Source organism: Amaranthus tricolor, chromosome 17 (genome assembly GCF_026212465.1).
Source record: "Amaranthus tricolor cultivar Red isolate AtriRed21 chromosome 17, ASM2621246v1, whole genome shotgun sequence".
NCBI classification, from domain to species: Eukaryota; Viridiplantae; Streptophyta; class Magnoliopsida; order Caryophyllales; family Amaranthaceae; genus Amaranthus; species Amaranthus tricolor.
In genome coordinates this window covers 19746709-19890887 of record NC_080063.1, presented here as the reverse complement: position 1 = coordinate 19890887, position 144179 = coordinate 19746709, and the positions used below count along the sequence as shown (strand labels likewise).

The window sequence follows — 144179 nt, the reverse complement described above, 5'->3', positions numbered from 1 at the left end:
CGTACCTTGTCATGAATGGATGATAGTGATTACTTTGGGTTCTAGCTGGTATGACAAAGTAGTTAAGAGAACTTATAAGTTCTATTCCCAACTTGTATAGGTTCCCAGTTTATAAGAGGAAAGTAGACCCTTAGTTGGGTGATTTTTGTAACTTGTGGTCGCGCAGTGACGCTTGCAGGTACGTACACGCAGTAATTGATTATCATATTCATTGTTTCAAAGTATTATCCATATTACATGATTATATGCATTGCATTAGAATTATAGAGCGCCAGAAAGTAAATTATACTAGTGTATAGTTGTATTAGTGAAATAGACAAGTAGAATGGAAACATTAAGAGACTATGAGAACAAATTTCTGAATAGTAGAGAACGCACCGTAGCTGTGTGTGGTGTCGAAGTGATTTCCTGCTTATTGAGCCTTGATGTACGATTAATTGGCGTGACTTGACTGGATTATGTCCGGTTGATTTAATAGTCCCCTAGGTGAGGTTCGACGGGACCACCGTAAGGGGGGTATGAGCATGCTTGGGTCATTGAGCGCCGGATGGCCGATACCGCTCCTTGACCGAGGTGATACCATGCGGGCTTTGCAAACCCCAATATGGTGGCCTCTTCACTGGTTTAGTACCCCAGTGTGTTAGTTTTTTTCCCGAAGGTAGGACCCGAGAGGGTCAGCTGGAGGGGGCATGAGCTCATACTTTGCCAATGGGCGCCGGATGGCCGATAACGCCCTTGGCCGTGTCACTATGCCATGAATAGAGAAAGGATTCACTACCCTTGAATATATTCCGAGAAATTAGTAGTTTGAAAGAGAAGTTATGAATAGATAGAGGTGTTCAGACAGATGAGTAGACTTGCTATTGCCATACTATATCGTTGTCTATCGTTTTGTTTAATGATTTCAATTATTATAAGTTCATTATTACTGACGTGTACATGTTGTTGTTGTTTGCTCATGACTCTCTATGATGTTCCTGCTATGACGCATATGACTATGGTCATTATGTTGAGCAGCAGGAGGATCATAGCTTGGCATGACAGGTATAGGAGCTTCTTTTGCATTGCATTGGGGAAAGAGCGGAGTACGAACGTAACATTTGTGTATAAATTGTCTTAATGCTTGTAGCTTCTATGATACTTGTAAAGTTTTCTTTTGGAGTTGTAAAATTTCTTTTGTATGGAGCCATGTGACTCCTCATATGATCCATAGATCCGCTGCGTAGTTTTGGATGTACAGTAGGGAGAACACTCCTTTAGTATCCGTCAGATCGATGCGTTGACACTGGAACCACGATCCTCGTTAGAGTCGATGTTTTGTGAAGCCGACGATGATTTATTCCTTCGTGATGTGTTCTTTTGAAAGGCGTTATAGGCCTTAGATTAGTTTAATCATGTTAATAAATTATAACTATACATATTTTAGTCACATCCTCAGTTTTTAGCAGAGATGCTGCCGAAATTTCCGCTCACTCACCTTTTAATTAATCCTTAGCATTTACGTTAAGTATGTTCCTTTCTCTTTTTCTTTTATGTAACACCCGAATTTCCTCCCTTCCTTCACGATTCTGGTTTCGTTTAAGGGGTTGGAAATTTAGAGGTGTTACAGGTGGTTACCAGAGCCAGTGGTTCCTACTTTGACGCTCGTATTCTTAAGTCTTTAAGGAATTGTTTGAAGTTAACGTTACATGTGAGAGCTGGGGTAGATTTGGGATAGATATACGACCTATGTTTTGCGTGGTGATGATTATTACATGTGCATAAGTAGAATAAGTTAAGTAATTCGATATTAGAATCATAAGTGTGAGCTGCTCATACTTACGACTTCCTTGTGAACTTGAGTTGTTTAACAGATGCTAATTACATTCTTTGCAATATTGAGTATTATTAAGTATTAGTGAAGCTTTTGGTACAATCTACTAAATTTGTATAATAATGCTTAAATGTGATGTTAATTGAATCTTATTGGTACGAGAAGGTTAATACGTACGTGATTGGGTACTTGAGAATCTATACATGACAATTTTCATTTCTTATATGCGAATTCCGTCTATTAACTGTTCATTTATGAAATTCTTTAAGACAAGTGTATATAGTACGTGTTTGAAATTCTTTAAGATAAGTGTAGTATTGTCTAAGGTTGATTATCATAGAGGTAGGAGTACACATGTAGATATGTTCGATCGTGAGTTTTATCTTCGACCCCACATTTTCTCGCCTTTTTGGAATAGATAGGAAATAAACTCATATTCGTGTTGGATGATGCTGACAGGAAATGCCTCCGTTGTCTAGTCAACGTTTGAAGAGACGCTCGAACAAGGCCTTACGAGAATTGGTCATGGAGCTAGCCGCGGAAAGGAGATCTAGGTTTGCGCCCGAAGTTGAGACGGCAGCCTCCATGAGCAAGAGCATCTCACAGAACAAACCCCCTGTGTTTACAGGAACTGGAGAACCCGCAATGTTAGAGAACTGGTTACGGGAGTTTGACAAGATTTTCAACGTGGTGCAATGCCCTGAGCACCTGAGAGTGGACCAAGCCGCTTTCTACCTACAAGAAAAAGCTGATTACTGGTGGTCCAATGCTAGAGACAACTTGATGAGTGATCCTCAGGAGCCGTTGCAATGGAAGGAGTTCAAAAGGATGATTCGAGAAAAGTTCTACCCACCACATATAAGAAAGCAGAAGTCCAATGAATTTGCCAGACTTGAGATGAGAGGGATGTCCGTGGATGAATACTATAAGAAGTTCATGGAATATGTCAAATACTGCCCTGACGACGTCCCTACCGAAGAAAAGAAGATGCAAAGATTCGAATTGGGATTAGTGAACCAGGTGCAAGTTCACATTGATAGCGACAGGTACACCACATTGGATGCGATGTATCAGAGAGCCGCTCAAGTTGGGAGCTTGCTCAAGTTGGATAAGGGAAAAGAGCTCGAGGCTAGTAGTGGAACGGCCCCTAGTGGGGAAAAGAGGAAGGAGAATTTTCATCAACAAAATAATTTTCACCATAACAAGAGACATCGAAGCTTCAATGACCAACATCCTGGAAATGGGAGAAATGGCAAGCCTCAGCTGGGAGGTGCCAATGATCGGAAGGTGATCAGGGATCGTCATGGCAAGGAGAGAGTCTTCTTTTGCTCGAAGTGTCCCAACAATCACCCGGGGAGAGACTGCAATGGAAATTTGGTAGAGTGCAAATATTGTGGCAAGTTAGGACACCGAGAATATGAGTGCTTTGCAAAGCATGGACATCCAGCTCAACAACCTAATGGGCAACAAAGCTCCAGACCGGGGAATTTCAGAAATAACAACAATGGGAACGACCACGGTAGTAGGAAGCTGAACCACCAGAGGGATTGGAATGGAAACCGCACACCTCAAAGTAGCTTCAAGCCTGGAGGGCTTAATGGGAACAACAATCGGAATGGCAATGGAGGAGCCAGCACAGCAGTAACTCACCTAACTACCGGGAGATTGACAGCTATTAGCAGTAAGGAGGCAGAGTCGGCAAGGGATGTGGTGACAGGTACGTTCCTTGTAAATTCAGTACCTGTTAAAGTATTGTTTGATACTGGAGCATCTGATTCGTTTGTATGCACATCAAAGATCGAGAAGTTAGGATTAAAGAACCCTGAATCCACCTCTAATGTAGTAGCGATTCCATCGGGGGAGTTATTCCGGTGTACTAGGTTGTATAGAGGAGTTCCTTTAATCATAGGAGGAGTTGCTTTCCCTAGTAACTTTTATGAGCTCGACATGGATGACTTAGACATAATTCTTGGGATGGATTGGTTAGGTCATTTCAAGGCAGAGATTGAGTGCGACAAACAAGAAGTGAGGCTTGTGGGACCTAAAGGAAAAAGGGTAAAGTATAACAAGGGTACTTCGGGGTTACGGGCTAGAATGATATCTTCTTTGAGAATGAAGAGACTGCTGAGGCAGGGATTGCCTTGTTACTTGTGTCACGTTCGAAGAATAGAGGAGAAGGTTGTGGCTCTTGAGACCGTTCCCGTCGTAAACGAGTTTATGGACGTCTTCCCAGACGAAATACCGGGAATGCCACCTACTCGGGACTTTGAATTTACCATAGACTTAATACCGGGGGCGGGACCCATATCCAAAGCGCCCTATAGGATGGCACCAGCAGAGATGGAAGAATTGAGAAAACAAGTAGAAGAGTTGTTGGAGAAAGGGTACATACGACCGAGTGTTTCACCCTGGGGAGCACCTGTGTTGTTTGTTCGCAAGAAAGATGGGAGTATGAGACTATGTATAGATTACCGTGAGTTGAACAAGGTTACTGTGAAGAACAAATACCCTCTACCGAGAATTGATGACCTGTTTGACCAGCTTAAGGGAGCCGGGATGTTTTCGAAGATTGACTTGAGGTCTGGCTATCATCAATTGAGAATAGCAGAGAGAGATGTACCCAAGACGGCCTTTAGGACTCGCTATGGGCATTTTGAGTTTACAGTGATGCCATTTGGGCTGACAAATGCACCAGCAGCATTCATGTGTTTGATGAATCGGGTATTCAGTGCATGTCTTGATAAGTTCGTCGTGGTTTTCATTGATGATATCTTGGTGTATTCAAAGGATGAGGGAGAGCACGAGCAACATCTGAGGCAAGTATTACAGATACTTCGGGAGAATCAATTGTATGCCAAATTTTCTAAGTGTGAGTTTTGGCTTGAGAAAGTATCATTTTTGGGGCATTTTGTATCCAAAGAGGGAGTTACCGTGGACCCAGCTAAGATCGAGGCGGTGAGGGATTGGCCTACACCGAAAAATGTGACCGAGATTCGAAGTTTTCTGGGTTTGGCTGGTTACTATAGAAGATTTGTGAAGGATTTCTCGAAGATTGCCCGACCAATGACTAATTTGATGAAGAAAGACAAGAGATTTAAGTGGACCGAAGAGTGTGAGGGAGCCTTCCAAACATTAAAGGAGAGATTGACTACTGCACCGATTTTAACCCTTCCAGACAGCACGTCCGAATATCTTGTGTATAGTGATGCCTCGAAAAATGGGTTAGGGTGTGTGTTGATGCAGGATCGAAAGGTTATTTCTTATGCATCACGACAACTTAAACCGCATGAAGTCAATTATCCGACTCATGACCTAGAACTAGCAGCCATTGTCTTTGCTTTGAAGATTTGGAGACATTACTTGTATGGAGTGAAGTGCAAAATTTATACTGACCATCAAAGCTTGCGATACTTGTATACACAACAAAATTTGAACATGAGAAAACGAAGGTGGTTAGAGTTGATTAACGACTATGACGTGGAGTTTAATTACCATGAGGGTAAGGCCAATGTGGTGGCCGATGCCTTGAGTAGGAAGACTTGTCATTCCTTAGCTTCCTTGACTGTTCCTAGAGAGTTGCAGAGAGACTTAGAAGGATTGAATCTCGAGATTGTACACCGTGGGGAGCTAGAGTCCCGGTTAGCAGCCTTATCCATTCGACCTTCAATTTTTGAGGAAATTTTAACAAATCAAGCGGGTGACTCCTTATTGGAGAAAACAAGAGAGCAAGTTAAAGAAGGAAAAGCTGAAGGGTTCATGATATTCGAGGATGGTAGCATTCGATATAAGGGTCGATGGTGTGTACCTTCTACTTGCACGGAGCTTAAGGAAAAGATCTTGACGGAAGCGCATAGCTCAAGGTACTCTATCCACCCGGGAGGAGACAAAATGTACCAAGACTTGAAGCAGACATTTTGGTGGTCGGGAATGAAAAGAGATATTGCTGAGTTTGTTTCCAAGTGTCTGACTTGCCAGAAGGTAAAGAGCGAGCATAAAAGGCCTGCAGGTTTGCTGCAACCTCTGGATATTCCTGTGTGGAAATGGGACGACATAGCCATGGATTTTGTTTTGGGTTTACCGAGGACTAAGTCAGGAAATGATACGTTATGGGTGATCGTGGATAGACTCACCAAGAGTGCTAAGTTCATTCCGATGAATAATCAGTGGGATATGGATCAGTTGGCTCGAGCTTACCTTAAGAATGTGGTACGATACCACGGTGTCCCTAGATCTATAGTGTCTGATCGTGATACAAGATATGTGTCGAAATTCTGGGAAGCATTTCAGAAAGCTTTGGGTACAGAACTTCTTAGGAGCACATCTTTTCACCCGGCTACTGATGGACAAACTGAACGCACGAATAGAACACTTGAAGATATGTTGCGAGCAGTAGCCTTGGATAGGCAAGGATCTTGGGATGAGTACCTAGATATGGTGGAGTTTTCATACAACAATAGTTACCAGGCAAGCATCCAGATGGCACCTTTTGAGGCTTTGTATGGTCGTCGTTGTCGTAATCCTGTATGTTGGGACGATTTCAGTGAATCTGTTACTCTAGGACCGGCTATGTTAGAGGAGATGACTGATCAGGTAAAAATGATTCGAGAAAGACTTAAAGCGGCCCAGGATCGACAAAAGTCCTACGCAGATCTTAAGAGGAGACCTGATGAGTTCGCCATAGGGGATTTTGTGTTATTAAGAGTTTCACCGATGAAGGGAGTCATGAGGTTCGGCAAGAAGGGGAAGTTGAGCCCAAAGTTTATAGGACCTTATGAGATCACAGAGAAGGTAGGAAAGGTCGCTTACAGACTAGCATTACCCAATGAGTTGGGTAAGGTCCATGATGTGTTTCACATTTCGCAGTTGAAGAGATATGTCCCCGATAAATCTCATGTGCTAGATCCCGAACCCTTAGATCTGGATGAAAATTTATCTTATGAAGAGAAGCCTATTAAGATCTTAGATTCTAAGGTGCGTAGTACAAGGAGAAAAGATATAAAGATGGTGAAAGTTCTATGGGCTAACCAGCGCGCACAGGAGGCAACGTGGGAAACTGAAGATTCCATGCGTGAGAAATACCCACACCTTTTTCTTGAGGTTAGTAAGTTACGGGGTCGTAACTAAGTTTTTAAGGGGGGGAGAATGTGATAGAACTTTGCGCGTTTGCATGCATTTCCTCCTCTATGATACCGACCTATTAGAAAATTGCATGCTTTTGTTTGGTCGTGTCGAATCAATTGTATGATTTCTACATGCTTTCGATTGATTATGTTAAGTAAATTGTGTGACATTTACATGCCTTGTTTGGGTGTTGAGTTAATTTAGATGATTATAAATGCTCGGAACAAAATATGTATGCATAGTTGGATTGAGTGAATATAATAGTGTCAATAAGGTCACGATTTTTGAGTTAATTCATTAGGCTTAAAATCGTTAAGACGCCTTCTTAAGTTATTAGAAATATAAATTTTCACAATTAGTACCTTCGTTGCGCTAGTTTCGGGGACGAAACTCCTTTTAAGGGGGGTAGTCTGTAACACCCCGAGATTTTAATGACGTAATTATTTAATATTTTAATGGGTTTTTAAAGATTTTACAATTATTATTTAATTATTTTCGAATTAGCTTTAATAAATTTCTTTCACATACGGATTTAAATGTCGACTTATATATATATACTAAAAATACAGTTACGATTTCTCAAATAAAGAGGTGCGAATCAAAATGATTATTTTATTAAAATGTGTAAGGCCACGAAGGTGAGTTTTCTTAGTTTGGCCTCGCAAGAATATGAATCTAGATAAATAAATAAATGAGTAAATAAAATAAAAGGCATGGGTTAGGGTTTTAAGTGAGAACCCTTCTTGCCCTCACATTCAAAAACACACGCCTCACTCCCTCTCTTCTCCTCTCTCCTTCCTTTCCCTCTCACTCACGGCTCAACCCACTCACTTCCCCACACCAGCAGCTCCGGCACGCCATCACCACCAGCCACACAGTCCTCCTCCACCGGTGAGCAGCCACCGTAGCAGCATCCCCGTCTTGCTCCCTCACGGTACCCAGCAGCAGCGGGCACTCAGCAGCAGCGGGCTGCTTAGTTCGCTTCCTCCCCTGCAGTAGCGAGCTTCCAAGCAACGCCGGCCACCTTCGGGGTGGTTTTTCCCGGCAGCAGCAGCCCAACACCACCGTACTAACTCCTTCCTTCTTCACCCTTCTCTTGTTTCATCTTAGTAAGCCATCTCTCTTATTTTCTAATTAATTTTCTAGTTTTTAATTGGAGTTTTATTAAGTGTATTGAGTTTGATGTTGGTTTTGTATCAATTTCATTGAATCTTTTTGGTGGGTAAGAATTTGATTGATGAATTAAACATGTTTATAACTTAGGGTTTGAAGTGTGATTGAAATTATGGATTGTGTGTTGATTTGTGTTAGTTTCTTTGAATCGTAGTATGAGTAGTAATTAAATGTTATCATTGAACACGAAACGATTAAGGCTTGGATTTAGAGACGAAATTACCAATGATGTGTGTTTTGTGTTATATTTTGGTGATGATTGATTAAATAACTTTAAAAGTTGTTTTAAGATTTGGTCGATTGGTTATTATTGTGAATAATTAGTAATAGTGATGGTGTTGATTGTCTATGAAAGTGATTTCGATTGTTTATATTAGGAATACTAGTTACTAATTGTTGTGGGTTGATTGTTGTAAATTAAAAATATCCTTATTAGGTCGTTCTTTGAAATTATAGATACATGATATTGGTAAACCAAGAATATAATGTCAACTTATCGTAGATGGTGGCTAAAGTTATTTGTCGTGTTGTTTTGATTATAGTTCTTTCTAACCTTAGAGAATATAAAGAATGATGCTGTGATGTGATAACTTTAAGACTCGTCGTTGTCGTCATATTAGCACTACATCAACATTAAGTGTGAATCGTCACCTTATATTAAGATGATGTGAACCGTTATAACTCAAAGTTAGTTGGCGTAATGAAACAGTCGACATAATCCTTTTATTCTTAAATTGATGGAAAAACTTGTGTTATTGTTGAATTGATGATTATGCTTGGGGATTGAATGAGATGCGTACCTTGTCATGAATGGATGATAGTGATTACTTTGGGTTCTAGCTGGTATGACAAAGTAGTTAAGAGAACTTATAAGTTCTATTCCCAACTTGTATAGGTTCCCAGTTTATAAGAGGAAAGTAGACCCTTAGTTGGGTGATTTTTGTAACTTGTGGTCGCGCAGTGACGCTTGCAGGTACGTACACGCAGTAATTGATTATCATATTCATTGTTTCAAAGTATTATCCATATTACATGATTATATGCATTGCATTAGAATTATAGAGCGCCAGAAAGTAAATTATACTAGTGTATAGTTGTATTAGTGAAATAGACAAGTAGAATGGAAACATTAAGAGACTATGAGAACAAATTTCTGAATAGTAGAGAACGCACCGTAGCTGTGTGTGGTGTCGAAGTGATTTCCTGCTTATTGAGCCTTGATGTACGATTAATTGGCGTGACTTGACTGGATTATGTCCGGTTGATTTAATAGTCCCCTAGGTGAGGTTCGACGGGACCACCGTAAGGGGGGTATGAGCATGCTTGGGTCATTGAGCGCCGGATGGCCGATACCGCTCCTTGACCGAGGTGATACCATGCGGGCTTTGCAAACCCCAATATGGTGGCCTCTTCACTGGTTTAGTACCCCAGTGTGTTAGTTTTTTTCCCGAAGGTAGGACCCGAGAGGGTCAGCTGGAGGGGGCATGAGCTCATACTTTGCCAATGGGCGCCGGATGGCCGATAACGCCCTTGGCCGTGTCACTATGCCATGAATAGAGAAAGGATTCACTACCCTTGAATATATTCCGAGAAATTAGTAGTTTGAAAGAGAAGTTATGAATAGATAGAGGTGTTCAGACAGATGAGTAGACTTGCTATTGCCATACTATATCGTTGTCTATCGTTTTGTTTAATGATTTCAATTATTATAAGTTCATTATTACTGACGTGTACATGTTGTTGTTGTTTGCTCATGACTCTCTATGATGTTCCTGCTATGACGCATATGACTATGGTCATTATGTTGAGCAGCAGGAGGATCATAGCTTGGCATGACAGGTATAGGAGCTTCTTTTGCATTGCATTGGGGAAAGAGCGGAGTACGAACGTAACATTTGTGTATAAATTGTCTTAATGCTTGTAGCTTCTATGATACTTGTAAAGTTTTCTTTTGGAGTTGTAAAATTTCTTTTGTATGGAGCCATGTGACTCCTCATATGATCCATAGATCCGCTGCGTAGTTTTGGATGTACAGTAGGGAGAACACTCCTTTAGTATCCGTCAGATCGATGCGTTGACACTGGAACCACGATCCTCGTTAGAATCGATGTTTTGTGAAGCCGACGATGATTTATTCCTTCGTGATGTGTTCTTTTGAAAGGCGTTATAGGCCTTAAATTAGTTTAATCATGTTAATAAATTATAACTATACATATTTTAGTCACATCCTCAGTTTTTAGCAGAGATGCTGCCGAAATTTCCGTTCACTCACCTTTTAATTAATCCTTAGCATTTACGTTAAGTATGTTCCTTTCTCTTTTTCTTTTATGTAACACCCGAATTTCCTCCCTTCCTTCACGATTCTGGTTTCGTTTAAGGGGTTGGAAATTTAGAGGTGTTACAGTATGCAGTTGGAGTAGTGAGTAGGTTTATGCATCAACCATAAATTCATCATATGACAGCACTCATGAGGAATCTGAGGTATCTGAAAGGTACAAGCAGTAAGGGGATTTTGTTCAACAAGAACGATCACCTAAATTTCCTTGCCTACACAGATGCAGATTGGGCTAGAGATAGAGATGACAGGAGGTCCACTTGGGGGTACTTTAGACTGGTTGGGGGAAACTTGGTTACATGGAAAAGTAAGAAGCAGAAAGTGGTAGCCTTATCAAGTGCAGAGGCAGAATTTAGGGGTATTGCCAAAGGAATCACAGAGATTATGTGGCTAAGAAAGATCCTAAGTGAATTAAACTTTCCACAGAAGAATACATGCAAGTTGTTATGTGATAACAAAGCCGCAATCAGCATTTTAGAGAACCCGGTTCAACATGATCGAACTAAGCATGTAGAGATTGATAGGCATTTCATAATGGAGAAACTTGAGAAGCAGATAATAAGCCTTTCCTTTGCGAGATCAAAAGACCAGTTAGCAGACATCCTTACGAAAGTAGTTATTTCAAAAGCATTCGAGCAGACTTTATGCAAGTTAGGTATTGGTGACCCGAAGACCTAACTTGAGGGGGAGTGTAGGAAAGTCGAAAATTGTGTAGTTATTTTTAGGTTGTCTATTAGTTACCCTTTTACTTATATTAGTTTTACTACCTTATTTAGGTTATATGACTTTGTATATATGCGACCTATGTATCCATTTGAAGGATAATACAAATCAGTATTCTAAAACCCTAAAACCTAGATTTATTCAATCTTTCATTGATCCCGATAGATAAGTTTAGATAAGATCTGATCATGGCTGTTTAGGAATGATAAATTCAGTTAAGTTCAAGAGGTTATCAGGAAGTTGAGATACCACAAACTTATTGGTTAACTTTGCTATTACAATTTACAATGTGCTAGTTGAATATGCTATCTCGCTCTGATGTGCTAAATGAGGCCCTAGTAACTTATGTTAAAAGATAGAAACACTAAATTTCTGTTCTTAGGGGCTTTTTTATTACCTCCAGTCTAATATTTGGGTAAAAAAAATCTACAGGACAAACACTATATGAGGTAAGCAAATACGGATCAATTTGTGCAGCTTAGGGAGTTTATAGTTGTTTAATCTTATAGAGATGTATTAATCAACTTATTGATTTACTGCAGTAATTTTTACGTTCCATCACTCCAATGTCATTAAGTGGCTCACACCTAGGTGGGTTAATTAGGGGATTCACATGTAAGCGCAATTTTAGGTTAGCAATAACAAGCAGATTAATTACAATAAACTATTGTTTAGATATTTGTTATGTTTTCTAAACTTTACAGTATATCATATTTATTTTGTTCCTTCACTACTAAGGTAATTCATATGCTCTTCAAAATATATTTTCAACTTATGAACGGTTGTTTGACTCTATAAAATGTTTCTCCTATTGTGGTAGTTCTTCCATTATTGAATATCTGAAACCCCACCACCTAAAAGCTTGTCTGATTAGCCATTGCTTACATACACATAGTGCCATTCATGCGATTGATTCCTGAATCAGATTTAGACACCTGTCAGGTTCAACCCTACATATATAATTCAAAATATATAATCTTTCTAACTAATTTTTCAAACTTTTGGATGATATGCTTTTTTCATGTGAGCTGAAATGCTTTGTGCAGATGGGAATTAATTTTATTCAATTTAAAAGAGTATAGTTCCTGATGTGCTGATATCAATGAGTATAAGATTTGTAAATTCTACTATATATATATATAATTAGATAACGTTAATTCTTATATTTAGCGTCAACAATCTATTGGTTTTTTGCATGATTATGTTATTGAGGAATAAATGACCAGAGACTTATCTTATGATGTCTCGTAGCTTAGATACGATAACATTTATTTGAAAGCATGTGAAATACATATTTTATTAAAGAAAGTTATAAATAGAACTAGAGAATATGTAGCATCTCATTATATATTATATGTATGACAATTGCAGGAATGCTCTAGTTGTATTCTTGGCTTCACTAGTTTTCCTCAAGTAGTAGCACGCACAACTAAAACCGAGGAAGAGACAATGACTAATTGACCTACTCAAGTAAAGAAGTAGAAATGGATACAAAAAGTAAATAATAGTTGCCCCTAAGGAAATGGACAGATTGTACTTTTGGACTAGTTTGGTGTTTTATCTCCAAGGTAGACTACATTAGTAACCTCTCCCAAATCTCTGAGAGTGGAGTAAGGGCTACTGAGCTGCATGTCGGTGACCATCTGACGAAGTTCAGAAGCTTCTTCTTTGAGTTGAACATTTTCTTGAAGGACAAGATCGTGGCTTTCAGTTACATGGTTCAGTTTATTAATGAGCTGGTGATTCTCATTCCTTAGCCAAACAACTTGGGACCAGAGCTCATCTAGGTGTCTCTGCTTGCGCATACGTGAACGACGTGCAGACTCCCTGTTGGATATCATCCTTCTTTGCTTCCTCTCGTTGATGATACTTAGCTGCTGTTCATCAGCCTCATCTGATGTTGAGTTGTTGCTAAAACATGATGGATGTGGAGTGAGTTCTGGGAGGTTTGAACCAATTTGGAGATTGTATAATAGGTTGGTATATTTGTTGATTTGAAATGGGGATAAATCAGTTTGCGCCATACCAGGATAGTAGGGGTATGGACTTTCATTTGGAGGAACTAGATATTGAAGCCCTGTTACATCATTAGTCTGCATGGTTTTTTATTACACGAATAAAGTATTTAGAAATGAGATTTTAGCTGATATTGAATTTGATAAAGATATGTGTTTGAGATGGGAAACCAATGCAAAAATGAGATGGGAAGGGAAGGGAAGTGGGTAGCCAGGTCTTATATAGGATGGTAAAGATACTAGTGGACATGAGCAGTAAAGTTATTTGAGTAAAATCATATCGATTATATCCATGAATATGTATTATTCATAGATGTATTCACATCCACTAAACATCATTACTTTAATACTTCAATGGATCATACATGCACGCCTTGTGTGACGTTTGTGGAGCTTCAGACATAAATTGACAGATTAGTTTATTAATGATTTTCATGTGAAAAAAGAAAAGGTGCTTACATAAGAGAGAGAGAGAGTGAAAAAGAAGAGGCGGGGCTAACAAAGGTCATTTATTTGGGGACATTATTATATCCATGAATCAAATGGATAATGAAAGAATAATAGGGTTATTATTTGATGGGTTATTTGCTCACAGTATTACTTGAGCTTAATGTAGGAGTATGACGTAAATGAAGAGACTATAGAGTAAGTTTAATTATTGGAAGCTTCTTTTTTCTCTTAATTATTAGTATTTGAAGGACTTGATGAGTTACTTGATAAAATATACGCCTATTTGGTATATAACTCATTTATCTACGTGTGGTTCTTGAGTGTATCAGTTTGCGCAGATAAGCGCTAATGGATGCTTTGCTCATTTAACTAAAAATAGAACAATGCATACCATAATAGGAAGGGTGATCCATACTTCATTTTGCTGCAACATATATATATTGTCTGCAAGTCAGTAGGGTTATACAGCTAGAATTATGTCTGGTGTTTTTTGATCATCTTGATCTTCATAAAAGGATTCTAATGTTCAATAAAATATGAGTATAATAATGTTCCATATGTATGTGGCTAGACACAATGGATTATAAAAGGAGCATGTTGCACCATAAAATATCATTTTCTGTTAAATGGCCTTGAAAGGATGCTTAGGCTATTCAATATAACTTTCTAGTCCTGTGTTGTGTAATGTGAATTGCCCGATAAGGACAATGTTGACAGTTGTAGGTAGCGTCATTTCCTTATCGTGGCTTTATATTTCATTTTCATAGATGGAGGATTAGGTGAACATTAGAGAAAAGAATAGTAGATGAGTGCTATAATATCACTATAGAAAGACCTGAATTGGTTCCATTTACTTGTTAATTTCAACTCTATTTTATTTTCATTGCGTTGCACATTATGCTTTAAAAATCGGTGCAAATTTAGTCGTTCATGAAAAGACTAGAGAGGAATTACCATCTTATACCTGTCCGGCATACTTAAGCGTATAAAATTTAGGTAATAACGATTCCGAGGGTTTATTAAATATTGAGGTTAGGAGATGGAATATGTAATGATAGATGTGATTGCTATGATTTGTTTCAACGAACATCCTTGTAAATTGATTGCACTTAAGTGCCCTTAATTTCAAATCTCATTGCAATTGCATGTCAAGCTATTGTTGTATGAGAAAGTGAATATTATGTAACAAATTTTTGTTATGACCAAGTTGAATCAGTATTTATTGATCTTTTTACTCAATCAAGGCCCAAGGGGCACTTGATGAATTATGACCAAGTTGATTGTCACTTTAATCTTAGAGGCAGTTTTGCAGTTTTTAGACAAGATCACATGCACAAGTTTAGTATTTGTCCCAACCACATAGCAGACTTGAGATTGATAAAAATCTATGTTCATAAGGTGGTAAATTGTGGATGTGATTTAGAAATATAAAAACTCTCCACTATGGAAATTGTGACCTGAAGTAGAATCTTATGAAGGTGAGTCTTTCACTATTTTAGGTTGGCCCAGATTAAGTGGATTGGTTTTTCAACTACATAATTAAGACTTATGTGGACTAAACCTTTTTTTTGTTGTCTCTTGTGTCCTTTCTGATTAATCCAGCCTTTTCTTTTCCCAAATCACATTTTTTCATCGATTTTATTTATTAATTTCTTCCAATAATATATTCCACTTGTGACTTCTGTTATAGAATACTCTATAAAATACTTTTCTGTATTCATATTCTTCTGTCCAGTGTACTTCTAACCTTACTTTTACATGGCAGTTGCTTAACTACTTGAACATTGTTTTTGCAACCCTAATAAAGTTCACATTTTCACTCCATGTGTGGCATTTCTTCTGGCTTTACTTATGTGCTGTTTTATTGTCTGCAAATTTAGATGTAAAGCTCTGTGTTCTTTGTTCTTTCCAACTTAATTAACATTCAGTTCAAAAAAATCCATTAAGTTCAGATAAGGATTACTTGAGCTCATATTACTGATGAAATAAGTTAACATTATTCTGATAACTAATTTTAAGGTGATAAGAACAAAGCTTTAGTAATTTAGCTTGTATGTAAAATAAATGGCTGTTTATCAATCTAACATTGTGTATTGTATAATTCGTCTTTTCCATCAAATGCATACAGAACAGGACAGAAGGTTGTGTGCTATTTATTATGTAGATTTGCATCAGTGTGGTTGTAAGACGACATGCTGTAGAAATTAAGTGTTTTATTTTGAGCTATATACCTGTAACCTATATTGCTTGGATTTCAAAAGGTACTTATCATGTCTTGTTAACATGAACTTAACTTATAACATGATAGTCTTTTAAGGATGAATCAATTCAAACAAAAGCTTAAACCCAATTGTTGTAGCTGCATAACTCTTATACTGTTTCTTGGAATGATGAGAGGTGGATGAGGCGATCTTCCGTCATGTCTAGGAACCAACTCAACGAAAATGATCATACCTACATGATATCTTATATACTTTATCATAGGCGTCTTAGTATCATGCTTTTGTGTTAAAATGCATTATCAAGCAGCACTATCCACAGTAAGATTTACATGTATCAGGTGCCTGTATACACTGTAGTTCTCACCTTTTTTGTCGTTTTCTTTAACAGCACTGGCACTCATGAGATCACACCATGGATGGTAAGGGCAAAATTTTCAGTAAGTCATCATGATCTGAGAATATTTTCTTCCTTCTTTTTAATCTTTGTTTATCTATTGAGACAACATTTATCGCGCTCTTCTGGTTCCCTGGTCATTAAAAGTAAACATGCAATTTGCTGAACTGTATATGGTATAGGCCTTACACTTTATCTTTGAGAATACTATGCTTTTTGATAAGGCTCACCATTCTAATGAAGCAAAAAGAGAAGACAGGAAATCTATATGTCCTGATTACAAGGTAATCTCTGGAGATTTTCCTGTTATTCTTTTGACAGCCTATGGATCATTATGAATGATCATCTATATCTGTTACTGTGTCTGTGTGGGTTGCAAAAACGTCAAGCTTTCATTGAAAATTTATTTTCGAATCCAGATCTTGGTAATCAAATTTATTTGATCAAAAAAGTGTATGCAATATACTTATATTTTATATTTTCTTGTTTATATTGTTGAGAAAATACATTTGATAATCTTCTCCTGTTTGAGGTGTGATTATGGAATTGACCGCAAAAGAAAGAATAATGAGGAGCTTTGGATTGTGGAGGACAATTGACCCTGTCCTGTTTTGGCCAATAACAACAAAGAGTGCTTGCCATAGTGCAAAATATCACCCACTTCACTATATGGTGATTTGCAATTGTATTTGTAAGGTTTTTGAGCATATCGCAACCAAAATATAAGTTGCGGCATCACAAATTTATCCTTATTTACTGTAAAAGTCATTTTAATTTTACGATCGTTACGCATACGTTATCTGAATTACATTTTTACGCTATGGTGCTTGGTCATGCCGCTAGCTATGTCATTTGACTTGTTTCATTGTTAGTTATAGCTTAATTATTGCCTTTTAAAATAGGTTATACATATGAATTTGTTTGTTTAAGTGTTGTTTTATTGAAAATTAATCGTTAGTAATCGGCTAATTAGATAAAAGGGTTAACAAGTCAAAAGTTGGTAATCATGATAAGTTATGAATATTTTTATTTGGCTTTTTAGTTTAATTATTTTAAAAAGTGTATGTACTCATTATCTAGAATTAAATGAGTAGATCTTTTCTCTCATGTACTTCTGTAGGAGATTATACTTACTCGAAAATAAAAAATAAAAAAAAAAAGGTTTAAAACTATTTAAAAGCTATTATAGAATCCTCCTAATTGTATTTCTTTTGATTGTATGTATTAAAGAATTGTTGTAAATCTTGCATCTTAATGTGGTGGTGATTTGTTTTTCTTTCATGTTGAAGAGTTGTTGGATGCATACGTAAGGGAAAGTTTCTTCAATCGGATAAACAAGACCTACTAAGGTTAGAGTTTAGAATGCTTTGGAAAGAATTAGGCTAATTGTATATTATAGTTTAATATGGGTGGTCTATCATTTGTTTATCTCTACTATTTTTTTCAAAAGCTAACTTTTATGCTCAAAAAGCCAACTTTTATGTACATAGAAACACTCCAAAAGTAAAAAATTATAAAATTTTAACTTGTTGAAGCTTCTTTCCTTCATATTAAAATAATAATTTATACTAGAATTAAGCTTAATATGATTATATTAAAAAAAAAAAAAGCTTAATATGATAGAAAAAATTCAGTTTCATAAAAAGTAATGAGTAAAAATCAAAATATTAAGTTGGGAAAAAAAGTTATTTCAATTAAATAAAAGAATGTAATATGACAGAAATAAGGTAATAAAAACAAAGTCTCGTAATAATTTAGTATTAATTTTATTTCCAACTTCTAAATTGGTAGGTATACCATGTAATATCTATTATGATTATTTGTTAGAGTAAGGATGTGAAAGCTTGTGAGAAAGCTATGCATATAATAGTTCCTTATGAGTGAATTACTTGAAAAAAATATAAGACAAGAAAAATAATATATTTTGGATGATTCTTATTCAAATAGGGGATTGTTTTATAGAGGGAGAAGTTGTGTGTACTATACTACTTCCTCCGTTCCATAATACTTGCTACATTTTTTATTTTTGGCAATTTCATATTACTTGCTACATTTCCTTTTTTAGTAATAAAACAATCATTTAAAGTTCTACCTACTCTTATTTTTATCCTACTCTATACTCTATACTCTATAATAAAAACTATATTATACTCTATAAAGTAACCTAACAACCTATTTTTCCTTTTTCTTTTTCAATTAACAATAATAAAATACTATACTCTATAAAGTAAATAATCAGCTACAGTGTAAGTCAATCACTTTTCTTAATACCCGTACCCATGCAAATGTAGCAACTAAAATGGAACGGAGGAAGTATATTACTATGCATATGGTAAAACTACTTTTGAGACCGAGTGTGCTACATGTTGAGTATTGTTAGTTACTTCAGCGTAATATATGCAAATAAAAATTCTAAAAATATTTGATATAACTACTATGGTCTACGAGGATATTTTGGGTATATCTTGGTTCATTGTTGAGATTTTTAGTTGTGAGTATAATACTATCGTAAATATTGTCTGTTAAGTCAGTAACTTTGTTCCATTTGATTTTTTGACACTGTTTACAGTTTACTCTTAATTTGTATATTATTCTTAATATATAAATTAAAACATAATCAAGAGAGATCTTATTTGATTCATCTCAACACAATGATTATTATTAATTTTTACTTGTGCAACATTAGAGATATTAAAAACTTTAATTTATGTCTTGGTAAATATGCCCAAACGAAATGGAATCAAGTCGGTGAAAGAGAAGAAGTATGTTATAAAGGTAAATTCAAATAAGTTATAAAAAAAGAAAAAGGAAAAGAAAAGACGAATGTATTATGGTATTGACAAGTGCAAAACATATGGTTGGAGAATGATGAAGTAGTTTAGTTAAATACATAGTTATGGACATATTAAAATTGATTGTGTTTAAAATGGCTCTTGTCATCATTTCCAAATTGCGTCAAGCAATCTCTCAAATACTAAAACCAATGATTGTAATAAGAACCATTTAACTTAGCCCCTTAATTTAGTGGCCTCATCTTATCTGCTTAAAAAAAAAAAAACCGAACCATTTTCATTAATTTTGTACTCTCTCGTCTCTCCCCACCCAAAAAAACTCATTTTACAAATTATGAAAAAAATTTATATTAATTAAAAAACAATTTTATTTAAGTTGAAGCAAGTTTTTTCTCCAAGATCTCAAGTTTAATTCTGGTAGTTCCCTTCCATTTCATTGCCCTACCCTCTACTTAAGAAAATGTATCTACTTTTGACTTGATTGATTGAATATTCAATTGAATTTGCTCTTATAGATATTCTGACAATTCAACTTTTTTTTCTTATATTTGTTAATTTAATATATATTTTCTCTGTTGTTTTTAGAATTATAACTAAGACTTGAAAAGCTCGTTGAACCCATTGTTATAAGAAAAAATATTCTTTTTGTTTTTTTATGTTTTTCTTACTTACTTTTTACATGTATTGCGAATTTAAAACTATTTCAGTTGAGGGTAACTGAAATGACTAAAAACTAAAAATTGAAAATATACTTTGAAACAATCTTGTCAATACTCTAAATTAATTTATTGTTGGGACAATGAGAAGAAATCATAATCAAAATTTGATTTTAAATTAAAAATGTTTCAGGCAATATATATAAAAAAAAGAAAAGAGTTTATTATTGTAATAAGAATAAATTAAATATTTGGCTTAGACCTAAACAACTTAATGTTCATTGTCAAATTTTGAGATCAACGGACCAAGATCTAATCCTAGTCGATCCGGTTTCCTAAAATTTAGTGAATTATTTAGTTTTATATTAAAAACGTTGAGTTGTGACCTTTTATTATTTTATCAATTTTTATTATTTGAGTTTATTGCACTTTACACAATTTTGATTTTAAAAGTTATTTTCAGCCAAATATAATAAGAAAATTAATTTTCAAAATTTTGATGTAAAAATTACACGATAGCTTTCAGGTATTTAAAGCAATAAAAAAAATAGCTTATCTCGATCTAAAATCGAACCGACCAATAGATCTGACCAATCTAAGCATACTTAAAAATAGGTGGGACAAATTTTTGGAAGTGACTGGAGTAAGGACTGACATTTTACCAATAAGATGGCACTGCCCTAAACTAACGGATGGAGTTTTTATTTTTATTTTTATTTTTATTTTTATTTTACATGGAGATTGGAGGGGTACCCTAAATTTGATGAGCTTGTCTGTTATAGGCTAATAGGTTCTATTGGTCTTTTTCTGAGTACCCTCTACTCCACCTATTTAACACTAACACTCACACTCCAAAGTTAAAACCACTATCAAAATAAAGGAAAGACAACATGAGTTGGGGTTACTTGTGGATTGTGCCTTCTTTCAATTCTTCTTCATTGTAATTAAAGGATCAATGCTACACTCAATGTTTGTCATTTTTGATCATTCTTCAAAGCTTGTGGACCTTATAAACTCTCATCACCTTATACAATAAGTCATAATTAAAAGTTGATGTGATTTTTGAAATTATGAGTAGTTCAATTTGAATTATATATCCAAGATTTCAAAATGCCTCGAAGGAATATCGCATGAATACAGATTGATCTAAAACTATTTAGTACGATTAAGTCACTGTCTTAGATATTTATATGTTATGGAGTTGATTTTCCCGAAAGACCTTATATAGAATCAACACAAACAAGTATAAGTTACAACCGAATTGAATGAACCAAACGCCATGTCTTACTTTCTTTCTCATATATGAATCATTTTCATTTATAAACACACCCATACATCTAATTATCGTAATTAAACATGTCTAAATATATCTGGATCATCAATAATTGATTAGCCAACAACTCACCATAATAAATGAACATCATAAAGCTCTTTATTATAGAGTAAATCGACGTAGCTAATGTAAAAAACTAAATTAAATCTAAGCAATTTTTTTAGTTGTTATTGTCTAATTAAAATTATTTAATTTCAACAAAACGAATATAAGTTAAATATCTTAAAAATGTCGAGAGCTGAAAATGTGGATGCACAATAGACGTGTGGCCGGTGGGGCTAATGCTAACATAGTAACAAACGTTTGGCACCACCTTGCTCACTTGAATTTCATGGCATGTCATTTCAGAAAGAAATTCAACTAAAAAAGAAAATACTTGATAAAACAGAAAAAAAAAAAAAGGAAAATAAAAAATCAATAAATCTTAGTGGAATTGGTACCTTTCGTTGTACTATTTGTGCACCCCATTTAGGTTACCTTAATTTAATTATTTCTTTATATCATGGTTTGGTCACTCCTTTGAGTCCCCACCAAGATCATCAACTTGTAGTTCAATTATATGCAAAAATAAAGCGACTATTTTTTTGATATAAATGAGAAATATGATACATAGTAATACATTTTCACAAATAAAATAATATGTATTACTCCATTTAAATATGTTTTCTTTTATATAAGTTTGCTTATTATCAATAATTTATTGATATCTAATGTAAATGTATAATTTTTTATGAAAAAAAATCTTCATTATATATAAAATCTTCATCAAATAATATTGTCATATTGGTTACAAAAATAGAAATTTACGCTTCACATGGTAGCATGTTATGATAAATTGATAATTAATAGAGTACTAGTATTAATAATAAGGATTTGTTTGTCTTTCAACATATTTAACAAGAAAATTAAAGTAAATTTTTTTTTACTTTTTATATAAAGTTGTTTTATCAAACGGTCTATAGCTGATTGGAGTGGCTAATTTAAACAAATAATTTTATCAACTGGTTTGATCAATTGATTTTGAACACGCGGCTAGACGCAGCTCATAGAATAATAGTTGATTTATAAGAACAAGTTATTTCAATCAATTAATTTACCAAACATTATCATTAGATAGTCTGTCTATTCAATTATCTATTTTTACCAAAATAAGCTAAAATAGTTATATTAACAAATACCCAAAAAAAATGTAATTTGAAGGCCATGAATCTTCTTAGCTTTTTCACTCCTTTAACCTAATTTAATAATCATTCATCAAACAAAATATATGAAAATTATTTTTCATTTTCATTAGGAGTATTGTTTTGAACTCAAACTTCATGAAATACCAATTCTTTAATGTGTTTTGTTACCTTTTTATCATTCTATTTTTTTCTCATAGTAAACTTATGAAATCATTTAATCTTTCAAATTAATTTATTATTACTATATTTATTTTGAGAGAATTATTATTAATATTATCATTATTTATGACTTTTATAATGTGTGGATTGAATCATTTCAATGATGAAGTTTGATGATGCTTTACTTTTCTTTGTTTTACTCATTTAAAAATGGGTGATGTATATGTTCAATTCCGTGCCACTTCGTACTTTCAAGACATGAACTCTAATCCACTAAATGATGTGGACATCAAAGGTTTTTCATTTTAATAGAACCAATCTATTAGTTATAATTATTAGGGTTATGGATAGAAAATATGAAACAATTTCTTTAATTACTACTTTTAAAGTTTTGTATGATATGAGTATTAATTATACAAAGTTGAAAATGCATTAATATGAATAAAAATATAAATTATTAATCTTATTAATTAATGTTCTTATAATTAGAATACACTAGCTAGGTATGATGATGATGACCGGCTTATACTCAAATTAATTAATTTATATGAAATACAGATAGGCTGAAGGGAGGAGGATTAGGGGAGTGTCATTGAAACCAAATTCATAATCTTAACTGGCAAAAAATAATACATGTTCCAACTGAAATAAGTTTCGATCCTCAACCTATAATAATGAATTTATCAATATCAATGTTAATCTTTTGTATATTATCTTATTGTTCTTCTCATCTTAAAATTATAATATTCAATTAAAATAAAATAATTTACCTTTAATTTATTATATCAAAAGTAAGTAGGCCTAAAAAAAACCACAAAGAAGAAAAATGTCGAAAAAAATCAATAAAATAAGTTCCAATGTAGTAATAATGAAATGTTTTCCTGGTTTGAGAAATATTTTTTTGTCTCATTAAACTTATAAAAATATGAATTTTATGTGAAAACTTTTGAGAATAAATATTGTGATCTCCAAGAAGCAGAGAGTATAGAGGTATAGTTGTAATGGATTATCCTTAGCCTTAGAATAAAAAAACAAAAAAAAAAACTATAATCATCAAGTATATATATTTTTCGTTTTAAAATACTTGTTATATTACAATTATTCACACTATTTATTATTCAAGCTTATTATATATGTTGTGGTTAATGTGTAAGAAAAAATATATTCAAGTAAGATTTTAATTAAATCATGATCTATTCAAATATTTTCATAATATTAACTTTTTAAAATTACTAATCATACATAATATAATATATAAATAATTAAAATAACATATTAAATTGAGTAAAAAGTTAAATATATCATAATCACCAATGCTTTGTCTTCCCAACAAAATAAAAGTAATTTATAGGATTTGTTACTACCATGACCCATCACATACATATTGTTTTCCCTTTTATGATTGTTAATAGTTTGAAAGAGTGAGGTGTTTCAATGAGAACCATAAATTTGCTTAAAATCCTATGATATGGTGTCTTTGTCAAAATAGGTTGAATTGGATTATTGGAATTTAGGTACGATATCATTTATTTGGTGGACATTAATTACTAATTAGTCTTGTCTTAAGTTTGTTTATTATGTCTAATCAAACATTAATATAATAAGTTAATTCTTTTTCATTGGTGGAAAGTGTCCTTAATTTGGTCTCTTCTTCCAATAATACTTGATTAAGTACTAATCACGGTTTTAATCAAGACCATAGCTTACTAGTTATTTAAAGTCATTTTGTTCAATCAATAAGTCATGATCTATTTGAAAGTCTCTAGAATCTCCGTTTTAAAAAAATCTACTTTCTCTTTGACGTCGAACAATTTATTTTTATAGGATGATCAATTTAAACTAAAACTAAATGATTAAAAACGAATCAAGAATTTTAAGCATCAATAAAAAGCTTAGGGGCTAGTTTAGTCCATGTCGACCTACCAAATACGCCGATGGAACAAAAAATAATACTTTGAAATTGATCAAGGCTTTGTTTTATATTATATGAATCAATTGCCTACATATTTGCAAATATATAACTAAGATTCATTTTATAAACCTTTAAATAAATTAGTAAAAAAAATCACTTTTCTGAACTTATTATGCTTTTACTAACCTTAAATGTATCAAGAAGAAAAGACTCATGGTACTTAATCTATCTGATTAAAACTCGACTTGAATGAGATGATAACTTTGAATTCAAAGTCTTCTTGGAATGTACATTAAATTAAGCCGAGTTACTTTATATTTAAACCAGGAATGTACATCAAGCTAAACCGAGTTACTTTATATTTAAATCAGTGTTTATCACTTAATAAAAGACTTAAAAATTTTATTTCGAACTTAAGTTCAAGTATAACTAATTGAGAACTTAACCAAATAGAATTTTTTACCATAATCGAACTAAACCGAAGTTATTAAATAAAAATAGATTTATCATTAAAAAAAAGTTTAATTGGAAAGAGAAAGTATGGCACAAAATAAAATTCTACTTAAAATGAGAAACCAATAAGAAGTAGACACCATTTATAATAGAAGAAGAGAATTGAAGAATTAAAATTGCAATTAAGTGGGTAGAGCATGATCCGTACTAGAAAAGACTCATACTTAATGCCACCTTCATTTGCCTAAACACTTAACTTTTAATGAAGTGGGGTGTGTTTGTTTGGCTTAATCTCCTTATAATGATAATTAATGGAGCTAAGCTTAGGTGTTAAACTTAGGCTAGAGGTAAGGGAGTTTATTAAGTAAATTAACAACAATATGAAATATATTAATTATTACAAATATTTGGAACATGAAAAATGATATATACAATCATTGGGGTCGTAAATAATATTAAATTTATTTTTCAATATAGTATTGTCTTATTATTTCAATGCAAATAACAAAAATAACAACGTACTCTTTAATATACTTAATTTTATCAAATATTATGATTTTAATGCAATTAAACAAATAATGATATAGCTAATACCTATTTTTCATCAAATATATCTAACTTTCGCTTTTGAATTGTCCGTACATGTCATCAACCCTTAAAATTACATCATGGCATAAAACAAAGTAAAAGTGTTTATCATTCAATGTTATTTCGTCTTATATTTCAAAAGTCGTATATAAGTGTCTTAAATTTAAAAGTCACTAAATTGTTGTCAAGGAAATGTTAATGCATCATAATTTGGTTGAGTATGTAATATAAGTTTCGTTATTTTTTTAGGCAAAACATAACGAATAAAGAATCTTTTATGTTCAAATTTATACGCATGTACACTATATATTTTCATAATAACACGTGTTAAGTCGCATATTACATTAATTATATTAAATAAAGTTATTTATGCAGTTAAATAAAATTTTCTCGTTTTGGAATCCCTAATTTTCATAAACCATTAATCACCACATTTCTAATTATCTTTAGAATCAATATTACGTAATACTCAATTTACTTTGTAAAAAAAAAAATTTGATCACAAATTTAAACACACTTTATTACTTTTATACAAAGGAAAATAGTGGATTGACCAATTTTTTTGAATGAAGAAAGGTAAAGAAAAGTAGAAAACACAAAGGTAAATGAAATGAAAGAAAGATGAAAAGCAAAAAAAAAAACCCTAGGACTATACATCAATGCCCATGTGTGCATCTATAAATACCCAAAGCAAAGAATTACCAAATACTTTTGGCATATCCTTAAAGATTTAAAGATTGGTTCTAATTTCTTGTGTGCATTGATATGTTTGATACCAAGAAACCAATATAGGAATGATTTTGACAATTGTTATCTAAAGAGGTTTATCCATGTTTCTATGAATCTTGGCAATGGATTCTTGTCAACCAATGGAATCATAAACTTTTGCTCAAGTTTCTTTGATAAGAAGGGAATATCAAGCTAGGTTAGCCTACTTTAGTTACATCTAAGAAAACCTTAACCAATTAAATCTTTTAAATATGAGGAAAACAATTGATGACCAATAACTATTAAGGTATTACTAAATATCGCCACCTTTTTCATTTTATCGCCACCCAATATATAATGAATTCTCAAGGTTGCCCCTGCATAATTTTCGAACTCAAAAACTGTAACATCTCTCTAAAACTCTCTAAAAACACTATGTTAAATTAAACAAGCTAAAAGTGTACATCGAATAACAATGGCGAACCAAAATGAGCATGATAACGATTCGGTAAATAATTAAACGATTCGAAATTTTTCAAAAAAAAAAAAATTCCAGGATCCCCAGTCGCACAAAATGTGCGACTAGACCTAGGGAGAGTCACACAAAAAGTGCAATTGGACCTAGGATGAGTCGCACTTTTGTGCGGCTCAGCCTAGGTCTAGTCGCACTTTTTGTGCGACCCCTCCTAGGTCAAGTTACACTTTTTGTGCGACTGGAGGGATTCTGGAATTTTTTAAAAAAAATTTTTGATAAATTAATTCTTTTTATTTATTATAATTATTTTTTAAGTTATTATTATTTATTAAATATTATAATAAATTATTTTATTTACTCATATATTTATATATATTTTTGTGTTTACTTAAATTTTTTATTTATGTTATTTTAATTTATTTTATTTTATATATGTATTTTATTTAGTAAAATTTTTTATTTCATATTTTTGTATTAATATTGTTAATATATTGAAATTTGAATTACTAAACTAATTGATATTGTTAATATATTAAATAGTTTAATCTTTTAATTATTATGAATAAATTTATATTTGCAGGACTTTGAAAACTTAGGGGATAATGTAGATTATTCTGATAGATTTGTTACCGATAGGGAATTTGATTCTGTAGATGATTTACATGCTTGGGCTGATGAGATAGCACTAAGAATTGGTTTTCAATTTACACGTGCTTCATATAAACAAAAGGAATGACGTTCTAGAGTGAGTTTGTACTTAAGATGTCACCGCTATGGTAATATAAGAGGTGATTTGCATAACTTAGACAATGTTGTCCGACCTGGTTCAAAAGTAGGACTTGTGGGTGTAAATTTATGATTTTAGGAAGTAGTCGTAAACTAGGGGAAAGACCTTGGACGTTAAGAGTGTTTTCTGGTGAAAAAGGAAGACATAACCACTCGTTCTTGGTGTACAGAGATGGTCAAATAAGAGTAAATAGGATGATTGTCGATATTAGGCAGCATATACAAGATCTCAGTGCAACTGGCATGCAACCAACGTTTATAATGAGTTCAATTAGAAGGAATTTTCCTGGTTTTTTTTGCTAGTATGAATCAAATTTATAATGTAAGACAGTCAATAAGGAGAGAAGAGATGGATGGTAGGACTCCTCTTCAACACTGTTTTTATATGGCCATAGAGCATAATTATGTAGTTTGGACAGACTTGGATAGTGAGGGGCAGTTGAGTAGATTATTGATTGCAAATTCTACATCTATGCAGATGATACGTTCATGGCCCCATGTTGTGTTGATAGATACAACGTACAAAACTAATAAGCAAAAGTGGCCCCTTTGCGAAATAATTGGAATGACACTAACCAATCACAACTTCTTGGTTGCGTTCTGTTTGATGCGAGATGAGGCGGCTGTATCTTATTCTTGGGTGTTGGAGAGGTTGAGGGATATTTATGGCAGAGTTCAGACGCCTAACGTAATTGTAACGGATCGAGAAGAGGGTTTGTCTGCAGCTATTCATGTTGTCTTTCTAGGTAAACAGGTTTTAATGATTAATTATTATTGATCTATATACTATATATATATCTCAATTAATTTTAAATTTCTATTTAATGAAAATGTACGACATTTATTATGCGTATGGCATATTGGCAATGACGTGGAGAACATGGTCGACAAATTGTGCGGCGGCAAGAGAAATTAACAGGGGCAGATATTTGGGTAAACAAAATGGAACCCCTTGGTTAACAGTCTGACGATCCATAAATTTGAAAACAGGTGGGAAGGGATTGTGTCTACTTGGTCGACTAGGAACAGGAGGGTCGTGCGATATTTGGCTGGAATATGGATTCCTCACAAAGAGAAATTTATGCGTGCGTGGACGAATGACTGTTTGCACTTGGGTAACCAGATTACCAGTAGAGTTGAAAGCCAACACTCTTCCTTCAAGTACTACCTAAGTAGCGGTAATAGCTTATTTGATACCCTCTTTAAAAGGGCACACGCACAGATAACGAATCAGCAATCGAGGATAAGACAAGCTCTGCAGGAATCTATGAATTCGATTTCAAGGACGTCGCGACTTAATTTTTTGAGACCGTTGTATCGTCATGTCCATATTTGCCTTGGAACAATTGATGATGGAGCACAACCGGATGTTAAACTTGGGGATTTATGTTTTTGACAAATGCGGTTGTGTATTTCAAAGAACCCACGGATTACCCTGCGCGTGTTATTGTTACTTGTCAATCAGGTCTCATGGTTCGTTGTACTTGGATGATATACATCCATTTTGGAAAACGTTAAAGTACTTAGAGGCAGAAGAAGACGCCAACGAATAAGTACGGCACGCAAACGCCGATGATAAAGAGTACATTCAATCGTTGGTGGATGAAGTTTTAAAAGCTGACCCCGCAGTTGTACAATGCATGTCTCAGGTACTTGAACATGAACTACACCCTGATGATACCGATATACCTGAGCCACAAGCAAATCCACGAGGAAGGGAAGACCAACAACAAGCAGAACCCTCAGGAGAAACAAAAGTGCGTTCGAGTACAATAGATCATCCTCAAGGGGTCGCGGATCAAGATCTTCATCACGCGGGAGATCTAGCAACCGATCAAACCAATCGTCAGTTGGAATTAACTTCAATTTCAATTTATCTGGTACCCGTATTTCCTTTCCTATAATCATATATGTTTTAGATCAACTGAATGATATTAATATACTGTTATTTTTTTCAGATGGTTCAGCAGGTCGCGATTTTTCACTTTTTCCGTGGCCAAATCACATTCCATATATTCTTCCGCCGTACCTGTTTGATTGGATTGACGGAAACTGTGGATTTAGAGCTACTGTCGTCGCAAAGTTAGGGGGTGCGGAGGCATGGCCTCTTTTACGACGTGCAATGAGTTTGGAAATGGATACGCATAGAGATCAATATGCACGCGTGTATCTATCAGCAAAGTTGGTGGAGAATGCTATATACAAAATTGGTGCCCATAGCAAAGGACCTGCCCCGTACAGTCACTGGATGGAAATGACAGCATTGTATTCTGCAGCAACGTTTCTCAACATTGCAATTGCGTATTATGGTTCTACCGATGGTAATCCAATGTATAATTGTTTAGTGCTTCCGGTAAGGAGAACAGGGGGAATTCATGGCGTTAATAAACTTGTACATATTCTTTGGGTGAACGGGAATCATTATGTTCAGCTTTTAATGAATGATGATTCATCTCCACTGCCAACAGTCCAATAAAATTGGAGCGCAACAGCTAACAATTCATGTAGAGATTTAGAGAGACAATATCGCAACAGGATATCACTTTGGAATAGACTGTGCGGCGTACAACGACCACAAAATAATAACACCACCAAAGATGCAGTTAAGTTAGATACTCCATAATACAATGTTGTGTAGCCTGCGTATTGATTGTATTTATTGTACTGATTGTACTTAGTGTTTTTATTTTATTAATTGTATTCATTGTAGTAATTGTATTTATAGTATTCATTCCATAATTAAGTTCGTGAATAAATATGTTAGTGAATCAAACGCAACGCGTAATAAGACAAATTCTTCATCAATACAAACATAAATGTCTATAAAGGGTTGTGCTCTCTAAACCCTTGCCATTCGGCAAACAAATCTCTAAGTTCATCCAATACAAATCAGCAGCCTCTCTTTCCCGAGGCGTCATATTAACAACAGCTGGCATCCTGAGCAATGGCGCGAGTCGAGTTGGAAATTCAGCTGCAAACTGTACAAACAAAACAATCGTATTACAAAAAAATTAGACAACAATTTCGGTAATGACATATAAAAATGAAACAGATTAATAGAAACACTAACGTATTCAACTCTGTTATCCGCTGCACCAAACGCAGCAGTAGGTCCTTCACCGGGGATGAGAAATGTGTGGGAAGACACTCTAAACCAGTCGATATACTCAGGGACAGCCTCTGATGGAACAGATGCTCGACGTAGTGCCTGATCACCAACACGGGCACAATAGGGGAACCAACTCCACATCTTCGTGTGCATAGACGGAGAAGCGAATGTCACTAAATAGGAACCTTGTGCTGGTTGCAGAGCTTGGGTAGGTCTCAACGGGGGGAGGGGGGGAATCGCCTGTACAAAACCAAGCTGTCTGACTGTCCTCTCAGGCAAATACACCTCCACGATATCAATACAGGTGATACCCCCGATATAGGTGGTGCGTGGGTGCTCGTTCAATAAAGCACTAGGAGAAGTCATGTAATGAGTCCATTCCACCTGCTTACAAAGAAAATTAACATAAACAACATAATATAAAATTAAAATAATTAGTATAACGATGTGTGAGGTCATGTACAAAACCTGTGTCTCTGTCATAGAGTCCAGTATACTCCTACAGTCTCTCAGTCTGCTCAGCTCACGAATTGGCTTCTGCGGGGACCACATCTCCGCCCTAGTCTTGTTAGGCATATCAGCTTGACGAGGATGGGGGTGGAAGGATGGGAAGTACTTGTAAATCCATGTCTACAACAGTGTCAGACAACCAACAATAGTCCTGCACCCAGTCCTTGTCCCCATACCCAGTTGGCGATACATATTAGCCAACGTCACTGCACCCCAAGCAATCTCATCCTGATCAGCAGTCACAGCAAGTATAGGGTGAGGCTCCCGACTCTAGTCTTATCCACCAGCAGCGTGGAACCCATTAAGCCATGTAATACGCAGTAGTCTGAGTCTCCAGAGACTGAGAACGGTGAAGTACCCCTTCTTACGCAGCTCCGAGATCATTCCCAAACAGACCGGCCAGGCTAAGCTTCCAGTCACCATCAACAGGTTCAGCAGGAAGTGAAACGTCAATGCCAACTCCTAAAATGCGTTGCGCGTCGTGCAACATTATGGTCATCTCCTCCCATGGCATGTGGAAGGTGTTGGTATCAGGCTACCACCTCTCCACAAAGGTCGTAATAAGAGCACTATCAATGTGATGTTGCATTATGTACGGAAGACGACGTAGAGGAGTGGCAGGTAACACCCCGTACAGCTCATCAGACATGTCCTGCAGTCTGATGATCACCTCCAACGTCCTCTTCCTAGGGCGACAATCCAAAATCGGAGGCGTGCGCTTCAATCCCTCAAATATAACCTTCGCTACGTGCCCACCGTAGCTGGGTATTAAACTGGTGTCAACAGGGCCCCCGGGCTGGGGTGATGTGATCAACCAGTCCATATCCGCAGACTGTGAGCACCTCCTCCCCGTGGAGCCGCATCCTCAACCTGGCTGACTCCTGTGTGATCAGAAGTGTCAGCCGTGCCATGCCCTCTAATCTTAAATTGACCGGCATGCCCTCTGACGAGCGTCCAATAACAGGATGCCCGACAGACTCTTCCCGACTGATAGACTCGTCGTAATCAGTATCATCATCACCTGAGCCGACCGTATTACTACGCGTGCTAGTCTGGTGCTCAAAGCGACTACGCACATGGTCTAGGGTACTCGAAGGTTGGGCTTGACTATGTCTGACCGCCTGTTCCTGCCTGACTCGCCTTACAGAACACGTAACCCCTCTCTCATGGGGATCCCCTCTTATTAAATTAATTTAAAATAGGGATGACGATTAAATAGAAAGGGTGGCAAAAAAAAGAATTGGGTAACTATTATTGAGAATATCTCTTAATATGATAAGATATGGTGAAATTTAATAATATTTTTTGTCTTTTTGCAATTTAATTATTAGAGTTAATTAAGCTCCAATAATTACCTTTAGATATTTTTTTTGGAAAAATTACTTAGAATTATCCAACATTTTTATGATTTTTCTACAATAATCCCACCTATTGATTAATCATGAATAATCCCAATTTTAAGGGTATTTGCCTAGAGTAAACTTGGGCAACCCGATGACCTGCTATAGTAGGTAATTCACTAAAAAAATTAATTTAAAATTAATTTAAAATTAGAGAAAAATTTTAAAAATTTACATAAAAAATTCTACATAATAAAAAAATAAAAAAAAGATTTTGAATAATTTTTTAATATTTTTTTCGACATTTTATTTTAATTTATCTTTTTAAAAAAAACATGCTATAACAAGTCATTCTGTCACCGGGTTTACTCTAGAAAACTACCCCTTAAAGTTAGGATTATTCATGGTTAATTAATAAGTGATATTATTGTAGAAAAATCGTAATAGGTTCAATTATTCTAGGTAATTTTTCTATTTTTTATTTATTTTACTCTTTTATATATGATCAATGACAATTCTAATATATGGCTTATTAATAAAAATAATGTGTGTAAAACTTTGTTAATATATAATTAGTATAAGTGTATTAATTTTTATATATTTTATATTTTTATTTGAAAGTACTTAGTTATGTCTAAAATCTAGGTTAGTGTTAAATTCTAGTCATACATATATTATTCAAAGATACATCTTCAAAACGTCAATTTTCATCATGAGGGCGAGAATCAAAAAAATTATACAAGTATTTAATCTGTGTAATTTTAGATTGTTTAGAAAATTGACTTGATTTTTTTTTTTTTTTTGAATACCAAAGAATAATATAAATTTGGTAGATAATTTTATAATATTTAGTAGGGGTATACTTTAAAGGTGTAATAATTTTTTCCATTAGAATAGTTTTTAATTGAGTTTTAAGTTATAAACAATCAACTAGTACCTACTTTATTACCATGGATCATTGTTAACATTCTTAATTTCTAAGATTATCCGATTCAAAATAGAAAATTATTTGACATAATCAGGAGTGTTGTGCGACAGCGGAAGCAAAAGTCGATGAACAACAATGAAACAACGAGAAATTCAATGCAAACAACAAGAAAATGACACAAGAAATTAACGTGGTTCACTATCAACGTGATAGCTACGTCCACCGGCACCGAGAAAAAACAATTTCACTATGATCGCAAAGAATACAAGATGAATTACAATCACGCTCACAAATTGCGTTGGCTCTCTTGTGATCTCTCTTACAATTTGTGAATCATCAAAATCCCTAATGCTAACAAGAGGTTGTATTTATAATAAACCGACTTGAAAGACGGTTTTCGGGACTAAGTAACCACAAATAACCGACCACAAATAAAGGTAACCGCAAATAACCGACCGCAAATAAAGGTAACCGCAAATAACCGACCGCAAATAAAGGTAACCGCAAATAACCGACCACAAATAAGGGTAACCGCAAATAACCGACCACAAATCCATCTTCTTCCTGTTTTGCTAGTTTGAGTCACTACTTAGCAACAAGGAGTGAAATGGAATTTGATGTTAAGGTCATAAATATTACCTTTTAATGTAACTTTAAATAAAGTTATAATGCTTATTTTTATCAACTCAAACCACATTCAAAAGCCAACGCCACAAACCAATGTTGAGCATAGAATAAAGCAACCGCTCCAATACCTAATTTTAATGGGGCCTGTAATTTCTCTGTTTATTTATTTTAATTATTATTATATTTTAATTTGTTGATGCCAATAATACAAAATAATTTTATTGTCTATGATTCTTTATTATCATTTGACAATTATATTTGTATGCATGTCTAGGTAATACATATTTTTAAATCCTATATTTTTCCTTTATTATTTAAGTTTATTAGGAAAATAAACCTTATCTTATTCAGAAAATTAATTGTCGAACTACTATTTAAAAATTATATGAATTGACATTCATTTCAAACAATTAAATTTATAAATATACACAGATCGTGAGGCGCACTTTGATATATAAAATAAATTGTCCATCTAATACATATACATATTATGAAAATATAAACTTCTAGTTTAATATCGTCTCAATGAAAAATGGTATCTTACAAGAGTATCTCTGCCCTGAAATCTGCTAAAATATCCAAAACAGGCAATCAATAAAGACATGGGCAGTGGGGACACAAAGGTCCTACAATCCAATTGTTTAACAAAGACATTTTTGTTGTAAATGGTGATCATGTCTTTGTTTGTATGCGCTTTAGCGTCAATTGTCAAATTACTCAATAAGATTGAATACTAAATATTTGCTTTGGCAATTAGCAACAATATATAGACTACTAACCCTAAGTGCTCACTATAGAGCATAGGCCGGTTTTTTGTTGCTTTTATGGCATTCAAATTCAAAATGAACTCTACTAACATGAGATTTGATTGAATCAAACATAATTCAGAAAATATTTGGAAAATATATCGCATAATAACATTTCATTAATCCAACGTTATTAAGTAGCTTCCACCTAAGGTGGTGTTTGAAAAGGTCGAACTTATACAGTCTTACCCTTGTTAATGATAAAATTAAATTGTTGTTTCGGGTTAACCCTAAGTGGCAAACATCATATACAACTTCACATAAATAAAAGTGCACATGATTTAATAATTCATTTTAATTTAGATCATTATAATTTGGTGAGATCCAAATGGAGTTTAAGGGTGTGAGTTGATAACTCTTCTTTGATGATGGGAGCAATTGTCAATTAAGGGTGTGAAAAATATCCGATCTAAATTATCCAACCTACAAATTTGACTAAATATCGAATTGAATTTGGTATTCACTTTTGCACACCTCTTTTTCCTAGAGGATTCAACATCACTCGGTCATTTTCTTTGTTGGAACCTCTTTTTCAAAGAATTTTTTTCGAGTCGAGAATCTCTTCGACCGCATCATCTTTTATGGGTATGAGTTGCCGCTTTCATTATCTTCCCGGACCCTGATCACCCCTAATAACAATGGTGGTTGAAGTAGGTTTAAGTTCATGTCGAAGATCCTCGTTGGACGCTTCAAAGATCGACAGGTGTTTCTATAAGTAATTTCCAGTAGGTATAAAATCCAAAGTTTTCCATCATTTGGTTATATTTTGTGCTTGTTTCGGTAAGAGGGTTAAAGTAATGTTTTGTATAGGTTGTAGCCATCAAATAATAGGGGACACTATATACCCAATTGCTCCCTAGAAGTTTCAATTTTTAGGGATTTTAACCACCCCCTTCTAGGATTTGATGGCATTATTTCACAAGAATCTGAAGGAGATCCTTGTATATTAAGGATCCTTCTCAGAATCTCATTGGGTCCCAAGAATTCCCCACAAAATTTTCAGTGATTTTTCTGTATGAGGAATAAAATTATATACAAAGACATTCTTTTTTAGGAAAAAAGTCAGGTAAGGCAGGAAAAGGTGAGAGGGGATCCTAACATGGTGGTTCGAGAATTGCGAATAGAGAGTATGATTCCAACATGCCAAAGGCAAATATTATTCCTGATTGTACTTCTCGAACTAGGACCGATGTTCTACCCTGCTGATCATCATCAACCCAATACCCCGTCTGTAAACTGGGTTTAGGTGAGAGAAGGTGATTGACAATCCATACATGTACTCCCTTCAAAGAGAGGACTAGAGGAATGCAGTCAATTTTATTCAATAAACAAAATAGCCCTGCATATAAAGGAGTTGGAGAAACGTGATTGGCCCAAGAAGTTATTACTAAATAATCTAACTTTCATGAGGGTATTTGTCTAATCGACTCATAAAGAGGTTGAGATTTAAGTTTAGACTCAAGCGAACAGTCAAAGTCGAAATACATGTAAACTTGGTATCTAGTTTAGGAAACTAAATGTTTAGCCTTCACCGTTTGCTACACGTTGTAGAACCATCGAATTTTAAGAACTGAACCAGACTTCCAAGAGCTATGACTATACGACCCAGACATACATATCAGAACACATTCTATAATTAGTGAAGTAGTTGCTCCCTCTCACTTGTAACCTGAAGTACACAACCTAAAAAATCGCCATGGATTAAAAAGAAAACTGAGCACAAGACATGCTTGATGCCATAGTCGATTCTTCAAAACATTCTTTGTTTCCCGAGTCATTGGGAGCTAGCATCAAAGGCACCACAAAGAAACTCAAACCTAAGTATTTGATATAGCTAGCATCAACGACATTAAACTTTACAGACTACAAGGTTAATTATAACAAGAAACCCAAGGGGTGATCAAAATAGACCTGACGACCCGATATTTACCCGACCTTATAACCGAACTTGACTTCAAAATATATAAAATTATGTAAAAACCAATGCCGCCACAAACCCGAAACACCTAACCAATATCAATCCTATGACCTGAATGAACACCTCTAAAAACCACATTGTCCTCTGAAATTTCTCCTCATTCCGTTTCCTGCGTGCCTCACAATTCTATTACGTCTTTGTTAAATCCTCAATATTGACTTTAACACAGAATACACTGCAGTCTACACGCTTCCTATGGGCATTTCTCCTAACAAGCTAAAATTACGATCAACTGAACTCAAATGCTTTCTTCAACTAGCTATTCCATTAGTTGTTCAGACGAAGGGAAAAGCATAGAACTAAAATACCTTTCAAAGTATCAGATCTAAAATACTTCTCTTTAACAAAGATTGAAAGGCACGAGGCACAATGGATGAACATTCAGAAGTCTTCATCCGAAATTGCACTAGGACAGTTCAGAAAGAGAACAGACTCCGACAAATTTGTTCCAAAATCAGAACCAGTGTCCTCAATGAAATCAACTATTTCATTACTCGGGCATTCATTCTATCACCACCCATTGTTAATACTTTACCTACAGGATTCACAAGCCAACTTCTCCTTCACTCCTTCCAAAAATTTAGTCACCATAAATTTTACGCCAATCAACGGATCAAATCCACATTTTAACAACTTTCCACGTTTTTGGGAAGGTTTCTGTGTTCACCCCAAGTGAATGGTGTGGTCAATGCAGTGTTACATGATTCGGTGGTTTTACCAACAAATCACGATTCGATTCGCTCAGCCCGAATCGGGGTTCGTTTGCCGGTTGAAGTACCAAATCTAAATCTCATACAAAACTTAGGAGACTATAAGTGTTTAAAAAATTTTGGTCACTCCAACCAACAATAGTAATTACTATATACTCAACTAGCAAAGGGTTAAAGTACCATATCAATCTCCAAATCATTTGATATATATTTTAAACAAATCCATGTACTCACGCACAGAGCATTTGTCGAGGGCATCCCGGCCCTCGCACAACCACATCCCACGGCACAAATTTCAAACGATAATACTCAACGCTCAAACACAACAATAACATATCAATAGCATTAGCAAGTTTTCAATTCATTGACAAGTTGGTACTTTGGCAATTGGTATTAGGATACACTAACATGACCATTTTTCAACAAAGTTGAGCATTTGCAACTTTTCAACTTTAAAGTACATTGACCAAGTCACTAGGCTCACCAACTTAGGCTCTATTTATGTTAAGTGGGGAACACCTTATCCTCTCAAATCAAAGGACTGAACAACACTAAGCTTTGCTCCCAAAAACGCGCAAACGACCACATCAATTAAGCAATCACAACGGACCACAAGAACATCAATAATGCCACAATTTTAATACTTTCTCTATAGATTGAAAGCTTATGTTTAACCACATCATAAAAGCAATCAGAAGGCACACGCCAATACTGATCACCACATAATTCATATCACTTTAGCAATTACTTCTATATACAACATATGTTACTATAAAATTTCAATTTCCGATTTAAAAACAGTTACTGGATTTGCATCGGAATGGCCCATCTAAAAATATCCGGTGCCACATTGACTATATGACATTAAACAGCTCCAAAAGAGCAATGGAACCATTTGACATGATTCAAGAAGCTGAAATTGCTAAGGATCATATATAGTTTTCAAAGAAACACATGGAAATCGGGCCTAACCTGCGAATCCTGAGACGAATCCTCATTAGTAACGACATTTAGACTTTCTTCCATCTCCCTCTCGATCTTCTGGCTTTCATATTCAGGATCGTCAGTAGGCAGTTCATGCCTACAAACAGGACAAGTGTTCCTCATCTTCAACCAAGGAACAATACAGTCCCCATGGAAATAGTGCAAGCAAGGAAGCTGCTTTATCACTTCCTTCCCCGAAAAATCATCCCTACAAATAGCACACACAACCTCGTTCTCCTCCACACTCTCGACAGACACCCAAACACTTGGAAGATTCTCAATGACAGACTCAGCAGCAGGAGGACTTCCCCTACATTCATTCATACGATCTTCCATCTCACCTAGAATCGCCTCGTACATATCCACATTGGAATCAAAATCATAAACCTCGCGATTGAAATTATTAACAGCCAACAAAATCTCCCATTCCAAATCCCGAATTGTTTCATCCGCACTAAACTCACCTCCCTCATCAGTATCGGTATCAATCCCGATCTCTTGCTGTTCCGCCCTCATTTGATATGTATCGAAAACATTCGAAACGTCTGTATCCAACTGAATTGGCGTCCCAACATCCTCATCCTCAGCATCATAATCTTCTTCGACCAAAAACCCATCAAATTCATCATTCACAACACTCCCTACACAAGATTCTCTATCTTCAACTTCAATATTTTCAATTCGATTCCCATTATTAAACCCTAAATAATCCCAGCAATACGGAGGACGATCAAAATCACTAACCCCACCAAGCCCTTGACCATTTTCATTATTCCAAAAATCAACGCCATCTTCTTTATCAGTATCTGAATCATAATAATTAACAGCACGCAAACCCTCAGGCTGACACGTTTCTTCATTCATTCGAACCAAATTATCATGACAGTCCCAATCCCAATTACGATCACCTACTCCTAACCCTAACCCTAATTCTAAATCAATTTCATTATCCCTTTCACCATCATCAGAAAGTCTATAACTTTGATCACCTAAACCTAACCCCAATCCTAACCCTGAACCGAACCCTAACCCTAATTCCAACCCAGTTGAAGAACCAGAAATCATCCCAAATTGAGACGAACTATGCTGAAACACATTGTTGACAAAGCTCACCTGATCTTCATCAGGTCGGAAAATTGGGTTTGGATCCAAATCGCAATCCGGGTCAGTATCTGAAAGAGATATAACAGATGGGTGAGTTGGGCTTTCAGAACCCATAAAGACGTGAGCTTGATGGGGTTGTTGAAGTTGCTGCTCAGGTGGGTCCACTTCCTCCATTGTTGAATGTTTCTAAGCTTTTAGAGAGAGAAAAAAAATGGGTTTTTTAAGAAAAAATTTGATTTTCTGGGAAATAATAGGTGAAATAAGAATTTAAAAAGGAATCGAGATTTTTTTGTACAAAAAAAAAAAGATGGTTTTTTTAGGAAGAAGAAAATTGGATTTTTGGTAAATTTGAGGGAAATATGATATGAAAATGGAATTGTGATTTTTATATAAGAAAAAAGATTGGGTTTTTTTTTTTGATGACAAAAGTGAATTTTTGGGAAATTTGGGGGGAAATGAGAAAATGAGAAGAAGGTAGTAAATGAGATTGATTAGCAGGTTTTCCGGCGGGGCTGCCGTCTGTTTTTCCTGTTTTGTTTTTCACAAATTTGACTTTATTTTTGTGTCAATATTATGATGAGACCATGATCAAGTCAAAATCAGGTGTTGTTTTAGTTGGCTCAATAATCATATTTTTCAAGTAAGATGTTAAACGAGATTTAGTTATCCTTTTTCAATTTATTTATTAATTCAAAAAATATATATTTTTTTCGTTTTGATATATTTGCTGCATTACGGTTATTGATATTAATTATTGTTTAAGCTTATTTTATGTATTTAGATTGATGTGTAAGAAAAAATATAGTCAAATAAGATCTTGTTTGATATGTGTACTCACATATTTTAATTTTATTAACTTTTTATAATTTTTATTTAAACATAGTTTAATTTATAAATAATCAAATAACTCATTGGATAATATAAAAAGTCAAATATAATATGTATAATAGAATAAAGAAATTACTATCATAAAATAAAAGTTAACATTAAAATAAATATAAGTATTTGACAATTCAACGTGAATTGATACTATTATAGTCTTACCATACAAATAAATATAAGTTACCTAATGTTAGCCATTTTGACCCTTATTTTAGCTTTAAAAATAAAAATTTAAAGATTCTTTATATTCTAATAATCAAGGAATTTCAAACAATACAAATATTAGGTAATAGATTTTTTGTAATAGAGATGATCCTAATTTGTGTGAATTTTGCAATTTAATTTATTGTTTGCTAGTATGAATTTGCTCATGAAAATAACACATTATGAGGAAAAATTATGGTAATTGAAAGTAAACTTATAATTAATAAGAAATAATGTAAACAAGATTGAAGCTATTGACTAAATAACTCAATTTCATGTTATAACACAATTATTATATATTGAAATTTATTACATCTTGAGTTATTTGATAAAATGATTGCCTGTAAAATACGATGAATATGTAGTAAAAGTAATAAATTTCAAGTTTAAATGGTACAATCCGACAAATAAAGTAGGTATAACTATATTAGAGAAAAAGCATCATATTTAAATTTAGTGTTCTCGTAAAATTTTTCTGATTCAGTGCCAAATTTTCTCTGATTTAAGGAATTTATCGTCGTTTTCCGGGAAACAAGCCAAGTAACATAGTAACTGATTCACGAGTTTCATGATGTATTATATCAGTTATATTCTTATATTTTTGTTTATGCAAGTTCTCGTGTTAAATTTGTCTTTTTTAAGAGTTGATATAGTTTTTTAATTCTATCAAATTTCATATTTTTATAAATTCATCTTATCTATGTATTTTTGATTTATATGATTTAACTATTCTTGTGAGAGATCGTCTCTTATTGAAATGGTCTTAAAACATTCTTGTGAGAGACCATCTATAATTGGACTGGTCCATTATATATTTTTTAAAATATTGTAAGTAGACAATAAAAATGATGTAAATAGGCATTTATGATATTAAAAATAGGCATTAAGGATACATAAAAAAGCATTAAGGATAATGTAAGTAGGCATTAATCTTTAATGGATTGGATTTGCACTACAAAAAAAGTTGCACCTACCTACGCTTAAAAATGCAGTTAGTCATGCTTATATGTGAGGCTGATAGATTTAGCCACGCTTAATTAAGCATGGTTTCTGCTTGTATTGGTAAATTTTTAGGCACGGTTAATAAGTGTAACTAAATGTACTAATAAGCGTAGCTGATAGTACCTTCAGCCACGCTTATAGTACCTTTAGCCACGGTTATGGGTGTTGAAAATTTTCCTCACTTGATAAATGTGGCAGTAGCTGATGAACATCACTAACATTTTAACTAATTATGGCGATAAATTAATTTTAATAATAATAATAATAATAATAATAATAATTATTATTATTATTATTATTATTATTATTGTTGTTATTGAAAGAATATATTATCATTATAATAATAAATTGCTCGAACGAATGAATGGAGACCTTGTAAAAAAAAATTTCAACTTAAGCAAAATAGAATTTACAACTCAATTTCAACACATCTAAAGAGTTGTACAACTTTACCACTTAATAATTAAAGGCCATACATAGCCGCTCAAATTCAACACAAACTAAGTAATGAAACCAAATCAAGAAACAAAACTTCTTCATTGTACAAGACAGCAACTAGCTGGCAGCACTTGCAAGACCGTAGCCAACTCCTTTCACTGTGTGCAGCAGCGTAGCAACAAAGACACACCCAGGCAGCAGTAGCAGTTGCAATAAGTGAAGTACAACATCTCTAGCAAAGACACACCTAGGGAGCAGCAAAATTTGCAATATGGAAAATTGACCATCTGAAACAAGAAAGCGCACTGCACCCATGAAAAACATAAGGGGTGAGGAAACAAGCAATTGCAATATGTTAAGGTTGCATTTGGAGAAGGAAGAAAAAAGACTCTTAATCATTAGCAGAGAAGTGCACATACGTTAAAAGAAAACAAAGTAAAACAAGAAAAAACACCAGCTCAAGTCAACGACAAATCAGTTTAGCGGCTTCACTTACTGTAAAATTCTAGCTCGAAAACTGCCATGAGTCCTTGTTCAAGTGTGCCAATGACTATACAACAAATGACAAAATTAGAAAGAAAAAAACAGAAAGTCTTACCCTTGCCAAGAAGGATTTTCATGTAGCAATTCAGGAAATGATAAGCAATTCCTAATGTAATTTTTCTAGTCCACAAATTAATATTAGTACTAACCTCTTGATCAAGAGATTCAAATTTCCATACGATTTCACCCAAATTATTAATCCCATTCCACCACCTCAACACAACCAAAATGCGATCCATGATCACTTTCTTAACAACCCAGGTATCAAACCTGCAAGAAGTACAGTGATCACTAAAATAATCACAAAGTTGTAAACAAAAAGTGCTGTGAGAATGTAAAATGCCAAAGTTGCAGCCTATACAGCACAAACAAAGTATTATCATATGCGTAGGTCGTAGGGTGACAACTAATGAATAGCAAATCTAAAAATAACTTTACATTATCAATCGAAAAAAAAAGTCAACTTAGTAACACTTGAAATTCATACAGCGGAAACAAAACTCCAAGGAACACAACTTATTTTCCATATATGACAATGATGACTTGCACTAGTTTAATTAAAGGAAGATGAAGAACATTATCAATTATCAGAACAAGACAATTAGTTGCTTCTAAAGCTGAGGCATGATTCTTATATTAACCACTCATAACATAGACAAATTCAGCTAATTAAACTCCATGAATTAGAATTATTTGCAAGGTTAGCCACTCATTCCTACAAAAATCAAACCTTTCCAACAATTAAACAATCCTCAAAAGTGGGATGAAAAACTTTTCCATAAATAACCTTTTTCATTGTTTTTATTTTTTTAACAGAATAGATAGTACAATGGGGACAAAGTTTACCGTAGGGCATATTATTCTTGACAAAGAATAATTAACAATAGAAGCATACAAAATTTATAAAAATTTGGGGAAAAATTAAAATTGTGAGATTAAGAAATTAACCTTTGAATTGGGCAACACAACCACCGACCCGTACCACAACCATGATGACAAAATTTATGTTATAAGTGTAAGCTATAAATATCAAATACGAATAAAATTTCAATGAGCAACTGAAATCATATATAAACTGAAGCTGGAAAAGTATGAAAAATTAACCCACTAACATTGCTTTTTTTCTACATAGCTTGCATGACTTTGTCAGAGTACACAAATGTTGAAATAATCCAGGAAAAATCTACTCCATTGATCAATTGGGTCCTTGATCAACATAATAATCAAAATTTTCAGTGCAATAAACTAAAAGAATTACCCTTTCATAATAGGGAACAGAACAGATATAAATCTTAATCCTTGATAGATAAAAAATTCCTCAAAACGAAAAATAACATTGAACAAAACAGATATTAATCTTAATTACCCTTTGCAACACTCAACCTTGGTCTAATCTCCACATCCAATAAAACAACTATAGAACATATAATGTACATTCATAATAGGGAACAAAATTCCAAAGGCTATAATAATAAAGTACAGATAAAAATCCAGTTCAAATTCAAGATACTCTAAGCCTTCTTAGAGGACAAAATGAGTAATCCATAGATGGCAGCAAAATAATAAAAAGATTGAAAACTATAGAGCAAAAGGAGAAGATAGTATAGCGAAAATACCTTATTCGATTCAGTCACAGACTCGCATAACAAAGGTACAACATTCAAAGTATTACAAAAGAAGAGCGATTAACTCAAAATTGTTCTTTTTGTTCATCGAATTTGGGTTAGGGTTTGGGAGAGAGATTTTTGTTCTCTGGGTTAGGGTCTGCGAGAGAGTAGTAGTTTATTTTGGTCTTCGAAAAGAAAGGAGCAATTGTATAGTTTTGTTCAATTTTAAATTTTTTTTTCCTATTTTTTAACATGGGTTTAGCCGCGCTTATTATTGTGGCTGAAATGATCACATTTTCTTTATATTTTTACTTAAGATTTAGTCACACTTAAAAGTGAGGCTATTATTCTCATGCTTAACAAATGTGCCTAAATGCAATATGTGTGCCTAAAGGTAAAATAGCCGATGACACTTATTTACTGACTGATTGAGTGTAGGTATATGCCACATTTTTTTAGTATTGAGATACGTCTCTCAAGAGACTAGCATATTGTGAGAGACCGTCTCTTAATGAAATGGTGTTAAAAAAGGAGCTTATAGTATATTGGGCATGTCTCACAATGAGAGTCTTATACAACAACTCGTGTACATAATTTAGGACAAGTAAAAAAAACTAAAAGAGAATTGGGTCTTATCACATTGAGCTATTTCTTTGAGAGACTGTCTCACTGTAAAACGACCTTAAAACAAGCATAAATTCTTGTATGAGACGGTCTTACCGTGAGACATACCTCATACTTGGGTTAAATAGCCCAATAATAAAAACTTTTAGTTTATGGCTTCTTGATTTGAGGTTGTCTCACTGTGAGACAGTCTTATACAAGACGGGTTGAAGAACAAGGAGCTCATATGCTAATAATTGAAATAGTTAGGCTATTCAACCCATGCATGTATGGGGAATATCTCACAGTAATATCGTCTCACGTGAGAATTTGTATATCACATTTGGATCAAGGTTCACTTTTAGATGCAACTCATTAAAAAAAGTTTTTTGGTAAAAATATGTTGTTGTATACCAATTAATTTACCAAACAATAACAATATGGTTTGACCACCCTACCATATATTTGTATCTAAATAAGCTAAAATTTTTCAAGAAACTATTTTACCAAACACTACCTCTATTTTCTTAGTTGTTTTATTTTGTTGATTACATTTAAAATATTTAATACAAAGAGAGAGAAATTTAATTATTTTTCATGGTTATACAAGTTGAAATATATTCTTTTGAGAGCTTGTTAGATTTATCTCGATATATAAATTTTTATATATACCTTATGTATTTATAAATATTGAAAATCAAATTGTGCATTAAAAATGTGTAAAAAGTAAATATAACTAACAAAATAAATCAAAGGAAATGATATATTATTTTATAGTTGAAGAAGAAGACAAAATACAACAAGTAGATGAAAAAAAAATGAATAAGATGAATAAAGAAATAAAATTTGTGAATAAAATTAAAAAAAATTAAAAACTACAGCTAAAATATAATAGAATATGGTGCAAATATAGTAGAAAAAAATTAAATATAAATATGTGCAATTTTCATAGGAATAGATGGAGTATCTTTGATGAGAATGTGATTTTTAATTTGCTTATAATAATAATAAACTTTGTTGAACTAGTTAATATACAGAGGTTATTAGGTAAATGAAAGTGGGCTAACTTGCTTGACCAGATAAAAGCATTAACTATTTTTTATTAGTTTTAGAACTATTTGGATAAGTCAATTGTTGACAGATATATTTAGTAAAAATTAAGTATTTTAACATACTTTCTTCGTTCCACTATACTTGCTATATTTGACTTTTTACGCAATTTAATTTGTTATTTTAATCATTTATATATTGAACTATACACATCTAAAAATTATAAAAAGTTAATATTATGAAAGTATGTGATTAGACGATTCAAACAAGATCCCACATGACTATATTTTTTTTCTTGCAAATTAACCGCTATATATAAAATAAACTTAAATGATAAATAGTATCAAAAAACATTACGTAATAAGTATTTCAGAACAGAGAAAGTACTATATTAATATGTCGCACCCCATCCCCATCACTGTTAGGGTGTTACCATTGACACACATTCTTCAACTTGGAATTAATACCCCTTGAGTACATGCTTCTAAATTGATGAGCCTTAATGTTAAAATGCTTTAGATAACTACTTTATAATCATCAACTAAACTTTATATATCTTGTTCTGTTATATTTGTTATGTTTTACTTTATTATGCAATCTAATGCGTTATTTTAATTATTTATATCTTAAATATGCATAATTAAAAATCTTGAAAAAATTAATATTATATAAATAAGTGATAAGACGATTCAAATAAGATTCCATTTAATTATATTTTATATAAAATAAACTTTAATAACGAATAGTACCAAAAATATATGCTTGTTTATCGATTAACCACCTTTATGAGGGAAAATTTCTAAAAATAATCTCAATTGTGACTCATAGAATATAATTTTTAATATTAATTAATTTTTAAAATAATCTAACTATTAAATGAACCTTCTCATAATAATCGGGAAATATTTTTTTACATGATGCATGCAAGAAAATCAAATGAAATAATCTACATCATCCATCCATACATATACTCCAATTTAGAATCAAAAAACACATAATTAGGAGTATATTTAATAAATTAAATAAATCACTTAAAATACTTGTAATCTAATTATTAAGATCAGGCAAATCTAATTTCAATGAAAGTTGATAATCTTCACTTACAACCCTTAACTTCTCATCTTCATGAACATGATTAACTGAAGGGACACAGTAATTCAGTGTATCTTCCTGTAGGTGATAACTTTCAGACCAGCAATAAGGTTGACTTGAAGAACTTTCCCAGTTAAATACAGGTTGACCATCTATAATATGGTGTTGCGCAAGACCATGGTACTGATCTAAGGAACTTTGAGTCAATGGCATCCCAACCGTTGATCTCATCTTCGATTGTTGATAATCAAACTTGGAATCTCTTCTTTCCTTTCTATGAGCATTTTGATGTCCACCATAAGCTTGTGCTGTTAGAAATTTCCTCTCACAATATCTGCAAAAGAATATTCTAGTACATGAAGATTTTGACCCGAAAGAAGAATTATTTTTTTTATTGTTACTTCTTTCATTGTGATTGGAACCTTGCATTTCCATTACTATTTTCTTTTTTATTTGTTTGGACTATATAATTAAATATGTACTCTATACTAAAGGAGTATATATATATGTGAATGTGAGTCTTAATATAGTATGAAAAGTACTACTACCCTATTAGCTAGGTCATGAAACTCAATCAGTGATAGGGTCCAAGCAAATCACAACATAATGTAAATTATACTCCATTTATTTGAGTTGTCCAATTTTCTTATTTGGGCAGTTTATCTCAATTGTCCCATTTTCATTTTAGAACATAAATTTAGATCAAATTGTCCTTATACTATTCTTATAACTACCAAAACACCCTTATTTTAAAAACTTAACTACACTAATTAAATCCACAATCCTAATTAATACTCTAACTAATTACTCCCTCTTTTATTAACCCCCCTTCTGATTCACCCTTCCCCATTCTGAAACCCTTTCATTAACCCTTCCCCATTCTGAAACCCTAGATCTTCATCTTCCTCATGTGTTCTTCTTCGACGACACTACTGTAAAACCCTTCTAAAACCCTAAATCCGGTAATAAAATCACCCTTATGAAACCCTAAATCTTCATCTTCCTCTCTTCTGAAATCCTAAATTCGGTAATGGAGTCACTAATTCTTCTCTCTTTCATCCTGCACTGAAATTGTTGTTTGGTGATTACGAAGATGAAGATTCATATATTTCCTCACCACATTCTTCTGTTGAAACCTCTTCAAATCGGGGAAGAACAATGGACAGTGAGGATGAAGAAATTTTGGCTATGTTTGATTTGGGACTTAATCTACCTGATGATGACTATTTTTCTTCATCTGACTCAGACGATTATGACGGGGAAGATGATGATACTGTTTATGATGTTAAGGGGCTCTTCTCTCGTATGTGAAACGGTTACTCTTTCCCTTTGACTAATGATGTTACATTTCGTTTTTATTATTTTTGATTATGCATCTTCGTGTATGTTGGTTTGTGATGATTTTTTTTTATTGAGGCCAAAGAAAAACTCAATGATATTTGACAAGAGGGCTCGTTAGTTGCTACAAAAATCTATATACATACTCATAGTGCCACCAATCTTCATGATTTTAGGAGGCAAAGAGTATGTTTATGGATCTCAATGATGAAAACATTATGTTTTCTGAGGGATGCGCTTAAAATGATTTTTTTTTGCCATTAAAAATCCCAAAAACTTTCCATTAAATGTTTAGTCATAAACAGCTTGAATGAATCTGCATGATGTTTAACCTTAACATTTTGCCATTAAAAATTCCAGAAGTGTTGCTGGATTTGTTGCTACTAGTTGGTTGCTGTTGATGGTCGTTTTGTTGCTGAGTGTTGCTGTACTTTTGTTATTATGTTGTTGGTTCTGTTGTTTTTGGTGCTGTTGTTGTTGGTTTTGTTGATTGTTAATGCTGTTGGTATTCCTGCTGCCTCACATTAAATGTTGTTGGTTTTGTTGCTGAGTGGAAAACCTCTTGGTCTTCAATTCCCAAGTACAGTAAAGCAACCTCTAAATGATTTGCATCCAAATGACGAAGTGACTCACAAATGATTTCTTTCCTAACTGTTAAATAATCTGGTAGTCTTCCCTCTCTAGCTAGTTTGCTTTTGTTCATGTGTGGAATATGGTAGTCAATACCACCAAGTTTTTTAAGTACTTCAACCTTACATGCTTGTAAGGTTATCCAAACATACTTTAATGTGTGGTGTACTAAAGCTTCAAAAGCACCTGTTACAGCCCTACCCAATTCAGTGTAGTTGTATGCTGCTTTTTGGTGTTGTAACGATTGAATAGACCTAAAAAAACCTAAGTTTAACACGTTCATATCAGGGGAATTTGGAGGCTGTTGAATTAAATGGATATTGAATGCACCTTGATTTGCAGCTTCCCTGAATATTGGATCATTGTCTAGAATGTGTAGTTTTGCATTATCCTGTTGAATGTAAATTTTTTTGCTTGCACCTTGTGGCCATTTTTCTCTAATAGCCGGTAAGATATTGTTAATTAGCATTGCCCTTATGTGTGTCTTTGTTATGGATTGAATGGTTTTAGTTTCTGGTTTCCCTCTATTCCTATTTTTGGATCTTCTTTTTGCTAGCACTTGAGCTGTAAAAGGAAAAATACCTATCTTTCCATCAAAAATTATTTCACCTTCACTAGAGTACATCGGTTTAGCAACCGCACACATGAACATAATCTTGGAAATGAATTTTTTTGACTGTATTTCCCTATGTGGCTCAAATTCTTCTGGGGTAAGATAGTAAGTTTGTTGTGTTCTAGTGAGATAGAACAAATTTTCATATATGAGAATTACGTTAGAAATGTCACTGAATTTGAAAGCATCTATCTGCTCATCATAAATGCAACGACTACTACAAAAGAATAACCTGTCATTCTTGTTAGTGTCGATTAATAGAGGCTTGATTGCATTTGTATGCTTGCGTATGTGTTTCTTTTTCTTCATCTCCACACAGTTGATTGGCTAACACCCATAGCATTTGCAACTGCCTTTTGACTTGTCTTTTTGGACTTTTCTAAGGCTTGAAATCTTCTTTCATCAAATGGTATTATTGTGTTGGTGATTATGCCAAACTTTTTACTAGTTGCATCTAATGTGGCCCCTCCTTTTGTTGATTTTTAACTGTAGTCCAAATTCTACTTACGGTCTTCCAGTGAATACCATACTTTTCGGCGATATCTCCCATTAATCCATGAGCTGACTTCCCCTTTTTGTTAACACCAAGCAATAACTCATACATTATTTCGTTCCTACTGTAAATATCTAGTTCTTTTTGCTTCACCATTTGTTTTCTTGGAATAAATGATTTGGAGTATTACTTTAATTTTGTTTTGTACTTCTGTTTATACTTCTGTTTTGTACTTTGATCTTTGCAATTAATACACCCTATTTATACTTGTGTTTTGTTTTGTGGTGTTCTGTTTTACTATGGCGCCTAAATTTGGGTTGACATTTTTACTTTGGCGCCTACTGTATTTGCCTCGGACTATTTTTGGGATTTTCTGTGTGGGTTTAGGCTGCTTGTCATGGCTATTTTTTTTGGAAAAGTTCTAAATTTTTTAATGGCATTAATGTTTTTTGTTTTTTGGCGCATTTTTAAAAAAGTGACTAACGTATACAATAAATGCATATTCGGTTTGTTCGACCTCTTTTCTGAAGTCAATAAACGAAATGATATCCGTATTCACATGGCCCGAGAAAAGTATTCGTTATTTGTAGCCGTGAATAAAGTGTTGAAGAGATCGAGGAGGAAGTAGAAGTATAGATACAAACCCTCTTTATGAAATGTAAATTTATTTATTCATGATGTAATTTTTAATTATGTAATTTAATTAATGGCTATGAATGCTTTGTAATTTTTAATTATGTAATTTAATTAATGGCTATGAAGGCTTTGTAATTTTAATTATGTAATTGAACAATTTTTGTATCACCCTTGAATTTCCGATCCCTTGTACGGAACCAAAACCGTAAATGGCGGGAGGAAATTCGGGTGTTACATTAAAATAAAAGAAATAAAATAATCATTAACTTTTAAAATGTCAGTGGAAAATTCGGCAGCATCTCTTCTAGAAATCGAACATGTGGTAGAGCAATGAGTACAATAAAAACATTAAACATAATCTAAGGCATCATTGTCTTTAAAATCTCACACCACGGCAGAATGATTCGTCACCGGCTTCTCAAATCAACATGCAAAGTATGGATCGTGGTTCCAGTGTCGACGCTTGCGTTTTAAAATGACTTAACTCCTTAAAACCATACAAAGTTATAAACTACTCAGCGGAAATACAAATGTACAAGGGAGGACACAAGGCCTTATAACAAAACATATACAACCAAAGTTTACAAAAGATAACAAGAGCTACAAAATCGAAAGATAATGGTATGACGCAAGTTATGCTTCGCCCTCATCACTCTCCCCCAATGCAATACAATGCAAAAGAAGCTCTAATACCTGCTACGCCTGTCTATGATCCTGCTGCTGCTCAACATTAGACCAAAGACCAATGTGTCATAGCAGGACAATCATAGAAGGTCATCAACAATCAAACATAAACACAAACACGTACACGTCAATAACTAGTATCAAATATAATAAGGCCAACTACTAGATAACATTATCTTATACAAAAACATAAGATGATTTCATAAGACACAAGCACAGATAGTAACCATTTATCGTCCACGTATAATACAGGTCTTCACGCTCCTCTTTTCAAAACATAAACTCTTGCAAAACACGCATAGTATCAACTCAAACAAGACATTAACAGAATACCTAACATATGACCTTATAGAGCTTTTTTATCTTAAGGTAAAAGTGATCATAGTCTGTAATATCCTTGAGGTAACTCAACTTAGGCACACTTCTCACTAGCATAAACTATTCTATCAAGGAGTAGATATTCTATCAATGAGTAAACGTTCTATCAATGTGTAAGCTTTCTATCAAAGAATGAACCTTCTATCATTAAATAACTTTCTATCAATGAATAAACTTTCTATCACTGAATAACTTTCTATCAGTGGATCTTTTCTCTACTTCCTGGCATAGTGACACGGCCAAGGGCGGTATCGACCATCCGGCGCCCATGGAAAAGTATGAACTCATGCCCCCCTCCCCCCAGCTGACCCTCTCGGGTCCTACCTTTGGGAAAAAGTAACACACTGGGGTACTAAACCAATGAAGAGGCCACCATATTGGGGTTTGCAAGGCCCGCATGGTAACACCTCAATCAAGGGGCGGTATCAACCATCTGGCGCCAAATGACACAAGCATGCTCATACCCCCCTTACGTTGATCCCGTCGGATCTCACCTAGGGGACTACTAAATCAACCGGATATCATCCAATTTAGTCACTCCAGCTAATCATAATCTAATACTTTATTAGATGGGAATAACTCCCACTTTCGACTATTTATGAGCGTCCTGGGATAGCAGCACGCCAAAACCCACTGAGCCACTCAAAAAAAAATATGAAATTCACCTATAAAGGAGTCATTCTAACTCCAAGTAAGGCATAATCCAATTCTTAAATAAATAAGGGGGTGATTCCCGCCTCCTACTAACATTCTTATTCTCTATAACTATTCTAAGCGCAAGGATTTCATAGTCGATAGCTTTTCGTATAAAATGTATTCACTAGTACCTTATAGTTTACAATGCATATATTATCACAATAAGCAATAAACAATGATCTCTTGAAGGAAAATTGTATATGAGGGTTAATTACTGCGTGTACGTACCTGTAAGTGTCACTACACGAGCAAAGTTACAAAATTCACCTAACTAAGGTTCTATTTTCCTCTTATGAACTGGAAACCTATACAAGTTAGAAATAAAACTAATAAATCCCCTTAACTACTTTGTCATACGAACTAAATACCAAAGTAACCATTATCACCTATTCAACATGAGTTTTTCGATTACTCTAGCATGTACACAACTCATTCAATACGAGTCAAAATCATTAACTCAACACAACATAAGTCTTTTCACCAATTTAAAAGTAAAAGCATATGTGAATCGTTCCTTTTTATCAACTAATTTTGAGTATATCGGTTCGCATTGCCCTTAAATAACTAATCACAACTAAGCCTTACAATTTTAATATAACACTTATACAACAATAAGGCAAATTTTAGATTTATCGAATCGCGATATCATTTGTTACATTCTCCAAAGCTAGAAAGAATTATAACCAAAACACGACAAGTAACTTTAGCAACCATCGACGATAAGTTGACATTATGCTCTTGGTTTACTAACATTATGCATTATGACTTCAATAACAACCTAATAAGAGTACTTGCAATTCGCAACAATGAAACCACAATAATTAGTAACTATTATTCCCAATTCAACAACCAAAAATCACTTTCATAGTCAACTAAAATCATCACCATTACTAATTATCAAAACAATAACCAATCGACTAAGTTTTAAAACAACTTTTAAGGTTATTTAATCAATTTTCACCAAAATATAGCATAAAACACACATCATTAGTAATTTCATTTCTAAATCCAAACCCTAGTCATTTCATGTTCAAAGATAATACTTTTAACCATTATCCATAGCAAGATTCAATAAACTAATACACTACCATAATGTACATGAAAGCCAACACTATTACTAATTTCAAAGATAACACCTTTAATTGTTGCTCATAGTAAAATTCAAAGAAACTAACACACAATCAACACCACCCATAATTTCTAATCACACTTCAAACCCTAAGTCATAAATATGTTCAATTCATCCATCAAGCCCTTACCCACAAAAGATTCAATGAAAATAATACAAAAATTAATACTAAACTCATAAATTTGATAACAATTTCAATTAAAGACAAGAGAAAATCAATAAGGAAGAGGATATAACTTACTTAGGTGAACAAGAGAAAGGGGTGAAGAGAGGAGTGGTTAGTGTAGTGGTAGAGGTACAAGACCCACGACCGGCTGGAAGGGCCCGAAACCAGCTGAGACCGGCCACTTCTTGCTGCTGCTACAGGTGATAGCGCGTGGGGGGAGAGGCTTAGTCTGCTGCGGGCTACTCATGGTGGAGGAGAAAGAAAGCAGGTGGCCTGCCGAGGGAAAAGAGAGGAATAGTGAGCCGTGTATTTTTGAGGGCATGGGTATCTCACTAAAACCCTAAACCCCCCCCCCTTTTTTTTATTTATTAACTTATTTATTCATTCATTCATTTACTTAGATTCATCTTCTTGCGAGGTTCAACTAAGAAACTCACCTTCATGTGCTCCCACATTTTAATAAAATAATAATTTGATTCAAACCTCTTTATTTTGAAATCGTAATTATATTTTTAATATAATTATATGTTAATATTTAAATTCATATATGAAAGGAATTTATTAAAATTACTTCTAAATTAATTTAATATAATTATAAAATCCCCAAAAATTATTAAAATATTAACTAATGACGTCAGAAAATTTCGGGGTGTTACATTTTTAAATTTTCCCTCCAAATTTAAACTTATCCAAATTGGAGGGAATAATTAGAGTTAATCAACTTCATTACCAATACCCCTACATCACATGCCTAAACTATTCAAGGTGGTCCTCCCCCACTTTCTTAATATATGTGCCCAATTCAAATGGGACAACTTAAATAAATTGGAGGAAGTGTTTAATTTTTTAATTTTTTTACAAAAATATTGAATATTTGAAGTAAAGATGTGATTGCCCTCTAATTTTTTTTGTTAGTTATTGTACTCTTTAAGTCTCTATGCCCCATGACATTTATCTATAAGTTGAAATTATGAAGACCTATGAATATGCATCAAGATATTCAAAAAAATCACCACTTGTATTCTTATTTACACCTAAAATAAGAGTTAATTTGGTACATATTAAAATAAGAGTGCATATGAATTTCAATTCTTATCTAAACTTTTTACATCTAATAAAATACTCCCTCCTATTCATAGAAAGTAGAACATTTTTTATTGGGCCAATTCACTGAAAATGTCTCATTTCTATTTTTGTTATTCTTTTTTACCCTTTTACCCTTACTACAACAATACGATAACACATAAATATCAATACCCTTTATGGAAAAAGAGAGTTTTCCACCCACTTTTAAGTGGTTTCCCACCCCTTCTTGGTTTTGGTGCAAAACCCAAATGTCCCATTCTGCATATGGTGTTCGTTGATTTGGAGAAAGCGTATAATAGCATAACACGACGTGTAATCTGGGATAGCCTCAAGGCTAGAGGTATTTCTTCAGTGTACATTGAGGCCATACGAGATATGTATGACAGAGTTTCGACTAGCATTCAAACACCGGTGGGGATAACAGAGCCTTTTTCCGGTTAAAGTGGGACTACATCAGGGATCAGCTCTAAGCCCTTTCATTTTTACTGTCATAATGGAAGAGATCTCTAAATCTATTTGGGAGACGATACCGTAGTGCATGATATTCGCAGACGACATTGTGTTGGTTGCAGAAACTAGAGAGGAGGTTAGTAACAAATTGGATGAGTGGAGGGAAGCTTTAGAAGGTAAAGGATTGCGCATTAGCCGTATGAAGACCGAGTATTTGCGCTGTGAATTTAGTGGGACATCACCGGTAGATGAACCAGAGGTGTCCATAGATGAAATAGTTGTTAAGAGTACAACCAAATATAAGTATTTGGGATCAATCATTCAAAGGGATGGGGAGATTGACAGGGATGTAAATCATTGTATACAAGCGGGTTGGCTCAAGTGGCGAGCAGCCACCGCAGTACTATGTGATAGGAAATTCCCAAGCAAGTTAAAAGGAAAATTCTACCGGGCAGCAATCAGACCTGCTCTGCTATATGACACCGAATGTTAGCCTGTAAAGAAGATTTTCGAACATAAGATGAAAGTTATAGAAATGCGTATGCTGAGGCCTGAGGTGGATATGTGGGCACACATTGATGGATCAAATTAGGAACCAAGAGTTTAGGGACAAACTAGGGGTATCTCCTATATCTGAAAAAATGCGCGAAAATAGATTGAAGTGGTTTGGTCATGTGCAGAGAAAGACTGTCGACGCCCCTGTGAGGAGGGTAGAAAGCATTATAGTATAGGGTAAGAGGAGTCGAGGAAGACCCAGGAAAACTTGGGGTGAGCAAATAAGACTTGAATTGCATGAGTTAAACCTCTCTACGGACCTGACTAGGGATAGGAGCAGTTGGAGACGCCATATCCATGTCATAGATTACTAATGTCCTCTTAGTTTACCTTTTAGTGTCCTTAACCTCTTGCTTTTATCGTTTTCTTTCTATTAGTTCTTTGTTTTCTTTTGTAGTGGTTCTACTTTTATTTTTATAGGCCTTTAAGTTATCTATCACGTGTAATCACGTCTCTTTATCTTCCTCGAGCCGGGGGACTCCTTTGGCCGTGCTCTCCTCTATGGGTATGAGTTGCCGCCTTCTTTCCCTCCCCAAACCCTGGTCTTAGTTTACTATGAGCGGGATATACTAAATAGGATGATGACGATGATAATAAATGAAAACATAAAGAAACTTTCACGTTATCTCTTATTTGAAATTGCAACATGCATTATTGCATATATAGTGAAAGTCGTCGTCACATAGTTATGTCATTATTGCTCTAGGTTAATTGTTAGCTGGCCAATTTATAAAAAATTGATAAGCCAAATAATTACTGACTTGTCCTGTTAATTTGAGAGAGAATTACATATATACAGTACAACGACATTTTTACTCTGCTAGACCAAATCAAAGTTAGTCAATATTTACCATAATTAACGTAGCTAATTATCCTCCTAAGAATATGCACAAGATCACTAATTATATATACTCCTGGAAATATGCACGAGATATATGGCCTAATATTCCTAATAAAAACCATTCGTACCAATTTGGCTCCATGCTTCATTTTACCAAATTTAATAGATTTTTAATTTAGATTATGACTACATATCTTCTTTTTTTTTTTAAAAAAATAATTTTGATCGCATATATAATTTAATACTTATTACTTAATGTGTTCAAAATACTTTGTCTAGTCTAGTTAAAACTAAACAAGAAAATCAAAATACTCTCTTCCTCGTCATAAAATTTCATTTGTTTTGTATTTTAATTTGTTTCTCTTACTTTATATGGAGATCTCTTGAAATTAAAGATCCTTTGATGCTCAAATTAGTTGAAAAATTCGAAAAACATATAGAACAATAGTGGTAATAACAAATGCATTGTTTAATATAAAATTGATGTAGAATGTCACATAACCTAATTTGATAGGAAGCGATATTTATAGTAGATGATTTTGGATGATGGAAAGGTACTTAAAATTGTGTTTTGGAAGGAGGTATGCATGGTGATAGTGTGTGCTTATGTTTTGACCACTTTTAGGATTTTGATCCTTCTTGCTAGGTTAAGGGTTTTGACCCCTTTTATTTTGACTTTAATGGTTGTTGACTTATATATTGACTTGGATTTATTTGATTCAAAATACCGTTATTATTCATATTAATTTACAAAGTCATTGTTCTCTTCTTATCTCATCCACTTAGTTTCTTCAATCACTTGTGTTTTGTCTTATTTTTCAACTACAAAGTAATTATATATTCCTATTGAAATTTCCGTGTAATTGAATAGCAGTGTAGTACTACCTCCACTCCAATAAGATACAACTCTGCAATTTCTATATTTTGATATATCCATCCTTTCATTTGACTTTTATTGCACAGCTAATTTTATGCTTATTTATATATTTTCTTTATTTTATTTCTTTTTTAATTTTATCTGCACGAGATAAAAAGAGTATTATTTTTAACACTCTTTTTTAGTAAGCATTTTGAAAATACAAAGAAGGATCAAATGTGATTTGATAACTTGGGTCGACGACTAGACGTATGAGTTGTAACAGGCACTTTCTTGTTTTGGCTATAAATATAATCTACCAATACATTTATGGACAAAAATCACTCTTGACAAAATTATGTTTGGCTTGACCTTATTATATTATTTTATTATTTGTAAGAGTGTGGAATAGTTTGTGGCAAAACGCCGAAAACCCTTTCAATCCGTGTTGATCATATTTTTGTGTGTTTGGAACATTGGATATATTCCAATAACATAAAGTATGGTAGGCCAAGCTCCAAATTAGAGCAACATATACAAATTAAAAATCAGTTTCAATCAATTTGCCTTATTTACTTTTAATATAAAGATTAAAAATATTATGTATAATAAGTTAAAAATAGTGAAATAAAATAATCAACAAAATATACTGAGTAAATATAATAAAGTTATGTTTAAAAATAAAAATAAAGCAAAATTATTAGGATAGATAATATTGCTAAATAAGGCAAATTAATTGAAACAAACAAGTGAAGGACACAAATGGTATTTAGAGTTCAAGTCAAATGAGATTTAACTAGTTCAATTTTATCTAAGAGTTCATATTGTTTATAACAATTTAATTTGATATATATATGTGTACTAATCATTTTTGTTAAATGTTTCAATTAATATTAATTTGTGTGAGTAATTATTCTGAGCATTTTAAAATGAAAAATCACTCATTATAAATCATTTTAAAATGTTTCAATCATTTTAAAATGTTTCAATTAATATTAATTCTTATCTTTGGGTACACTTTTTCTACCGTGAAATTTCAAATTTTTTCTCTTAAAAAGTAATACAATCAAATAGCTTGGACATGTATTGATGCATTTAAAGTTTGTTGTTGTTTAATGTGAAAGGGGGTTTGCACAAGCGACGGAGGTACGAGAGTGAGGCCACAAACAATGATAAATGTGAATAGAGATTATAAAGGCACTAATGCACTGTTCATGATAAATTCTTTTGATGGGTATGATTCATAATGCTAACCCATATCATGATACTAATTTGGACAAACTTGATTTTACTAATTATTGTGCTATTTTTTTTATTTTAAATATGACTTTTGTTGTTTTGTAAAGAAGAGTCATATCTATACTGAATAATAGTGGGGTTAACGAATAAATTTGTTGTACCTACATGTTTAAATGTGTCTTTATCTTTATTCTAGTTTTGTCTAGATGTAAAGATTTTTTTTTAAAACAAAAACTTTGTAATAGAGTAAGATATAAAAGTCTTTTTAAAGAACGTATACATATATAAAGTCTAAATTATATCATTTATGGCTCACAACCTTCCACTCAAAAAATCATTAATTTGGGCAATTCCCACAAATATATGTCATATACTTTATTGTACAAATATATTAGCTAACTAGTGGTCCCTTGTTTTATTATGTAAAATATATAATTCTTTAATATAACTGAAAAGTCACGCCTATATCGAATAACACTCTAATATGTAGCAGTTAAATTTATAGTGTTTGCATTCAATCTTGCATCTACATACTATCTTTTTTAGACTCCAATTCAATACATTCACTTTTGAAAAAAGTATTTATAATAACGTAATAATAACAGTTGAATATACTAATTTCATATTTTTCATATTTTCATTTACACCCTATTGCTTATGCTTCACAATAGCCAAATCATCCTCTACAAAAATTCATTATTATCAAAAATATAATTATTCAAGTTTAAAAATCTTTAGTCTAATTGGAGTATTTGCTATAATTTTTACTTTTAGTAAAAGCTAGATAATTCGCACGATTTTTTTCATTTTATTTTTTTTATTCTTTTAAAAAAACAGAAAAAGAATTGTAAATTATTGGTTATTGAATTTCACTGAATGAATAATTGCATATGATAGCTAATATTTAATATATTTTTAATTTTAAAAATACCAATTTATAAGTTATATATGATATTATTAATATTATTTTAATATTTACTAAGTAAGCATAACAAACTATGTTAAAAATAAATTCTAATATTAATAAATTTTTTTGAACATATATACAATAACATTCATATACAAAAAATAATTTAAATAATAATACAAATATAAAATTAAAAATAGCTTGTCTTGTATGAGACTATTTAAATGTTGAGATGAATCCATATAATTAACTTAATTATCTTATTGATCACTATAAGATTGTAATTGACACTTAAAGAATTTATGAATAAAAAAAATGTTTATAGTAATTGTGTCTATTTAAATAAATAAATAATAAAAGAAAATTTAGAGTATAAAATTAAAGCAAATATTGGATGATTGCAAAAATGAAGTTGTTTGCTTTACAAATGCAAATATTTATTTTCATCTTTGTCTGATCTTTAATTTTTATTCACCAATTTATCTCTCCTTTTACCTTTGGATTTGAAAAGGAATTGTAAACTATTAGTTATTGAATTTCACTTCATAAATTTGAGGGTATGATGATGTCAACGTTTTTTATTTTAGTAATAATTATACATATTGATTTGTTAAATTCTCTCTTTATTTACAAAAATGAAAATAGTAATATTAATGTGCTACCTATAAGTATTAGCCACGTGTTAATGTATTAGACAAAGAAATATTGTCCACATCTATTTTGTCCTATATAAATTTATGAGGTAGTTGCTGATTTCGGTAGATTTCGAATTGACATAAAAAAATCATGTCAGCATCTAAATTTGGATTGCTTTTATGAGAATGTTGATTGTGGTAAATTTACTTTGATTCGACATTTTTTGTCTGAAATGGATTTAAAATGACATGGAGATTAAGGTCAACTAATCATCGTAGAGTAAATTTATTGGACTATAACAATTTATATGAGAAAGTTCAGTTGAAGATAGAGGTGTTAGCGGGTCATTGGGTTGGGTCATAAATGGTTTTTGTGTATTGGGTCGGGTCATAAATGGTTTTTGTGTATTGGGTCGGGTTGGGCCGAGTTCAATAATTATAGAAATTGTTTCTAAAAATTATTTTACCATTTTTTTATATATTTTTATATGATATTATTATATACATAGTTAAACTGATTTAACTGGCCATAAAGTATAATAAAAAAAAATTATTTTATAAACTTTTAAAAAACTGGTCAAAGTGAGTCGTATATAAACGGATTTTGACCCGGCCGGTCCATTTAACATTGCCTCAACCCGACCCATTTAAATTTTGATTCGACCCGCGCCCATCCCAACCCAAACACCTATAGTTGAAGACTATGTATTACTTTTAAAGAAAACTTATTTTGACTTTTATATAGATCTTACTTCCCTTGGGCCTTAACCTAGTTTGCAAAAAGAAAACAACCATATATGCACCAATCCATTTCAAGTAGAACTGATACACAATTAATTAAATAAAGAGAACAAATATAGTAATTGGTAAATATTCATCCAATTTAATTTTGGATGTATTGATAGTGGTGAAAATATTAATCTGTAAATAACAAATAAGACAAATATACTCTCTTCTTTTCTAATCAAATGTTTTTAATTTTTCTATATTATTCATCAACTATTTTTAGTTTATATTTTTCTATTTGATTTATGAGATATTTAATTAAAATAGGAGGGAGTAACATGTGTGTTGATTAAACAAGTGAATGTGAATTTAAGAGACAATTATAAATTAGATTAAAAGCAAATTGTAACCCAAAAAAAGGAGGCAAATTTTATGGGCCGGTAATTTCTACATAGAAAATGAGTGAAGTTAGATGAGACGGATAGTGTATTTATCTAATTAAACATATTAATCATAGATTAAAGAAAAAAATATTAACTTCATTACTCCCACCTATTCACCTTAAGAGTCTCATTTGACTTTTCACGGGTTTTAAGAAGAGTCAAAAGTGAGACCCTAAGGATAAGAAACAAAGTGGTATTATGGGTTTTTAATGTAAGGGAGGAAAATTCGTATGGGTAATAGAGGGTATAATTGAAAATAGGATAAAGTTACTAAGGGTATAAAAGTCAAAAACTCATATTAAAAAGAGAAATGAGACAATTAAAGTGACTTGACTATAATAGGAAATAGAACATATAAGCTGAATATGAAGTAGTACAATTTAACTAATTTAGTTATTTTGTCCTTTACTATTTGCAAATTACTTTTTTGTCCAATCATATTTTACTCCCCATACTACAAGACTTAATTCTCTTTTTCTTTTTCCATGTAGAAAATTGTCCAACCTTACACATACACTTACCATAATCATAAGCATTAACATCGTTATCATCATCCTACCCAATGTATTCTGCTCATAAAAAAACTACGGACAGGGTCTGAAGAGGGAAGGACAACGACAACTCATACCTATAAAAAAGAGCATGACCAAAGGAGTTCCTTGTCTCGAGAAAGATAAATCATAAGCTATTAACATTATCATTATTTAAACGGTATATATTGGATTCAATGTGATGACTAATAAAACCATCACCAATCATTGCTCGTACTAGTTGGGCAAAGATTACAACGCGCGTTCGAAACCAATAGGTGACAATGTTATATGTAGGGGATTTTAACTTGGTAAGGAGTGACAATACCAACGGTTACTAAATTCACTAACAACATAATAAAATTTCAAATATTCTAAATACCATAAGTATTCCAAAACTTTAAAGAATATTCATACCCATATTCCTAATTTTGCTTGAGACTTTAATTATACTCCTTTCAATTCAGCACTAACGTTCTATTTGCTTTATGGATATTATTCATCTCTTACTCTTAATTTGTATTATATTATTAATCTATAAATTAAAACATAGTTAAGTGGGATCATGTTTGATTCGTCTCAATGTAAGGATTATTCATATCAACTTTTCATAATTTTTAATTATGCACAATTAAAAATATTAATGATTGAATAAATTCATTAGCTAGAGTGCATAAAATAAATGATACATTAATAATGAATTAAAAAAAGTATTAAAACTAGAATATTTATTTGCCAATACAAAACAACAAAAAACTTTTTCCTCGTAATAAACAAAAGTACAAAAAAAGCTCGCTTTGGGTGCAAAATCATACAATCACACCTAATTCAACTATTACGATCAAATCCAAAAACAGAAAAAAAGAAGGTTTAATCGGACGAATTAAACCTATTTATGGGAGGGGGGCGGGGGGAGTAGTAATTGTTTCCCCATTGGGATTTTCAGTACCGACGGGATCATCAGTAGCATTGGAATTTTCACTAACGGGAATCGGAGTACCGACGGGAACATCAGCATTCTGAGTTTCACCGACGGGGTTCTGAGTACCGACGGGCAGATCAGCAACGGGATCAACACTACCGACGGGATCATCAACGTCGACATTAGAAGCAGGAGAGCCCGATGGGCCGATAGCAATAGGGAAATCCGCCATGAAAATTGCAAGTATACAGATAATTAAGCCCTTTTTCTGCAACATAATTCAAATGGAATGAGCAACGTAAACAAATGAGCAATTATATAGCTAATGAAGGCATCAAATATCCTTAAAAATAAAACTAATTAGTAATTAGTAAATATAAGTATTATTTATTAGTTCCCTAAGGCTACTATTTGATCGTGACAAAACGTTATCAAAAGATGTGAGCATACCAAAAATTTTCGTATTATAATAACATCTCTTTTCTTAAATTTTAACCAATCACAATATAACGAATTTATGATAATATAGTCAAACATTAACTAACTAATTAATTATACTTTTTAGCTTTTAATACTTGTTACATTTGTACTTCCTCGTTCATAAATACTTGATTGCGCCTATTGTGTAAGAAAAAATATAGTTAAAATATATTTTGTTTGAATCATCTATTCACATAATTTAAATAATATTAACTTTTTATGATTTTTGGTTATCCATAATTCAATATATAAATAATCAAGTTGATACATTAAATTGCGTAAAAGTTAAATGTAGCAATATAATAAAACGGATGAAGTATATATATATATAGTGTCTACTCCCTATGTCCCTCGCATCTTGCACCTAGTGCAAAATAAGTAAAATTTAGTAGAAAAGAAAATTAAACTGAAGAATTTGACAAAAAAACAAGTGAATGATATAAATGAATAGTTAAGATAGAAAGATAATACAAGTTTGTAGCTGAGATTAAAAGAATAAAAGGATAACTGTGGTAAAAAAAAAGGTTGTAAAAAGTGGTACAAAACAAAGAGAAACACAAAAATTATTATTTGACAAGCAATGTTGTCTTAAGCCTTATTAAATACATAATAGAAAAGTACATATTTGCATAATCCTCCATTGAAGTTGAATATATGTTCTTAGCCCAAATTGCAATTCAACTTGATTGGTCATACATAAACTATGCATTGAACATAAAGTTGACAATATTAGTTCTATTCGACTCGGTCTAGTCCAGTTATCCAATCATTGGTGAAACATCTTGGAGTTGACTAACACTTCATTCCACAACATGTACAAGTTGGCAAGCCTCATGTTTTTAGTGGAGGTTTATTAGGTAAATAATCGTGATTTATAAATTTAGTAAATCACACATAGGTGTAGATATACTTAGGTTTAGACTTCTAATAATTTTGTTTTTTTTTGTTTATTTTGATTATTTTATTATTTTTTTTATTTTATAGTGATTTATCGTAATTAATTTAGATTTTCTGTTGTAATGTTCATGGGTAAATTAAAACATTATAATGTTGATTATCATTTATCACTTCATTGGAGAACATGTACAAATTGGCAAGCTTTGTGTTGCTAGCGTTCATCAATATGATCAACTTGATAATATTATACCAAACCCTTACCATTCCATTGATTTGGTGCGATGCGACTTCTTATCATTCTTGCTCATCTAAGGCAACGATTACATGTCATATTTTCGTACATTGTAATTATTCTTGAATCTATATTTTGTGCCTACAATTATTCTATTGAGATCTTATACATTCTATTTATTTTATAGCCTTATTACACGATTTAATTTAAAATGCACATCTTTCTCAAATTCTCGATACATAATATATTAATTTTTCATAATTTTCAATAATGAGTAATTAAAGATCAAATTATTATAGTAAATAGGGCGAAAATAAAAAGTGACTAAGAGTTATATTTTTAAAACTACTAAGGGATTGAGGTCATATTAAAACAAACATGGTGATATGTTCTGCACCCTTTTCTTGTATATTCAATTAACTATTATTGATGCCAATTTTATTTGCAATATTATCATATACAGTATATAAAATTATTTTCAACTGATTGTCATTAATATTTAATTTTTTTAAAAAAACTTTACATCTATATAAATAAGAAGAATATATAATTTATTTCTTAATCTGGTGATTGATCAATTTGATTTATTTGGGCAGATTGATTTTTTTTTTTTATAAATGGGTTGGATTGTTGAGATATATTAAATGATTAAATAACTGTGTGGGTGAAAATTAGAGAGTGATTAGGGCATTTTTATAAAAGTATATGTTGCAAAATTATTATTGTTAATATTCCAAATTAAGAGATGTATTAAATTGAATTTGTCATAATCAAAATCATTTATGCTTCTCATCTTTGTGTTGAATTTGTCATTAAAAAAGATTTTTAAATTACCACTAATCATATTTAATTACCATTAATATGATCATAATCATGAAGATAATTAAAGACACGTTGTATTTCTTTAATTACCGCTAATCATATTTAAATAGATGCCTAATCTTCTTTTATGGAGTATTTGCTAACTTTTCTCTTTGATGTTCTGATTTAAGTAAACAACAACAAATGAGCTGAAGGAAAATTTGGGAGCATGATCATTTTAGAGCAATATTTATGAAGTTTTTATGTTTTAATATCATTTAATTAAATAATTTGTTCTGTTATTTAATATCTAAAATACTCCAACTTTTTTGTTAAACTGAAATTATAATAAAAAAATAATTTAAAAAATTTATTCACATTACTACAATATAGACATAATAGGAGTATTAGTATACACAAATTACAATCAAATACAGCTACAATGCAAGAAAAAATTCAGACAAAACAACAATCACAAACACAATTGAGGGGTATGTAAATAAGTAACTGAACACATTGGGGGAGTAATTTTTGAATTTCAATATTTCTAAATATGCATAATAAAGAATTATAAAAAATATATAATAAGAAAATATACATTAAGACGATGAACCTAACAATATCTCACATGTATATATTTAATTTCTAATATATCTCTCAAAAACTTTTATTAAATTTCTCTCTACTTAAAGTGAAATATAAGAACATTAACTAAGGGAGTATTTAATAATATTTGAAATACAATTTATTTTACATTTCTATGAAATTTGGGGCTTAAAAATAAAACTAGCACAAAAAAATTGTAAACTAATATTTAAATCTCCTTAAAGTATACACCTTATATACAATTTTGTCAAAGTGAACAAGTTGTATTATTATATGCAGCTTAAATCTTTAATTTATAGTTTGTCATGCATTCATTCTAAATCATAACAAGTCTTAGACACTATGTTGTGATTTGTGGTATGTTTGAATAATAATTTTGTAAGAGAAAAAAAAAAAGACTTTTGTTGAAATTATATGAAGATTTCATTTCAAATAATAGTCATTATTATTATTATATTGACAACATTTTTATTATCTTCATAGCCATCATAGTCACTGAAGAGTGAGTTTGAAAATTTTGGAAGACTAGAGGATACGGTGGGCTTGGGGCGCTAGGAGGATTGGGTGGGTTCGGAGGACTACAACCGAGTGGGGTCAGAGGACCAGGAGGCCTAAATGAAATCAGAGCATCAAGAGAAGAACATGTTGTTTTGAAAAGACTGTGAGGATTAGGTGGGTCTAGGAGACTATCATCGAGTGTGACTAAAGGACCAGGTGGCCTAAGTGAGTCTAGAAGATTAGGAGAATTAGGTGAGCCAAGGGAAGCAGAATGATGAAATGAAACTAGAGAAACTGGAGGCCTAAGTGAGTCTAGAGGATCAAGAAAACCGAGTGGAACTAGGGATTGGCCTTCGAGGCAAATAATATTAATTGATAAGAGTATACACAAGTAGTATTGACTAGTTAAGTGGTTCCCATTTTCTGGGCCTATTATTATTTTAGGGTCACAAATTGTGATGTCATGTGCACTATGTGTTTTGTCATCCAAGTACGTTTACACTTTCTTTATGCAAGATTATAATTTTATTATTAGTCATCCCGTTCTTTTTTATTTTTTACATCTCAATTTAATCTTAAAAATTAAATAAATTTAACCGTAAATTTTAAAAAATTCTAAAAAATTTATATATAGAATATATATCGAGACAAATATATATTCAAGATCAACTATAAATATGTTTTTCATATATATTAAAGCAAATTTGTAATTAAAATTTGACTCAAAAATTTAAATATTTCATCTGAAACAAACAAAAAAAAAAACGAAAAAAGTAATATAAAATAACTTTTTTAACCAATTTGTTATTGTAACTTATACAATTAAGTCATTTTAAAAAAAAAGTCAATTATGTAATAATATATATCTAAAATAATTTAATGGGTGAAGTAGCCCACTATATTATGTATTGATCATTCAATATGAGATTAAAAGTGGAGATTTTTTTTTAATAATTTCTTGATCAACCAATTATATTACTTTTTCCATTTTAAAATATTCATACCCGATTATAACATGTATGGAAAAATGTTACTATCAGTAACAAGTATAATTGAAAAAAGGTAGTATATGATCACCAACATACTATTATAACAATTCATATCCCTAGTTAACGTCACTAAATAACTCATCAAATATACAAACATTATCCTTATAATAACATATAATGTTTTCCATTGATAGAAAAAATAAATATTTGTCCGAGTTGAATATTTGTAGAGACGTGTTGCTCATCCAAAAAGATAAGTAAGAGTTTCATATACAAAAAATAAATCACATTAATTTTCTTAATAAAGTATGTAATTATTTTTGGGAAAATATTTTGACACTTCAAATGAAAAAAAAAATATTTTGAGAGTTTTTCCTTTCACTCTTGCGCATAACTTCAATTTTGACCAACTTTTCACTTAATAAGATTTATTTTCAATGAATTGTATTATTTGCTGACTACAAAGAAACATAGATGGAAACAACGTTATCCAAAAAAACTTTAATTTGCGTAATATAGCAAATTTAAAAAAACATAGTGTAAAATTAACACTTAATACATATTGATTGCTACAAATGTTTATGAACTAAAAAAAAGTTGGATTTTCAACTTCCTCCCAACAAAAAATTGGATCATATATAACTTATGAGGCTATGACCTATGTATACTTTGATATTTGACACTAATTTTTACTATAAAGAGCTAGAAATGACAACTAACCTGTGTAAGATTCTACCATTGCAACACTTACTACAAAATCCATCAAACATTACAATTTCTGGGATGCAAAACTCAACCAAGGTTATCACTAAAATGGGCGGTTTACGGGTTGAACAAAGCACACTACCAGAACAGCAATCAGCACTATAAGACATGCAGAGAACACATACTTGACATTAAGCTGCCTCGCATCGATTGTCCTAACCGTTTCAAGCTTGGAGTCCAAATCTTGCGGTTCCAAATTGCATTCGCCGTCCAAAATATCGTCTCTAGACTTCTCGACCTACAGATAAAACAAAGATGTCCATTAAGATATATAAATTGAAAGCTGAGATGCCCATATGGTTCTAAAGACATGGTCTTTCTTTTTGTTACAATGCTATACACCTTCAATCTCCATAACATAGAACGGATAACAATGTCAAAGCCTTAATCTCAAAAGATTGTGATCGGCTTCATGAACTAACTAATCAGTTCCGGTGGTCGTCTACATAAACTCGTTTTCTCCGTTCATTTTGGATTTCTACCATCACAACATTGAACGGATCACCATTTATTTTAATTTTTATTTTTTTCACTAACATATATTACCGTAAACCTTACCTTTGTGGCTTCCAACTCTTCTTTATTTCCCTTCTCATCATCATCGGGACGGTCAGAAGATAGGACTCCTTTCTCAGTTTCTCTGCCTTTGTGGTTCGTAGAGTTGGATGAGACTATGTTTGTCGTGTGTAATTTATCTACTAGCACTCTATTTTCCATCATCAACATCGATATCTGGATTGAACATAAAGAAGAAACAATTATATCATGATGAATCCAGAACATGTTTATGCATACAACATTCTGGAACCCCCAATCCAAAATGCCATTAACCGGGTCCTAGATGGAATTCAGAGTGGGCGGATGTACGATGCAACATTACCTTTATAAAACAAAGATGTTGTTTCCGATTTAAACCTTGAGAGCAAACATCATCAACAACTTGAGATAAATAAGCGAGACCATGTTTATGCATAATTACATACAATTTCTAAAGTTATATCATGCATTCATGTATGAGTATCTGTGCACAGTTACACCCAGTCCCGTTCATCATGCAATGGGTCATCAATGGAACTATATCCCTTTGCCCATGTTACTCAGACTCAGGTACTTGTGTTGGACTTCGCTATTTTGTAAAACAAAATCAATGAGTTCGGGAATTTGCCCCTTGATATGAAATTAGTTGTCTCAACTTCAACTCTCAAGCCCAACAACATGTGAAAAAATATCATAATTAAGTTAACAAATTTCAGATCTCAAACCGCATATGTCTAACTTAAGGCCTCTAAGTGATGTCAAGTATAATCACAGTCCACAAATAAATCACTAATTCTCTATTGTGGTTGTCTCACCGTGAGACGACTTTAATTGGGCCAGACGACTTTAATCATATATCTACAAGAACTAAACCTTAGAATTGAATCATCATTGTAAACTACCTGTTTGTGAAGGCGTTCTCTTTCAACGGCCAGCTGCACGACCATATCCGTAATCACTTTCGTGCGCATAGTTATATCCACCGTAGCTGCCTGTTTCGTTTCTTCCGCTAGTTGCAAAGAAGCCTCCAAGCATTCCAATTTACCCCTAAGAAACGTCAGCTCTTCACTAAGCGCTGCATGACTTTCCGATAATATAATACATTTATCTTCTGCACTATCTGCACGATCATTCGCTTCTAAAACTTTTGATTTCAATTTCTCGATCAAAATCTCCATGTCACTTATAGAAGAATACAACATCTTTTGCTTCTCTTCACTTGCTTCGACTGATGCAATCGCCTCTTGTAACTGAATATCCGTCTCCTTTAGTTGCTTCTCTAACGAACTAACCTTCTCAATTGACATATTTTTCATAAAATTCATTTCCTCGATAAGCTTCTTATTAGCTTCGGTTAGTGACTTGACGTAATCTTCGGCTTTCTGAGCCCGGCTTTCCACTATGAAAATTCTCTTTTCCAATTCCTCAATATCATTTCGTTCACTCTTGTCATCCAAAGAAGCATTTCCATTTATCAGCATAGATTCCGAGGCTTTAAGCTGCTCTTCTAGGGAACTCACCTTTGCCTTTAAAGTCGACGCCTCCAAACTATTTTGCACCGCGGTTTTTTGCATAGCAGCCTCTTTTTTCTCCAAATCTTGAACAGCGTGTGCGCATTTTTCGAGCTCATTGAACATTTCATTTTCTCGGTGCAATGAACTGTTTATTTGGAATTGATATAATTGGAGCTTACCGATCAATTCTTTTGAAATCCCCAAAAGCACAGCTGATGCACTGTCAGCCTCCAAGAAATAGGCAAATGCGGCCGCTGTTGCTTCTTCAGCGGACGAAATTTTCATCTGAGATGCGTTTTTTATCTCGTTCAAGGATTGCTTACATTCTTTTAACTCGTTTTCCAGTTCAAGTTCTCTTTCCAATGACTTTTCCAGCATTTTCAGCAGATGTCGCTGCTGTTCAGATGTTTGCACATTTAGTTTCGTAGTTGTGTTGAAAAAGTCGATACAGAAAATTGATTCTTCGTCGTCTTCAGCTGCACAACAAGGTTCATACAAAATCAATCAACATGTATGACGTATTACTAACGGGGTGTTTGATAGCAGTTTGTTAGGATTGGAAATGAAATCAAGCAAGCAAACTTATTACGATTTTATAAGTTTCCATCACTTTACCATAATGATTCCTTTACTTTGTTTACAACAATGACATGTATACAAGTATACAAATGACAGAATACGGTATGACTACGCTAAAAATGATAGTAGGGCAAGAAGGCAAGAACCAGATATAAAATATAGTGACTGAAGTCTGAAAGAATTCTGTGGCAACAGCTTGGAAGAGTCGACATATATTAGCTAGGTAATGGGTTCAAAATCAATACAAGAAGCAAAACTACCAAAAGAAAACAAGATTTGCATGCTATGTTACTCGGATTCTTTGTTTCACCTGAAAGTACCCAGTCAAATCTCGACATTCTGACATTAGTAGGCGCCTTCACACTTCAATTTGAGCCAAAACTGGAAATTTTTCACAAAATAGCCAAGTCCCACAATAGTGCAAAAACAAGGACGCATAACTGTATCGTAATCATTTCATAAAGGTTTTTCAGTTTACCACAACCGAAATATAGGCCGCGTTGACCGCGAAATCATCCACATACCACATTGGTCGCTAAATCGGTTTCACAACATTACCGTGAACGTGAGTGAAAACGTATTTTTACACTATGAGTCCCACACTTAAACACAAACCCGAATCCAACACAAATTCCATAATCCGAGTAACAGTGTGCAAGAAATGGAAACACCTTAAAAGACATTTACAACAGTGTCACATGATTCGCAAATCTCCTCGTGAATTGCGAATCAAAAAAGGCAAATTATGGTCGGTTTTGGGCTATTCTTGGGCAAATTTGAGTACACTAATATACAACCAGTACCCATATGTGAAATATTTCATAGTTAATTATGTCAAACCAAATGCTGGGCGGCACAAACTAGATCAGAAAAACCTAATAAGTCTTCCACTAAAATAATTAAAAACCCAGATCAATATAAATTTTAACAGTTTAAATAGATTGAAAGTTTCTTACAGGTCTCCTCTTGATTAACACTTGATAAGATCTTCTGGAACTTGGTAGATTGCATCAGCAATTCCGTGATTTGTTCGTGTGATTGCGTTACTGACTCTTTAGCATCCTGTAACTTCTCTTCCAATGCCAAAACGATTGCTCCTAGATGTCGGTGCGAAGAAATTAATTTACTAATATTATTAATCTCTATCTCTAATCTATGGATTAAGCCACCCATTTCCCTGACTTCTGAATCAAATATTCCTGACAAGATGTCAAATTCCATTGCCTTCTCATCAGAATCCATCAATGAATCTGATTGTTCTGAAGCAAATACTTCAAAGTCACTCTCTCTTGCCGCTACATGCATCATAAGTAAATTCATATTAACCAATTTCTCCGAACAACAAGCTATATCAAGCTCGAGTCTAATAAGAGCACTCCCACCCTCTCGTACCACCTCGGATAACCCTTTCTCGGGTGATATTTCTTCAATGTCAACCTCTCGCACGTTCACTTTCTCTGAAGTACTATCCTCTGATGTCCCGTTATCAGCTGACATAGTCTCAATGCCAAACTCTCGTGTTTGCTCTTTCTCTGATGAAACATCCATCGGTGTTCCTTTGTCGCTTAGCATAACCTCAATGCCAACCTCTTGTATCACGTCTTTCTCAGAAGCGACATACTCCGATGTCCCAATATCAGTTAATGCTGCCTCATCACTGCAACCAGGATCGTTGTCGATAACCGAAACATGAAGTTCGTCAACAGACTCTGTGTCCATCATAGCTGCAAGGACCTTATCTCAAACCCTAATAAGAAGGCAACAAAAAGTGATTCTAGTAAATTCTAGAAAGCAGGCATTCACCAACAACAGGACTCTTAACAAGGAAGCAGTCTTAGTCTTCTCTAGATTAACTTGCAATCACTTTATTTATTCATTATTCAACTCCGAACTCCAGATAATCAAGTTAATAGATTAACTTGCAATCACTTTATGTGTTAATTGTTATTAATAATTATTTGTTAATTAGTATTATTTGTTCATTGTTATCATCTATGTTACTCGAACTCTTCATTTTGCTTCATGTACCCTTGTACAATCCTTAATGCTCGGACATTAGTATGGCACTTAAACACTTCATTTTAGGCGTAAAATTGAATATTTAGACGTATCTGACACTTGGACATGTACCAGTATCCAGCATCAGTACCAGAGTTCAAGTAACATAGGTTATCATGTAAAGAACTATATGAACTTAGCAAGAGTTTTATACCCAAACTAAATCAATAAGCTCTTCACATAAATCCAAAACATTACATTAAGAAAGAAACAACAAAAAACATAAACAAATTTGGAAGCCTAGGATGAACAAATTGGCCCACAAAGTAGGGTGAATTGAACATCATATTAATATCAAATTAATGATGAAGAATAATTACATTAAAAATGAAGGTATAGCAATACATCATCATCATCATAATGATTAAGTATAAATCAATGAGAAATGAATGTATAATATACAAATCATCATGTCCATAAGTAATACAAATCACATGAAAAATCTAGGCTTTAATTCCCATCCCATTACAGATTGTCATCAAATAACCTTCCATAAACCACATTCCCCAACATACCCATCATTATAAGTACTAAAAGTCTCACTACATTCACAAAAATCAGTTTAACAATTCCATACCCAGTAAATAAAGACACCAACTTTAAATACAAATGAAAAAATTGGAAACTTTCCATCAAGCATATATCCACCAAATACTGATATTAATTGTATTTCTCCAAAGTCCAAACCATCATATCTAAAGATGCAAACTTTACATAAAATGAAAAAATGGAAACTACCCATCAATCTTATTGCAAATAGATGCTAAAATTACAAGCATTTCTCCAAAACCCCATAAATAAAGATGATAAATTTACATGAAAATGAAAAAATTGGAAACTGCCCATGATTCATATTGCAAATAAATACTGAAAAAAAGACATTAACTTTAAATAAACATGATATGATAATGAAAATTGAAAACTGCCCATCAATCGTATAGCAAGTAAATACATATATGAAGCATCTAGATCAATGTAATTTTCAGACCTATAAAAAGATTTTCAAGCACTAATTCTAATTGAAATTACAAGAAAATAAATAAAGAATGAATCTAAATAAAATTAAGTACATACCAAATTATGAAAGGTTCCTCTGAGGCTCTGAAGTGAATGCTAAGGAGTGAAAAGAGAGCAATAAAGGGGGAATCAGATGTGCTGCCCGAAAACAGTTGTACACCGTATGGAATTCGCAGGAAATGTTTTGGGAAAAGGGGAAAAGAAAGGAATAATAATAATAAAATTTAAAAGGTAAAATGCAATTGGAATTTAAAAAAAAAAAGAAAAAACAAAAATAAAATAGGGAAATTCTAAGGGTGACTATGAGTTTTTGGATTTGTTTGACGTGTAATAAAATGTTAAGTTTTAATTAAATATTTATTTTTTCGTTTAGGTAAAATAGCGTAAATTTAAAAAAAAAAATTTGTAAATCACATGAAAAAATTCAATGGTCAAAATCACCATGTGGATTAAAAAAGATGTGTCCACCATGTGATAAAACCAAAAATTTAAAGTTGCCACATGAAATTTCTTAATAAAATATAAAAAATTAAACAATACTACAATAATTAATTATTACATTTTATCTCGGTTAAAATAAATATCATTTTCAAGATAATATATAAGTTCAATTTTCATATAATTTTTCGATTTTCTAACTTTATTCGGTTAAAAATTTATTTATGCTTCACACTTGTCAAGCATTGTGTTGCTTGTTTAGACACTGACTCAATTGATTGGAAAATCGGAGAAGTAGAATCGTTCAATCAAAACTACTTGCTACTATTGAATTCTTCCATGAAAATAAGGATCATTTTCAACATGGAATTTTTAGATTTTGAATTAAGTAATTCAAGTTTGAATTTTGAACTTTGAAATGGAAATTTATTCAATTTAATAAACCAAAAATATACTTTTTTTAGATTATCATTTTTATTAAATAATATAAAATTAATAATCAAACATTTATATAATTTTTTTCGGTTAATACTTATCGTTGCCTCCTCGATCTATAAGCCAATTTGGTTTCTTCTATCACAAACAACTTGAACAAGTCAAGTAAAGATTGGTCTAGGGCTCTTGCCATAATCAAAGTGCTCAAAAGAAATGGATATTTAAATTTTATAAAATAATAACAAAAAAAAAAATTCAAAAGAAATTCTCAAAATGTTTTATTTATTATATTGGAATCGGACCTTTTGATTTTGATTGATGGTAAGCTTCTAAATTTATACGTTTTAAACTTTTTGAATATCATTAGAATAAATTTTTGTTCTCTTCCTACAGGAGAGTTGTTCCACCCATTCATTATGTTGATTTTACCCATATATTGGATTTTGATCTCTCTCTTCGTGAGAGTTTGGAGTTATGAAGTTTGGTTTGTAATTAATTTGTTGGTAGAGATAAATGCGATAATGCAGCAGACACTAAAATTGCAATTACCATCAACTACATCAAATTCAATTCTATCTCAAGACTACAACAGATCAAAAGAACCCCTCTTAGAAGGTTGTGTCAAACAGCGATGTGAAAGAGAATATTCAGAATTGTCAGATCTCATATACAAGGATTGTAGCTTTGTTAATTTTGAATTATCTTTGGTTAAAGTTATTATTTACTTGTTAATTTTTATCTCTGATATAAATATCTGACTCTTTATTAATGAATCAGGTATTATTAAAAAAAATAAATATTGAAATCAGACTATTTTGTTTATTCTGAAAAATCTAACCATATTTTTTCTTGGCCCAATGACTACTAGCAAACTTGCCTGTAGCCACTATGGAAAAACTTGCAAACATAGCAAGACCGACTCCAATAAAACTCAACTTGTGTTTATTTCATTGAAAAGCAAATACTACTTTTCAAGAATGGTCTTAAATTAGATATACACCAAGATGGCTACTCGCCTACACCTAACCTGTTATAGATATATTTGGTAGTAAGATTATAATTAGTTATAAGTGGATATTAGTGATAGTCTTAGTAGTTAGTACTATAAAAGGGATATAAGAGTGTATTAGATTTTAAGAAATATAATTCAATAAAATAATATTTTTCTCTTCTTCTAAATTTCGTCTCTTCTTCCACTTTTCCATTTTCACATGATTGTTTGAGATTCAACAACCATAACATAACTGTTATGAATGGTTTCATGAATAGTGTGACTTGAGTGCACAATTGATGTGTGCATTCAAATGTGATCTTGGGATGGAATTCAATGAGTATGTTAATGTGGGTGTTTAAGTTGGTAACTTAATGATTGTAGTGTTTAAAGTATGAATTATTATGGTGAAGTATTCTTGGGAATTATTGGTGTTAATGGTGATTAATGAAGAAGTCCAAAGGGTCTTGGAAGATGCTTTGCTTGAGTATTTTTATCTCTTACTCAATTGTAATACTTCATTTGTTAGAGTATTTTTTTACTCCTTGGTATAATATAGACAAGAAATTACACACGACGGAGGACATAGCCATCATTGGGTGCACTAGTGGAAAAAAACATCATTTGCTGCGTTTTTTTGCCATTATTTGCTGCGGTTTTGGCCCCCAGCAATTGTGATAGCAGCAAATGTCGTACTTTAAATGCTGCGGTTCAAAACCGCAGCAAATATGGGACTTATTTGCTGCGGTCATGGGCAAAAACCGCAGCAAATAAAGAGTGTTATTTGCTGCGGTCATGGTTGAAAACCGCAGCAAATAACACTCTTTATTTGCTGCGGTCATGTTCAAAACCGCAGCAATTACCTCTCTTTTTTTTTTTCTTTTTCTGTTTTATCTTTATAATAATGCAATAATAATACAATGTAATAACAATGATTAATCCAATGATAATCATATTAATCAACATTATAATAATGCAATAGTAATAATAAACTCTCGCTCGTATATATAATATAATATTACGTACATATATATATATATATATATATATATATATATATATATATATTATATATATTATATATATATATATATATATATATATATATATATATATATATATACACATTAAAGTATAAAAAATAATATACTATAATTACAATTTATCAAGGACAAATATTAGCAAGATGCACGACAATCTTGTCTTTTAATTTGCGCATCTCTTCACTTCTCAAAGGGCGTGTTTCCCTAAGAATGTCGTTTAAAACCTATATATAATATTAAAATAAAAGATATTAACATTAGATTATATACCAATAATATATTTAATTAAGAACGTAACAAATACTTACGGCATCTATATTTTCGACTCCAAAGTCCTTCACGGAATTTATAATATCGTCCATAAACTTCAGCGCGTAGTAGCCGCAGTCAACGGAAGAAGAAGGTTGTTGAAAGCACTAAGAGAAAATAGATGTTAGTGTCAAAAACGGTTAAAAACGCAAAAAATCGCAACTTAACACGTAAATTCTAGAATATGAATATGATTTTAAATTCTAACAACTTCTACACAATAATATATACCAAATAGTGTTGTGTGCCAAGTTTCGTGCAAAACAAACAAAGTTTGAGCTACTTTACGCGCAAAATTGACAAAAACGCTTAAAAACCTTAAAATCGCAACTTAATACCTAATTTCTAGCATATGACTATTATTTTCAATTCTAACCATTTAACACAATAATATATGCCAAATAGTGTTGTGTGCCAAGTTTCGTGCATAACAAACCATGTTTGACCTACTTTACGCGCGAAATTGACAAAAACGCTTAAAAATCCTTAAAATCGCAACTTAACTTCTAATTTCTAGCATATGACTATTATTTTAAATTCTAACCATTTCAACACAATAATATATGCCAAATAGTGTTGTGTGCCAAGTTTCGTGCATAACAAACCATGTTTGACCTAATTTACGGGCGAAATTCACACAGCAGCAAACTAGTGACCAGACCACCTTGCACGACACGTGGAGACCAAACCTATGCATTCAAGACCTAGGCTAAAGTGGAAATGGAATCTTGGTACTTGGATCTAGCTATCAAGGTCGTAAAACCATTCTAACAATCCCCGTGGACTCCTAGAAGCTGAGCTGAAGGAGGGCTGCTCGACAGTTTGCTAGATCAGAATTTTGTTTAAGTGTTTGTGGTTGTTTCGTGTTCTTTTCATGATCATTTGTAGTTTTTGACTGTGTCATTAATCAAAGCTTACGCACAACATTAATCCTTGCATAACCAAGGCCTTAATCAGCCCTGGTTTCGCATCAAAACCAAGTTTGAGTACTTTACGCACGAAATTGACAAAAACGTTTAAAAACCCTTAAAATCGCAACTTAATTCTAATTTCTAGCATATGACTATTATTTTCAATTCTAACCATTTCAACACAATAATATATGCCAAATAGTGCTGTGCGCCAAGTTTCGTGCATAACAAACCATGTTTGACCTACTTTACGCGCGAAATTGACAAAAACGCTTAAAATCCTTAAAATCGCAACTTAACTTCTAATTTCTAGCATATGACTATTATTTTAAATTCTAACCATTTCAACACAATAATATATGCCAAATAGTGTTGTGTGCCAAGTTTCGTGCATAACAAACCATGTTTGAGCTACTTTACGCGCGAAATTCACACAGCAACAAACTAGTGACCAGACCACCTTGCACGACACGTGGAGACCAAACCTATGCATCCAGGACCTAGGCTAAAGTGGAAATGGAATCTTGGTACTTGGATCTAACTATCAAGGTCCTAAAACCATTCTAACAATCCCCGTGGACTCCTAGAAGCTGAGCTGAAGGAGGGCTACTCGACAGTTTGCTAGATCAGAATTTTGTTTAAGTGTTTGTGGTTGTTTCGTGTTCTTTTCATGATCATTTGTAGTTTTTGACTGTGTCATTAATCAAAGCTTACGCACAACATTAATCCTTGCATAACCAAGGCCTTAATCAGCCCCGGTTTCGCATCAAAACCAAGTTTGAGTACTTTACGCGCGAAATTGACAAAAACGTTTAAAAACCCTTAAAATCGCAACTTAACTTCTAATTTCTAGCATATGACTATTATTTTCAATTCTAACCATTTCAACACAATAATATATGCCAAATAGTGTTGTGTGCCAAGTTTCGTGCATAACAAACCATGTTTGACCTACTTTACGCGCAAAATTGACAAAAACGCTTAAAAATCCTTCCATACATCCTAATTAGTGTGATTAATTGATTCAAAACAAAACAATAATTAATAATATTCATATAAAAACAATAAAAATTAATAATTAATAATGTTTTTTAAGATTGTTAATGATGACTTGTAGGTGATTACTTTATAACTATAATTGGTCACTTTAGAATTGCTACAAATTATTTGAAGGTACTTAAACTCTTTGTTTATAATAATCTTTCTAAAAATTTTAAAAAAAATAAAATTTAAAGTTATAATTGACTTTAATATACATCAAATTATATAACCTAATAGTGATCTTATTTGAAAATTTATGATACTAGCTACAAACTAGACGTAGAGTACAAACAAGCATAAATCCGGTCTAGTGGCTTATCAATGAACTCCAACAACAACATAAACGAATCATACAATATTAAACGAACAAGAAACTTAAAAATTAAAAATACTTTCTGAACAAAAAATTATTTACTCCACAAATAATAATATACTAGTATTATTTATCAACTAGCTAGGAGTATTATTATTTTGTATTAACTATATATTAGAAATAACATGAAAAATAAGAAATGCAATATTAATATTTTCATATTAAAATTTCACCTATTTCCCTAACCCTCAAGCAAATAAATACAATCATTAAAATACTAGATACTCACTTCAATTCAAAACAATTATTTCATTTATCTATAAGTTGAAACATAGTAAAGTAAAATTTTATGTAATTCGTTAAAATTTAAATTTTATTAATATTAATTTTTAATAATTTTTAAAACATACACAACTAAAAATATTTAAAATCGAAATAATTAAATCAGATAAATTGTGAAAAACAAATATGACAACAACAAGAACAGAAGCAAATTTAAGCATTTAGACAACAACAAGAACAAGAACAGAAGCAAGGATTTACAACAATAAGAACAACAAGATTATATTCGATTTTTTACAACAAGAATAAGCAACAAGAACAACAATGTAACAAGATTTTTTACAAGAACAGCAACAACAAGAAGATGAACAGAAACATAATTATATTCCATGAACAGCAACAAGAACAGCAACAAAATTCGAAGTTGGTTCAAAATAAAAATAAGGTAATTAATTTAGGTTTTTTTTAGATATTTATCACACGTACAGTAGATGAACAGAAGCAACAAGAACAACAACAAAACAGAAGCAACAAGTAGGTTTATGAAAATTCGAAGTTTGATGATGAACAAGAACAAAAGCAAGGATTTACCTTCAAAACACAAGTTTGATGATGTACAGTAGATGAACAGAAGCAACAAGAACAACAACAAGTTTATGAAGATGAATAGCAACAAGTTTGTGAAGATGAACAGCGACAAGTTTGTGAAGATGAACAGCAACGAACACAAATGAAGATGAATAACAGCAAATGAATAAAACAGCGTTTGTGAATGAAGATGAACACAAGATGAAGCAAATTAATCTTATACGTTTGTGAAGATGTAGAATAGAGGAACGAAAAGCAAATGAAGATGAAGCGTTTTTTCAATGAACAACTGTACTGTATAACGTATTTGAGAAGATATGCGAAATAAAAAGAAACTGGCGGATTTTTGTCCAACGGTCATTTGCTGCGGTTCACAACAAAACCGGAGCAAATAATCTAATTTTGAAGGGTTATTTGCTGCGGTTGTGGAAGAACCAGAGCAATTAAGCTAATTTTGAAGGGTTATTTGCTGCGGTTGTGGCAAAACCGCAGCAATTAATGCATGATGCTAGGGTATTTGCTGCGGTCATAGGGTTAACCGCAGCAATTAGAGTAATTTTTTTTTTAATACGTTTTCCTATTTTTTGCTGCTAATATACAAAAAACGCAGCAAATAATGAGCAGCAAATACATTTTTTTCCACTAGTGGTGAACCTCCTTAAATCTTTGTGTCTCTTTGCAAGTTTTACATTATCAAACGTTGTTTAGTTCATTGTTATTAGTATCGTTCATCAAAGTTCTTAGCGTCGTATCGATCTTAGCAAATTATTTCAATAACCCTTCCCCTTATTAGAACTATTGTTTGAACTTTTATAAACATATATTTCCTAAAGTAAGATAAAAAAAAAAAAGCCTAATTAATCATAAAACGGTTTGTGGTCTTTGACCGTTAAGTATAACCGTTGACCCGCATGTGACAGTCACGTGATGCTTTAACTGTATTACTTCGTCTTCATTTCAGTTCAGTGCATTCGAAAATCCTTTCTTCCTGCCATTTCCAGCGACAACTCCATTTCCAGCGACAATCAAGTCCGAACAATTCGACAGCTCGGCTGGAATACTGCCCAATAGAGTATTCCCCCATAGAAGTAAGCTACTGAGCTTCTTAAGTCTACCCAACTGAGGGGGTATTTCTGTAACACCCCTGAATTTCCGACCCAAAACCGTAAGGGACGAGAGGAAATTCGGGTGTTACAATTTCGCCTGTCATCTTATTCATGTGTAAGTACAAATTTGTGAGCTGGGAACATGAACCCAACTCTGGCGGAATCGACCCAGAAATCTCGATATCATACACAGCAAGGGTCTCTAATTTTTGGAGGTTCCCAAATGTATAGGGTAGGTTTCCGGATAACCCAGTTGCAACAACCCCAAATATTGTAAGATTAGTGAGTAAACCTAACTGGTGAGGGATCTTCCCTGTTAGATAAGGGTTACCCCCTAACCTAAATTGCTGAAGGGATAGTAATGAACCTAACTGAAAAGGTATTGACCCATTAATCAAACTATCTTGAAGACAAAGAACTTGCAAAGAGGTTAGATTAGAAAGCTGAGGTGGGATTTTCCCAGAAAGTTCATTGGCATTCAAGTAAAAAAACTGTAATGAAGAAAGGTTTCCTAGTTCTTTTGGGATGGAACCAGAGAGGTTATTATCGGAAAGGTCGAGAAGACAAAGATGGGAAAAAAAGGCCAAATGAGAGAGGAATGGAACCAGAGATGTTGGTGGATGAAAGATTAAGAAGTTGAAGAGATGAGAGGGAAGAAAGGCGAGAAGAAAGAGAAGAAAGGTTGAGAAAGATGTTGGGAAGAGAAAGAGAAATGACATTTTGTTGAGGAGAACAAGTAATACCTTTCCGTGAACATGGAGTAATGGAAGAAGGATTTCATGTAGAAAGTATTGAAACTGAACTGCAATGAAGAAGAAGTAAATACATTAATGCATCACGTGACTGTCACATGCGGGTCAACGGTTAAAGTTAGCGGTCAAAAGCCACAAACCGTTATAAGGTAGTGTTTTGCAAACAATTGTATTATATAAGGTAGTTTTTTGCAAAATTTTTTACATAAGATAGTTTTTTACAAAATGAGGTATATATTAGGTAGTTTTTTATAATTTTGCCCCATATATATATATATATATATATATATATATATATATATATATAAGCAAATGAGATTTGTTAAACGATGAGATATCAAGTGTTTAGGGCACCATAGTTAATTTGCTATACTATCGCTTATACAAGATATAATGATTCAATGAGATCGAACTATGATATTTTCTGAAAAGTATAAATAAATAGAAAATATTATATCAATATCAATTATTTCCTTTTTATTATAGGATAGGCTATGATAATCAAACTTATAACCTTTATTGAAAAGTATTATTTGCTCTCCAAATGACTTATCACTGAAATTCTTTTGCGAAAAGACGAATTGGATGTTTCTTATGCATAGTAATGCCAGGGAGTGTATCAGTGTTCATGTGTGTCTTCTTTAAATCACTAGGCAATTCCCAATCAAATGAGTATAACAAATTGGCAAGAGCAAGTTCCATATTAGTATGGCCAAGTAGCATGCCAGGACATATTCTTCTTCCACCACCAAAAGGAATTAGTTGAAAGTCATTTCCTTTGAAATCTATTGAAGTTCCCAAAAATCTTTCAGGGAAGAATTTTTCTGGATCTTTCCACGAGTTAGAATCTCTTCCGATTGCCCATGCATTTACATAAACATGTGTTTTGGGTAGGATGTCATACCCTTCTATAATACTTTTTTGAATTGTTTCACGCACAATTAGTAATGGAGCTGCAGGGTGTAATCTTAATGTTTCTTTCACTACAGCCTTGAAGTAACTTAACTCCATGAGGTCAGCGTTATTTAAAAATCCCTTGTTTCCTGCAACAGTTCTAAGCTCTTTTTGCACCTTTTTCATTGAATTCGAATTTTGCATTAGCTCTGTCATTGCCCACTCTACCATGGCTGAGCTTGTGTCCGTTCCCGCAACAAATATATTCTAAAATGTATATTAAATATAAACACATCCATTAGATTATATATAGTTTTCTTAACTAAACTTTATTTAAAAGAATAGTAAATTAACTAGTTATTTTTGCAATAAAAAATGAGTTATTTTTGCAATATTAATCTATCATATCAATATGACTAGATCTTAAAGAAGAAATAGTCTTGTTGTATTATGTGATTGGTTTCATAGTAAGATGCATTTTATAAATGGATTAAATAGTTTAGCAGTTATAAAAATTATTATGAGTATATATATGGATTTCTGTTTTGAGATTATTTCATTGAAAACGGTCTTTGATAAGAGTAGATGCCTGATGAAAAGAAGGGTAATAAGATGCAAAATTACCATCAAAACCGCCTTGATGTGTTCCTTAGTGAGATGAAAAGATCGATCTTTCTTGATATGGAGTAGAACATCAACAAGATCTTCTCCCTCATTAGTTTTTGGTCTATTTGGGTCAAGATGATCATTAATGATTTCTTCATAAAATGCATCACATTCCTTAAATATCTTATCAAGTTTAGAGAATTTTCCTGTTAACTTATCAAGCCATCCAAGGAAGGGGAAATAATCACCAAAGAAGACAATTGTAAACATGGCTTCAACTTCATTTAAGAGCTTATGGAATCTCTTTCCTAAATTATCATCATCCTCATACCTAAAATTGAAATATACAAAGAAGACAATTTGGGTTTAGATGTACGTAATTGTGATAAAAAGGAGATTATTAATTTCTATCAAAATATTTATTACTCGAAAAAATCATCTAAGAAAGTAATTAAAATTGAACTAATTAAGTTATCATGAGTCTCCATATATTTAAGTTGTGTGTTAAGTTAATCCTTTTAATATTTATGTTACGTATTATATCCGTCTCAATACTAAATCACAACGAATATGATCGATTTAATAATACCTCTTCCCAAATGCAGTCCTACAAATGTTGGATCTTGCAAAACTCATTAATAATTCAGTCAAATTAACAATCTGTGAAGATCTTGAGAGGGAAGAAATCTTTTGAATCATCCTTAAAACTTCTTCTTGGCGTATATGAGCAAAAGATTCAACTCTTCTAGAGCTCAAAAGATAAACAACACTTAACTTTTTTACTTCCCTAAAATACTCACCGTATGGTGCAAAAGCTATGTCCAAACCATTATAACTTAGCTTTTGCATTCCCATCATTAATGGTCTACTGCAGAAGTTTAGGTCTTGTGTTTGGAGGATCTCTTTAGCTAGCTTGGCTGATTGAACCACAACAATCGGTACATGACCGAATCTCAAGCTCAATATAGGGCCATACGTCTTGGCTAGATTAGCAAAGTAGACATGAGGTTTAGAAGGGTCGAACTGATGAAGATTACCAATAAAGGGAAATCCTTTAGGTCCGGGAGGTGGGTGGTGTAATGAGACATTTTTTCTAGGGTTAAGGTGAAGGAAGAGTACTACAAGAGTAAGAAATAATGCAAAAATTGGCAATGCTAGCAACATATCTTATGTGTGTTTATGTGAGTAATGAATATGTGCTATGACTATCATGTTCGTAATATATATATTTACCAAATATATATTAGGAAAAGCTGATTTTATGAATTGAAACATATCAACGTGAGAAATTGTCACTAACAGATTATCTCGCACTATCTAATACTAATCTACAACTAACAAAATAAACTTTAATGATCATCTACATAAATATATTTCTCCTGTTGATTCATTTCTAATTATATCATATGCTCTTACAAAATCATATTCTTCATTGAGTATCATTTTTTCACTCTTGTTATTTCTTTGGCCTACTTCTTATTTTGATTTTCTTTGCACGTGGCTAAACCAACGTAGACGATTTAATCTCCTTTTTTTTTTTATATGATGCAACTTTCAAACCATTTCTTATGTATTCATTTTAAATTGTACTTTAATCATAAATTGTTATATGATGCGGTGTCATTATGAGACAGAATTCATACATAATCTAAATAACCCAAATTATACAAATAAAAAGGAAAATTCAAATATGAATTCCTTATTTTAAAATTATCACACTGAAAAACAATCTCCCTCAAAACTAGCTATACTAAAATATCATTTCACAATTTAATATAACTAAACTCAAGGCCTCTAAAACATATTGGACAATCACAATCAACTTGGGTGAAAATAGAATCTTATGTTTCACTAAAAACCATCAACAATACTAGCCAAAATAGATTTAAATTGTAGCAAAATGGGTCAAGTCTTGTAATGTCCACAACTCCACATGATAGTAGTAGGCGTATGTGGATGAAATCCAACAATAAAATGTGGCTGAGAGCAACAAGCATCATCGGATTATAACCTGGTACCTGGATAAGGCTAAATTATCGTCTGTGTGTCCTTTTCTTTTTCTAGTTCTGTTAAAATATTAGATTTGAATCTCACTCCGAACAAATCTTTGAAAATTAAATTGAAATCAGACTGATTTTACTATAGACATAAATAAAATGATAAAATAAATATATTAATAATATTTATGTTTTTCTGTCTTACTATTCTTATAAAATAGTATTTTTTAAAAGAGATACTATCTTTATTATTGCTCAATTAGTCAATTGTTAATGGGTGTATAACGTATTTTATCAATTATTACCTTTTTACACTTAAATACAATTGTGATTTTGCAATTTTTTTAAACTTGACTTCTTTACTCCACTAATGATTTACCATATCGGTTTAAGGCTTGATCTCACTATAAAAATTCTCTAAATTTAAGATATGTCTTGTTTAGTAAATGGTTTTTTGGTTAACTTTTGGGCTATTAGTTTTTCAAACAATTTAAAAAACGTATTGATAAATAATATTTACCTCACTTGAAAATCAATTTTTAAGCTAAATAAAAAGATTATTTTTTCCATTGCTTTTGGCTTTTTGAATTAATCTTTTTCTAAAAAAATCCAACATAAAATACTTATTTCTATCGAATATTTATATAATGTGATGATCTTCTCAAGTAGCCTAAAAGCCACCAATACAACCGGTCAAAAAAACCAAACAAAACCTAAAAAATAAACAAAAGAAAATGATAGTAAAAAAAAAAAAAAATCTTGTTGGTATCTAGATTTTATTTCTTCTAAAAGGATTTCTTGGCATATGTTCTTGCAACAATGACTGCTAGGACTAGGGACTCGTCTTGTTATATTATTGAGTGCCCTATGCCCCTATCATTAATCGTTTTATAGTAGGATGTGTGGTCCTATTTTTTTTCTTTTTGTGATAGGAACTTGTATGGTCGAGTTACTAGTGACATATTAGAATCAAAAGAGCATTACATTTATTGGACAAAAATATGAGTTTAAATTAAAAATTTTAATTTATTTATCTAGAAATATCATCATTGTCATTATCATTCTACTTAGTATATTCCGCTCATAATAAACTAAGGCCAGGATCTGAGGAGGGAAAGACGGCAGCAACTCATACCCATAAAGAAGAACGTGGCCAAAGGAGTCTTCCGGCTCAAGGAATATCTAGAAATATCATAATAAAAAAATAATAAAAATACAAGTCCAAAATGGTTCTCTAGCTATTCATGATATATTAATCATTAAATTGGTGTTTAGTATATGATATATGCAATCTCGAAAAATGACAAAAGTGGATCAAATTTTATTGTAAATTAACTTTAATCATTTTAACCCAGTTTTTTAATTTTCAGATTTTTTTTTTCAGAGCATAAATCAAATTAGCATCACTTAATGGCGTTGCTGTGTTGGGATAATGAAATGTTGTTGAATCCAACCCTTTTGATAAACATATCAGGTCGGGCTGGCTCATTTAATTAATAGGGTCAAAAGTCTCAGCCCAAACCCACTTATTTTGGGTTAGGTTAGAGTCGTATTAACAAGTTGAATTAGCAGGTAAGGTTAGCTTTTACCAGACTTAATTTGAGATGTGTTATTTTAGTGGTGGTGTGTGCAGTTTGAATAAAAAAGAACATCGTGAGAATTGAAAGGCAATCTACAACAACATTTCATTATTCTAGTGTCATTAAATGGCTCTCACCGGAATTTGGAGTCGAATATATGCAACTTCTCCTGTTTAACGATAACAAAGATAATTCACGTACTTTGTCTAAGATAAAACGTAACCATATATGTAATGACAGTTAAAGTTCATATCCCATTCCATTGGAGTGGCAAAGTTATGCACAAACAAGCACAGCTCTTGATCCCGGCACCAATAACGGTGCATGACAAGTTGTGTTTGTATCTTCCTTGGTTATAGTTATAGACTGATCTTGTAACCTATGGGGGTGTGGGCCGGGTGGGCCGTATTATGTGTTTAACCTAATAGAGTATATAACAACGTCAATTGGGGCATCAAGTGAAACCAATTTAAACCAAGCTTTCACCCGCTAAATTAAGTTAGTGTGACTCTCAGCTAGCAGCCCGATTCTGATAGTGTCTATTAACAATATATATAGAAACTTTAACCATCAGCTTAAGCTTGTAGTCGTAGCCTCATTATATGTTTTTAAGCTTTATCAAATCCTTAAAGTGAACTTGCCTAGAATGCAATCATGCATACAATACAATACAATGAGGGAGCAAATGAAAGAAAGGAGGAATAAGAAGCATTTACTAATATTAGCAAAATCTGTTACCAGTAAATAACATTTTGATAGTATGTGAACAGTTTCTACAATTTATACAGTATAGGAAGATCAACCCTACAAGAAAATGGTACAAATGCATCATATTCACAGCACAAGAACAAATAATACACCTCAAAGTTCCCATCCACCCAAAAAAGCACCATATTTGGGAAGAAGTATAACACTTATCAAAAACATATAACTAAAAGGGAAAACAAACAATTCAAAGCAAGGAAACCGCGTTGCTGTATATAGCTACCAGATCTGAAAATACTGCAAGGCCGATCAAACCCCATGAAAAAAGCTTGTCTTTCCTTGTCGAAATTCCGAGATGGTTCCTGAAAACAACCAAAAAACAACATAGATCAATAATATGAAATAAGTAACATGATTCGTAATCAATTCGCTTTTTGAATTCGCGATTGGCTCAAAATGACCCAAAAATAGCCTAAAACCGACCATAATTCGCAAATCGCTAAGAGATTAGTAAATCATGTGACGGTATGAATCAAATATATGATTTGCTTGTAGTTCATACTGGTATATGTACCATATAAGACAATCAAATTCTTCACACTGGGTTTCATATTCATTACCCGATGCCTTTAAATGGATTCCACCAATGGGAGGTTTGGGGGGTCAGACGCAGCCTGGCCTTACCCTTGTCAGTGATAACCCGTTATAAGCGTTAAAAAATGACCAACCTTAAAGTAACAGAAGCAGGAAATATGAACAAGATCAAAGCTCCAGCTGTTGCACCAGTAAACTGAAAAGCCACCCAAATACTAGGAATAAGGATCGCTCCTAAAAGGATAACAAGAATCAAACTCAATGTGATAATGGCAAATTCTGATCTTCTCTTATCTGAAGTAAGTGGAACAGCGGAGTTGTATACAAGGCCATAGAAGTTAAGCCTAAGGGAAAAAAAGACGACTGGAAATACGAGCACAATATGGGCTGTGTAGCTGAGACGAATCGTAGCATTTAAGACTGAGCTGTATGGAACACCAAGGTCTGAGTTGAAGTTAGAGAGTACATCCGAAGCAGTTGAGTCACCAAACAGAAGAAACCCGAATAAGCCTGTCATTATGTAGATTGTACTGCAGACAGCAAGAGAAGACTTCACTACCCCTGGCATTTGAGAAGGATCATGTAGCTCGTTTCGTATTGTATGCACTGCCCAAAACAAGGAGAAAGGAAAGAAAGGGAAGAAATGAGTTTTTTCATCAGTAAAATGGGACCCCGAGATGTGTAATGAACCAACTTGGCTACTGTTTTGTGTGTTACATACAAATATACAATAACAATAATGTCATAGCCTTAATCCCAAAAGATTGGGGTCGACTACATGAACCAAAATATATCAGTTCCAATAATCATCCACATAAGGATTTAAATCAAATGACCCGAGTCATGGTCTAAGCAGGCCTTGGCCTAGATTCCTCCTATTGGGAAGATAAATGAAGGTTTCATCACATACCATTATAGTGGCAAAGATATGCACAAATAAGCACAGGAACCGCGGTGAACAAGTTCCAAACAGACGCAAAATCGTCTACCCGAGGAAAGAGTGCTGGTTCCGTTATTGTCCCCATTGCCATCTTGTAACATGTGATCCCAATGACAATAAGAATGAAAAACACCGCCAGCGCAACTGCTATTGCAGAAGTGTACTGCAGAGCTTCTGCAGTTCAAGGATTATTGTGGAAGGAAGATGTCAAATGAAAGAAAAAAAGTCTAGGATCTGTATTGCAGAAAAGTGTACTAACCCATACGCTTGATCCATGCTGTTGGAACCAATACAAAAGCAGTCAGGAAAATCAGCACAAAGGCACGGCCTGTCCACCAATGCTCTCCGAACCATTCTTCTAACACACCCGAGTGGTGAATACTACTTGTTGTTGAGCCCGAAATCACATCAGCTAGCAAATATGAAGTAAACACGAAAACAATAAGCTAACTTTAAATAAAAATGGAGTATATAACATATCATGAAACTTCAACCATCGGCTAAAGCTTTTGGTTGAGTTAGTTACTTGACATGTAATCAGAGTCAACATGATAAAAGCTCACGAATTTAAATATCATTCACCCCTCATTAGTCTCGTGTGGAGTCGTGATAGAGTACATAACATATTCTTTGACTTAAACCATCAGCTTAAGCTTATGGTACAACGCATAATGTTATAATATTAGAGGGAAGTTTGGGGAAATGGACTTATACCGATTATTATCAAATAGATGATTGTAATGCCGGTATTATTGATGATAACACTAATTTGAAACAAAATCTCTCCGATCCTTCCAAACGAATCGTACATGAGTTGCCCATAAGTGTACGATCCTCCATTTTCGCTGTAACGAAGCAATATCTCAATGGAATACTTGGTTAAAAACCCAGAAACCAAAATCAAAAGAACACCTGGGATAACACCAAGTATTTTCATAGCAGCAGGTAAGCTCATAATCCCTGCACCAACAATAGTGCAAGACAAATTGAAAACTCCACTTAAGTATGAAGCTGTATTTGCATCTTCCTTTGTTATAATCAAAGGCAATGTTTCATCCTTTTGCTCATTATTTGTTTCACTTAGAGGATAGGTCTGACTCTCGATATCAGTAGATGTCATGCTTTATGCACGAATTTCAAAAAATACGAAAATATTTAAGATAAACTAGGAAGATCAGATAGAAATTACACAGTATATTCAGATGAACAACAGAAGGATATGAACTTTGACACCTGTAAATGTGATAATGTCTCAATAGTTCAGGAGGAAGAGACAGGCCAGAGAGGGCTGAGCAAATAGTAACAGAAAGAGTTAGTTTATAATTCTTAGATATGAACTTCACGCCTCGCCGCATACATCAAGCTTTGTCATCAACTGAAAATGACATTGAAACAACAATGAAGGTGTTGGGTAAATTTAGATATTGGCTGTTTATTAGAGAAAAAGTAAGTCAATAAGCCAAAAGCCAACTAAAAAACTTAATTTAACAAAGACTTTTTTAGGTGTTTGACCGGCCAACAAACCAAAAGCCAAAACCCAACTAAAAAGCTAAGCAAAAAGCGATTTACCAAATAGCCCCAATACTAATGTCTTAATCCCAAAAGATTTAGTCTATTACATGAACCAATAGATCGCTCTCTTTGCAGGACCTAGCCCGACTTCCAATCATAAATGAAATTGTTATGCTTAAATATTCTTGAAAAAATCAGCAAGAAAAACTGAAATATATGGAAATAATCCTATACTGAACTATTCAAAAAGAAAAGTTGACGTTTTTGCATTTTATACTGTCAATAAGCTTATTAAGTGTTTGTAAGCTTAAAATAAGAACTAATTTTGCCTCAAGAGAATATTAAAAGGCAACAATCTTTGTATTTTAAAATCATTTGTTGGAATTTTATGTAAACTAAACACATTTTTGCCACGCAGCCATTGAACAGGACAAGTCCCACAGAAAGTTTCAAGAAAATGAGGTAATCATGCATGTGTATCAAGAACACCAGGTGATTGAATACATATTGGTTCATATGCCGGGCTCAAAACCCAGCCGAAAGTACCAGCCCTAACAAGCACAGACCCAGTCAAAAAGCCTGTAGGCTAAACCCGAATAGGCATGCAGGTGCAGGAAGCAGGTTGATCAGCGTAAATCAAGTCCACGATAATACCCCGGTTTCTGGGAAGTCGAAAGCCACTAACCCGGTAACCTACTAGAGCCATTTGGCCTAAAAACATATAGTCTATTGGTAGACCGAAACTAACATAAGTTTATTTCAATGTTATTGAATTTAATTAAAAAATAAATAAATAAAACTAAAAAACTTAATAGATTACTAGATGTCTAAAGCTTCCATGAATCAGATCCAATATCTGTGCGCAAGGGCGCTGAGGACAGATGAACTTTTATTCACGAACTGACTTCCAAAATTTCCCTTCTCTAATCTTCTCTTCAGGATGAGGGAGCATCGATTTCAATCATAGAACTACGAGTCTTGTGCACAATGTCATAAACTTGACTGCTTAAGAGCCGGCTTTGAACCAAACTGAGTCGTCAAACTCATCTACGAAGTCTCACCACTCCACCTCCAACATATCGACGACATTATTAGAAAACTATATATTGCAACTTAAAAAAACTACCTATTAATGAAAAAAATTAAAATGGTACACTGAATGTTGAATTTTTTTTCCCACGAGTCCAAAAATTTGGAATCGGGTTAAGGAATATAGCCACAAAGATAACTCGTACTTGAACACCGAATCAGACCGAAGTTAAGAAAATTGCATAAAGTTTAATAATGAATGATCAACAATAGAATAAATGAAAAGTGTTTCTTTTAAAGAGAAAATATTAAGGTAAGGTCGTATAGGACTCATCCGTATCATTCCCACTCTATTGTTGAAGGAGGCTTTGATGTTATGTCGAGAGTAACTCTGTTCACACCCCGAACGTTGTTGGTGATTCTACGGGATACCTGATCTAGAAATTCTGAATCAAAACGATACCTGAGAGCATATAACAAAACCCGAAATGGTTAGTGTCAAATCAAGCCTAATGTCAAGCGGTAATATCACGATTATACAGACAAACCCCGCAAATTAATAACAATTGACGTCTGATTGTGTAATACTTACCAATCTGCTGTCATTCCGTCTCTACTTGTAACAGCTCTTAGGCTTACGACATGAGAATGTGTTCTTTGGTCACCTTGAACTCCTACGGATAAAATTCCCAAGAAAACCGCAAAGGCTTGCCAAATTTCATCGTAAAGTCCAGCTTCTTTAATTGATTGGATGAATATTTCATCAACCTGAAGAAAAAAAAATATTACATCAACTACAGAACATTCAATTCAAAAAAAAACTACAGAACATAGCCATAAATTTTATTTATGTAAAGGATTTATCTGTTTACCTGTCGAAGAATCTCCAAATGATTTCCTTCTGTAACATCACCGAGAACACGCACAGCGAGCCCTGGTCCTGGGAAAGGATGACGCTTCAAAAACCCCTCGGGAATGTACAATATCTTCCCTAATTCACGTACCTTAGGAGAAAACAAGCAAAGCAAAGTATAAGTTACGGAATGAAAAACACCAAATACTTTTTGTTAAAAGAAATGCAAGTTCAAACCTCGTCCTTAAACAAAAGCTTTAGAGGTTCAATGAGCTTGAGCTTCATGTCCTTAGGAAGGCCACCAACATTATGATGACTCTTAATGGTGTGGGAGTGATTCCTTCCACTGCCAGGGGGTGGACAGGATTCAATAACATCGGGATATAATGTTCCTTGAACCAAGTAAGCAGGTTTCTTCCCCAATTTTTTTTCCAACTCTTGAGCAAAATCATCAAAAATACAAATGAATTCCCTCCCGATAATCTTCCTTTTCTTCTCAGGATCCGCAACACCCTTCAAATGTCTAAGAAATTGCTCTGATGCATCAACACAAGTAACAGGGAGATGGAGATTTTTCTCAAAGGTATCCATCACACGCTCTCTCTCCTTATACCTACAAAGACAAGATATACAAACCATATTAGAAAGAAACATACATACTCTATAAACCTACATGCTATGATGCTAGAGTTTCCTTTCCTTCAAACCTATGTTATTTGGACTCTTCATTTTGCTTCACATACCCGTGTCTGATCTTAATCCTCAGACATTGGTATGGCACTTAAACACTTCATTTTAGGCGTAAAATTAAATATTTAGACGTATCCGACGTGGACACGTACTAGTATCATCAGTACCCGAGTCCAAGTAACATAGCTTCAAACTAACATACAATAACCCATTCTGGTTATATATGTGGGGGAAAGAAGTGAAAAAAAAACACCTCAGCAAGCCGTTGTCCACAAAAATACAATGAAGTCTATCCCCAATCGCCTTATGAACAAGGGTAGCAGCAACAGTAGAATCTACACCGCCAGATAAAGCACAAATGACATGATCATCATGGCCGACAGTTTCCCTAATAACCTTGATTTCTTCATTTAATACATCCTCCATCTTCCAGTCTGCATTGATCCCGCAAGCGTCAAAGAGGAAAGACCGCAATGTCTCCATCCCTTGAGGAGAATGTGTAACCTAAAAAATAGTTAAAAACCTCAACACATCCCACACAAAACTTCAAAACACCAAAACCACAGTAAAAAACATCAAAAGAAAACCACAGTAAAATAGTTAAAAACATCAACTCAATCTACATTTTTTATTGCTTAAATGTACTCAGAACCCAGTTAACATTCCATCAAAAGAAAACTAATAACTTGTCGGATTTTCTAATCAGGTAAAAAATTAAGTAAAGCATAAACGCCCCAATTATTTTATCAAAATCTTTACAACAAAAGGAAATCAACCAACTTTTAAAAAAAGATTCCTTTACTACCAAAAAACAAATTTTCTTAGCAAGAAAAACAATGAAATCCATATATCATTCATCAAAATAATTGAATTGTGTAAATCCAATTAGCATTCCATCAAAAAAACATTAACCGAATTAACATTTCATCAATCTGAAAACCAAACACAAAGGAATCTATTTAGTTAAACATATTATTCAACCACCCCAGAAATTTTTTTATGATAATTAGGAAAAACAACTAAATTCAATTAACATTCCATCCAAAACAAACAAACAAACCAAATCAAAATTCCATCAATCTAAAAACTAAAACCTAAAAAGCAATCAATTTATTCAATCAGATTCTTCTACCATCACATAAAAAGTCTTCATTTAGATTGACATAAAAGCAATTGAATCCAAATTTTACATAAAAAGCATTTAAACACAAATACACAGTAAACAGTTCACCAATACAAATTACAAAACACTCAACTTTTATAGTAAGATTCCTATAATACCAAAAAAAATTCATTATTTTCAAACATGAGTCTATCTTCATAATCTTTATGATAAAGTAATATAAAAAAAATGGAATTAAGCCAACAATCCATGAAAGGCAATTAAACCCAACTAGCATTTTATCAATCCCAATTTACAAAGCAATCACCTTTTATAATAAGATTCCTCCAATACCTTAAAAGAATACATTACATTCAAACAATAGACTATCATTATAATGAAATACAAGCAACTTAATACAACATACAAAGTACTCACTTTTCATAATAATCTCATCTACTACCTAAAAATTAATCAATATTTTCAAAAAAATTGAATCTTAATACCTCAGGATGATACTGGAGCCCATAAAACCTTCTTGCAGGATTCTCAATAGCAGCAACAGCACCTTGTTGACTGACAGCAACAACTTTAAACCCGTCAGGAAGTTTTGAAACTTCATCACCATGACTCATCCAAACATCTTGTTTATCCCCTTTAATACTATTTCCAAATAATTTACTTTCATCTGAAATAACTTCAATATTCATCTTCCCATACTCTTGTTTTTCACCAATTTTCACTAACCCACCAAGCTTTTGAACAATCAATTGTAATCCATAACATATACCCAATACATGAATGCCTTCGCTTTCCACATAATCGATAAACCCATCACAGAATACCGGCGCATCAGGTGCGTGAACACTGTGGGGACCACCAGAAAGGATGATTACACGTGGGTTCAAGTCGGTGATGGTTTTCAGTGATGATGTGCCCGAAATGCAGAGAGAAAAAACGGAAAGTGACCGGATTCTTCGGGTTATCAGGTGTGTGTATTGAGACCCGAAGTCTAGGATTAAGACTAGGTCGGATTTTACCTTTTGAGGATCCATTTTTATGGGTTTTTGAGGTTTAAAGATGGAGGATGATAAAATTGTTGGGTTTAAGGGAGAAAAATGAAGGGTTTGAGGGAGATATATATAAAGGGAGGGATGGATGAGATTAGGGTTTTAAAAGCTGGGTTGGCGGAAGTACGTTAGATTTTGGCATGAAAAACGTGATGCTTGCAAACTGTTCCACTAAAAACTCTCATGGAGCATGACCCATCACCTCATACTCTAAGTACTTATTAACTGAGTCGGCTAGTATCGTTTTAAATTAAACCTAATAGTATTGTCGTAGGTCATGCTAGATTGGGCTATGTGTATTGTAGATTAGGCTATAACGGGTCAAGACTAATAACGATCGCAATATATGTTCAAGCTCGTCAAAAAAAATGAGTTTATTATGAGTATTATCTAAAGAATTCTTCAAATTCTCTTTACATGTATTTTCAAGTCCAGCCTAACTCAATTTTATCTATTTACAGGATAGATTGAGAAAAAAAACAAAGTTAAATAAGATTTAATTTCATAATCTTTATCTAAAAAAGATGATATTTTTCTAACTAACACAGAATTCAATTCTCCAAAAAATCAAATAATTAATTAGCATTATTTTATTATTATTATTATTATTATAAACATCATTGCTTGGAAAGATGTATAATACTAGTATTTAGTAACCGTAATAATAAACTAAATATACATCATTAATGATCCATATTCAATTGATAAGGAAAAAGTTCAATGTGTTAACATGGTTCGGGATGAGTATGAGAATGGGCATATGTATGATACATGTTGTGTTGTACTTGGAGTTGTGATGCATTGTGTCGTGATCATGATCCACCAAATCACGACTTTATGCGTTTGTGCCATGTTGTGGGCATAACTATTTTTTCTATTCTTGTCCAATCTTTTTTAATTTTAGTTGGATTATAACAATGATGGCAACTATGCGAGCTTTGTTTACTGGTTTTGTCAGTTTTTAGCCCTACTAATTAAAAAAACATATGCAACATGCATGAGACACAATAATTCCAATGCACCTCACTATCTTATCCTCTTTAAGTGCTAACCTAAGTCATGTTCACCTTTAATACAAAAAACTTCTATCAACATGCAAACAAATACTACACAAATTAATGCTCTCTCTGTTCTGATAAAAATACTTTATTTTGTATTTTGATATGTTCTATTAAATTTAAAATTTTTGTTTTCAACAATCATTTGACTTAATCTCTTTTAATTTTATTTTCAAACTTATTCACCAATTATATCAACCATTTATTTCTATTATTTTTCTTATATTTTATTTTATTCCAGTCACAAATTAATTTTTAGGCCTCAAATTTCATGTGTATTCTAAATGAGACAATTTAAGTACCTTATAATCGATAGGTCTAGCCAAGTGACAGCCTTCCTTCACTTCCAAAATTCCATGAGTACAATTTACACCTCAAAAACAACCAAACCAAACACAAAATACCCGGCTAAACCTAAACCATAATCACCTTTTCGGCTTTTCCATTCGCACTCTTCTTCCTTCTCTCTCCTAATCACCATCATCGTCATCATCATCAATTCATTCTTCTTTGATTTGGTGTTCATCATCAAGCAACAATGACGACAATCGGGCACTTGTAATTCTTAGGGTTTTATTCAAGAATAAAATCTGCTATAATTTGGGTGAAATTCGAAGCTTGTTTTAGGGGTTTTGTGATTTCGTATTAATTGATATGAAATTAAAATTAGGGTTTTTTGTTGAAGAATTTTGATAGCGACCCTTTTTCGTCTAACAAAGATTAGTTTATCGTCGGAGGTGGTGGTCAAGTGCTAATTTTTGTTGGTAAGTAGGTTTTATATGTTTCGTTAATTTGATTTTCGGATCTGTGAATGATGTTATTTGCGAATATTTGCGGAAAATCGAAGAATCATTGTAGATTATAGCTTGTTTGTTGTTTCTTGATTCAGAAATAGTTTTTCCGATTGTTCTTGTTAATTTAACTTAATAGTAGGATTTGTAAATTGGTTATGCCTGCGGATTACTGGGTTGTTTGTGGTGGTCTGGGTATGCAAAACTCGGAATGTAGAGTGAAAATTTATGGATTTTTTATGTAGCAATGTTTCAAGTGACAGATGATATGGAATTAACGCACTTAAGTGGATTCCTATTATTGACATGAGAGAGTGGGAGTAGAACGCAAGGAATGGGTAGGAATAGGATGTTGTAAATGGACTTCAGTTCTCTTACCAAATGATTTGAGGGGTGGGAATGCTGCGATGATGTAACTAGGCTTAAAGCTATACTTCTTATCTGGTTCTTGTTAATTGCAAGCTGCAACATGTCTCCAATGATGTGAGAGCTTTATTGGGCAAAACTGTGGATGTCATTAACTAAAAAAAAAACTGTGGAAACTTTACTTTGAAGTTTGAAGCATGGTCATGATTCTAATAATTGTTGTTGGCATTATCTTGATGGAGATGAGTTTAATTACTTGATTATTGTAGATTTTGTACCCGTCTATTTTTGGAATAAAGGGTTTTAAATGCCTAGGTTTGAGTTTGATGTAGAAAATTGCATAATTTCCTAAATGGGGATGCCATTGTTATGGAAAGATATATTTTGCAAATTTTGTGGCTATTATAGGTTCTCAGAAGCTTTATTGACTTGCTACATCTGGATTGGCATTAAGTTAAGTATTTTTTCCCCTCAAAACCATAGTGTAAAACTAAAGCCATATCACCTTGCATAGGCCGTGCTGTAAAGATTGGCTAAAAAATTTAACCGATGTTTCCATGTTACGGATTGTATCAAGGTATATCTTATGGTTTGATTGATATTAGGCATTACTCCTGTTATCACATTACTCCTGTTACCCCATCACCATTTTGTTACCACGATCGTGACCGTCAACACATTATTACGCTATCTTGTTGAGATTGATTGAGTGGACATTAATTGGCGAAAATAGACGTGATTGTATAAACATCTGTATAAACAATTGACTTATTCAGCTGCCATAAAAGCCAACAAAAACGGTGAACCCTTTTGGCTGTCAAACAATAGCTAACAATTATTTGCCAAACAACCCCGTGGTTCTTTGGATTTGTATGTCTAAATATGAATGTGTATTATGCGCCTATGCGGTACAAAGAAATGTTATTTCAAGGAAAAATTCATAACTCGAGGTGTGGGTGCTCTTATGAGATCTTGTACATCTTGCTGCCCGGTGATAAATTGGATTTTTGCTTTTCTTTTGTACCATATTTGTAACACTGTTAGCTATCTGGTTTTTGGGCTTCACATCACCCATGTTCTCAATCTAATATCTTACTAAATTGTAGGCCTGACCTTCCAGATTGCACTAAAAATTAGAAGCTGAAATTAAAAACTCGGTTTGGGATGAGTATGGAACTGAAAAACCCGTCCCTGAAATCTGGCGACCTTTCTCCTCCTGATTGTGTGAGTGATCCAGATGACAAGGAAATTAGCGATGATGATGATGATGATCGCAATCACAAGCATCGTAGACGGGAGGCTAGGTCTCAGTCTTTGGAGAGGGATCCATTAGAACAATCTTTGACACAACCCTACAAAAAGCGGAACAAGACATTTGATAAAGGGCAGAGTGATTCCCAGTCTCACTATAACCCTGATAGGGCCTTTACGAAATTTGAAAAGAGGAGGCATCCTGGAGTAAATTTCTCGCGGTTTCCTGGTGAGCATGGCTTTGGCAGAGGAAGAGGTAGAGACTTCCTACATGATTCACGGTTTGGTTCTGTTGATGTTACTTCCCATATAGCTCATCCTGGATCTATTCAACCTGCTATGTATGCTGGAAGAGGGTTGCCTAATGTATTAAATACACAAAGTGCTCCTTGGACTGGTTTTGGACTACTTCCTGCTATTCCAAATGGGGCAATAGATGCTATAAATCCACTTGGCCTGCCAGGACTCCTCAGACCACAGTTGAATCCTCCACTCAACATGGGTATTCAGCGTCAACGTTGTAGGGACTTTGAGGAAAAGGGATATTGTTTGAGAGGTGATATGTGCCCAATGGAACATGCTGTCAATCGTATTGTTGTTAATGATGTGCAGGTATGTGTATCATTGAAACTTTCTGATTTAAATTTTTTGTTTAATGATGTGATACCATTGCTCGTATTGGTAGTTACATATGTATCTCTTTTTTATAGAATTGTATTTCACTTACACGACTTGGGCTGAAAAACTTGCTCTCTCTCCTTGTGTCACCTCTTGCTTAGTTAATGCTGAGGAATGGGATTGAAGTGACTAATAGCACAATATTTCTCTACATTGGAGTCACATGTAGCATCTTAGGAAATTGTACTTGTTCTAGAGAATTAGTTGATACCTGTAACATGCTAAGAATAAAGTTCTGTAAATTCAGAATTTATGTCATTTTTTTCTTTTCAGAATATTACAATTTTTAGCTGCTATTGTGGCTGGTTTCTTTCTTACCATGGCTTCTATGTGTTAAGATGAAGTCCATTGCTTTTTATTGTTGTGAGGTGAATTTTTTTCTTATGGATTGTGCTTCTGAATGCTTATTACCTTTAGTGTGCATTTGTTCCTTTTGTGTTTGTTGTTCATTTCCCTTGCACATTTAACTGCTCAAATGAAAATTTTTGCATATTTTTGCCTTTTTTCTGGGGCTTACTGGAAAGCTTCTTTTATATAGCGCAGCCTTTTTATTCACTTAAGATGAAATGTTACAAATGTAATGAAAGACTCGTGTGGGTGTGGCTTTTTTTAGTTACGGCATGTAATTCTGGATCTATGTTTTGCTGAAAAAGTTTCACCTCAGGCGCACATTTGTGATTGATGCTTTGGCATTGTTACTGTAGAAAAGTGTATCTGGTTGTCCTTTGCTTCTGGTTTATGTTATTCACAGTGTTTGTATTATTTGCAGACATGCTAAGTTGATCATAGTATTACCTTCTTGTCATTATACAAAAAAAAAAATTGCGTTACCCAGATTAAAAAACTGATTTCGATTATAAATTGTTTTGATTTTCTAGTGCATGAATCTTTTCCTTTTATTTTGCAGAGCTTGTTGCAATTTAATCTCCCGGTGTCGCTTTCAAGTGCGCCTGGGCTGGGTACATCTAATGGAAGTGGGTTTATTCCACCCGTTGGTGTTTCTTCCAGTACACCAATAAATAATCGAGGTTTACATAGTAGAACAAGCAAGCCTGCTGTGGATGATGAGAGCTTAGCTGGTGCTGTTAATGCTAGTGCAGCTGATGTTTATGACCCTGATCAGCCTTTGTGGAATAATGTTGGTCATGAAACATCAACATTGTTTGGATTGCAGCCAACCGACTTTGAAGAATCTGATCCCTTTGTTGACACTGACCTCCCTGATCGTGTATTCTGTAGTAGTGCAGCAGCTATGGGTTCACAAAGCACAAGCTCATCTGTTTGGGGACGACTTAATCATTCAAAGAATAAGGTGGAACCTAAAGAGAAGTTAGACTCTAAGACAAAGCCGTCAGAGTATCCGGAGAGTAAATTAAAAGAGATTCGTGAAGCACCTTGTGCCGTCCAAGGGACATCCCATCTAAGCAAGCAAAACAATGGAGGGCCAATTGATGCTAAAGTTGTTGGTTCAACATCGAAACTGCAAAATGATGCAGGGGCTAATCTTAGGAAATCTTCCCAAAAGGCACAACGTACTCTATTTGTTAATTGCGTTCCGCTGAAGGACAACAAAAAAGAAAACCTTCTCTCTCATTTCAGAAAATTTGGAGAAGTAATTGATATCTACATCCCTGCGAATAGTGAACGAGCTTTTGTGCAGTTCTCCACAAGGGAAGAGGCAGAGAGAGCACTGAAGGCACCTGATGCTGTAATGGGCAGTCGTTTTATTAAGGTATGGTGGGCAAACAGGGATAGCGTACCCGATGAGGGTACAAACAGTTGGAACAATGTGATAAAGCTCCAAGGTATTCCATCTGCTTCTGGTTTGCATCATATGGCTACTGCAAATAAAGGAAAAAATAATCTTCAACAAGGTACTTCGAAAGTGGCTGTGCCTAAACCTTCTGATGGACACACAAATTTTAGCAATGACTTAAAACCTGTTGCTGCAAACAGTCCTAAGGGACAACCTCCAGCACCAAAAAAGATAGACACTTTAGTGCTTTTGAAAGAGCAGCTCCGTAAGAAGCAGGAGATGCTGGAACAGAAGCGGAATGCATTTCGCCGGGAATTGGATAAACTTGAAAAGCAAGTAAGTATATTGCTACATTGATTTTTCATTGTACTTCCTTTGTCTAATTTGTTCTCATGAAATGTTCTTTGTGCTACTCTCATAATGAACATGCTTGATGCTAAGGTTATATGACTTATATCAGTATGTGTCAGCATGAGTTTATAATGCACAAAACATTACGTGTTTCTAATATGCTTTAGATGCATTTAAGATCTGTTAATCGATTAACCTAGTGAATATCAGCATAGGCAGAGATAGGCTTGAGGGAAGATAATGGAATTTTTGTTTTCTTAAATTGTGGATGCTTTATTGTCTTTGGGTCTTCATTGGACCATTTTAACACCATACCCACTGTTATATTTTCCTTGAAATTGTCAAATGGCCCCAACTCGACGTCAGTGTAAAATATCAATGGAAATTGACGGGAAAGCTCTTGGGTTCACCAACAAATTGCCAATTGCTTTATAGCTTGTTTATTAGGGCGGATTTTGCTGGAAAAGAAAGGGAGGGGAGTTATCTCTTATTTGGTGGACAAATTTATGTGAGAGTTTCATGGTAAAGGAAAGGAAGTGATGGTAAAAGAAGCTTGAAAAATTCCACTTTGCTTGTGTTTCAAAATCTGAGAATTATGGGGTGGCGGCGTGGCACTCAGTGATTGGTGGGGGTGGCTGTCATTTTTCTTTCTCCAAAATTTTTCTTTTGTTTTGCCAGTAGCTAATCAAACATGATATTTTCAACTTCGCCCATCATAACCAATATATTATTGGAAATATAAGTCAATTACATTCTTTTGCCTTCCCTTCCATTCTCATCTTTCTTTTCTTTAACAAAAAATAACCAGACAGGCTGTACAGCAAAGGCCATATGATATGCTTATGAATGTGTTGTGATGTCCATGAAACTAGCAAAACGGGAATTGACTGTGTAGTAAGTAAGATCTAAATTCTTTTGAACAGGTCAGCGTAAAGTGCACGAAGTCTTTAGGCCATTATGTTAATTAGGAGTAGAGAGCACAAGAATGCCAAAGCCTTTACCTATATATGGGAGTAGAAGGCACAAATGGTTGTTTCTGATAGATTGATGCTTATGTGATTATATCGTGTCATTTTTGTAGGCTACAGGAGCGAAGGGTGAAGTGCCTTCTGGGCAGGCTTCAAAGAAGCAAAAGGTTGAAACGTCAGCTGATGTGACAGGCAAGGCAAACACCAAGTCTCCAAATGCCAATATTTCTACGCAGTCATTGCAGGCTGATATGGTAGCAGATAAGATGCTAACTTCAGACAACTTTACATCTCAGATATCCAGAACAATTTCAGCTGCTGAACTGCCGGACTCTCCAAAGTTAAAGCAGACTGTTCGTTCATTGGCAACTTCAGCAACTTCTTTTTCTGCGAATAGATACAAATTGGATAACAGGCCGACAATGTTTAGAATCAGTGCACCTTTACCATTTGACTTGGCAAATGTGAGTATTACTTCTTCCACTCCTTCCAATGAAGAAAACTTGTACCTTTAATTTGCATGTTCCTATACACAAAGGGCTTAAATATGCAGCTCTGCCAAAAATGCAAATTATTGTGCCCTTTTTTGGAATTGCTTACAAAAATTGGTGATGTGTCCAAAGTAGTATGATAACACAACTTTAGATATCTTATTTCCATAATATCTTTGTGCTTTCTAATATTCGCATGGCATGAAAATTTTTTCCTGAGTGTCTTCCTTTTGTGTACTAGGTTGCTGCTTTAAAGGAACACTTCTCAGTATATGGTGTTGTATGTAATGTGGAGATAGAAGACTCTGGTGAGGAATTAAGTCCTAAAGGCCACAAAGATTCCGAGGCAATGGAGAACTGTTCTGCTCGTGTAAGCTTTGCAAACCGTCAATCTGCTGAAAGGGCATTCGTGAACGGTAAATCTTGGCAGGGATACACGTTACAGTTTGCTTGGGTACCTTCGAGTATTCCCACTACCAGCCTAAGTAGCGGCGAAAGTTCTGCTTTTAAAGCAACTCAAAATGCTGAAGTTCAGTCCAAGGATAAGACGAAACATAATAGTTCCCGGTCTGGATTGAGTGTCAAAGAAAGTAACTCTTCTCCTTGCAAGTCATCAAATGAACTTGCTGCTGATATCAAAAGGGATTCCATTTTTGAAGCTCAATCCCCAGATAACTCGGCAAGTTATATACCTCTAGAAGCTGGTGAACCAGGATTTCAGGACTCGGATCTGCCGGAGGAAGAAGATAGCACTGTGGATGATGATACGAAGATGGATGAAGATTTGAGAGTCAGTCCGAAATTTCGTGATGAAGAGAAAGTTGCCTAAGGCACAAACATATTGAGGATGAGGAGTGTCTAATTTTTGATACTTTGTACAGCCAGGAAACACTGTAAAATCAATTGAATTTTCGTTATAACACTACCATCTTTTGTTTTAAGAATCGATGTCGACGATTCTCTATAACTATCGGTGATATTTAGTTCATAGGCTATTCTAATATTAAGTTCACCCAGATGAGGATTGGTTTATTGAGCTCTCAGTCCTCTTTTCTTTTGTATTTCCAATTTCCATAGCTTACTAAATATATACTGTTTCATATGCAGATGTTATATTACAGAAGTTAACTATTTCTGTCATACTGGCCGCACTTGAAGCCAGACGCTAGTCTATACGCTATAGTATACTATGAGCAGCAGGTGATATTCTCAGAACTCGGGCCTTAGGCTCCAGTGAACCAGACACTATTAAGAGCCAACGTCCCTCAGAAACGCCATTGAGAGAATTGGTAGAATAATTGGTTGTCATTTCATTTCAAAATGAGAGAATAAGTACAAGGGTAATCTTGGAGAGTAAGGAAACTAGCTACAAGGGTAATTTTGGAGAGTAAGAAAACTAGCAAATTACCAAAATAATTACCAAAATATAATGATTTACAAGATATGCACAACATTCTATTCTATTACACCCCGCAGTCGAATCGGGAGGTCTGCTAATGTTGAGACTGGATCGAAAATCATCAAAAAGAACATGAGGCAGACCCTTGGTAAAGATATCGGCAATTTGATATCGAGATGGAACATGAAGAACCCGAACATCACCACGATGTACCTTTTCACGAACAAAATGAATGTCCATTTCGATATGCTTAGTGCGTTGATGATGAATAGGATTGCTCGACAAATAAATAGTACAAACATTGTCAAAATAAACAAGAGTGGCGTGGGAATAGGACAATGAAGCTCAAAAAGCAAGTTACGAATCCAACAAGTTTCAGAAACAATATTAGCAACACCAAGATACTCAGCTTCGACACTAGACTTTGAGATCGTAGGTTGGCGACAGACCAATAGATCAAATTGTCACCTAGAAAAACACAGTAATCAGAATTGGAACGGCGTGTGTCAGGACTACCACCCCAATCAGCATCAGTATAGGATAAGAGACAAGAAACAAAAGACTTATATAGCTTTAGTCCATGGTCAAGAGTCCCTTGAATGTACTGAAGAATTCTATGAAGAGCAGCCATATGTTCAACTCGAGGATCATGCATAAGTAAGCATACTTGTTGAACGGCATAAGAAATAGCCGGACGGGTAATCTTGGAGAGTAAGGAAACTAGCTACAAGGGTAATCTTGGAGAGTAAGGAAACTAGCTAACTACAAAATAATTACCAAAATATAAAGATTTATAAGATATGCACAATATTCTACTCTATTAGCCATGTGCATGATAGGAGACGAAGAATACTGAAATATCAAATCTGTTTTGTTCCATTCTTATTTTTCCTTTAAACATAATATAAAAATATAACAAAAGAGGGAGAAAATGGACTTGAACCAAGTATCCCGAAGCCAAAGGAATGCTAAGCTGCCTACGTATCCCGAAGGAATCAAAACCCACGTAGTTCTTTGTCATACCTTTTATTTGTAGTTGTTGAATGTTGATTGATCGTTGTCCGATATTCATGATCCTATTCGTCTTCGTCATCATCATCTTGTTGATTAGACGCTTCCGCTGACTCTCCTCCTGGCGATGATGCAGATGTATCTATCATCATCCATGGATCATCATCGTCTTGATCATCATCGTTCTTGAGTCCTTGTGTTCGGAGCTCCGCTTGATCCCAATCTTTCTTGCAAACACATATTTGAATAGTATGTGGAGCAAGACGAGATCTCTTTTCATCTAGAATTCTTCTACCTGTACTAAAAGCAGACTCCGACGCAATAGTAGAAGCAGGAATTGCAAGGACATCCTTTGCAATTCTCGATAGGAGAATTTAATTGATTTTTCTTTCTACCATTCTAAAATATTATAACTACCTTGTTCAATTTCAAAGTGATGTTTAAGTTAATTATCTAGTTCTAAATATAAAGCGGAGAGTGAGGAAGAAGATGGTCTTACAAAACTATCATCTTGGGTTATTATGTTAGCTACTATGGGATTATAATAACTGGGACGTGCCGAGACACTAGCATGCCTAGACGTATCGCGATTTGGGTTATATACACTAGAATAGTGATCATAAAGTTCTGCTAAAAGCTTTTTACTATTTCCAACATAATTATGTACATCACTAAGCAGGCGATCTAATGATTAGTAGTAAAATTCAATTAATTTAGTGAGGTTTTCTGTCTTAAAACATGGTTCTAAAATTGTCGCAATTTCATAAATAAAAGGAAAATCAGTAAAATACGTCTTCCACTTGTCCATCATATCTGCAAGAATCGGCTTTAAAAATATATTAGTATCATTATGCGAATGTTGGATGCATTTAAGTTAACAATATGAGCACAAAAACGTACGTGTAATAATCTACCACCAAGGATAAAACTAAAAGCAGGTTCATTATACAAAAGTTTGATGCAAATAATGTTGGCGGTTGCATTATCGGTAGAACAACAAAATATCTTATCTAACAAGTTCCATTCTTTACATATCTCTTTTAATCTTTTATGTTATTACTCGTATGTCTTTCGAGCATTAACGTAAAAGAAATTATTCTTTTTTGAATAAAACAATTATGATATATCCAATGTGCTATTACACACATAAGGTTCTAAATGTGGGGGAGCAGACCAAATATCAGTTGTTATGCTAACCCTACCATTAAAAGATTTAAACATTTCTATTAATTCATAGCGCTTTGATTCATATAATTTTATTGTGTCTCGTTTAAGAGTGTTTCTAGGGATCACTCTATATTGTGGTTGTAAAGTTTTTCTAGTGTAATACTCGCATGCCTTACTTTCACCATGGTTAAATGGCAACTCATCACAAACTACATTTTTAGAAAATTCATCAATCATTTCATTACGATTATATTTAAAAGGCATACCTCCGCCGAGGATGTCCATTGTCCACAGTCGGCTTCCACTTGTAGTCCCGCTGCAGCTTGCTGCATAAGTTTCTTTTGTGATTCCATGCTTCTTTGCCAAATGTTTGTTGAAAGATCCCATTGTTGTTGTTGTACTTCATGTGATCTCGTTGATAATTGTCGAGATCTAAGTATCCCAGTAGGGGTCGTTGGTTCCTCTTTTTCTTCTTCTTCTTCAATTTGTATTTCTCTTTCCACTTCTTCTACACAATCGTGTAATTCTTGGTCATACCCTTCTGGATAATTTGGTTCATAATTATAATTACTAATCGAAGGTGTTGTTGATACCGACGGAGTTGAAGTGGCCTTTCTTTTGGAGTTAGAACCTCCCAATCATTTTGCCACTTTAGTAAATAGGCTTTTTTCAAAAAAGAAGACATGATAATATTGAAATAATAATGTAATTAAGAAATAATTAAAAGACTAATTATGTAATTAAAAGAATAATTGCGTAATTAAGTAGAGAGAGTAGGAGAAGAGATGAATTGTGAATGAAAAGATTGAAAGTGTGGAGTATATATAGAAAAATCCCAAAAGCTACTTTTGACCGGTTCCAAAGAACAACTGAGCCGGGTAAACTGCACAGTTCCAGTTCCAGTTCCAAGGAACCGTTGGGCCGGATGAACCGTTTTGGTCCGGTTCTCGGTGAACCGGCCTGCGGTTCTTTGGTCCGGTTCTGGCGGTTTTTTCGACGGTTTTATGGTTCCGCGGTTCGGGCCGGTTCAGAACCTATCGCGAACGGTTCCGATTTCGGGATGGTTTTCAAGCTGTTCGGGACCGGTTCGATTCCGGGTAACCCGCTCCATGGCCATCACAAAACCCAACAAAAGAAAAGGAATTTAAGGATCGGGATGTAAAACGAGAAAGAAGCCAGAAAGGTTACATGTTTAGCTCTTCAAGTTTCCGAAGCCTAAGTACATAATTGCATATTATATACTTCTTCAAACGTACAATTCACAACCAATTCGGGTATTGAAAATTTTACCATGGTCTTCTATTCAAACTTCGAATTTACAAACTATATATATATATATATATATATATATATATATATATATATATATATAATATGTAACAATTGTATTTGATTATTTCAATTATTTTTAATTTGTGTTTTAAATTATGTATGATATGCAACAATTGTATTTGTAGTTTTGTGAATTTCTTTGTCTTTTTTGGTTTTATTTATTTTAGTTTTATATTTTTATTTTTTTGGTTATTTACAAATCACGGTGATTGATTAGAAATTATTAAATAAAAAAATAAGAGTTTTTAATTTAAAGCATTATGGATAAGTGCTTTAAGTTATAGTGAAATAATCATGGTTATCTTAAATTTAATTTAAAATAAAAAAATAATATATAACATAGGCCCGCAAAAGCCCGCAAGCCTGCACAGTACGGGTTTGGGCAAGAACTTTTTGGCCCGCACTTTGGCCCGGCCCGGCCAGCATCAATGGGCAGATTTTTGCCTCCCGGCCCGGTGTTTGATCACCTCTAATATATATATATATATATATATATATATATATATATATATATATATATATATATATATATATATATATATAACGCGACAGAGTTGTACTATTTACATGATGAGCCACATTTGCTCTTATTGATTCCCTCGATTCATAAAATCGAGCCATCTCGATGCCTTCACAGCAACAGGAGAGTCTTTGCTCCGCTGTACCCTCAATTCATAAAATGGAGCGCTGAACGTCAGCTCATATCTCACTGGTTACAGAATTTTTCTTGAGTAATGCGTAGGCATCACTGTACATTGCCACTGCATTTGAGAAAACGGCAAGTACAATCATCAGAATGGCCAAGTATCTTTCTTTGGCTGCAGAAATCGCATAGCGGTCCCTGAAATATCAGAGCACAAGTATTTAAGTCTACTTGATTAGATATGTGCTACAAGGAACAAAATTCGGTTTGGAACGGGGAACGAGAACGGAAACAAGGAATACAATCTATATTAACTCGGGAACGATTGGGAATGAGATATATTATGTCTAGATGGGTCCAATACCCATAGTCCCATACCCACCTCTAGGTTTCATCTCGTTTTTTCATTCCTTTTTTTTCTTTCGTTTGTAAGTGAAGGTTAAAATACCTTTTAATAAGTGATGATATATTAGATGAAGATGGCTAGGGAGTTATTGGTAATTTTGTATGGATAAGGAGCTAATTGTATTTTTGTATCTTCATATAAATACTCCCCTTTCTTTCATTTGTATTATATAAGAATATATCACAATAATAAGAAAAGGAATTCTGCTCTCTCTCTCTTTCCTTCATCTGCTTCTTCCTCGTTCTGTTTTCCCTCTTCCAAAACCAACTCCATTATCATTCTTCTCATGGTATCAGAGCATAAGTTCAAAGATCCTCAAATTTTTCGATCATTACAGTGATATTCGTTCTTATTATTCCAAATTTCTGAAAATTTCTACAAGAAATCTTTCCTTTCTCTTTTCTTGAACATGACGACAAATTTGTCAATTGCAGTTACTTCAGATCCAAATTCGCCTTATTTTATCAATCCATCTGAGAATACGGCCTTGCCTATTGATTCTGAGAAGTTTTCTGGTGAAGCTTATGGAGAATGGAAGAGAAGTATGGTCATTGCGCTCGCGACAAAAAATAAATTAGGGTTTGTTGATGGAAGCTTACCAAAACCAACTGAAGATGATCCAAATTGTGCTGCATGGAAAAGATGTGATGCTATAATCATTTCTTACATCTTGAGATCCTTGGAAAGTTCGATTGCTAGGAGTTTTTTGTTCTTAACTTCTTCTCAAGAAATTTGGAAGGATCTTGAGGAAAAGTTTTCTCAGACTTCTGGACCCCAGTTGTACACATTGCAGCAATCTTTAACAGATTTGAAACAAGGTCAAGAAACTTCAATTACTGAGTTCTTCACTCAGATAAAAGCTATTTGGGATCAAATCAATCAGATAAACCCATTGCCCTCTTGTACAAGTGCTGGATGTACCTGTAATCAAACCTTCATCAAACAACAACAAGAAGAAAGGCTTGTACAATTACTCATGAAGTTGGATAATAAGTTTGCTGCTGTAAGAACTAACATCTTGATGATGCAGCCCTTGCCAACTATTTCAATGGCATACAAACTTCTCATACAAGAAGAAAGACAGAGGCAAACAAGCTTGATTGATGAAGAATCAAGCAATAGAGCTATGGTATTTGCTGCAGATTATAAAAGAAACTATAAGAATCGTTCTCAAGGCTCTAGAATGACTTTTCAGTCATCTAATGGAAATAGAATGGTGATAGCAGGGAAGAGACCTTACTGTGAACATTGTAGAATCCCTGGACATACGATTGAAAAATGTTTTAAGATCCATGGGTACCCTTCAACTCTAGCTAAAGGAAGAGTCAAGAAGACAACAGCAGTAGCTCAAATGGAAGAAAGAAATGAGGAAACCACAGAACATGTTACTCATATCTCTTCAGATCAATTCAACAATATTCTTAAGGCTTTACAGACTCAGGAATCAGACAACTCTCAAGCATATGTGGCAGGTACATGTCTATTAACTTGTTCAAATCAAAATTGGATTGTTGACAGTGGTGCTACAGACCATATTTGTTCAAGTTTAGATTTGTTTAAGAATTATAAAGTGTTCGATAAAAGTCCAAACACAATTACTATTGCTGATGGTAAGCAAGTGACAGTTGAACATGTTGGAGATGTGTTTTTTGACAATGGAATAGAATTGCAGAATGTCTTACATGTGCCTGGGTTGAAGTTCAATTTGATTTCTACTAATAGATTATGCAGAGATTTAAAATGTGAGATAGTCTTTACTCATGACAAATGCATAATTCAGGGGCCAACTTTGAGACAGTCAGTGGTGCTTGGTAAATTGGTATCTGGGTTATATGCTGTTGATGATGGAACTATGGTAAAGCCAGAGAAGATAGAGACTCAAGAGGCTGCAATTGCTGATGCAGCTAAGGTTGGTAAAAGTACTGAAGAAGCAAAGCTTTGGCACCTTAGAATGGGACATATGCCTTTCAATAAGCTGCATCTGATTAATTCTGTTTTTGATAATAAAGTAGGAAGTCAAGTAATTTGTCAAGTTTGTCATAAGGCTAGACAGACAAGAAAACCATTTCCTGTAAGCTTGTCTAAAACTGAGAAATGTTTTGAATTACTTCATATAGATACATGGGGTCCATATAAGAATAAGACCTATGATGCTTTTAGCTATTTCCTTACCATTGTAGATGATTTCTCAAGAAATACATGGACATTTCTTATGAGGAACAAAACTGATGTTGTGAATATCATTTCTGATTTCCTTGTTTTCATTAAGACACAATACAGCAGTTTAGTGCTATGTATAAGGAGTGATAACGCCAAAGAATTATGTGAAGGGGATATTCTTCTTGTTTACAGAAAATATGGGATCAAGCATCAGAGATCTTGTCCTAATACTCCACAACAAAATGGAATTGTGGAAAGGAAACACAGACATTTATTGGAGACTGCAAGGGCATTATACTTTCAGTCCAGGGTTCCTATAAAATTTTGGGGTGAATGTTTGTTAACTGCTACTCATATAATCAACAGAATGCCATTGAGGTCAGTGAATTTTACTTCTCCATATGAGTTGTTAAATGGAAAGAAACCAGATCTAGCTCACTTGAAAGTGTTTGGTTGCTTATGTTACATATCAACCTTGAAGACTAGTAGAGCAAAATTTGATAAAAGGGCTTCACCCTGTGTTCTATTAGGATACCCACCAAATCAAAAGGCCTTTAAGGTATATGATTTAGAAACAAAAAGCATGGTTATTTCCAGAGATGTTATTTTTTATGAAAAGCATTTGCCTTTTCACTATGAAACACAGAACAACAACACCAAAAATCCCATCTTTCTCCCCATAAACACACATTTAGATCTAGACATGAACTATCCTATACCTGAACCATTTCAAATTCCTCCTGATAACTTGATTGCAGAACATGACAACATTGTTGATTCAGCAGCACCTAAACCCTCAACCACTTCAGCTCCACAAAATATACCTAACATTGTTCCTTCTCTCAGACAATCAGATAGAATAAAGAAAAGACCTGCATACTTAGATAAGTATGTGTGTGCTGCAGATTCTTTGCATAACCATTGGTGCAACATTGTACAATTTGATGCTCTTCCTTCCTCAATGAAAATACTGATAAACAAAGCATCAGAAATATCAGAACCATCAAGCTACTTGGAAGCTTCTCAAGATACAAGGTGGATAGCAGCCATGAACAAAGAATTAGATGCTCTGGCTGCTAATGATACATGGGAGTTAGTACCTTTGCCAAAAGGCAAGAAACCAATTGGATGTAAATGGGTTTATAAGGTGAAGCTTAATGCAAATGGAAGTATTGAAAGGCTAAAAGCAAGGCTGGTTGCACAGGGTTTTACACAAAAATATGGAATTGATTACCTTGAAACGTTTTCACCAGTGGTTAAAATGGCCACTGTAAGATGTTTATTAGCTTTAGCAGCAAGCAAGAAATGGAATTTGTATCAATTAGATATTAATAACGCTTTTCTACATGGAGAACTTACAGAAGAAGTTTATATGAAAGTTCCTCCAGGAGTTAACAATCCACACAACTATGTCTGCAAACTTACCAAGTCTTTGTATGGACTTAAACAAGCTTCACGACAATGGTATGCAAAGTTAAATTCTGCAATACAGCAAATGGGTTACAAGCAATCCAAAAATGACTATTCCTTGTTCATCAAAGATAATGCTAACGGTATCACAGTAGCAGTTATATATGTTGATGATATAATAGTAACTGGATCAAATGAAGCAGAAATTTCATTGTTCAAAGAACATTTGCACTCAGTGTTCAGTATCAAAGATTTAGGAACACTAAATTACTTCTTGGGAATGGAAATCTGTCATTTGCAAAATGGTATTGTGATGACACAAAAGAAATTCACCAAAGAATTACTTCTTGATTGTAACATGGATGTATCAAAGGTAGCTAAAACTCCATTCCCTGCAAATATGAAGCTTCTGATTGATACTGGAGACTTATATGAAGATCCAGCACATTACAGGAAGATAGTAGGTAAGCTGAACTTCTTAGGTCACACAAGACCAGACCTATCTTTTTCAATACAAACTCTAAGCCAATTCATGCATCAGCCTCGAGTACCTCATGTCCAGGCCTTACATCATGTGCTGAGATATGTTTCACATACCTTAGGTCAAGGAATCCTCCTATGTGCCACTGATCACTTGAGTTTAAAAGCATACTCTGACTCTGATTGGGCAACATGCCCCAATACTAGAAGATCAGTAACAGGATATGTTTTGTTATTGGGCAAATCTCTAGTATCTTGGAAATCTAAGAAGCAATCAACCCTTTCCAGAAGCTCAAGTGAAGCTGAATATAGGGCAATGGCTGCAGCATCCTCAGAAACAACTTGGTTAGTTAGACTTCTTACAGAACTGGGTGTGACAAATCTACAGCCTGTAACATTGTATTGTGATAATCAAAGCGCTATTCACATTGGTAAAAATCCTGTGTTCCACGAACGTACTAAACACATAGAAATTGATTGTCACTTTACTCGTGACAAAGTTCTTGAAGGACTAATTCAGTTGACATACACTCCTTCAGCAGATCAACTTGCAGATATAATGACCAAAGCCCTGGGGTCCTTACAGCATAACAAATTAAAGTCCAAGCTAGGCATGTATCCAGACACACTTCCTAGCTTGAGGGGGGATGATGATATATTAGATGAAGATGGCTAGGGAGTTATTGGTAATTTTGTATGGATAAGGAGCTAATTGTATTTTTGTATCTTCATATAAATACTCCCCTTTCTTTCATTTGTATTATATAAGAATATATCACAATAATAAGAAAAGGAATTCTGCTCTCTCTCTCTTTCCTTCATCTGCTTCTTCCTCGTTCTGTTTTCCCTCTTCCAAAACCAACTCCATTATCATTCTTCTCAATAAGGTCTTCAACACCAGGACCTCACCTTGAGCAATTAGGGTCGCGTGTCGTGGTGACTGGTAAGTGGGGACAAACATTTCCCGATCGGAAGACGAGGCTACGTTCCACGTTCCATGTAACTATAATGTCAAAAAAGACGGAGTTTGCAGTGTAGTTCTCTTCATGAGGGGGTAATGGTGTGATCATGGCTATCCTAATCTTTTACACTCCAAAAAGTGTCAATTGATCAATGCCATCTATTGTTTTGAGTTGAAAATCCAATAAATTCCAATCTTAGTTTGAAAAAGCACACCTAAACAAGCCCAGACAAGCACCTTCGTGGACGATGAGCTTGAAGCCTTGATAGGGAGAGGTTAGGTGAGTTCATAAGGCGAGCAGCCGAGCGCCTTATAGTGCCTAAAGGTGAGCACCTTAGAGTGCCTTTCGGTCTTAGTATCAGAATAGGTCCATTTAGGAAATTCAAGGACGAGTGTCAAAAGTAACCTCGTGTTGCTGTTAACCAAAGGCCATGATGCCGGGAAGCAAAGACCGTCGATATTTAGTCTCAATGGATAGAATACAATCGGGAAAACAAGCATCAAGTGTGCGGCATAACTGACACGAACAGCATCGTTCAGAACAGCACTGTAAGGTATTCCCAGGTCAGTATCAAAGTTTGCAAGGACATCATCCAGAGTTCCATCACCGAATAGAAGAAACCCGAATAAGCTTACATACACAGATGAACAAAGACCGAGTGCAGTTCGAACTACAGGTCTGATTCCGCTAGTATCCTCTAGTTCATTGTCGATTGAGTGAACTACAGAATACAAAGTTCACAAAGCACGTCAAACACAAAATCTCATGCTTTTGGCCGATATTTGGTGTTACGATAACTGTTTAAGTACCATTGTAGTGACAAATATATGCAGTGACGAGAACAGGTACGACAGTGAAGAGTTTCCAGAACGAGTTTAAATCGGTAATGTTCGGAAGTAATCTTGGCATCATCACGCTTCCGCTTATCACCTTAATAACTGCAATTCCCACCATTATTACAAGAAATACAACAGCCAGAGCAACTGACAATGCAGATGTATATCTCAAAGAATCTGCAGAACAAACACAAATAGTGAATACCCAATAGAGAAAATAACAAAAAGGAACTTGCACATTATTACAGAAAAAAAAAATCAAAATGGGCTTAATGTTAAAATAGCAAGTATGTGTCTAATGGGTCTTTATACTTTCTTTTTTAATCTTATTCAGGGGCGGATCTATGCTCGATCAATACTATCAAGTGTCAACTGACAACATTTTACTTATGTATATAGCCATATACTTGGAGATACTAGTATATGTGGTGGTAAAATTGGTATGAGCTTGATATGTGACAATATTGACACGAGTGTTAAAGAACCAACTCAACTAAAAGCTTAAGCTGATGGTTGAGGCACCAAGATGTGTTATATACTTTAACACCAGGTTCATCCTTTATTAATTACATTCTTTTAATATTATCGACATCATTTGATTTTATTCTAGATTCGCTACTGATCTTATCCCTCGTTGCCGATACCTTGAGGCTTCAACAACAAAAGCGTTCTACTTACACCCCAAATTTAGGATTGATTGCACATCTATGTTCTGAAATAATGCTATAAAATAGCTTCAAAATCTAAGATAGCTAAAGATGTGATCACACCATATCTCTTTTGAAATAACGCCATGATCTTCAACTGTTTTGATAAGGGTATGGTGCGCCCTCATCTAACCCTCCCTAAACCTTAATTATAGCTTTTATGATCCAGATACATTGGATAAGATGATAATGTGATCATGTGAACATACATAAGTTACGGAATTGAACCATATTATCACGAAATCTTAGCTAAATAACAACACAATTTCCTTCTAATTGGCTAATATGATTATTTACATACATAAAACATGAATGTATGACGACAAACCGATCATTTAATATGAATTCGATTAAAAGTGATCACTCTGCTAAACCGGTGATGGTGATAAGCAAGATATGTTGCATTTGCTAAAGAGAAACTTAAGAATGAATTACAAAATATGAACCCAATAACTCACCAATGCGCTTGAAGCAAGCTAATGGAGCAAAGATACAAAGTGTTGTGATAAGAAGAACGAAAATCCGGGCATTCCACCAATGATCTCCAAACCAACCTTCTAATACACCAGGTGAATTCCACTAGCTGATGTTCCTGATAGCACATCACCTTCAAACATCCCACAAAACACACCAATCTTTAAATCATAACATTTCATTAAAAGCTCATCGCGAAGTGTTAACTTAGGTCGGACTATTGTGAATTGTCAGCATATTATCGGGAAACACGAGGTGCACACACTCCATGAGCCAAAGACATACCATCTCAAAAACACATGACAATAGGAGGAAGACTCCTTAACTTATAAAGTGTATACATCATCTGATAAATCATCCCAACATGAAGTATAAAGAGAAAATCAATTGATTCAGTCAACCAAGAAAAAACTATCACTACAACATACATCATGGCAGCGCAAAGATACACAATAATATTTTTTGCTTTATTTTACATTTTTAACTAATAATACATTTAAACCCGAGTAATTAAACTATAGTAAAAGCAATGTAACTAATGATTAGGACTCTAGGTAGACTTATGCATCAGACACCTTGCACACTAAATTTGTTAAGAAACATTATAAAAAATATTGAATATTTTGAAGTAAAAACAAAAAATTATCCTGAATAATTTACCCTTTTATCGATTTTCCTATATTTTTTATGAAATATGAATAATTTCAACTGTAAAGAATACTTGTTAAGAATATACCACGGTAACTTCTTATCAATACAACGAGTCATTATGCGTATAGAAAAGGTAAATATAAAATGAAATTATAAAAACATGAAAATTTTTTAAAAAATAAAAAGAAAAATCAAGTAATTTTTTTTTTTAATTTTAACTTTTACTCCCTTCGTTTTGTAATGTTCTTCCCATTTAGAATATTCTACTTTGGAAAAAGAATATTGATTAAGAATTTTAAGACATATATAGATGATAAAATATATCCATGTGAGATCTCATTAGATTCGTATTAATGTATACTTTTTTATTATATACTCCTATTTTGTACAATTTTTCATGATGCGTATTTAGAGATATTAAAGCTTAAAATTTATTTGAAAATTGTAAAAAAGTAAACAGGAAAAACATTAGAAAACGGAGGGAGTAATTTTTAATATTTTTGATTTTTTTAATTTACTCTTTTTTAGTAATTAATCACAAAAATCAGTCATTACTTGGCAACAATATTGTAAAATTGAAACTATTTATGGTTAATCAAAAGTTAAAACTATTATATGAAAATAAAGAAAAAATTGTTAATTTTTACGATAAAAAATATATGGACCCTCCAAATTTTTTTTTCTTTTGTCTGATTATTATAATTACAATTTTGAGGAAGTCGTAGTCAAAATCTTTGGTCCGTCTATAGTTGCACATGTCTAGCTCCGCCCTTAATACATTAAAAATGTAAAAAAACAAAAAATTCTATTGATTAAAACAGCACATTAGAGCAAAATTGATTTACATACCTATGATGATCATGTACACTATAAGAACACCAATATTATTGATTAAAACAGCAACTTGAAGCAATATTCTACCAACTTTTCCAAAAGCATCCCCCATAACATCACCATAAGATGAAGATTTTCCAGCCCTACTAAACTTGATAAGCATACCAATAGATTTCTCAGTCAAAAATGCCATTAAAATAATCACAAAAATCCCAAAACCAAGACCTAAAATCTTCATAGTAGCTGGTAAAGACATGATTCCAGCTCCAATAATAGTGGTAGACAAATTAAAAACTGCCCCAGAAAATGAAGCTCCATTAAACTTATCAAATCCTGCTTCATCATGAATGTTTGTGGGTAATAAAGGGGCATTTTCATTAGGAATTTGCTTCCCTTTTCTTGATTTTTTCTCTCTTTTAAACTCCATATTACCAATTGTTATTTTTTTTTTCGTTTATAATTAAAACCCTTAAACCTTAAATTGATGGAGGAAGAGAGACAAAATGAAAATCTAATCTTTTTTAATTTGAATCAATATAGAAAATGCAATCTGGGTTTTGATTATAGAATCTAGGATTTTGTGATAACCAAGCGCTAAAATGGAGGGAAAAAATCTAGCTGGCCGCCAAAACCCATAAATTCCGAGTTAAAATCATAAGCAGAGCAGGTAAGCAGAATAAGAACAATCAAAAAAGTTGAAAACTTGCTTTTTATTTCAAGGATTTGATTAATTTTAAGGTGGAGTGGGACAAATGAGTACGTAAACTACTTGGAAGTTGGAACGTAAATTAATGGTGACGTTATGCAAATATCATGTCGCATGTTTTTCACGTTGCTTTGATTACATACAAACAAATTTATTTCCCTAATGCCTGATTAATCCAATTTTTTTTACATATGATACGATAGCACAACAACAATGATAGATCATTTGGCTAAATGATTATGCCTTTGCTCATTCAAGACTTCGTAAATAAGGACTTAGATTAAACCTTCAAACAACAACAATTTGAGTCCTTTCATGAAACTTAGAAAATGTTCAAAGACTTGCAGACGATGTGCCCTCACCACTACATACCTAACTTATTTCTAATCGATTTATGATTCTTGTATTTATTAACGTGCTAGCTTATGCTTGACCATTGTTTTCTAGTCTTCTATAATATTAAGATCATTTGGTAGAAACCTTCAGAATTCGTACAGGATCCTACTGCCATTTTCTGGGTCAAATTATGGAATATCCCTATTTGCACGCTCCAGCACTTTATATTCGGCCCACTCCAGTCTAGCTTGATTTTATTTCAATTTTATTAGGATTTGGACAATCCTTCCAAGCCTAAATGTACCTGCTCAAGTGGCCATAGCCACAGCCTAACCGAACCGATGCATAAAGTGGGCTGATAGCAAAATTGAATTTTGCTTCCATTCATGGACTCAAAAGGCAAAACGCCCGGATTAACATTCTAGAACATTTTAGTCTTCGGCCATGGGGTTGTGTAAGTGACCATACCCTGGGCGCGAGCAATGACCGACAGTCCAACACTATTCTGCAACTTGCAAAGTGTGGACACATAGCAGACTAGTGTATCCATCAGGGAAACATATTCAAACTTCAAGACCATAGATTTACAAACTCCCACAGAAAATCTGAAATTTCTGAATTAATATAGAACAATTCTGTTTCAATTAGTATATATACACGGTTAAGCAAGAACATTTGACAAACAGTTCTTGTTTTTTTCACAGCATACACAACTAGACAATGGAGACGCGACAGGCAAACATCATTGATCCCGACAGATCAAAAAACCGATGTGTCAGTGCACAATCTGCCTCGATCAATAAGTTCCTGATGTTTCTCTGAACGACGAGGAAAAGAATCCCAAACCCCCAAAATAATATCAAATATGTAAAGGAAAATAGTGTTACAATCTCGATACGTGAACTGGCCTCTTCTTCCTCTTCGTTACCCTGTGGCGGAGGGCCTAAAACAATCAATATTGCACAATCCCACGGATCTTATCATCTCTCCAAATCTGCACTCAAGTAATCGTATATAAATAATATTTACGGGAATATAGCAGGACAGGAAGAAAGGGATAAAACGACAATTTCAAAGAAAAAAAATAAGTGGTCGAGTGGTTGAGCGATTGTAGAGTTTCCTCGGAAGTAAAGGTCGAGAGAATTATTTGGTTGACATAACCACAAATGTTCCACATATTTCTTGGAACTTGCTTACCTAGAACTAGGTAAGCTAAATTTGCTACTGATAGTAACATGTTGTGAATTGTGAGGGAAAACGTCATTGTCAGTAGCAAATCGATTAGGATGGACTAACATTTTCCCTTCACAAGTCGCAACATGTTACTATCAGTAGCAAATTCAGCTTACTCGTATCAAATATTAAGACGGAGTCCGCGCACCGAATTCCAAAATTGAAGTATCAGATCTTAGGATCCACACCCGTATCCCATTCCCGTACCCGAGTCCAACATAGGGATGAACAGAGCAACAATTCCTTAAAAATAGAACTCCGTGAGCATTGCAAGTTCATAAAACGGAATTTTTGATGCTAAACCAACCATATCACAAAGACATATCGGGTTTCAACTGACCTATCAACACTGTTCCGAGCTTTATCAGGCCGTTCAATTAAATTACTTGCTTTATCGGGGAGATCTACACTCTTCCGTGATTTCTCTCTTTTGTCTGTACTGGGTCTTGACTTGTCCCTTGTATCGGAGCTTTTCCGGGGTTTTTCTTTCCTATCCATACTTGCTCTAGGCATCTCTCTTTGATCAGCACTTAGTCTTGATTTACTATCTCGACAGTCTGTACTGCTCCTCCGAGGATGATCTGAACTCAACCCAGATCCGCTTCTTGAAATGGGTGACTTCTCTATGACGGATATGAATTTCTTGAGATGCTTAATGTACTCCGGATAAAGCTCCAAGTCACAGTGATTACCACCTTTAACCCATAGTGGTTCATACTTTTCTTTACAATGCTCCCACAGTTGTTTACCATGAGACCAATCAACCACATCATCCGATGTCCCCTGCAGCACAAAATCAAGTAAAATGTCGTAGTGTCACCTTTCTGTTGTTAAAAAAGCAATTCAAAGAACAGGCAAAGAAGATAAGGGAGTTGATTTCGGAACTCCCATGATTTATTTTGTAATTACACACCATATAAACAAGGCAGAAGAAGGCATACAGTCTTGCAACATATTCTCCGAGTAGAGTGCATTGACCACGTTGTAAAGATTTTCAAAAAAAAAAAAGCGAACCGATATATCATGGGTTGTAAAGGTGTAAAAAACGCGTTTTGGCCATATGAGATGCTCATCTTTTGACGGATATTTAGGCGTTATGATAGCCGCATCACTCCCGTTACCACATTTTTGCACTATGGTTAGTATTTAGTAGAATACACCGTGTGTCCCTTATTACGATGGGGCTAAAGATTTACTAGCCCATCTTGTATGAGACCTTCTCACGGTGAGACAACCTCAAAACAAGAAGCCCATAAGCCAAAAGTTTTTATTAGTGGGTATTTAACCCAACTATGAGGCATGTCTCATGGGAAGACCGTCTCATACAAGAATTTGTGAAGATTTATAGTTCTTTGGATTCGAATTATAATAGACTATAGTATAATGACTCATTAAATCAAGTGCAATTCATGTTTGCTACGAAGGGTTAATCAAAAACATCTTTATTATCACTGACAAGGGTAAGGTTCGAACATTTGACCTTCCAAATCTCACCCTAAGTGGGAGCCACTTAATGACATTACATTGGGATAATGAACTGTTGTGGTAGAATACATGTATGATGTATTCATTTACTCTTTGAATGTTGCTAATTCTTCTGTTAGACGAAGCACACACTTCATGCAAGCAATTGAACGTAGGTCAGAGGATACTTACATGAATCACCAAGACAGGGCAAACAACCAACGGAATTTTGTCGATATTCTGCATTGGACAGAAAACAGTTAGAATAACATCCATTTAGATCTTACCCATGAGACATGAAACTGAAAACAGTCAGATTTCCATCGTTACCCATCAACAAACACTGAACCCACCTTATATATGTCAAACCAATAAGACCTCTTTACCGGATACATAACCCGTAAGCCAGACATGATCGGACTATGAAGAACGACAGCTCTCAATTTAGGTAACCCAGTAGCTAAATCTAAAGTGGGCCCACTTCCAACAGATTGCCCGTATAATATAACATCTTCCTCTTTCACTCCGTATCTTTCCACAAGACATTGATATGCAGCTTCTATGTCTGCATACGTGTTCTGCTCACTCGGCTGCATGAATAGAAACATAGAATTATAGGTTCAATTTTGTTGGATCAATAGGATCAAAAGCATGATTTGAAGCATTCAAGTACCTTGCCTGTAGACTGTCCATAACCGGAATAATCATATCTGCAAAAAAACAAACACACTCCGGTGAAGACTTCATCATTAAACAAGAACGCAATGTCGTTAAATCAATCATAGGCTAGACAAATGTACATCTGATTCAAACAGATTCAGATTGTAAATTCAAATTAACTCGGGTTAATGTCAACTGGAAACCCAATATTCGTTCCTGAAGAAAATCAAAAGGCGCAACAAGTAAACATTCACATAACTCTAACGGCCCGTTTGGTAACTAGTAATAACTGTGGGAATGGTAACGGTAAGTTAGTGTAATTTTGCTACCATTTAGTACCGATTACCAAACGGGCCGTAACATGTTTTTAGTTAAGACAAGACAGTAAAATCACGTCATTAGCATGATAGTAATTGAACACTGCAAAAGCTTCACAAATATGCTTAACATGCTGATTTAGGTCTCAAATCACCCAGCTTAATCAACCTTATACACAAAATTGGATAAATACAAGCTCCGAATCTCCTATTAATTTTCTGAAACGTTTCATTTTACGTCTAAACACCCATGTCAGATCCTTAACACTCGAACAAAACCGACCATAATTCACTTATTTCAATTTGCGATTCTCGAGAAGATTAGCTAATGATGTGACACTACGATACACCTCGACAATTAACCGAATCAAAGTAACATATTTTACATAACAATCCAACAAAATCAAAGCCCACAGATAAAGAGAAGAACAGAAAATTTGAAACACAACTTTCTATTTAACCCTCATCAAATTAACTACAACCCACAAAATGTAGGAAATTTCAATAAACTATTATTTATATTTCCTATCACATCAATTACAAAAGAACTGAATAAACACTAATCAGTCAAATAAATATAAAAGAACTTCAATTAAAAGACATATTCTTTAATTGCTGATTGTTTTCCCCTTATTAATTCATAACAAACAAAATGTAATAGGGAAAATTCAATCAAACAGTTCCTGCTACACTACAACAACTAAATTCCCATCTAACTATTCATCAATCCCATCAAATAAACTACAAAGAACCCAAAAACACTAATCAATCAAATAAATACAAAACAATAAAAAAATAAAAAAATAAAAAAAATTAAACTGTTTTTAGTTTTTACCGGTGCCATATAATTCGCTAATCTCCATGCAAATCACTATTCAGATCAGTTTTTGTTATTTTAGGTAATTCGCTAATCTCCATGCAAATCACTATTCAGATCAGTTTTTGTTATTTTAGGTAATTCGCTAATCTCCATGCAAATCACTATTCAGATCAGTTTACAATAGGCGAATTAGCCCACGAATTATGAGAAATGACGATGAACACAACCAACAATGCAAAAGGAAGAATCTATCAAACAGTTCCTGCCACACTAAGACAATCAAATTCCAAATCAACTAGAAATACTTTTAATTTATTCTATCAAATCGAAAAACAGAAGAACCCAAAAACGCTAATCAATCAAATAAATACAAAAATTAATTACATTTTAAATAAAAACATAAATTTACCCCATTAAATTGACTTTAAGATGAATACTAAGCTCTCCGAAAAGCTCATACATTTGACCCAAATCAGCAGCATTACCATGAGAATAAAGAACAGTAAGCTTTGCCATTGGATTTCTCATAAAAACTGCCACAATTTCATTCCCTCTTTTTGTACATAACTTCAAAATATCTGCATTTTCCCTCTCCACCACATCAGTCATCTTCAACTTCCCACTCCCTTCCTCCATAACCACCCTATATGACGGCGGGTCCGGTGGAAAGAAGGCGAATTTTGCCGCCATTGTTGATGTCACCATACCCATTTTGATTAGATCAAAAGGTGAATTTAGCTCTTTTGAGATTTTTTTTAAAGGTTTAAACTTTGAAAATTAGCATAAATTTGAAAAAAAAAATACCCATTTACAACAAAGAAAGGAATAAAAATTACTGAAATTAGTAAGAAAACACCGTTTTTTTCGATTGTAATGATACAGGAATTTAGATTAAATTTGAACAACATTTAGCTCATAACCCACTAAATAATACACCAAAAAAAGAACTTTTAGCATAAATTAGTTCTTACAAAGAATAGAATTTATTTATGTTTTAATGATAAAATAAATTAGCTTATATTTGAACAAAAATCAAGCAAAAAAACATGAAAACTACCCACCAAAAAACAGAACATCTAATCTAAGCAAAGAATAAAACTTTACTAAAAACTTTGATTCATGCAAAACGGTAAATCATAGAAAATCAAAAAGAAACAAAGAGGGCATTTATTACAAAATTAAGGAAAAAATAAGTTAAAGATACAAACTTTAAGTAAAATTGCAGAAGAATTCATAAAAAGGGAAGGTGGGTTACTGAAAAATCGTGAAATGAATGAATATGATAATTCGTCTCTCTCTCTTCAATTTCTCTCCCCATGTACAAGCTGAATCATGGAAATCTACAACGAGCATTAAATTAGGGTTTTTAAGGAGAAAAATAAAAAATTGAGCTTTTTGATTTTAATGTTATTTTTTTATAAATTTTATTTTAATTTGGTGGTTTAAAATTTGTATTAGGAAACCGGAAAGAAAAAGTGGGTCTAGAGAGTGTTAGATGGATCTGTGTTGGATTCTTATTAAGGATTTATTCATGAGAGTTTTCCGGCGTCGAAAATGAGTGGCACGTGTGGCGGAGCGTGTGGGGCAAGAGATAGTAAAGAGGGGATAAGTTATATAAAGTCCAATATAGAATTAAGGAACTTGTAGCGTTATAGAATAAAAACTCCTTATTTCAGAATTTCTATTAATTTTTTTAACAAATTTAATTTCAAATAATTACTTTTATCGAACAATTTGAACCATTAAATATCTAAGAATTAGAATCATATAGCTAATCCTATTGCTACATTTACAACTACCCAACACTATAACTACTTGGTCAGTTAACAGTTATCCACACAACTACCTTGAATTTAAAAAATTATTTGTACACTGTAATTTTATTGTGCACCATTATATCAACAAACTACTCTCCACTCACGAACTTAAACTTTCTTCTCTTCACCCCTCTAGTTTACTACTCCCTTTATTTCTTTTTATTTGTCCACTTTAAGTTTGTCTACTTTAAAAAAGTGAAATTTAAATTTTATTTTTAAAGTATATATTATAGATAAAATGTATTCACGTGAGATCTTGTAAAATTTATTTTGACGTAAAATTTTTTAATATATAATTTTTATAATTTTTTATGATACGTATTTAGAGATATTAAAATTTAAAATTTGATAAAAACTGCATGCAAAAGATAAATTAGACAAAAAAAAAAGATGGAGTATCATGTTACGATCGGTGTAACTTGTTTCGATGATATATTTGATAAGCTTTTTGTAATGGCTATGGCTTTTTGTTGATTTTGTAAGTTGTTTTTTTAGCTAGAATAAAAAAATTCGTACTATCCACTTATTTAGCTTTATTCTATTTTGATATATTTTAATTATTTTGCATTATTTATAAAAATATCAATCATTTTAATCTCATTTATAGATATTAACTCACTTTTAATTTGATGTATATATTTTATTATCTCTCTTTATTTATACTAAATATTTACCTTTTTCTTATAAAGTATGCATCTTTTTTATTCGAATTTAAATGATGAAATAATAAATACTAATTTCATTTTAATATAAATAACGGTGGCGATGTGGGTAAATGCCAAGTGTAAATTAAGAGAAAAGAATTTAATAAAAAAATTTATTTTATTTATAAATTTAATAAAAGAATTGGTGGGTGAGTTGGTTCTTTGTTCCAGCATGAAATTTGTTCTTTTGCGATGGTCATTGTCAGTCTGTCACATTTATTGATGACTTTTGACCATAAATAATTAGGATCAGAGAAAATATTTTGTTTTATAAGCTGATAAAATCATTAAGTAACTAAAGGACTATTAGTACAAATTTGAATTTATGAGACAAATTTAATTTTTGGTGTGATTTCTGAGACAACTTTGAGAGCTGTTGTAATCAGACTAACTAATTTACTGTTATAATGTTTTGGTCAAGAGTTATTGATTGGATTCATTATTTGAAAATATTGTCTGAATCGTATATGTTTAATCAGCAGTTAAAATTTTATTTTAGTTGTTATGAAGATATTTGATTAAAAATGATGATTGAATGTTGATTGTTTGTTAGAGAAAAAATATATCAATAATAAAAACGCCCTATATATATCTTTCATTTCACTATACTTGCTATATTTGACTTTTTACGCAAACCAACGTGTTATTTTGATCAATTATATCTTAAACTATACACATATAAAAATTATAAAAAATTAATATTATGAAAGTATGAGATGAAATGATTAAAACAAGATCCCAATTGACTATATATTTTCTTACACAGTAACACAATAGCATCAGTGTATAAAATAAACTTGAGCGATGAAACGTGTAAAAAACGATATGTAGCGAGTATTTCAGAACGAATGAAGTATAACATTCGAAAATTCAGATATTTAGATTTTAGATTATATGAATATCGAATTCTATATCCGATTTTGCAAATCCCTAGCTGTCAATAATAACATGGCCCTATACGGTAAGATTTGGTGTACACATGTCCATCATCATCTCTACTCACGCATAAATATACGACTTTAGAAATTAAAAAAAATAATTTTCTATCGCTCCATATAATTGTTCCACATAATTAATTATAAAATCAAATTTCAATCTACTTTAAATAATCAAATCCAAATTATTCAATTCTAATAGTGGGCAAGTTTTTTGAGAATTTGAACCTAAAAAAAATGAAGGGCTTAAAATAGGGAATGGGGAGAATGAAAAAATAATTAACCGTAATGATGGGCTTAACCATTAGCCAGCTACAAGAAGATTAGAGCATCCCTACCATTATAATTGCATGATTGGAATTTGGTGCTTCCAGCTTACTTGCTTAATTGGTTAAGGTTAACCCTTTAAATTGTAGGGTACCTCACCTTAAATATACTTCTATTGACACTTTAACTTCCAATAAGCTAGTATCTTTTGTCTTTCCACCAAACTTAAGGTCTTAAGAGTATTATTTTAGTGTTAAAAACATGATTATATGATTATGTATGAGATTGGCTTATGATTTCACTCATCATAAGTTTAAGTTTAAGATTTTTTTAATTTGAGAATCTCTATAAAAGTGGGAAGAGAGAATTAATCATTTTTATAAACGGTGAGAATTAAAACTATATCATTAAGATATAAGAAAAACTCTCAATCACTAGACTAACTCATGATTTTCTAAGTTTATTATGACTCTTAAGTCTTGATGAGTATATAGTTATAATTACACCGTTAGTACAAATTTAACAAGATAAGGAAATTAGGAGTTAATGTCAAAGAACGATTACAATTATTATTTAAAGGCACATTCTTTTGGAAATGATAGGCTAAACAAGAGAATGGAAGTAGCAATAATTAACATTAGACTTTACATAAATAGCCCGTTTGGTATTTGATATTAAACAGTAGGAATGAGAATGATTTGTTTAGTAAATTTTCATGATATTATCACGTCATTCCAATGGGAATGAAAGTATGATCATAAAAAGCTTTTTTTTCTTCAAATTTTTTTTACCAAATAATACTATATGTTGAAATGGTAATGCATAATAAATGAATTTTGTTAAAAAATGAGATTGTTGAAAGAGTATAACCATATGTCAAAATATATTCTTACCAAAATTAAACTAATTTTTCATTACCATTGTCATTCCCACCATTTAGTACCGGTTATCAAACGAATCGTAATAGAATGGTGAATGTATAATTTTCCAACTAAAACAAGATTTGTTTATGTAAATGTTAACTTTTTATTTTTCCATAAGTTAAAATTAACTATATATTTCTTTCAATTCACATCACTAATTTTTATTTTGGATTGTGATATTGATTTTGCAAATTTTTATTTTTGCCGAGGATAAGATCAAATCAAAATGAATAGTGTAAAACTCATTCCGTAGAAGTTTTATTCAAAGAGGGATCTTATTTGAGTCAAAGGTAACCATGTAAACCCTTCATATGTAGTTAAAATTATCATCATTTTCTGTTATCCTTGATTAAATTTTACAAATGGTGATGATCTGTACATGTTGATCGTTTTCTGAATCAGGGTCTGGATTAAATTCTACCTTTTCACCATTGATTCACCCTGACAATATTGGGTTAATTTCTTATTAGTGGAATTCGCTGCATTTAACTATTGTAGTTCCAAAGTTTTGGTTTTTATGCTCGGTTTGATGAAGTATAGTTGGAAAGTTTCAGTATTTAATATACTCGAGTAGAAAGTTTTGAAGTTTTAGGGAAATTTAGGGTTTTGGGTGAGAAATGTAAAAATGGTTGAAATTGGAGAAGTACCTGTAGCTTGGGAAATTGGTCAATTGGGTGATTAGGGAAATTTAGGGTTCAGAGTGAGAATTGTAAAAATGGTTGAAATTGGGGAAGTATCTGAATCTTGGGAAAAGTGTCAATTGGTTGATTAGGGGAATTTTGAGTTCAGAGTGAGAATTGTAAAAATGGTTGAAATTGGGGAAGTTGAATCTGGGATTTGTAGAAATGGATCACTTGGGATGATTGAAGATAGTTTAAAGCAAATGGCTGCATTGAGTGTTGGTGGGTCGAGGAATTCGAGTCCATTGAGTAGATCCAGTTCGAGGAATACTAGTCCAGTCGGACAAATAGGGTCTAGGAATACAAGTCCATGTAGGCAGATTGTTAAGACAAAACTGCGGGGTTTGGATGAAGAAACAGTTGGAACATTTAGTAAAACCGTTCATTTGGATGTTCGGATGGAGGATAGTATATGGCAATGCTGCCTGAGGATGAGATATTAGCTAGAGTTCCTCCTTTTTTGATATTTCAACTTCATTCTGTTTGTAAAAGGTGGAACTCGATCTTGCAGGATAGTAGCTTTTTAAAGTTTCATTCCCAAGTGCCATCTCATGGGCCTTGTCTCCTCACATTTTGGAAGAACTCTCAAACCCCTCAAATGCTCGGTGTTTAGCTTGCCATTGAAAACATGGTACAGGATTCCGTTTGTGTTCTTGCCCTCGTGGGCGTTTTGGTTGGTTGGTTCTTCTGGTGGTCTTTTTTTGTTTTTAGGGATTTGATTGCTTGACTTTTAAAACATTGGTTTGTAATCCCCTTACACAAGCTTGGAGGATGTTGCCAAGCATGAATTATAATCAGCAAAGGCAATTAATTATGGTCATTGATCGCAAGGATAAATCCTTCAAAGTTATAGCCACTAGTGATATTTATGGTGACAAATCATTACCAACTGAAGTCTATGATTCCAAGATGAATTCCTGGTCGGCTCACCAAATAATGCCTGCGGTTAACCTGTGTTCCTCAAAAATGGCTTTTTGTGACTCAAGACTGTATTTGGAAACACTTTCACCACTTGGTTTGATGATGTACAAACTTGACACAGGATCATAAGAGCACATCCCGGCTAAATTTCCCCGGTCTTTGTTAGATGGGTATCTGGTCGCTGGTACGCATAAGGGCCTTTTTCTCGTTGGAAGGATTGGACTTTACAGCACCCTTCAAAGTATGAGAATTTGGGAATTAGATCATTCTAAGGTATAATGGGTGGAGATAAGTAGGATGCCGCCCAAATACTTTCGAGCTTTACTAAGGCTATCAGCCGAAAGATTCGAATGCTTTGGACAGGATAACTTGATCTGCATTACATCTTGGAATCAAGGAAATGGTCTCCTTTATGATGTGGACAAAAAGGTTTGGTCTTGGATTGTCGGCTGTGCGCTGCAATCTTACAATAGTCAAGCATGTTTCTACCAACCAAAGTTTGACGCATCCATCTACTGACATCGAATCAGTTCATTCTCTGCGTAATGTACCGTCAAAGATGATGATTTTTATGGGGTTTCTTCTGGTATTTTCGGTCTTCAACCATCTAAGTAACATATCTTTTTGCCTCTTGATTCATGTAGGAATAACATTTTGGTTGATTCATTTTCATGTTTTAAAACTAGGGCACATTGTCTAGTTGATGGTAACATATTTCACATATGCTGAACAATTTTGCTTCATGATGAGTTCACTGTTGTGATCTGTCGTTCTTAAGGCGACCAGCCATTTTAACTGGGAACAGTGTTTCAGATGCAACTTACAGAATGATGTGGGTTGAGATTTGTAAGTGAATGAGTAAACATTAGACTCTATTTGCTGAAGACTATGACATAACCTTATAGTCTATTTAACTGTTGTATACAAGAAGACAATGTGTAGCATTCAAAGTCTCCTATGTAAAAATTGATATTAAAGTTATATACATCTTATGTTATATACTCTTGTTTCTTTGATACATATTGTTTATTCATGACCTGATTGTAAACTATATGGGTGTTCAAAATAGACCTGATGACCCGAAATTTACCCGACCTTGTAACCGAACTCGATTTGACCCAACTTCATAAATGATTTACATTTATGCAACAAACCATAAGGACACAAAACCGGATGTCAAACCGACTCGAAACACTTAATCGGAAATCAACCCAATGACTCGAATGAACACCTACTAAACTATGTTTGTTATAATTTGTGCTCATGGTTGAGCTTGCGGTGGATGCTTCTGATTTATATTGCTTTTAATTTTTTTGCTGGGCTTACAAGTTGTCTTGTCGTATTCCTTGAAAATTTGGTTACACAATTGCATAGTTATTGCTACCACTTCTAGAATGTAGTGCAAAATATCAGCTGCATTACCTTATCGCAACCACATTTTCAAGGTTTTGAGGTTATTGCGACTGTTATATAGGTATTGATAACCTTCAAACCATCCTTATTGACTGCAAAAGTGGTTTCGCAACCAAGACTGCATATGGGGTTTCGTATTACAGTCTAAATGCCGCTGTCTATTGCTAAGCCTAGACTTGAGGGAGGAATGATGTTAGATTATGAATGTATATTGTGTTGAAAAGGTACTAAACTTAAACAATTTTGTTTTTGTATGATCCCCCTGACCTCTGATACTTGTTTTGCAAGTAGTTTAGTCAGTATTCAGGCTTGTTTGTGTTGAGTTATTAACCATGATTCTTCTTTTGTCGAGTTCTGTTATCTTGGCATGTAAATAGTCAGAAGTTATTCCTCTTATTCAAATTAAGGGCAAGTTAAAGATTGCTATAGTACAGCTATATGCAACTGTTAGTTGTGACTATTATTCAGGTCTTGCACGAACCTCAATTTTATTGGTTCTAGTATCTCAAATATTTACCGGAACACTTGAAATTATTCCTTGATAGTTTGGTCGAAAGTTGACTTTTGTTTGATTGATATTTTCTACAAGGGTCCATTAGAAACAACATCTTTGTTTAATTAACAAGGGTAAATTTGCGTACATCCGACCCCTTCAAAACCCACCTTGAGTCATTTAATTGCATTGGGGTAATGAAATGAAATGTTGATGGATCTTACTGATTGCTATACTCTGACCATAGCCTTGGCCCTTGGGCAGTCTTTTGGGTTGATTTTTTTGATGCAGGCAAGTCATGGCGGGCCAGTGCTCTTCACTTTATAGCTCTAAGTGAAATCAAAATTTATTTGATTATGGTATCTCTTGATCTTTGTTGTGATCTACTTATGGCTTATATGCTTCTCAGGAGATTAAGATATACAAATGTTCTAGAATCTTTCCGAAATTTTCTTGCCCCTAGAAGGATGGTATTAAATTAAGCTTTAAGATTGGTTTCGCATCGAATATTTTGAGTCTAGTCTTATTCATTGTTCCACCTCATTGTAGGAATCTAATAAGAAATTCGGAGTTCTGTTTTCTTTTGGGTTTAATCTTACAAAACAATAGGAAATGATTCTTCTGTGTTAGTTAGAAGCAAGAAATACAGTCGTCTTAGTGGCTTCCTTTACCGCGTAAGACCTTCTGCGGTCTAATTTTGGTTGTAGTTCAGGTCTGGGTTGGATTATCGTAAAATATGGTTTGCACTGATTACCAACATTAGAAAGTAGAAGAGTATGATTTCTGCTTACTTGTTTTGTTACATCAGAGTACAATACGATGCTACCTTAATTTCCGTGGTTTGAATATGCTAACATAATGAAATAATAGAGCTTAATGAATTTATAGTTGTGCCAACTGATAGATGCTGATCGGAGTGCAGTCAGTGGCATACTGGCTGTAGCCTCTGCGTGCTATGATGGCGTTTGCTGCTTGTGTTGGGTGGAACGAATCCCAGAAGAGATAATGATCTCTCTCTGGACACGGTGCTTGCAACGGAAGACATGTAAGTTCCCCTCCATTTTTCCCGTTCCCACAACAGGCCTTGTTTGACGTAGTAAACCCTGTGACAGAAAACAAGGTTTCTCATTAATAAGAGTTGCTTTTTAAGGTAATTTGCCTTCAGATCTGATTGTAACTGATGATTGCTTCTTACCATAAGTAGAAGGGTTGTGGACCATGTCGTTGACAAGATCATAAGTATTTTGATAGACGAATAATGAACCTGGTAGGCTGTTGTTAAGAGTATTTTTCATCTCGATTAGTCGATTGTTGTATGCGATGATCAAATTATTGACATTCTGCATACAGTTTCCGTCACTTGATCTGGATAAGTATACAGGTATACATCCGAGGGGACCTGATCCGGCTAGCACAAATTTTCTTGCACCTAGGTTGTATAATCTCTGTAACCATTTTAAAGCTCTTTTTAGAAAAGAAGAAACAATGATCAATCAATTAAGTCATATTGTGCTGGTATTGTATTGTGCAGATAGGGGTGGTTCTGGGCATATGTATAAGGTGGCTAATCGCACATAACTCCAAAAAATAAGGTCAGTTATTTGGTTTTGGATTATAATGAATTATAATAAGATGACTTATTGAATTATGTACAATTTCTATATATGTGAAATTACCATTGGTGTTTGCTGCCAAGAGTCAATCGGAAACAACCTCTTTGTCATCATTAATAACGGTAAGGTTGTTTTCATCCGACCTTCCAAACTCCACCCTAGGTGGGAGCCACTTAACGAGATTGGGTAATGAAATGAAATGATGGGATGGAGTCAAATGCACTTTATTCGACTCTTCTAAGCATGAACTCAAAGATTATGAAACTAAAGATTCCATTAGCGGTTGGAAGTGTCTGTGGAGGAGCCTTACAGTTACTTGGGCTGTAAGTGTGTCTCTGAGAAGATCAGCATATGATTCTGGACTGTATAGACGGCTGCTGTCGTATCTCTCTGGCTGAAGGTAGTTGTTGAGGTAGTCGTTCCCTCCAATGTCGACTAAGAAGACTGCTTTTGCGAGGTACTGGTTTATTGCATCTTGGCTCTCAAAAAGCGGCGCTAATTTCAGTGCTAGAGTCTCCTGAAACTGGGATATCTGCCCGCTCAAGGTTGTTCGTTGCCCCTGTTACGATAATATTATCAATTGTCAAGTACTGCTCATTTTCGCTTTTAACAATACTACATGGAGGCGTTGATCTCATGTCTATGCTTTCCATTAATCCAAATCCATTAAATGGCTCCCACCTAGGCGGGGTATGAGGGGCCAGATGCACACAACCTTACCCTGTTAGTGATAACAAAGAGGTTGTTTCTGATTGACCCTTGTTAGCAAACATCATTTGCAACTTCACATAAATAGAAAGTGAACATAATTTAACGAGCCTTCTTAGTATAATCCATTTTAATCGAAATGACAAAAATTAAAAACTATAACATCTCAAAAATACGTATTTGGTGTTCATATTTAGAATCTATATGCTCATGTTTGCTTAAAAACTTCAGGTGTGAAAGTGGATTAAGAACTTTCTAAGCTTACATAATGTCTTCCAGTGTCTTCAAGTATCCCAGCTGCTGCTGATGCATAATTAATCCCTCTCAAGATGTGCTTTCCGAATGATGTTATCGAGAAGTATGGCGGTATCAAAGGTAACCCCAAATACCGCGCTATAGGAAATCAAGTCATTATTTACGAAGCAAAAAAACCGTAAAAATTGAATAGAGTCGGGGTGTGAAATACAACTTACCTCCATAATCTACAACCGTAAGACCATTGCTAAACCGCCCGGATGGTCCTCCGACATCTATTCCATACGGGTAGTAATTTGCCTTTGCGCCCGAGAACAAGTAGTTATTGTTTCCATTGTCTATCAGGGAGTCACCGAAGATGAAGAAAGCTGGAGTGATCGGTTCAGTTGTCACGCCACTTTGAACATTTGCAACCGCGTTAAATTCAGGTAACAACAAGCAGAGAAATGTGATAATGATGATCATTCTTCTATTCTCCATTTCTCTGCAGATCTCTCTCACTCTAAATCTTTCTTGGTTTAAGGTAGCTTAGTGCAGACTTAGCTCAACTGCATGATGGTATATATTATATAGTAGCATTAGAAGCATCAGAGTTACTACCTTTTGGGGGAGATAAATCTGTCAAGTCCATGTAATATGAATATGACTATTGGTGGGTTTTATTTAAATTCTTTTGGGGTGTTTTTTTACAGTTACTTTATGTTTGAAGCTTAGGTCCACATAGTGTAAAAATATGGCAATTGTGGTAGCAGACATGGTGATGTAGTTGTCGTACTGTCAAATATCAACCTAATCAATGGCTGACCTAGGATTTTAATTATAGGGATTCTCGAAATTGATTAGTATAGTTAGACGAAAACAAAAATTGGAAGGGCGATGACATTCTTTTACAAATTTTCTTTAATAAATTTGATATAATTTATAATTTATGGTGGACACCTTGGCACTCTCTAGCCCCTATAGGCCAACATGCGTTAGCCAATGGGCCTAAACCATGAAACAACTCTTGAAGAGGCCTAAACGCGGGTGAATTTGAAAACTTTTAAGATGCAGTTGATACGATATGATGTGGTCTTGTTTTTCTCTATGATTTAGGATACCGACTGGCTTCTTGGAAATAGCCGATATGATATGTCTAAACGCGGGTAAATTCAAAAACTTTTACGATGCGGTTGATACAATATAATGTGGTCTTGTTTTTCACTATGATTTAGGATGCTGACTAACTTTTTAGAAATAGTCGATATGATATGATGCGGTGTTGTTATTGCACTATGGCTTAGGATGTTGACTAACTTCCTTGTAAATAATAGGGTTTTTGTCCACATTCTTTTTTCACTTATTACGTATGAAATCTAGTTGATAAGCATTCAATCTTGGTAGTCTCACCCTATACATAGTAGACAGTTGCTGACTTACTGTAAGACACTTAAATCATGGGTCATTATATTTGCAGAAATCACTGGAAAAATAAAACCAGAGTAAATGCACATAATCCCTCTGTTTCCAGTTGTGATTCTGGACTGCCCTTGTTTATTGTCTGGGAATATTTCTTTTTCTTTTTTAGTTTTACCTTTTGTGTTCGTTCTAGTTCTTTTGTAATTCCGTTGGGATTTGGGAATGTGACCTCACAGATGACAGAATAGCAGGGATTAGAACATAAACCATGTAAATATGTAATTGTAAATTCTTTCTTAATAAGTTAGTTTGTTAATTGCTTCTGAAAATACATATTGTAACATAGAACCAACCCAACCCAACCCGACTTAGACTCTTACTCAGACTGGGTCGGATCCAGTTTTGGGCCCTAATTTTAAGGGTAAATTTGAAAACTTAGACTCTTAAAACAGGATAGGGTCGAACACGGTTTGGGTAGAGTCTTTGACTCTTGACCGTCTCTAATGACAACTGCAAATGATCTATTGATTTATATAATTAATTTCAATATTATATTATTAAGAGTTTAGCATTAAAAAATGCTTTTGAAAGACCCACAAAAATGTAATTATGTGTAACTTGAAATAGATCATATGAGCATGTCCATTTCTTGTATCTTTTCTTAGTGAGAGATTAGCATAGAAAGAATTAGTTGCAAAAACATGTTTAAACATGTGATTCTCCATATAACATATGTATATTAAACCAAGAACAAATATTTCCTTCTCTTAAATTTAGGCAGCTGCCCCCTTGCTCCAAATCTACCAACTAATTTTCTGCAAGTTGTCCTTGGTTACTTAATTACCTGTTCTGTAAAAATCTACACTCCTTAGTCCTTGTAGATGATATTTAATTTACGTTCATGCAACCACCTCTACTACTCATTACTCTCAAGAATTACCCAATTTTGACATGTGAGGAGTAAAATCTACTTGTTAAATCCAAGTCTTTTGTTCGTTTCCTCTTAGAATTGGTATCAGCAAGGCTAGATCTAGTAAAACTAATTGATTGATCCGAAACCCAAAATCGAATTGTATTTAAAATTACACGATTTGAAATTGACACGCTCTTTAGGCAAGAGAGTGAGGAATTGATCTTCTTGTAGGTGGTGGGTGAGGTTCGAACCTACATTACATGAATGTGAAGAAAAAGCATTCAAGCAATAGACAGACTCGACGACTCTATTACTCGACCTTGTAACCGAACTCAACTCGACTCAACTTCAAATTGCAATTACAATTATGTAAAAATTAATATAGACACAATACCAGATTTTGAACTGATCCAAAACACGTGACTTGAATGAACATTTCTAAGCTAGGCCAACCCATGATTGTTAAGAGCAATCATATTACTAATCTTCGTTGTTGAATGTATAAGATTAAGATATATTAGAGTTTCAACTTCCAACCTTCAAATTTAGCTTATATTGACCGTTGATGTCATCTTAAGAGACTAACTCAACCACAACTAGACTAACCCATGCTTCTTAATGTGCAAATTAGATACCACGTACTAAAAATTACCCAAAACCGAAACATTCAACGTAGAGTTTGTCTTTTCAACTTAATAATCACAAATACTAACACGGTAGAGTAATCCCAATCTGATCGATATAAACCGAGTATGATTTAAACCAAAATGAGATATCGATTATCAACTCGGATCCAAACCGAGTATGATTTGAACCAAAATGAGATACTAGCTTATTGGTCACAATTGTTGCAGTAAATTCATTATAGTATGCATTATTACAATACTAAAACAAGACTATATCTGCAGGTGGACTTAAAACCACTCAACATCAGATCTTCCATATAATGCAGCAAGGAAGGTGAGGGTTTCATTTAATGCATTGTTTTCTGCCATTTTTCTTGGGGGAAATTGATGAACATGGGTCCGCTCTCTGTCACGGATGCTCCATGAGAAGAATCATTGGTTATGATAAGATTTAAGATCTAGATTTTGCTTTGAATTACCTCTTTGCCTTATGTTACATTCACATCATGAAGGTGGTAAAAACTGAAATTTTATAGCTATTGTAATTTGGCTTTAGAGGTGTACATTCGGAGTTAGCGTAGGTTTCGAATATAAAATATTTTAGATCGGGTCAATTTTAGTTTTTATGTATATGGTAAATATCTGAACATTTATGCTCTACTTCGACTTATAAGGTCAATTTTGGACATATCTACTTGGCTTAGTATATTACCCCTCCATTCCAATTAACGTGTTACATTTTGCTCGAGGTGATGGCAATCATCTAACAGCATTGAGATCATCTAAGAGGTTGAAAAGTGAAATTTTATAGATGTAGCAACTAGGAACTTGGTGTTAATATTGGCATCATTATGTGTGCCCTTTTTCTTCTTTGGTATGGTACAAGAATTACCTATTGCATGATTTATGAATTAGAATATTAAGGGTAGATTTGTTGTTTTAGGGGTGTAATATGTGTTCTTTTTTTTTCTTTAGCTAGTAAGTAGGCGAGTTACTATTATAAGAGATTGTCTCTCGATGAGACGATCTCATATCAATGAGTATATATGTCAATAATTTGTATAAGTTGTATTATTCAATTCATACGAAGCGCGTTTCACAATTATCCACCTCATACAAGAATTTGTGCTTATAGAGAACCATAAACCTCAACAACAGGACAAGACGAATGGCCCGTAAAGTCCTCAAGTAGGTCGTGAACTTGTGATTAATGATAGATTCAAAGCTCCCCAACTTTATACGCTTTTTGGACGTTTTGGAAATTTCTTGGGGCGAAGGTATGCATTGCTTAACGAATCAATTTAATTAAAAGTTTAATTTAATAGTTGAGATTTTATGATATATTATATACTTTAAGATGCAATAAAAATTTTACCTTGCAACTTTTTACTTGATTTTATTTCTGGTTGAGATCCCTCCAAACAAGAATCAACATTTTGGAGATGAGTTAGTGGTCTATTAGTTGAGGGTTTTCTCTTTTAGCATATGATATGAGTTTGATTTTCATCACCTACAATTAAAATTAATCCCTGTCCTTTAAATATATAAGGAGTTTTTAACCTACTTCAAATAAAAATGAAGGATTGTGCTCATCAATTGTTTTGTGGAAATACATACCAAAATTTAAACGTCAAGGAATCAATTCAACCAAAAGTTTAAGACGTCAAGGAATCAATTCAACCAAAAGTTTAAGATGATGGTTGAAGCTTTAAAATATGTTATATACTCTTACACACCTCTCACATAAGAGCCCTTTAAGTTAGAATATTAGATGCAACACAAACTCTTCTCATGTCTGGTGCTAAATTATCTCACTTTAATTGAGGAGTAGTTAATATTTGAACCCGTGTTCTTTTGTCACATTGACTTCTAATACCATGTCTAACTTAACCAAAAATTTAAACTGATGCCTAAAATCCAATAATATATTATATACTCTTACTTTAAAGATAGGCATGTGGCAAAACAAGCTTGGTAGTAACACAACACCATTCTCAAGGCGTAACCACGCACCATGGCCTAAAGAGTTGTGGAACGAGATCTCGTGTTCTCAACTTAATAAAAATAATATTATTTTTGGGAAGCTTAATTTTTTGTATAAATTCTATGCAATAATCAATTGCCATGTTCCTTAAGCTCTCACTTTGATGCTACAACGATTCTTCCCTTGGAAAATTAGCTGGTCTTGCTACTTGTAGCGGCACCTTTTAAATATTGTGAGAATTTAGATATAAGTCTTGTCTAAATTATAGTCGAATAATAATTCTACTAATATTAAACTATATAATATATACTCTCTTTTATTAACTATTAATGTCTCATTTACTTTATCTAATGTACTTATTTAATCCTTAATATATCTAATTGTGTATGATTAAAAATTATGGAAAACATTGAGACGAATCAAACAAGATTTCACATGACTATGTTTTAACTTATAGATTAATAATACAATATAAATTAAGAGTAATAGATGAATATTGTCCAAAAAGAAAATAAGACGTTAGTGTTGAATTGGAGGGAGTATATAATAAAATACATAAAAATGATAAATGATTCAGTTCAATACTCATGTAAATATGAGCGTTCAACCCAAACTATAAAAATATATATCCTTTCTTTAATGATGAATCACATTATTTTTATAATCACAAATATTGTGTCATTTCAAATATCAAAAATGTAATAATCAATTTTAATTGAATGCTATATGTTTTTCAAGTTTTATTAGAGAATATATAACACTCTATATAAATGGAAGAGCGTAATTTTTTATATAGTAAGAGTGTAAATTTTTTTTTATATGGTAAATTTAGTGGCAAATCAGATCTTCAACCAGTCGGGGGAAGGCCTCTTAAGGAGTACAAATTTACTTTTTCTTTAATATCATCGGTATATTAAGCTTATTTTTCAATTTCTCTTAAATTTTTAATTGAAATAAGATTCGATTTTAACGATAAAAAACCTTAAATTATGCATGCATGCATTGTGATTACATTCATTAGTTTGTTTAATAACAATTTTAATCAACTTGCTGCTTTGAATGGAATCTGTGTCTGACAAAAAAAAAAAAAAAAAAGCTATAGCAAGGCTTTGACCTAATTAATAACTTATCATTGAACTGCTAATATGTAGGTTTGGATCATATAAATATAGAATGTATAACAGCTAAAAAGCTGCGTTTTTTCCTAGTAACGAGTTAAATATAGCATGCTTATTATGTTTTTGTTTGTGTCCTTTTTATATTAATGTTTATGACTTATAATGAGGTTATTATCTTTGCTACAAGAAAACAGAGATTAACAATGACTAATAATGGCCTTCTTAGTCTGTCGCTAAACGGATTTAGCGATGCTGATTGGCGACGAATTTTAGGTCGTTACGAATTTTGGGTCGTTCCTAAAAACTTCTTCGCTGAATCAAAAGTTAAAGTTTATTCGTCATTAAAATGACCACAACCCTAATTAGATGCCCAACATAGCCACCAACCTTGTCTCCGCCTGTGCGGCTGCACCAGTTCCTTGCCAACTGGGACTTATTCAAAAATGAAAGTAAAATTTATGATCAATATATTAGAAAGCTTGAAAATTTTCAAATGTCATACTTAAAGAGAGTTTATCAAAAAAATTTATTTATTAGCTAAAGAAAATGACATGCCAATGTTTCTTATTTCTACCATTAAAGTATCTTTGACTTGTATTTATTTATAGTTAAATGAAATAAATTAGAGAATATAATCCACTTTACCTTTTGCACGCATTTTTTAGTAAATTTTAAACCTTAATATCTCTAAGTACGCATTATAAAAAGTTATAAAAATTATATATTAGAAAACTTTACATCAAGACAAATCTAACAAGATCTCATATGAATATATTTTATCTTCAATATATACTTCAAAAATCTAATTAAAATTTCTCTCTCTTAACGTGGACAAACAAAAAAGAACGGAGGGAGTACTGCATAATATATTGTTGACATTTTTCAAAATTATAAAGTTAATTTTCCGTATAATTGTAAAAAAAAGTGTTTCTATTGCATAATATCTCTGCCTCTATTTTTTGATATCATATGTTTATATATATGTCGATGCTAAATAACCCGTGTATTGTACGGAATTCTACTCTAGTCTATTATAATCTTGTACATATTTAAAGGGGTAAAAAAGTCAAACTAAAGTAAGAAAGGTAATTATAGATGCAAATGAAATTATTGAAATAATTATGATAGAGGTACAATTAGAGTAAATATAAAAAGATGAATAAAAAAAGAGGTTGATTTCCCTGATTTGGAAGTAAAGAATCCCTCCATTCTTCCCTAGAGTAAATTAATACTCCAAAATAAGAGAACTAATTGTTATTTTCTCTATTTTTCATTACCTTTTAATTTCTTTAATCATCTATCTAATTAACTTTATTTTTCTAATTTGACTTTTATTTACCTCTTAAATATTTATACTGAATCAAAACGGCCTCTTAAATATGGGGTGGGATAAAATTGATTTTTTTATAAGCGTCACTAAATCAACTCATAATCTTAAAGACATTTTTATTAATTAATATTTACTGTTTTAATTATAATATTAAACACATCGGAAGAAACTTATGAGAAGTATGAGGTAACCCAATAATTAATCACAAAATCTTGTGAGAGACTATCTCTAATTAGACCGATTCATTATATATTTTTTGAAATATTGTAAGTAGGTATTAAAAATAATGTAAATAGGCATTTTAAGGTATTATGAGTAGGCATTAAGAATACGATAAGTAGGCATTAAAGATAATGTAAATAGACATTAAGTTTTAATAGATTAGCTTTAAAAACGTGTCTCAAAGAGATGGTCTCTCAAGAGACTAGCTGATAATTAATTATATGGCTAAACTCGGTGATTATCTAACATCAATCATCATTATGAAAATATTAAATTAGAAAATATATAATTTTTTTTTTTGAGTGGATATAATTGTTCTTTAAACGTACATTTGTACGTTTTTACTACTACTGGTAAACTTAATAATTATTATTATACAAAGATTTTTCTGGATAATCGTGAACGACCGACTGTACATGAATATCACCCTACGCACATCCTTTTGGATCTTCTCTTCCAAGGCAATCACAATTTTCGGCCTTCTGTGCAAGCTGCCCAATTGTGTATAGGACTCTTTTAAATAAAGTGACTTAGTCTTATTATAAATTAATTGTTTTTAGAATCTAAAATTTTTACAAAAATATAAAATGAACAAGGCATTTAAAATTAATGTGTATTTTTAAATAGTGTTAAAAATATAATATACTTTTTATGTCCTCTGAGATACTATTGATAGTCACATGTTGTGAAAGAAATGTTACTATCAGTAACATTCTTAACTGGACATATCGTCTTAAAAACTCTAAAATTATAACTTATTATTATATAATCGTTTTACATAGTTTAACGATTATTGTTAAATTGAGCTGAACTTATTGTCAATGCTAGCATATACGGAGAAACACGAGATGCACACACTTTATAAGCCAAGGAAATATATTGTATACTATTCCAAAATCATATGACAACGGAAAAAAGGATTCCAATAACTAATAAAGTATGCACACCATCTTTAATTTGTCGATGTGAGATAAATCATCCCAATAATTATTCAATTAATTTATTTTTATCAGTGTATTAACAATTTAGCCTCAAATTTAAATTCGCCCCTTAATGACAACAGGCCACTTGAGAGAGTTTACCTTTTATAAAAATTATTCATTGATTTTATATATAATCTTCTATTTTGGGTTCACTTAGTTATCAGAATCTTTACATGGCCGTATTTAACTTTGTAAAATAAACAAATATATAATTCTGAATTTTGTTTGATTATAATTTTAAGTTTCCCAATGTTTTGTCTGTACGACCAAAGTATATTCTATTAGGGAATAGGACTTAAGAACCCTAGCTTTGACTTGGGTCTTCATTATTAGTTCTATAAAATCCCATTTTAAGCTTTTCATTCTTCTCCTTTTCCACACCCTAATTAAAAAAAAAATATAATTGAGCAAAAAGAATATGAGAAAGATGATTTCCTTAAAATTGACAAGCTTAATTTTGGCTGTTTTTCTTCTTTTGCATGCCCTAAGGAATTCCTTAGCTCATGCTCATCAAGGTAAATTTACATATATATATATATATATATAAGAAATGATTTGATTGCCATTTCATTTCATGATATGAGAATATATATACAAATTACAATCAAGAGTTTTAGGAAACAAAATATTTACACAATATTCAAATAGTCGATTATATATATATATATATATATATATATATATATATATATATAATTAATCTTGTAAATATTTTTTTATTTATGATTATGAAATTTACAATGATTTACTCTTCCTATTTTTCATGTAGCTAAAATAGCAAATATCTTATCAAGAAAAAATCTAGTATTTTCCATGAAGGTATGTATTCTTCTTTTTTTTTTCAATACTTAACATTTTTTCTTATTTAAAAAGTACTTAAATTTTTTCACTCTCTATTTGATTTTTGTTTTGATCAATATTTAAGCGTGTATATTTAATGTTAATCCTAATATTTTATTAATCAATAGCATCTATTTATTAATTATCTTTGATTAATTAAATAATATTAATGAAAAATCATTTCAATTTTTTAAAAGGTAAGTAAATCAAGTTCACTTCTTAATTTTTTGAAGTTGCAGATGATATGTTTGTTATTATCAATGGTCAATCTAAAAAATCCTAGATAATTTGTTATGATCAATAACTGATATAAGGTCGCATATATTCGATCCCAAAATCAACCTAAGTGACAATTATTTATGACATTGGCGTACTGAAATGTAAAAGAAGTATATATATTGTTATAATGTAATCATTTCAATTTCAGACACAAAGGTTAATTTGTAGGAACTTGGAGCCAAGAATCAAGTTACAAAGACAACTATAGCAGGAAGGAAAATGATGATCATTCACAAGAATCAAGGATTTGATGATGATCAAAGGGTGATGAAAAATCCAACTTCAGTTTTTTCAGGTGCTCCTAAAGTTAATGATCATACTACAAGTGGTTATAGCTCTATGAAGTTGAATGAAGCTTATAGTACTACTGATTATCATGGTCCTCACTCACATCCTTCTAATCATCATTAATTTTTAATAATCCTATTGTATTATAGATTTATGTAGCTAGTTAATTAGGTATTATTAGATCATACTTTTGTTGTGTATATAATACATGCTCTAATAGATCTTATTTAATCTA

General features: G+C 33.3%; 10 protein-coding genes, 1 long non-coding RNA gene and 2 pseudogenes across 12 annotated transcripts in view; 3 read left to right on the top strand and 10 right to left on the bottom strand.

Annotated features, from left to right (window-relative positions):
* Positions 1–12432: 12432 nt before the first annotated feature.
* Positions 12433–13477, bottom strand: LOC130803927 (basic leucine zipper 43-like). Its single transcript, XM_057668160.1, has one exon. The coding sequence runs from the start codon at positions 13262–13264 to the stop codon at positions 12710–12712; it is 555 nt and encodes a 184-aa protein (XP_057524143.1). The 5' UTR covers positions 13265–13477; the 3' UTR covers positions 12433–12709.
* A 15702-nt stretch (positions 13478–29179) lies between these two features.
* Positions 29180–32553, bottom strand: LOC130803923 (uncharacterized). Its single transcript, XM_057668157.1, has 3 exons — positions 30870–32553; positions 30363–30785; positions 29180–30270 (listed from the first exon to the last, which is right to left on the bottom strand). The coding sequence occupies exons 1-3, from the start codon at positions 30975–30977 to the stop codon at positions 30094–30096; spliced, it is 708 nt and encodes a 235-aa protein (XP_057524140.1). The 5' UTR covers positions 30978–32553; the 3' UTR covers positions 29180–30093.
* Positions 32554–41869: 9316 nt separating this feature from the next.
* LOC130803932 (uncharacterized) lies at positions 41870–44278 on the bottom strand. The gene is made up of 4 exons (XR_009039956.1): positions 44074–44278; positions 42607–42727; positions 42411–42464; positions 41870–42219 (listed from the first exon to the last, which is right to left on the bottom strand). It is a non-coding gene; the product is annotated as an uncharacterized LOC130803932 (long non-coding RNA).
* Positions 44279–67692: 23414 nt separating this feature from the next.
* On the bottom strand, positions 67693–73943 carry LOC130803897 (WPP domain-interacting tail-anchored protein 1). The gene is made up of 5 exons (XM_057668124.1): positions 73793–73943; positions 71617–72407; positions 69470–70557; positions 68589–68762; positions 67693–68268 (listed from the first exon to the last, which is right to left on the bottom strand). The coding sequence occupies exons 2-5, from the start codon at positions 72380–72382 to the stop codon at positions 68074–68076; spliced, it is 2223 nt and encodes a 740-aa protein (XP_057524107.1). The 5' UTR covers positions 72383–72407; positions 73793–73943; the 3' UTR covers positions 67693–68073.
* An 8395-nt stretch (positions 73944–82338) lies between these two features.
* Positions 82339–84799, bottom strand: LOC130803902 (5-OH-xanthotoxin synthase-like). Its single transcript, XM_057668131.1, has 3 exons — positions 84034–84799; positions 83463–83775; positions 82339–83105 (listed from the first exon to the last, which is right to left on the bottom strand). Exons 1-3 carry the CDS (start codon positions 84606–84608, stop codon positions 82497–82499), a joined length of 1497 nt encoding a protein of 498 aa, XP_057524114.1. The 5' UTR covers positions 84609–84799; the 3' UTR covers positions 82339–82496.
* A 2959-nt stretch (positions 84800–87758) lies between these two features.
* LOC130803906 (amino acid transporter AVT6B-like) lies at positions 87759–91220 on the bottom strand. Of its 2 annotated transcripts, XM_057668136.1 has the most exons (6): positions 90494–91220; positions 89975–90220; positions 89520–89672; positions 89231–89434; positions 88455–88926; positions 87760–88088 (listed from the first exon to the last, which is right to left on the bottom strand). In XM_057668136.1, exons 2-6 carry the CDS (start codon positions 90213–90215, stop codon positions 87974–87976), a joined length of 1185 nt encoding a protein of 394 aa, XP_057524119.1. In that variant the 5' UTR covers positions 90216–90220; positions 90494–91220; the 3' UTR covers positions 87760–87973. The 2 variants fall into 2 exon arrangements, with proteins under 2 accessions (XP_057524118.1, XP_057524119.1); XM_057668135.1 differs by having other exon boundaries at positions 87759–88088; positions 89975–91220.
* A 138-nt stretch (positions 91221–91358) lies between these two features.
* Positions 91359–95746, bottom strand: LOC130803901 (uncharacterized). Its single transcript, XM_057668130.1, has 6 exons — positions 94953–95746; positions 93598–93848; positions 92892–93267; positions 92674–92805; positions 92394–92569; positions 91359–92264 (listed from the first exon to the last, which is right to left on the bottom strand). The coding sequence occupies exons 1-6, from the start codon at positions 95499–95501 to the stop codon at positions 92141–92143; spliced, it is 1608 nt and encodes a 535-aa protein (XP_057524113.1). The 5' UTR covers positions 95502–95746; the 3' UTR covers positions 91359–92140.
* Positions 95747–96816: 1070 nt separating this feature from the next.
* On the top strand, positions 96817–104625 carry LOC130803896 (zinc finger CCCH domain-containing protein 41). The gene is made up of 5 exons (XM_057668123.1): positions 96817–97338; positions 98838–99594; positions 100568–101752; positions 102849–103199; positions 103468–104625. The coding sequence occupies exons 2-5, from the start codon at positions 98896–98898 to the stop codon at positions 104053–104055; spliced, it is 2823 nt and encodes a 940-aa protein (XP_057524106.1). The 5' UTR covers positions 96817–97338; positions 98838–98895; the 3' UTR covers positions 104056–104625.
* A 9384-nt stretch (positions 104626–114009) lies between these two features.
* On the bottom strand, positions 114010–118137 carry LOC130804025 (amino acid transporter AVT6A-like; annotated as a pseudogene).
* A 1186-nt stretch (positions 118138–119323) lies between these two features.
* LOC130803911 (uncharacterized) lies at positions 119324–124844 on the bottom strand. The gene is made up of 6 exons (XM_057668141.1): positions 123644–124844; positions 122111–122147; positions 121791–122027; positions 121630–121677; positions 120314–120756; positions 119324–119734 (listed from the first exon to the last, which is right to left on the bottom strand). The coding sequence occupies exons 1-6, from the start codon at positions 123943–123945 to the stop codon at positions 119665–119667; spliced, it is 1137 nt and encodes a 378-aa protein (XP_057524124.1). The 5' UTR covers positions 123946–124844; the 3' UTR covers positions 119324–119664.
* A 3244-nt stretch (positions 124845–128088) lies between these two features.
* LOC130803908 (F-box/kelch-repeat protein At5g15710-like) lies at positions 128089–132000 on the top strand (annotated as a pseudogene).
* A 149-nt stretch (positions 132001–132149) lies between these two features.
* Positions 132150–134838, bottom strand: LOC130803912 (GDSL esterase/lipase 7-like). Its single transcript, XM_057668142.1, has 5 exons — positions 134182–134838; positions 133974–134101; positions 133311–133559; positions 132583–132832; positions 132150–132490 (listed from the first exon to the last, which is right to left on the bottom strand). Exons 1-5 carry the CDS (start codon positions 134441–134443, stop codon positions 132270–132272), a joined length of 1110 nt encoding a protein of 369 aa, XP_057524125.1. The 5' UTR covers positions 134444–134838; the 3' UTR covers positions 132150–132269.
* Positions 134839–143304: 8466 nt separating this feature from the next.
* LOC130803929 (uncharacterized) overlaps positions 143305–144179 on the top strand; it is a 2268-nt gene continuing 1393 nt past the window's right edge. The window contains exons 1-2 of the mRNA XM_057668162.1: positions 143305–143356; positions 143825–144035. Coding sequence (XP_057524145.1) covers positions 143351–143356; positions 143825–144035 — 217 coding nt within the window. The 5' untranslated portion in view covers positions 143305–143350. The remainder of the gene's footprint in view (positions 143357–143824; positions 144036–144179) is intronic.

What these genes read in the sequence shown, in the direction of transcription:
- LOC130803906 (XM_057668135.1), bottom strand. Translation starts at nt 90,380, where the DNA reads ATGACATCTACTGATATCGAGAGTCAGACCTATCCTCTAAGTGAAACA. An exon ending in CATCTATTTGATAATAATCG is followed by an intron (nt 89,673 to 89,974) that starts GTATAAGTCCAT and finishes CATATTTGCTAG; the next exon opens with CTGATGTGATTTCGGGCTCA. An exon ending in AGCATGGATCAAGCGTATGG is followed by an intron (nt 89,435 to 89,519) that starts GTTAGTACACTT and finishes CTTGAACTGCAG; the next exon opens with AAGCTCTGCAGTACACTTCT.
- LOC130803923 (XM_057668157.1), bottom strand. Translation starts at nt 30,977, where the DNA reads ATGCCTAACAAGACTAGGGCGGAGATGTGGTCCCCGCAGAAGCCAATT. An exon ending in ACTCTATGACAGAGACACAG is followed by an intron (nt 30,786 to 30,869) that starts GTTTTGTACATG and finishes CTTTGTAAGCAG; the next exon opens with GTGGAATGGACTCATTACAT. An exon ending in CGGATAACAGAGTTGAATAC is followed by an intron (nt 30,271 to 30,362) that starts GTTAGTGTTTCT and finishes TTGTTTGTACAG; the next exon opens with TTTGCAGCTGAATTTCCAAC.
- LOC130803902 (XM_057668131.1), bottom strand. Translation starts at nt 84,608, where the DNA reads ATGTTGCTAGCATTGCCAATTTTTGCATTATTTCTTACTCTTGTAGTA. An exon ending in AGGACTGCATTTGGGAAGAG is followed by an intron (nt 83,776 to 84,033) that starts GTATTATTAAAT and finishes TTTCAATTTTAG; the next exon opens with GTATGAGGATGATGATAATT. An exon ending in ACATCAAGGCGGTTTTGATG is followed by an intron (nt 83,106 to 83,462) that starts GTAATTTTGCAT and finishes TATACATTTTAG; the next exon opens with AATATATTTGTTGCGGGAAC.
- LOC130803896 (XM_057668123.1), top strand. Translation starts at nt 98,896, where the DNA reads ATGAGTATGGAACTGAAAAACCCGTCCCTGAAATCTGGCGACCTTTCT. An exon ending in TGGATAAACTTGAAAAGCAA is followed by an intron (nt 101,753 to 102,848) that starts GTAAGTATATTG and finishes TCATTTTTGTAG; the next exon opens with GCTACAGGAGCGAAGGGTGA. An exon ending in TACCATTTGACTTGGCAAAT is followed by an intron (nt 103,200 to 103,467) that starts GTGAGTATTACT and finishes TTTGTGTACTAG; the next exon opens with GTTGCTGCTTTAAAGGAACA.
- LOC130803901 (XM_057668130.1), bottom strand. Translation starts at nt 95,501, where the DNA reads ATGGATCCTCAAAAGGTAAAATCCGACCTAGTCTTAATCCTAGACTTC. An exon ending in AGCTTTTGTTTAAGGACGAG is followed by an intron (nt 92,806 to 92,891) that starts GTTTGAACTTGC and finishes TTTTCTCCTAAG; the next exon opens with GTACGTGAATTAGGGAAGAT. An exon ending in ATTTGGAGATTCTTCGACAG is followed by an intron (nt 92,570 to 92,673) that starts GTAAACAGATAA and finishes TTTTTTCTTCAG; the next exon opens with GTTGATGAAATATTCATCCA.
- LOC130803912 (XM_057668142.1), bottom strand. Translation starts at nt 134,443, where the DNA reads ATGGAGAATAGAAGAATGATCATCATTATCACATTTCTCTGCTTGTTG. An exon ending in TACGGTTGTAGATTATGGAG is followed by an intron (nt 134,102 to 134,181) that starts GTAAGTTGTATT and finishes GATTTCCTATAG; the next exon opens with CGCGGTATTTGGGGTTACCT. An exon ending in CACTTACAGCCCAAGTAACT is followed by an intron (nt 132,833 to 133,310) that starts GTAAGGCTCCTC and finishes AAATGGTTACAG; the next exon opens with AGATTATACAACCTAGGTGC.
- LOC130803897 (XM_057668124.1), bottom strand. Translation starts at nt 72,382, where the DNA reads ATGATGGACACAGAGTCTGTTGACGAACTTCATGTTTCGGTTATCGAC. An exon ending in TGTTAATCAAGAGGAGACCT is followed by an intron (nt 70,558 to 71,616) that starts GTAAGAAACTTT and finishes CTTGTTGTGCAG; the next exon opens with CTGAAGACGACGAAGAATCA. An exon ending in AAGAGTTGGAAGCCACAAAG is followed by an intron (nt 68,269 to 68,588) that starts GTAAGGTTTACG and finishes TTTTATCTGTAG; the next exon opens with GTCGAGAAGTCTAGAGACGA.
- LOC130803911 (XM_057668141.1), bottom strand. Translation starts at nt 123,945, where the DNA reads ATGGGTATGGTGACATCAACAATGGCGGCAAAATTCGCCTTCTTTCCA. An exon ending in GCCCTGTCTTGGTGATTCAT is followed by an intron (nt 120,757 to 121,629) that starts GTAAGTATCCTC and finishes TTTGTGCTGCAG; the next exon opens with GGGACATCGGATGATGTGGT. An exon ending in GCTCGGAACAGTGTTGATAG is followed by an intron (nt 119,735 to 120,313) that starts GTCAGTTGAAAC and finishes ACTTGAGTGCAG; the next exon opens with ATTTGGAGAGATGATAAGAT.
- LOC130803927 (XM_057668160.1), bottom strand. Translation starts at nt 13,264, where the DNA reads ATGCAGACTAATGATGTAACAGGGCTTCAATATCTAGTTCCTCCAAAT.